This window comes from Emydura macquarii, unplaced genomic scaffold (genome assembly GCF_026122565.2).
Source record: "Emydura macquarii macquarii isolate MOO-44397 ecotype Brisbane River unplaced genomic scaffold, CSIRO-AGI_Emac_v2 contig_629, whole genome shotgun sequence".
Classification (NCBI taxonomy): Eukaryota; Metazoa; Chordata; order Testudines; family Chelidae; genus Emydura; species Emydura macquarii.
The window spans coordinates 6,388,393-6,526,368 of record NW_027130766.1 but is presented as its reverse complement, the minus strand read 5'-3'; the positions used below and the strand labels follow the sequence as shown (position 1 = coordinate 6,526,368).

At 49.4% G+C, this 137,976-nt stretch overlaps 3 protein-coding genes and 1 long non-coding RNA gene across 7 annotated transcripts; 2 read left to right on the top strand and 2 right to left on the bottom strand.

The window, feature by feature from the left end:
- The first annotated feature begins 10,010 nt into the window (after positions 1 to 10,010).
- On the top strand, positions 10,011 to 43,105 carry PCGF2 (polycomb group ring finger 2). 3 transcript variants are annotated; one of them, XM_067541192.1, is made up of 10 exons: positions 10,011 to 10,149; positions 23,838 to 23,977; positions 25,387 to 25,483; positions 30,751 to 30,806; positions 31,273 to 31,323; positions 31,446 to 31,554; positions 33,479 to 33,527; positions 35,419 to 35,517; positions 36,991 to 37,071; positions 41,623 to 43,105. In XM_067541192.1, the coding sequence occupies exons 2-10, from the start codon at positions 23,866 to 23,868 to the stop codon at positions 41,965 to 41,967; spliced, it is 999 nt and encodes a 332-aa protein (XP_067397293.1). In that variant the 5' UTR covers positions 10,011 to 10,149; positions 23,838 to 23,865; the 3' UTR covers positions 41,968 to 43,105. The 3 variants fall into 3 exon arrangements, with proteins under 3 accessions (XP_067397293.1, XP_067397294.1, XP_067397291.1); XM_067541193.1 differs by lacking the exon at positions 10,011 to 10,149 and adding an exon at positions 21,405 to 21,488 and having other exon boundaries at positions 35,422 to 35,517; XM_067541190.1 differs by lacking the exon at positions 10,011 to 10,149 and adding an exon at positions 21,405 to 21,488.
- A 10,220-nt stretch (positions 43,106 to 53,325) lies between these two features.
- CISD3 (CDGSH iron sulfur domain 3) lies at positions 53,326 to 62,479 on the bottom strand. 2 transcript variants are annotated; one of them, XM_067541189.1, is made up of 3 exons: positions 62,291 to 62,479; positions 59,839 to 59,967; positions 53,326 to 56,763 (listed from the first exon to the last, which is right to left on the bottom strand). In XM_067541189.1, exons 1-3 carry the CDS (start codon positions 62,327 to 62,329, stop codon positions 56,584 to 56,586), a joined length of 348 nt encoding a protein of 115 aa, XP_067397290.1. In that variant the 5' UTR covers positions 62,330 to 62,479; the 3' UTR covers positions 53,326 to 56,583. The 2 variants fall into 2 exon arrangements, with proteins under 2 accessions (XP_067397290.1, XP_067397289.1); XM_067541188.1 differs by having other exon boundaries at positions 62,255 to 62,476.
- Positions 62,480 to 62,562: 83 nt separating this feature from the next.
- Positions 62,563 to 68,720, top strand: LOC137148420 (uncharacterized). Its single transcript, XR_010918522.1, has 3 exons — positions 62,563 to 62,700; positions 64,961 to 65,010; positions 68,547 to 68,720. It is a non-coding gene; the product is annotated as an uncharacterized lncRNA (long non-coding RNA).
- A 667-nt stretch (positions 68,721 to 69,387) lies between these two features.
- On the bottom strand, positions 69,388 to 136,246 carry MLLT6 (MLLT6, PHD finger containing). Its single transcript, XM_067541187.1, has 20 exons — positions 136,135 to 136,246; positions 131,309 to 131,388; positions 124,440 to 124,494; positions 123,439 to 123,548; positions 122,767 to 122,870; positions 121,880 to 121,973; positions 119,575 to 119,682; positions 102,964 to 103,062; positions 91,947 to 92,121; positions 90,257 to 90,829; positions 86,970 to 87,154; positions 86,022 to 86,139; positions 81,289 to 81,355; positions 80,496 to 80,638; positions 79,826 to 80,014; positions 79,310 to 79,398; positions 78,324 to 78,685; positions 76,721 to 76,829; positions 73,560 to 73,940; positions 69,388 to 72,604 (listed from the first exon to the last, which is right to left on the bottom strand). Exons 1-20 carry the CDS (start codon positions 136,241 to 136,243, stop codon positions 72,560 to 72,562), a joined length of 3,195 nt encoding a protein of 1,064 aa, XP_067397288.1. The 5' UTR covers positions 136,244 to 136,246; the 3' UTR covers positions 69,388 to 72,559.
- Between the last annotated feature and the right edge of the window lie 1,730 nt (positions 136,247 to 137,976).

Sequence of the window (137,976 nt, the reverse complement as noted above, 5' to 3'; positions counted from 1 at the left end):
TATCATCAGAATAATCTAATTCACTATGTTTGGGAGACAGATTGCACTAACAGGAGAGGAAAGCTTCATTTTTTCTTACAGGCTTTATTTCCTGTATAAGTTGCTGCCTATTTACAATAATTTGGACTAGTAACTTTCTTATGTAGGGATTTGTACCGAGTCCCTAACTAACAGAATTAAGAGCTCTATTATTTATCAGATGGATTCTGTGTTTTGTGGGGTTGTTTTTGTTTTTTTGCAGTGTTGAAAAGGGATTTATTTGCACTTGTTAACTTTAGCTGCACAGTTCCTTTCTTGGCTCCAGTTTGCTCCTACCACTTGTCATGGTGCCATCTCCCAGCTGCTGCACGTATACCCTGAATTAACACTGCCCTTACTGTGTCTTCTTTCTCTGAAATACATGTGTGTATAAATATACCTTCAACATGCCATGGGCTGCCATTGGGATAAATGACACACAGGCTTTTTTTTTTAGTGCAGGGAGCTCGGCATGCCCCTCCCATGAATAATAATAGGGATTTGCACGTCTGCTTCAGTGGCCCATGCCTTGCATTGAGCACTCACCCTGCAATATGCGGAAAAGCAATGCTTTGCCATGGAAGAGAAGGATCTAAATACAAATATTTTAAAAACTGATTACTGGCAGGGCAAGCAAACAAAACCATGTTTTATCCAATATTTCCCTCCAAAGAGTTTGGAGGAAGGGGGGGGAGGGGGAGCGGTCGGAGATCGGAGAGGAGAAATGCGTACATTAAAAATAACTTTTCAATCAAATAAACACACGATGAAGGAGGTATCCAGAATGCAAGATTTTTCCCCATACAGGATGAGAACAAGTGTGATATAGGAGCAAATCCCAAAGGTTTATTTAGAACAGAGTTTGACACCAGAATAATTATTTGTAGATACAGGAGGAAGATGGGAGAAAATGAATGATTTGACGTCCCTATGAGTGATCTAGATTTCTCTGTCACCTTCCCAGGTGGTGTGAAATCCTTGTTCTGGTTAAGGATTGACTTCAGTGGGTCAGAATTTCAACCCTAGTGTTTGTTTCCCCGGTGTCAGTAACCCTTCTTTCCCCAGGTGAAGATTTTGACAGATCAGACTAGGGCCAAATCCTATTTTTCCTCACCCCGGTGTCAATCGGGGGCAGTCGAAGGAATTTGTCTCCGAGAAATTGACATATTCTCCTCCTGCTTCTGTTAAACAGGATACGAAAGAAATGGCTCGATGCTCATCCTGGAGTCGGCACGGCAAATATTTCCGAGGCAACACATGAAAAATAAGTCATGGGAGAACCTTGGACAATGGAATGCACACACTCACAAACACACCCGTTCAAAACACCAACACGCACAAAGCATCAGCTCCTATGAACAACCCATCACCCACACAGACACAAAACCCCACCTAAACACAGACCCAGAAATACACCCACCAGACACAGAAACACACACATGTGCAAAAACCCACACCACCACGAAAGCTCACACATATACAGGCGCACAAAGCAGGCGCGCGCACACTCCACCACCCCCACGCCTCCAAACACACAACTAAGAGAGCCTCTTCTTTCGGAGTGAGACATCTTTATTGCCTGGAGAGGGAAAGTCCGAGCAGAGGAAAGCTCTCCGGCTGCTTTTCTTGCTGAAGCATCCAAGTCACTAGCCCCCCTCCACTGGGGTTGTTGTTTTCCTCCCGAATGAAGAGCGATTTCAAACAACGCAGCCTCTCCCCGGGTCGGTTTTACAAGGAATATAGTCTCTCTTTTTAACAGGCGGGCAGCTGGGGTGCGGGACAAAGCAGAGCAGCGCTCACCCGCCTTTCCCCCGTGCAAACACAGAGCCATGTTCAGCAGGAGGAAGCGCCGGTTCCAGGAGGTGCCGGGTCTCTGCCAGTGATTGGGTGGGAGCCTGCCTCGGCCATCTACATGCAGCCAATGGGCGCCGGCAGCTGAATGCGCTTTTCGCCAGCAAACAGGGACCTCGCAGGCGGCGAGATGGGGGACCCGAACAAAAAGCAGCTCTGCTAATGTCTGCGGTACCGTAATGACGCGCGGGATCCCCACAGGAATTGTCTGAGGGCGGGGGGATAGGGGAAAAATATGCACATAGATACACAAAGAAGTGTGTGTGCGTGTGCACAAGTTAAACATAGTTGTGTCCCAGGTCATCTGAGCTAGCTGTCTGTGTAGAGCTAGATCATGTTCTATAGCCAGAGATACGGATCTGTGGGGTGTGTACATAGATAGACGTGTATGCATAGACAAGATAAATACCTCTGATGTACACACACAACCTTTCTATATAAGTGTGTATAAATAATGTACAATAGTTTGCATACAACATATAATATATATTAACATCAGTGAAAGCAACTGAAAGTCTTGAAGATCCACCTGCAAACACGAAATATAGCATACATATAGCATTGTGCATACATATAGCGAGGTGGTTCTACATAAAGACACGCGTTATAAAATGTGTTGGTATAACTGTCTGCTATTTGTCCACCTAGCTACATTGGATTGGAAAACAATTCTGTATATAGATACACAAAGATGTGTGTTTGTGTACATTTTAATTATTTTTGTCTCTGGTAATCGGAGTTTGCTTTCTGTGTAAACAGATATGTGCACAGATACAGACATGTGATGTGCATGTAGATAAATAGCTATGCTATGTGTGTGTAGATAGATAAATACACATGATGTATATACACACCCAGCCTTTCTATATGTCACGTTTGGATAGATAGATGTGTGTGCATCGCGAGATGGACAGTTATGATGTACGTGTGTGTATACACACCCAGACACAGACACCCCTGCTATAGATGTGTGTATACAATACTGCACTATAGACAACACACACTATATAATACATACCAGCACCTCTGAAAGCAACAGCGGGAGCCTGAACAATCCATCTGCAAACTTTTGTGTGCGCATGGGCGGAGGGAGATGGTCCTATAGACACACTCGTGTACCACATGTGTTTCTATCCTTGTCCATTTGTAGCTGTTTGTCCAGCTAGCGAGACGGGGTTGGATTAAATTAGATCACACCCACCCTCGCCCACCCCCACGCTTTCTGGAAGATGATCGCTCTTCGGTAGCTGTGTAGGCGAGCACTAACACACCGATTGGGTGGGTGGGTGACTTTCCGCGCAGGTTGGCTCTGCCAGCTGGCGTGGATGGGCGCAGACCGATCAGGTCGGCTTGCCAGATATATTTTTTCCGCTTCAGGCAATTGAGTGGAGCCCTACCAGCCTCCCCTGGCGAAGGACCTGGCGTGAGTGGTTCCTGAACCCATCTCCAAGCAGGCTACCTACTCCGTAGAGCAGCGTGTGCCAACGGCATTTAGCAATGACCTCACAAGGGTGTGTGTGTGTGTGTGTGTGTGTGTTTATGTGCGTGGGAGCGCGGCTGTGTTTATGAGCCTGTGTCTGTGTGACACTTGTCAAGGTGTCTGTCACCAGATCGGGGAAGCCTTTTCTTTCAGTCTGGCTGGGTGTTTGCCGTGAGATAGATAGATAGACAGATAGATAGATAGAGCTTTGTAAAGCGTTATTGGGGTTTCGGTAACTCATCGAGCGGTTGAGGCTGAGGCCGGGCATGAGTTCGGAACACGCCACTGGGCCTTGGGAATAAGGCACTGGGAAAGTTCGCGTGTCTCCTTCGGAGCCATGGGGACGAAAGAAAAAGGGTCTCGATCCTGCCGCCACTGAAGGCTTTGCCATTTACTCCAAGGGGAGCAGGATCTGGCCCGAACATTTGCAGCCTGGGCTATTGTTTTATTTGGATTTGGCTCCCAACAGGCAGCTCCTGCCCTTAGAAAACGACAGCGTGAGAAGCAGCAGCATCCTGCTCAGACCCCACTCCGAAAGGGCTCCGGATTCCCCGTCACTTTATTACCCCCTATGCAAAGCCTTCTCGACAGCCAACTTTTTGCTGAGCCTGGAGCGCTCCTGCCTGGAGGGTCCTGCTGACTTGTTTCGCTTTCCTGATGTCCTGTGGGTTTGACCCACAATCAGACGGGGCTGCGTTGTGTCTGTGTGTGCATCAAACGTCAGACCTGCTGAGGGACCCCTGAGGGAAGTTCTATGAGCACGGGACTATCTGGTCTCAGTCAGGACCCTTTGAAAGGCGTTTACACCGCCGAAGAAACGACAACCCCCAAAGACCGTGTATCAGCAAGGATCCCAGGTTGGACACATTTCGTTCAGACCACGCCAGGTTCATCTGTACACTCCTCTGTCTCCCAACAGCACCGTCATGAAATCAGATTGTCCTCAAACCACTTGATGGGGCGGCAGATTTGGGGTGTGCTTGCCGTGAGTGCGTCCACGTAGATCATGCTTTATCCGTATAATCTAACCGGTTTAACTCGCTCAGCAGAGAAAGGAAAACAAACCACTTCCTATAAATTGGGGAGTTTACACTCCGTCGCTTTAAGAAGAGGCGAGGGAAGGGTGGGTGGGTGTGTAAAGTGTGTTTGTGAGTGTGTGATAACGTGCATACATTTAGAGAGTCTGTACCTCGGTTTGTATACACCCAGATATAGCCCCGCTCTGTGAAATATTCCGAGAGGAACCAAGGAAAACAGAATCTCTTTAGCCTGCCCATCTCCCGTCTGGGTTCCCCCCACCAGCCTCCGTCCCTTCTTTCCTGAGCCGCAGCACAGCAGAAAACCAGCTGTCACCTAGCGAAGATGTCTGATTTGTTTTTGCCTGCTTCCTCCGGTATTGATTGATGTTCTTCAGACAAACTCTCCGGGCCCAGGCCCGCTGTCCTCAGCCGGGCAGAACTCCCCCGGAGTGCTACAGGGAAGGCCATGGGAGGGTTGAATGAGTGGAGACGTCAGGGTCGGGGAAGCACCCCTTTTCCGCTTCTCTAATCGTAGCTTCAGACCTCTCCGGACCCGGCCAAATCCTCCTGCAGGTCTCTCTCCCCCACTCCCTCCCTCCACGGGGGCATCCCACCCAGCCCCCCTCCCTGGGAGGAAGAGGACATGGTACTTGCAGGTTCCCTTCTCGGGGCACCAGGTCTTCGAGCTGGCGGGAAATTTCGTGGGCAGCAGGACCGAGACTCAAACCTTCGTTCTGGTTTCTTGCCTGTCCCTGTCCCGTCTCTGTGCACGGCGGGGAGGGGGGGATATGAAGGATCTGGGGAGCTTAGCACCTCTCCAAAGTACGGAGGGACTGTAAGAAAATGAACTAACGCATGACTAGCGATGCTCAGAAACACCCCCAGGGTTAGCCGGCGTCCCAGGCACGCAGCACCCCAGGGAGCCGCCGAGGAACCCCAGCTCCCAGCACACCGGTGAGTCTGCTGCCTCTGCCTGGCTCTCCTGTGGTCTGAACGCGTCCCGCTTACACATACACATCCCGCTTACACATCCCACGGACACACATCCCTTTGGAAATAGAACGTAGTGTGTCCCAGGCGATTTGACTATTTGTATGTAATTTAATCTGTGTGTGTGTGTGTGTGTGTGTGTGTGTGTGTGTGAGAGAGAGAGAGAGAGAGAGAGAGAGAGAGAGAGAGAGAGAGAGAATAGATGTTTCCCACAACAAGGAAAATGAATAGATTTAGCAATGTTACAGAAGAGAAAGAAAGAAAGTTGGAGAAGATTAGATAGCTAGATAGATGATAGATAGATAGATGGGTGTGTGTGTAGATAGATAGATAGGCGGATAGACAGACAGACAGATAGACAGATAGATATATTCAGTACAAACCTGCAAATGGACCTTTGAAGACCTTCCGTTAGATCCTCAGCTGGCCAAAATAAATATGCCCGTCTACACTATCTGGTGCAATACGCCGCAGTTTTCGGCAGCCCGGGCAGGCTGGGAAGAGTAAATCACGCTGGTTCTGGTTTCATTGCCTTTTTTATATCTGCAGACGCCCCACCAGAAAGCAGGCGGGGTGCGCGAGTGTGTGGAGAGGGTGTTGTGTTGTGTAGCGTGTGTCTGGGGACTCGGGCATGATCCAAACAACCTGGTATGATCAGCGGTAGGCTCTTGTCGCTTTAAATTGCAACCAACGGGGAGACCCAGGGCTGCTTTGCATACAGGTCAGGTGGGTAAACCAAGCCGCGTGCACGTGTAAAACACACGTGGTGGATGCAAACCCAGCGCGCGCGTGATCCGGTTTGATTTGCATGGTTCTGTAGCCAGGTAATGGAACCAGCCCAGGTCTCAAAGTCAAGGGTGCTTTTGACGGTAGGACGCTGGTGTGGGTCTGAGGAGGGGGCTGCTAGACAAAACATTAGACAGAAGAAGGATCTGGGTTTCATCCAGCAGCCGGGAATATGATCAAGACACTGAGGCAATTTATTAAAGAAGCATCCATTAAATGTGCAGCTCCCACTCCACAGAGAATCGTCCCCCGCCCATAACAAGGGAAAACAGGGGAAAAAAGAGAAAGACTCCAACCCAATAATGTATCTTGTGAGTATCCAGCAGAGACGGTTTACATTATAAGATCTGTATCTTTCTCCACACATTTCTATTCTGGCAACCTCTAGAGAAGAACAGGATTTTTCTCTCTTCTCCCACCCCCCAAACTAATGACAATAATAAAAGCGACTTACAGCAGGCTCCAGTCTGTGGCTTACCTTGTTTTTCCAATCCCACAAGGGAATAATAATTTTTTTTTTAAAAGTCTGACTGTCTCTTGCTTACTGGGGAAAATAATCCGCTAACTTTCTGCAGTCCTATGACTAAAAAAAAAAAAAAGAAAAAGAAAAAAAAAAGAAGAAGGATTTTCTTCTATTGTGGGATGCAAAGGTATATGTAGAGAGAGAGAGAGAGAGACTTATTGGTCTCTTAAAATAGACAGAGGCAAAAGAAAATTGACTATAGTTTCCTTCAGTTCACCCCTCAGCTCTTAAATGACAATACAGCTGAAACCAGACTTGCAAACCAATGTTAATTTTTAAAAATAAAGGAATGAAAAATGTACAACAAAGATCTGACACAGAGTTCCTGATCACAATAGCTTTTTATTTAGCCTGCTTATTAAAATGCCATATTTATGATGGCACAAAATTGCTGCTCCTTTCTCTAAACGTCTATGTTGTCAATATGGAAATTCCCTCCCAAAGATCCTAAAAATCCATCCCACTAATCAAGTGCCATGCCATGATTATTTGTACAGAGGGCTAATTTGACAAATTAATCGTAATTTCCCCCTTTTCAAGACAAAGAAAGTGGGATGAAGTGAGTTAGAAAGTTAATGCTGCTTTGATATAATTGTTGCTTCAGCATATTCTTTCTCTCTGGACATACTAAAATAAAATAGATGAGAACCAGTTACTTTTATATTATAAAGTTTATTAAAGTGTTAGCTACAAATGTATAACCATGAACAATTTACTAATCTGGTGGGTTTTGGCCAACAACAACAAAAATTCCTTTGCCATGGAAGTGACTTTAATTAAAAAAATATGACTTGTATTCTGAAATACTTTCCCTCTTAGAATATATTCAGGAAAAGGACACACACACACACACAAAAGCAATAAATTGTCCTTTCTGGTGCTAGATCCTACGGTCAAGTGGGACGTGTACTCCTAACTTTGCCAACAAAAAAGTTCCATCTCTTAAAATGTTAAACTTTAGTTGTGTCCATTTCTCTCTCTCTATTTTTTTAAGGAGTCGGAGGAGAAGAGTTTGGGGTGGGGGCAGATTTTATTTTTTGGAGTTTTGCTTTTGGACAGTGTCCACTTGGGCAAAAGGGGTCCCGGCTGACTGCAGTCACTTCATGCGTGTGGTTGCATTGCCTCTTTGGAAATACAACTCCCGAACGAATCAATTTCTCCTTCATCCCACTTTTTTTTTCTTTCTTTTTCTCTTTTGGCTGCATTTCTTTTTTTAAAGTCTTCTGTCTGAAAGCACCTTGGAGCGCATGAGAGAGTCGGTCAGGAGAAGCCTCAGCAACAGCTGTCGATGTAAAGAAAACCTGCCTGTTCAAACGAAAAAAGAAGGGAAAACAGAAAGAACTTTTGAGGTTTGAAGAGGCAAGATAAAGTCACCAGAAGGCCCAGAAATAACACTTCGCCAGCAATTAGTGCCTCCTCGCAGCAAACTTCCGCTGATTACAGCTGCAGAATAGAAAGCGCCGAAGCCTTCTGCTTATAAGATCGAAAATCAAACACCCCCTCTAACTGCAGCGTAAGAGGGACTGACGGGGCGCGGCAAACAACCCCAGCAAGCCGAGAACACGTGAACGGTGGCGGCGATTCTTTGTCAGACGTTGGGAATCGCATAAAAACGGAGCAAGACAACAGGCTGCACGGGGCAGGTCTTCTGCCAGTCACTCCGTTTTTGCAGGTTTAAAGCGGTGGGTAGGTGTGTACATCTCTGCGAGGCTGTGCAGCTCCAGGAGCTCGAGTCTAAACTGCCCTTCGCCTCGCGCCTTCATTTAAACCACCTCCGCATTGACAGTCACTTCGCACTCCTGCAAACGAAGACACGCGGTGCAGGACTCAGCTGAAACCCACCCTCGCGCCAGGCAGGTGGAATTCTCACGGGGGGGATGAAACTGACAAGGCATAGCGACGTCCTGCTTCCCTGTGGATTACACACACACACACACACACACACACACTCCCTTTGGCAAAGGCGAAAATGAAAGAAACGAAGGGCGACATAAAGGAGTGAGGGGTCTTTGGCAAATCCGCCAGCAGGGAGATGGACCAGAACGAAGCGAACATGAATCTTTGGAAATCTGTGACCGAGCACAGGGGTGACTGCATCATATAGTGATGAAGGGCACTGGTGAAAAGGTGTGTGTGGAGGGAAAGGAAACCTAAAGTCTCGCATCTTTTGGTTTAAAAGCCAGGGAAGGAAAGCTGACTTCTCGTGCTAACTGGGACGGGGGATTTGTATCCGCAGGCTGGACCTCCCCGAACTTCAGCAGAGATAGTCTGCAAAGAAATGCCATGAAGTTGTCGACAGCCAGTCTTTGTGCTGGGGACGGAGTGCGTTTGGGTTTTAATAGAAACGTTTCGGGGAGAGAATAAAGCCATCCTTTCACCAGGGCGGGGGAAAAAAAATCCCTCCGACTGGCTCGTTTCGTGCAGGCTCCTTTCGCTTGATTTTGTTTTATTTTATTTTATTTTATCCGGGTGCCTGTTTATTGTTGGAGGCGAGCTCGCCGCCACGGCTGGGGCAGGAGAATAAAGACTGGCGTTGTGTGTGTGTGTGTGTGTGTGTGGATAACGGTAGAATTCGCAGTACGCCGGCGTCTCTGCCTTCGAGGACATTTCAGCGCCTTTTAAATCTTTCCTTCACGGCATGATGTGCTCCCAGCCATGCCTGCCTGCTCCGGAGAGGATGCGGAGCGGAGGGAAAGTGGGGGAGAAACACATCTACACGGGTAGATTTTTGCTGGCCTGAACGAACCGTTCGCTTCGAGCCTGGAACGAACCAGGACCTAACTTGCTATTATGTGTGTCATCTGCTACCCCCACACCCCCTTTCCTCCCCCAGAGATCAGCGGCAAAACCCGGGGGCAGAGGGGCTGGTAGGAATTCTGCTTCCCCTTCAACCGCCCCCCCCCGCACCCCGATTTCTGGCGGCTGATGATTTCTGCAGGAGCCCAGTCGATGCCAGCCCCCTTCTCCTCGCTTCCCTCCCGGCCCGGCGGAGGGGAAGCGCCGCAGCTTTTGTTCCGATTGGAGCCACCCCGGTGCTCCGAGGGGCTGCCCGGTTCCGAGGCGGCGGCTGGATCCCTGGGCTGAGGTTTGCCGGGCTGGATGCCGGGCTACGGTCAGGATGCGTCGGAGGGGGGGGGGGATGGTGCAGGGAGGTGGGCAGGTTTTGTCTCCCCCCCCCGCCGCCCTCCCCCCTTCTTGCACCTCAGCCTCTTTGCAAACACCCTAAAGGAATGAGATCACGTGGGGCAAAGGGGCGGGGCCAAGCTCTTATCTGGAAGGGGGGGGAAAGCCATTTTGTGCCCCCCCCCCTCTGCCTCCCATCAGATCCCAGCAGCAGCAGCTACACAGACGCATTTCTTCCAGCTCCGCACCTTCTGCACACACACACACACACACACACACAGGAAAAAAGAGGGGAGGGGGGGTGAGGGAGCTCGCTGTTTTCCAGCCCTGCTCGCCCCCCAGAAAGGATCCGGGATCAGGTAGGGATGCGCCGCCCCCTAAAATCCCTTTTGCCCTGTGGGGTGTTGGGGGGGAGGGGATAGATTTCTCCCCCCCCCCCCCGAAGGACGCCTGTCTCCGCTCCGCGCCGCAATCTCCCTGCCCCGGGCTCGCTGACATCTCCTCTCTGGCGGGGCTTGGGTTTTTCTTCCTCCCTGTCTATTTTTTTCCGCTCTCTCTCTCTCTCCCTCTGCTTTCAAGATGGCCGATCGGGTTATTTGCTGCCTTCCTATCTCGCTCTTTGTGCTGCTGCTGCTGCTGGTTTTCTGGCAGGGTCGGGGAGAGGGGGTGGGGTGGGGTGTGGGGGGGGGAGACTGTGCCTGAGATCCCCTCCCCCCCGCCCCGACATGGCACTTCATCCTCCCCCCACCCCCCACCTCTGCACTCTCGCCCCCCAGCCCGGGAGGGGATCTGCTCCCCGTGCCCGCTCGCTCGGCTTCTTCCTCGGCTGCTGCCTCCTGCCCGCCGCCGCCTGCTTCTCCCTCTCCACTTGGCACGCCTAACTTTTAGGATCCTTTCCCCCCCCCCAGGGAGGCTGGCAGCGGTGGGTGGCTGGGCGGGGCTGCCCCGCTGTGTGTGTGGGGCACATCACCCAGGGAGAAGAAGGTGGAGGGGGGGGGGTCTGGGGAGACGGACTCGGCTTTGACAGCCCCCTGCCAAGCCCGACCCCAAAAGAGCCCCCGAGACTACGCCCCCCCTCCCCCCGATCTCCTACAGCCGCCGCTTTATAGGCGCGCAAAGGGCAAGGGGCGCGCAAAAGACGCGCAAGGGCGCATGGGCAAGTATGGCACCGGGGAGATCTCAGGAACTCGGATCCTGGAGACGGGTGGGTGGCAGGCGCAATATGGCGCGGTTTCTCCACGCTTGGACGGAAAAGGGGTGGGAGGGAGGGAAGGGGGAAGGCTGAGGGGGGAGGCCCCCAAGTTTACGAGAACGGTTGTATTGTTCCTTTGCGAGGATTCCAGGGTCTGGGATCCGAAGCCAGCGGGGACAGACAGAGAAAAGAGGGGGTGTGTCTGGGGAGCGGGGGGGGGGGGGGTCCTTGATTTTCTGTCATTCCCGAAGTCATCTGAGTCTCCTCAGCTCGTGTTAGAATAAATAAATAACAAGCAAAATCATGTCTCCCTTCCCCCTCCCCCCCTCCAAAAATGAAATGGAAGTGGGGGCAGGGGGTGGGGTGAAGTCGTGAGAAGGGAGTCAGGGTTGCTGGGGGCAAGGGGGGGGCACATCTTTCCTCTGGGTTTAATTGTCGCGATGTTTTGCGAATCAATATGGAAGTCAAATGAAGCCATCGGATCAGACAAGATAAGAGAAATGAGACGGGAGCGGGGGCAATTAAAATCCACTTTGCAACTCGTCCCCCCCCCAAACACAAACACAAACACGAGCCCATTTGGATCCCGCAGGGTCTTTTTTCTTGTCCAGTTTTCTGGTTCCATAAGTACGCGGACACCGCGCAGCTAATTAGCCCGGATCGCCCCTCGCTGCCTGCTGAATAATAGATGGTTTGCGATAGAATATCAAAATGAGACCACGAAGGTGGCTCGTTCCCCCCCCCCCCCCGTTTCCATGCCGCCCTTCTTCATTCAAGGGGGCCGTTGCTCTGACTTTGAGACAGGATAAATAAATAAATAAAACGAAGACTCCCTACCGACCCCCTCCTGCATGCACAGAGAACGAGCCCCTGTATCTAGAGATTCCCCTCCAGAATTCAAGGGGGGGGGTTATTCATATTTCCCCCTCCCCATTGAAGAGTTACTTTCCCTTTGTCTATGGAACTCTTTCTGGAGGGCTTTTTTTTTTGGAGGGGGGGGATGATGTAGGTTCCTTTCACCCTGTCCTTTACCCATCACTTCATCCACAGAGCCATGTGGTGGAAATATTCTCCCCTCGCCCCAGATCATCATCATCATTATGGAGCGTCCTCACACAAAGCCTGCTTTGTCTGGAGGAAAAGATCCATGGAATAATCCTTGCGTTCAAAAAACACAAACCCAGCCGATGAGACTGGTGTTATATTTGATACCGAGGCGTTGTCGGGCGTGTGTGCAAATGTGGTAGGAAGGGGGAGAAATCTAGTGTGAAGGCGCTTTTGTAGCGAGCCCGTTCTTGCGGGGAACGGATTGGTTTTGTCCTTCGAAAGGCGAGTCCTGAGTTCAAGGTTCGGCGGCCTTTGCGGAGAGCAGGGAGTGGTGCCGGCCTATGGCCTCAGGCCAGAGGGACCCAAGTTGTGAACGGGAGAATGCTGGAAAGTTGTGAACGTGGCCGGGGAGGTGTTGGGAGATTTGTCCCTCCCCCCCCCCCGGCCAAGGTGACAACCCACGTGGCTTTTCTCGCGTGATATCTTGGAAGCCGGCATGGAGGGCTCCCCGGTCCGTATAGGGAGATGAGACCTGACCTAGGTCTCTCCTTCCACCCGCCTTGCGCACGCCGGCCGGTGGAGGTGGAGGTATCGCAGGATAAAAACTTCCACAAACCAAGACTCGTAGCGTTTTGTCCCGGCGATCGATCCCTTTGTGTACATTTATCGGCAGAGTCTCTGCGATCTCCCTGAGTAGGGACTGGGGGGGGGGGAGAGGGCACTTTGTGTATAGCAGGTTTGCACTTCGGTTGGTTGTTTGCAAGGACCAACGTTGTCTACGTGTGCAATGAGCGCTGTTTCAGGTGGTGTGTGTGTGTGGGGGGGGGGGGGCGATGTCTTGTGTCTGGGGGATCCCTCCTGCCTTGGAGCATTGTCTGATTGCTGGAGGGCTTCCCCGCTTCCCTGGCAACACCTGGCCTCATGAAAACGGAGAATGTGTCTCCTAAAAGGACGTGGGGTTTATTTCTGAGCTGGGGCAGACAGAGAGGAGGGGGTGGGGTGACAGCTGTCTAGAGAATCCACTTTTATTACTAGGAGAGACGGTGCAGCTCATTGCTGGGGAGAAGCAAGGGTCGGGTGGAGGAAAGGTTTAGTTATGGCTAGAAGTTCTGGGTGACTTTGAAATGTCCTTCCCCCATCCCCAAACCCTGCTTTCTTCCTCTGCGAGGGCTGGGGGTGGGAAACCGCCGTGCTGGCGAGCAGGGGATAGGAACGGATCAGCACCGAGTTCATAGACCCCCCGCCCCAGCCTTCAAGGGGGAATGTGCAGTAACCTTCCCTTGGTCTGGTCCTTTAGGAGCCTGGCCAATCACACACCTGAAGCGATGCGCCAATCGCCCGTTCCCGATGTGTATTGGGAACAACTTAAACAAAAGAAACCACGAAGTGCCTCTAATTCTCCAGGCCCCCTGGAGGAAGGGTCCCACTAGGGAGCTGCTTTCACTCCCGGGCCTAGCCGGCTCCTGCACTCAGACCTTCCGGTCTGTTCATAATGCTGGACTGTGCTGCATGCAGAGACAAAAAACCAGACCACATCAGATCACAAACAAGCAAAGACCAGCCCTGAAACGTCAGATGAATTGTCCCGCCACGCGAGGCTTCATTTTTAAACCAGCCTCATGAGACAAGTGCTCCCCGACGAGATGCCTCCGGGGAAACCCACCAAAAAACGAGCTGACGGCTAAGATTGATTGAAAAGTGACAGCAGGCTGCTGGGGAGAGATTGAGCAGCTACTGAGAGCAATAAGGGGGGGGGTCCCTGCTACCACTGAAGCTCACCGGAGTTTTGCCAGGGTCTTCCACTGGGAGCATCACCAGGGCTTGAAATGTGGAAGACCTTCCCCCCACCCCCATGTCTGCCCAAGTAAAAATTGAGCTTCCTTACTCCATGTACCTGGGTTTACCCTCACTGCACTACTAGCCCGGACGGAGCATGGTGCGCCTGATTTTCAAAAGAACTCTGCTCTCCTGTAGGCACCAAATAAGCGGTCACATTTTCATGCTGGGTGCGGGAGCTTTTTTGGGTTTTTTTTTTTTTAGTTGCAAATCTTGTCCTTATTTAGATGCCTAAAGTTGAGCTGGGCCCTTTGGCAAATCTGGTGCTGAGTGCTTGAAAAATCAGGAGTCCCAACACCTCTTTTGAATATTCCTCACCGCTTCTCTACCTGCCAGGGATTTACAGAGGCAGATGGACGGTGGGAATTTGCTGTAGGTCAACTCAGCGTCCAAATCTCCCCAGACTGCTCCAGACAATGTGCTTTTCACCAGCAGAGGTGGTGCCAAGGATTTGTCACTGGAAATATACTTAATTACTAACAAACCCATGTCAGGACCTCCCACAACCACTTCTGGCAGGGTCCGGATTCTGAAACAAGTCCTCTTCTGCGCAGTCCGATGGGATTTTTATCGATTCGGTCCGGTTCTGCTTTACTGAGTAAATAAAGCACTTCAAAGGAAAAGAGTAAAAAAAAAGTGACAAGAAAAGAAAAGAGAACAAAAGAAAATACCCCCCCCCCCCAGCATTATAAACTGTGGCGTTAAAGAGCTGCAAAAAGATCCAATCTGATCTCCTTGATTTATTAGTAAAAAAGCCGTGGAAGAACTTTACAGAAAAAATGTGACCAATAAAACAACCCCCACGCAGCATTTAGAAGTAATATTGAGGGGGCCCGGTTCTATGTAGGTATGCATAAACTTGAGGAGTAAATAGAGGTTTTGACCTAGTAAATGATGGAGAATGGGGCTGGCTGGTTCTGACACAAAATTACCTCCTTCCTTAGAATTCACCACTGGGATTTTCTGACAGTATTTCCACGAGCTGTTCTTGAGCCTGAGTCTCTTAACTTTTGCATGCTACGGACAAAACCTCAATTCAATATTGTATCTTTTCCCACGTCATTATCCAGATACATGTAGACACCCACCTGTGTCTCTTGGCTAGCCCTTTGAGATCTGGCTCATCTACACACAGTGCCGGATTCTGCTCTCTTAGCCCCAGAGCCACGCTTGGTTTCAGGGGGTGACTCCAGATTTACACGGGTGTACCTGAAGAGCAGAATTTGTCCCAGGGGTGTGTGTCTGGGGGAAGGTCTTGTGGGGGGGGAAGGGGGCAAGGGGAGGGTGGGAGTCTCCAAATAAAACCCTGATTAATATCGAAAAAGAAAAACGAGAGATGATGTTTTACTCTGTAATATCAGGAGTTTCTGAACTGCAGCCTCTTCCCTGGAATATAGAAGAGGCAAAATCGACTCTAAATCTGTAGTCATTTCGTTGACTGGCTCTGCGTTTAGACCAGGGTAAAATGAGAGCAGAATCTAGTCCCCCATTCGCCGTGAATTTAACGTAGCATGGAGTGTTCTGTTCAGTTGCGTAGGGGTGCTCGATGGGCTGGTTTATTTTTTATTTATAGATCCGAGAAAGCTAGAAGGACTAGGAGGCTACTGCTGCTCTGACTGGCTTTTCCACTCAATTACTCACTGTTTCCTCTCTCCCCACCTCCTCAAATCCAGTTTTGGGGCCCGGCTGTGGAAATCCTTCTCTTCGCCTGCATAAAGCAGCATTCATGGTCTGATGCTGCATTGAATGTTTCCATAGGAGATAAAAATTGTTCACAGCTTGCACTGACTGGGGGGAGGGGGGCGGGGAGATGTAGAGTGTGTTTACAGTGCGTGCGTGCGTGTGTGTATGTGTGTGTGTGTGTGTGTGTGTGAGAGAGAGAGAGAGAGAGAGAGAGAGATCAGCCACAAATGTAACTATTTTTTGGTTACATCTGTACAAATATTTTCCTGGTTTTGAGGAAGGGGGCGGGTGTGTGTGTGTGTGTGTGTGTGTGTGTGTGTGTGCCCGCTGCTTAATTCTCTGAGTGACCCCATCGTGGGGGGAGGAGGGAGAAAGTGTGTGGAAATACCTTAAAGCTGCCCTTAACATTGAGAAGTTGGTTCACGGGTCACTGGTAGGTCCAGAGGCAGAGATCTATCTAATTTCAACTCTCATGCTATGGAGGTTGTGCTAGTTGTTAAAGCTTCTAGGAACTCCACCCACATCTGAAAGCCATCTCCGCCTGGAGTCTTCTGGCTTATTAATTAATGATTGTTGTTGTTGTCATTTATCTGAGCGGGGGAAGCCCCCACCGAATAGCATCTCTGATTTGCAGGTGGGGAGTGGAGGATCTTGACCTATGTAGACGCTGAACTGGGGGGCGGACAGAGAGAAAGGGATCGAGACCTTGCGTTTTTAGGGATAGGGCAGAGTCGAGACAATCTGGACACTGGCTTTTGGCAAAAAGTTGTGGGTTTTTTTTAGGGGGAAAAAAAGAAAGGAGAAGGATGTTCACTCCAAAAGTCGCTTGTAGTGTGAAGACTTCTTGACTATGCCCTGATTTTGAAGATGAGATTTTGAAGTGGTTTTGGGTGCCTGGTTTGAGATACGTTCAGAGGGTCTGATATTCAGGAAGTGCTGATCTCCCTACTCTCTGAAAACGTGACTCGTTTAATATGGCTGAAGATTAAAGCATCCAACATCTCTACTCACTTTTTGAGACTCTCGCTTTGTATTTTCTTGGGTGGATTGTGCCTTCCCCTCTACACTTGAAATGCTCCGCTTCTTCTTTTTCTAAATCCAAATCCAGTGTGTCAGGGTAAAAGACCAGAACAATTATTTTTTCCTTCTCCCCCCAACTCTGTTACAAAACTTAAAAATATGTGTAATGTCTTTTGTTTACAGAGAGGGTGGAAACTTACAAAAAAAAAAAAAAAAAAAGTAGCAGGATATAGCAATATATAATAGCAGGATGTATAACCCATAGCGTTTTGCAGGAAATTAACATGCAAAATAATTTATAGCCATGGGAGGAATAATCTGTGGTTTGGAATTATTGTCTGCTTTTAAGATGTTTTCTCATCCCTTTCAAAGAAGGATGGTTACACTGCGGACCTGCCATCGCATTCTTGCGAGGCAAAGGCAGCAAAGGGAAATTGTTTGGTAATAGCAAGAAAAAAACTTTGGTGCTCTGGAAAGATAACGTGTCCTGACACAGCTTGGGGGGGCGGGGAGAGAAGGCCATTGCTCTGGTTCTGGAGCCTTGTCGAGATTTTAAATCGAGACTCACATCTGAAGTCACGTGCCTTCTTGCTTTGTGTAAACCTCTTCTCGCTTGCTCACATTGTACTTTGCAAACCCGAAAGGAGAATTTCGTCTTGGCAGGATCTGATACCTGCTGTAACTGCTAGCAAAGGCTCCCTTCACCCAACACGTTATGGGTGCCTCTCTGTGTAATGCGGGCATGTCTATTTGGCAAACGGTAGGTGAGAAAAAGCGTTTGGGAGCCCACATACCCAGCTGTCCGGGTCCTCTCTGGCGACACGGGTGCCTTTCTGCTACGGCCAGTCGATAGATGGTTTTCCTGCCCACACCCGTGGAGTTAGGAGTTGGAAAGATCTGGATCTTTCCGCTCAAAAGCCTTGACCAAGAGAAGGAAAGCAGCTGAGCGGGTCGGGGAGGTATCACTGGGAGAAGTGGAGAAACCTCGGCGCTCTGCAGGAGTGGTATGAATCGTGGGACTGGGAGGGACCTTGAGAGGTCTCCTGCACTCAGGGCAGGACCACGTCCCTGACACAGCTGGATTTCTGAGGCACGTGCCCTGGGCACATCCCAACCCCGAGGCTGTTGTTTACTCGAGCAATAAAGCAACAGCCTCCACTTGCAGAGCGTGCTTTCCAGCCGGGGCTCGCATGGCAGAGATGAAATGACTCCAGCTCGGCCGCGGCCCTGCCAGGTGGGGAACAGATGGGGGGAAAGGGATGCACCAGAGGAGTAAGGCGACTTGCCCATGGTCATTACCCGGAGCTGGGGGGGAGCAAATCCCTAATCTCCCAGTGACATCACAGGCCACCTTCTATGGAGGGTTCCCAAGGAGTTAATATTTTAAAGGGCACGGAGGCGTCTGCAAAATTCAGTGCAAAGGGGGCAGTTTAAAGGTAACCCGCTCCTGGTTTGGTGTAGAAGGGGGAAGATGCAAGACCAGAGCTGTTTAAACGGGTCTTTTTAAAAAGGGGGGGAGGACGACGAAGGAGGTTTTAGTTTATTTCTTTTCTGGGGGTGGGGCTGGGGAAAGGTCAAGGCGGTGGACGGTGCTTGCGGGGTGCGTGTTTTAAAAGCAGGCGAACCCACCCCCAGCCACAGCTGAGTCATGAAATCGGGCTGATTCTCATCCGTGTTTATTAAAACCGGTTTGTGCTGGCGTCTCTGCCTCTCCCTGCCCTCCACCTTCCCTCTCTCTGCCTCCGAGATCCGCGGCGCCATTTGCAGACTGGAAGGGGGAAATCGGAGGAAAGAGTCTCGCAGTCAGGCGCAGGGGAAAGGGACCTGCAGAACTCATTGCCCGGCGAGATCCCGAGTCGCTGGAGGGGGATTGGGTTTCAGGTGCGCCGATCGCTTCCCCCATCGCTTGGTTGTTGGTGTTGGCATCTTGCCAGCTGTTACCCTGCAGGTAACTATAGAAACCAGCGCCGGGGGAACCTATCAGCAGCCCCGACGTCACCTGCGACTTGTAAAGGGTCTCGGGGTGGGGAGGGGGGGGGGCACTTCACCCTGGAGAGCTACCTTGAGGATGCTGAGGCTTGGGGTGGGGTGGGGGGGAGGGGAAGAGAAATGAAAGGAGGGAGAACGTGCTGCTATTAAGGGTGATGGGGGGGGAGGAGAATGAGGCAAGAAACAAGAGAAAAGGAGGCGAAGGAGGTGCGCTCAGTGCCTGTGCCTTAGGAATCTAGAAGGGGAAATGGGTCTGGGGGCAAGGGGGGAGCGGAACCAATAACGCAACCCAGTCCAGAAACCAGAACCGCAAACATCCACGCGCATCCCTCCCCCCCCCCTCCTCTTTTTGAACCGCCTTGTTCACAAACCACCTCCAAATGCGACCGGTGCAATAGTCCAGGGCGTGGGGGGGAGAAGCGCTTTTGCTCCCCTGAGTTTCCTGCACTGACCGGGCGCCGACTTCAGGCCCAGCGTCTCCCTGCAGGCTCGCTCCTCCGCGCCCCTTCGCTCCTGTTTCACTCCTGCCCCGCGTGCTCCCCTCTCTGCGTTGGCTGCCGAGGCTGGAGGAAACATTTTTGCCTCCCCCCCCCACCTTTGCCTTGAAGTTTGCTCACGTGGGAAGGTCTTTGCTGGTTTTGTGTGTGTGTCTTTTATGACCAACGCTTTTCCCCCCATCTTTGTGTGTGTGTGTGTGTGTGTGTGTGTGTGTAGGCACTTCTGCACCTAGCCCCTGCAATGCCTCGCCATCCCGGTGGTTACCCGATCCCATGATGCTCCCTTTGCTGAACTAGACCCCACGTAGATCACGGCGCTCTCCGGATTACAATGTAGACAGCTCCCATTTTTCCGGTCTAGCCCCGCCAGGCCCCGCACCGGGGGGACGGGTGAGGCAATATCGCGTCTGGAGCAGCCACAAGAGGGGGGTGGTTTTGTTCTTAAGGCGCGGGACCCGTTCAGGGACAGGCCCTGCGAAGGTTTAATTGACAATAACACGAAAAATACCCAGAGAATGGCTCGGAATCGGGCTGAATGTCCCTGACCCCGCGGGGGCATGTGTTTTCGGGGTGTGTGTGTGTGTGTGTGTGTGTGTGTGTTCCTCGCAGGCTGGCCTCCCACTGACGTCACGCACAAACTCATTTGCACAGACATAGATTTTATTTCAGCCCCCCCGGATGGTTGTAATAATATTCTGGCTCCTGGCCAAGTATAGGAGTTACCATAGAAACGATAAAACGGCAGCGATTCAGGGCCCCAGCTCCAACGTCTCCTATTGTCAATATTAAAGTGAGGGGGACCGGGCTGGGGGGTGCGGGGGGGGGCACAGCAATGACATGGACAGCTGCGACTTCCCGCATCTCTCTGCCCTTGATTGCAGCGTGTGGGTGCTGCATTGATCCCAGGGGCTCGCCGGTAACCCCACGGCGTGTCTGCAGCCGAAAACTCTGTAAAATGTTGGCGAAATCCTGGGGTTTTCCTTTCCATGTCGCCGTCCTTCGTGTGTGCCGGGCAAGTTATGTTTTTCCACCACTCAAATTCTGCCCGGGGCTTATCTTCGTCGAGTTTTTTTCTCTTCAGTTGCTTTGCAGAGGTGTGTGTACACACACACACACACACACACACACACACACACACACACACACACACACACACACACACACACACACACACACACAGAGAGCAAGACTCTGCAAAGCCGGGGTGTTCTTTTCCGTCATGCAGACAAATCCACCCAGTTTAGCACAGCGGAGCTGGGGTTTTTATTTCCCTGGCTATTCGGGTGCCTGGCCGTGCTACGACAAAGCGAGACTCCGGCGTGTCCCCGGGTGTAAAAGACAAATTAAAGCGCGTGCTGGCAAACCCAGGTACCATTGTTAAATTCAGCCCCAGCCGTAATGAGGTGTGTGGTGTGTGGTGTGGGGCTGTGTTGTTCGGCCACGGGCACGGAGCCAGCAGCCCGCTCCGGAGTCTCTATAGAAACCATGAGGCACTGGCTGAAAAATGCCTTTTGCCATAAAACGAAAGACACCCCTGTTAAAGCAGAGACATACAGGCGGGGGAGAGGAATGTGCAGCGCCGGGGCTGCGTTCCCGTTCACACCAGCTGAGGCTGGGCGCTGGTGGAAGGGTTTAGGAGACATCTCCGCGCGGGTAAAGGCTCAATCCAGATTTCTTTTACGGTAGGAAAAAAAAAAAAAAAACCCAAAGCGGCGGGCGCCGGGGGGGGGGGGGGGGGGCAGAAATCCAAGCGACACCCTAAACGCATGGGCCCGACCTTGTCTTTGGCAGCTATTTCGGCGAGGCGATTCCCCGAGGTGGGTTTAGGGCCAAACCTTCCCCCCCCCCCCCCGCAAGCTCCCATTGACTCCCCAGGGACCAAAAAAATCTCTTCCCCCCCCCCCGGCGACGAAGGGCCGTCGCCTTGGAGGCGGAGGGGCTCCAGATTTTTTTTTGGGGGGGGGGGAGGGACTGGCCCAAATCGCTCCCTTTCTCTCCCCAGATTTCCCCGGGGCGGGGGGGGGGGGGTCCGCCTGTCCCTTTAAAGGCCTCGGTCTAAGGCCCTGTGCAGCCGGCCATTTAAATACCCCCCTCCCGGGGGGAGGTTGCGGGAGCCGGTGTCGCTAATTGGGGAGCGCGGGGGGGGCTGGACCGGACCGCGGCCGTGCAGCCAGGCGTGGAGAGGCGGCCGCGCCGGTCCCTCCTGTAGGCAGCGAGCGAAGGAGCAGGGGCGCCCCGAGTCCAGCCCCCCCCTTTTCGGCTCCGCTCCCCCTGCCCCCCGCCCGCGTGAATGACAAGCGGGGACGCTGCTGCCCCGCGCCTGGGCAGCGCCCCGGGGCTCCGGCTGGAGAGCGGAGCGGTGCAGGGGGGGGCGCTGAGGTTTTTGTCGGGGGGGGGGCCCCTCCGGAGCCGTGGCTGGGGTCGGTGGTGCGCGGTAAGTCCCCCGGGGCCAGCCGCCGCAGGGCCGGGTGGTTGTGGGCTGTGCCCGTGTCCTGTCTGCGGGGGCCGGGGTGGGGGCAGGCTAGAACTGGGGTGCAGGCCGGGGTGGGGGCAGGCTAGAACTGGGGTGCAGGCCGGGGGGGCAGGCTAGAACGGGTGCAGGCCGGGGGGGCAGGCTAGAACTGGGGTGCAGGCCGGGGTGGGTGGGGGGAGGCGTGACACTACAATGCGAGGCGTGGCCGGGCGAGCTAGTTCACGGGGACCGGCTGTGGGCGGCTTTTGTGCCTGGAAGGGGTGGACCCCGACACGACGTTGCTCCGGGCCTGCCTGCGGGGGGAGGTGTAGTCACAACAGACACGCCGCCGTGTGGACGCATGACGTGTGTGTGCCGTGCACGTACAGTGGTGTGTAAGGAGGCCCACGTTGGGGCGGTGCAATGTGGGCACACGCTCGGTATCATAATGTGTAAAGACCATCATTGGACCCCGGCTCCGCCCGCGTGCACACGACACACACAATGGATGTGTCTGTGTAATGGAGGTAACAACGTACCGTGTGTCTCGTCCCGGGCTCTGAAGATGTAAACTTCTGTACGCGCTGAATTTCCCCCCAGCTGCACGCCTATGTAATGTGCATGGGCGGAGTCTGTTCTCTGCAGGGGGTTGGGGTGTGTGTGTGTGGCTACGTTGTTAACGGAGACCTGCATGCGTGATGTGTGTGACACGTGTGTCTGTCTGATGTGTGCACGCAGGCACACACAGGCAGTGCAGAGCGCCACTCACGGCTCCCTTTCTCCAGGCGTGTGCGTTTAATGAATTGCATGTTAATGTTCAATTAGCCCATTTATCTGATTTGTTCCGGACCATTGTCTTTCTGGAATAGGATGAGGAGAAGCGGTGGAAGAGGGTGAAGGGCGTCGAGAGGGATTGGATGGGGGGGAGGGGAAGACCAGGAAAGAAAGTGAAATCTTGGCTTTGTTATCCGGTATCAGCAGCAGGCTTGGGAAGAATTAAAGAGCAGGACAAGTGGATAGCCAGAAGCCAAGGTGAAACTGCTGCAGCTCCGAGCTGGGGAGTGTTGAAATGGTGCTGCTGTGAGCCTTCTGCTCAAGGGAGCCACAGCCTTTGCTCGCCTTTCCTCCCCCTTTTCCTTGAGCTTTGTACAAGTAGCACACACAAAAGGAAGGCTGAATTTGGCCATAATTTGATTACAGATGATCTGTAGCTGGGAGACTGGAGGGAGGCGATATGTGTTGAGCCTATGGTGGCAGAGGTCCAGTTGGAGAAAGAGAATATTGGGGATGGAGAAGTTTATTGTCCACTAATTATGAGCAATGAGGCGCTTTATTTTTAATTTTTAAAACATCTGTAATTTAGAGGGGTTTGGGGTATTCCCTGTTAAGTGTCTCCATATAATAAAAAAAGCATCCCTATAATAATCTCCACCTTTGCATCTACAAAATGTGCATAATCCTGAGTAGAAAAACTGGGCCCTGTGTGTTAGGTTTAGAGTTATTATTTCTGGCAGGCTTTGATACACAGGAAGGAAGCTTTCATAAACCCTGAAACCTGCATGTTGTGTCCATTTCTCACCTCCTTCACTACCGGACTCTTTACAGATGTAGGCGTATCCTTTCTTTACATTCAGCTATGCCCCCCTTGTATTATCTGAATATTAATGGCTTTGTCTCCATTTAAAAAATAAAAACAAATTACTAAATAAATTCTGTATCTTGTATGTGTTTTAGTCAGGATTTGGGAGTAAAGAGAGAGATTCACTGTACAAAGTAAGATGCTGGATCACTATGGGCCAGGCTGTGATACTCTAAGTGCAGCCCCTATTAGTAGTGTTTTTATTTTACATTTATATTGTGGTAGCACCTAAACAAGACAACCGGTTATGGGCCCCTATGTACTAGGCGCTGTGCAGACCTATAACAAATAGGTAGTCTCATCAATAGGATGACATTTGGAAATGGTGCTGCCCGCTGTGAAGTTGTCCCACTCTGGCTCTAAGGGGTCTGAAAAAGATTTGTTTGGTTTTGTGAAAATACAAATGCCCAGTCCTCTATCCCCCTGTTTGTATTGTTGCAATTTCATAGGCTTTTCAAGGCCTGCCCACAGAGCTCTGGCTACAAGGTGTGTGTGTATGGAGCGTGGGGGGATGAATAAATGCTAAAACCAGAGACTTCTGTGCTTTGTAACCTACTGAGCCATTTGTTTCTGGAATGTTGCCTTTGCTAGCCCCAACAGATGACTTGTTGCTGTAATATTCCAGGAGGGATGGATAACTCTGTTGATTCAGCTAACATGATACTCTGGGTGTGGGGTGTGTTTGTTTCCAGAGAAGATCATCTGAGACCCTGATCCAAAATGCACAGAACCACCAGGATAAAGATCACTGAGCTGAATCCTCACCTGATGTGCGCTTTGTGTGGCGGCTACTTCATAGATGCAACCACCATAGTAGAATGTTTACACTCCTGTAAGTTTCCTATGTACCTAGGTGGGGCGAGGCAGGGGAAATCACCTGTTCCCAATGAAATGCTCTTTTCTTTCATTCCAGCAGGCAGATCTCCTTTTTGGGTGTTAAACTCAGAAGCCAGCTGGTGATGAGAGATTCCCAGGTGCTCACCAGAATATAACTACATGGGCCAAGATTTTTGCAAAGTGGCTAGTGATTTTTGGGTGCCTAATTTGAGATACCTGAGAGTAATTTTTCAGGAAGAGCAGTGGGAGAAACGGGGGCCTTGTAATGTGAGACACTCCCAAAATTGAAGCACCCCAAACCCCTAGTCACTTTTGGCCTCCGATTACTTGCTCAATAATTTTGAGGTGAATTGGGGAGGGCAGGGGAAACTAGAATCCTAACATGTTTCCAAGGAAAATTGCTTCCACCCTTTGGGTGGAAACATAAAGATGTCAATTTCCCCAAGGGCACATTAAATGACATTGAAAGGTGGGAAAATTAAAACTGATGCATGGTAATGCTTTTTCACACATGGGATTTAAAGTGTAGAATTCAGTGCCACAAGAATTCACTGAGGCCAAGAACTTAGCAAGATTCAAGACATTTCTATGGTTGTCAAGAATAACCATTAAGAACAACAAATAATTTTGGAAGGGACCTTAAACCTTGTGCTATACAGGGTTTAAGGCAAGCTCTAACTATTAGAGATCAGAATGAGACCTGTGTGTGTGTGTGTGTGTGTGTGGGGGGGAATTATCTCAGATCTGCCTGCTTTTGGGTTCTTCTACTTTCCTCTGAAGCATCTAGTACCAGCCACAGTTCAAAGACTGGATCCTAGACTAGATGGACCCAGCGTCTGCTCCAGTCTAGCAATTCCCATCTTCCCGCTGACATTCCTGCAGAGAGAAGCAAGGTGTGAAGGGCAGTTGTGACTAGATAAGAACCCACCGGTGTGAGGGGAATGTGGAATAGCCCCTACTCAAGGGATCCCCCTCTCATTGAGACAGGCTGCTCACAGCTGGATTAAATGGAAGTGGTCACAGATAACCTTACAATCAGTGAGGGTAAAAAAATGATCTTCCCCAAGTAGTACAAAGGACTTACCTTCAATCAAACATCCACATGACTGTAAGCCCCGCCCTACCCGCCTCTGTCACCGGAAGTCCCACACCATCCGGTCACCGTACTACTTGCCCAGAACTTCTGAGCAGCTGCCTGCTCACTGTGGGTGACAGCCTGCCCTGTGCAGAGAGCCAGGACGAGTTATGCACGCTTAAGCAGGATATAAATGGCGCCAAAGTGTGACTTAATAATAATGCCTAGGCCTTGTGCTGATTCTTTGCCGGGGGGTGTGTGTGAGATATTCACTCTGTGCGTCTACATGTTGATTTCACCCTATTTATTTGTGTTTTTTCTTTCTTTAGTCTGTAAAACCTGCATCGTCCGCTACCTGGAGACCAACAAATACTGTCCCATGTGTGATGTCCAGGTGCACAAAACCAGACCTCTTCTCAGCATCAGGTGAGGGATCTTGCTGTTTGGGCTCTTGTCTCCCCACCCTCCCCCAAATATGTGGTGACACAGGGGTTGGGAAGCATCAGGTTCTGGAATTCTATTCTAGCCCATCACTGAGCCCAGCAGTCACAGGAATTTCTCATCCCTGCTTTGCTGAGAGATGGATATTTTGGCCTAACTTTTCCTGAGCCACTAGTAGTGATTTTCAGTGCATCAAATTTTTTTTTGGGGTGGGGGGAATTGCCTCCAGGGGCCTTGCTGTCCAGAAGGTGGGTGCACAGAAGTTACAAATAACTAGCCCCCTTTTAAAGTGTCCCAAGATGGGCACCCAAACTACTAGTCACTTTGGAAAACGGAGGCCTTTGTATGTAATTCTGAGCCTTATTTAGCAAGGTCCAAAGTATATTCCTAACCCTAAGCATGTGAGTAGCCGCTCATTGTCTCCAATGGGACCAATTTACTTTCTTCAAGTTAGGCACATGTGTGGGACTCAGCAGAATTCCCTGCTCTGCCACAGATTTCCTGTGTGACCTTGGACACTCAGGTCCAGATTCTCAAAGTTTTCTTCCCAATGGAGTTAAGCACCTGAATTTCTTTGCGGATTCAGGCCTTGGTCATTGTATATTTCGTTTCCCATCTGTCCAATGAAGACAACAGAACTTCTCACAACACCCCTGTGAGGTGGGGGTGCTCAGATACCATTGAAATGAATGCCCTACAACTACCTTAGACAGAGCGTTAGACGTAGAGTAGCTCGCTGTCTTCAGGCATAAGTGGCAGAGAAATTTATGTTGGGAAAGACCTCTTGTGGTTTTCCTCCTTCAGCTGCTGCAATGTACGTATGTTGCATGAGAGCAAGAGCATTATTTTCTGCTAAAAAGAATAAGCATCCTCTGTTGAAGCCAAGTTAAACCTTTCGCACCATAAGAACAGGATTTGCTCTTTGCAAGTTTACACCTTCTAGTCTACTAGAATAGCCTACTATACCGTATCTGACACTTGATAGTCTCCTGTGTGTAGGTTATTTCAATGTTGACCCAAAGTCTCTCTCTCAATTTTAAGCATTCAAAGAGAGATCCGAACCAGAGCATCCTAACTTTCCTTTTTCTCGTAACAGTCACACAGGCTAGGGAATTCTGCGCACTGTTGTTGTTTTGTGTTTGATGCCATCAGGGGCATTCCTGGGGAGGGGAGAGGGGTTGACATCATTAGCCAAGCCCTGGCAGGGCTGTGATGTCAAGATAGTGAGACACTGGAAGCTGTTGAGGCAGGGACTGAGTGTGTATACAGCACTTAACAGAATGGGGGTCCCCCTCTATCGGCTATAGGATATAAATGAATTCCAGGTAGGAAGGGAGGATAACAAGTGCCAGGATGGAACAGGCAGGGCCAGGAGCGTCTCTGAATTTTTCAGCCCCTTTTAATGATGTTATAAACAGATGGTGATAATTATTAGCAGGGAAAGGGGTGATCCCAGTCACATCCTCTGTCAGTCTGGACTGAGCACCTGAGGTCATCTTTAGACATTGCCCTGACCACAGACGTCCGTCTTTGCAGCCGCTACAAGACCAATTTAACCTGAGCCCGGTTGTGGTTTATAATTCATTGATCCATTTGCCTTGGAACTACGCATCCTCCTCCCAGCGGAGGATTATTCTGTGTGTGTGTGTGTGGCTGGCTGTGCATTGGATGCTGCTATTAGGGTGTGTGTGTGTGTGGGTGGGTGTGTTTAAAACTAATGCAATCAAACCCCCATGCTTGGTGCGTACTTTATGCCAGCTTTGCTCCTTTCCCAGTCGTCTGGGTTTAGGGAAGCCAGACGTGTCTTGTCAGTTGTAGAATTAGCTCTGCAGGTGGTTGGCATAGAAACCATTAAGGCTGCAGTACATCACCAGGGGCTTTTTTTAGCTCTTCCATGTAAATCCGTTTCTGTAGTAACACTTTTTTTTCCCCTGGCTCCCTGTGAAATATTTACACTCTAACTCCCACAGACCTTTCTCCTAAATATCTCTGAGTGTGTGCACAGACCCAGACAGAGATGCACACTGCCAACATCCAGACAGACACAAAGCAGCAGGCTAGAATTGCATTGATGTTCAACGCTCTTAGATATCACCCAAGCCTTATTTTATAATTTGCATTGCAGTAGCTACTAGGGCTCTGAGTCACAGACCAACCCCGCCTCCCCACGTTGTGATAGCCACTGTACCAACATATCTTTGCATCCTTGTTCAATCGGATCCCAATTTTCATTTACACTAAGGCCACTTTACACCCCTTTTGCAGTGTAAATGGGCCTCTCCTGTGAATGAGAATCAGTTCCACAATTTTCTGTTTCTATTTTTATCAGAGTCAAGTAGTTGCGGCATAGACTTGGGAATCAGAAGGAGATATGAAATCTGTGTCAGTGTCTGGAATAAAACCTGTTCAAGTCATAGGGGTAACCTAACTTCTGTTGAAACCAATACAACTTAGGCCCCTAAATATCTTTTGAGGATCTGGGCCTTAGACCAAACACTTCTAGGGTGGATCCCTACACTACACTTCTTAAACCAGGGGCCTGACCTTTTCCCAGAGTCGCCCACATCTTTCATAGCTAGTCAGTTAAAGTCTATGTTTAGGCATACAAATCTCAAACATTTAGCCATCATCTTTCTCCTGTGGCTTCCCTCTCTGTCAAATGGGGATAATGATTTCATCTTGCCTCACCTGAAAGTCTTGGGAGATTTGATTCACAAAGGTTAGCAAAGCACACTGAGATCTTCCAATGGAAGGTGTGACAGATGAAACGCCCTGTATCTGAGCTAGCTACCGTTATAAAAGGGCAAAGTTAATTATAGTACAGAGAAAATTTTGATATCAAGATCAGTGACCCTGATGTTCCATTGACTCTTGGCACTAGAGTCTTGTCACTGCTTTTAGGGCCAGATCCAAAGTCCTACGACTTCCCTGTTGACTTCATTGGGTTTTGGATCAGACTCTTAATTTGCATGGTTAGTAACTTTCATTTTTCTTTTCCTCCATCTGAATTGCATCATACCCAGCTATAGTGTCAGAACTTCCAATTATGATGAATTTAAGGATCATTGGCTCAATCCTGCAAGGAGCTTGGCACCATTCAGCACCAAGTTCCAGGGTTCTAATAATATGCAGTGCGTTTATGGCATCCCAAACGGACGTGGTCCCTACGAGGACCGGTGTCCATCTGTGACACACCGTGGGCACGCTCCCTGGAGCTGAATTACTGGGTGAAACTGGTATTGACTCAGACAAGCCTCATGACAGTTTTGTAATTAACCAGCCAATCAAATGACAGAACTGGCTTTTTCATTCGCTTACTGTAAAGTATAAAGTAAATTCTGTGTGTACATATAATAAATCATGTCAGAGGGTGGCCTCTCAAACCTGTGATGACATCACCAAGGAATTATAGATTAAAGGGACGTGGTTAAGCTAAAAAAATATTTTAAAAAATAACACATGACTGCACCTTTTTATTAAAGGCCTTCTATTATTTAAAATAGAAATAATTGCAAACCCAACTTCCTTCTCCTCATTAACACATTTATTTTCTTTTGACACTTTACTCGGGGTACATTTTTCAAAAGTAGCTATGCAATTTAGGGCCAGGTTTTCAGGTATTTCAGTGCTCAAAGATGCAAATAGATACTTAATGGTACATATACAAAAATGCCTAAATGAGTTAAGTGCCTGTCTCCCTTTGAAGTCCATGGGAGTTTGGTGCCTGTGCTGCTTAGGCACGCCTGTCAATCTCATTAGGTGTCTATTTGCATCTTTAGTCATCGAAATGCCTTTGGAAATCTAGCCTCAAGTCAGTTTTGCAAATGGGGCTTAGGAGTGGGATTCACAAAGGTACCCACTTGCCTAACTCCTATTGAAATCAATGGGAATTAAGCACTAACATTTTACCCTCAGACAACCAAAATATAGAACTGGTCTCTTTCCCCTTTGGTTTATTTTAAGTTTCGCTGCCTAGTTTTTACATCCCACAAAGCAGCGATCTTTAGGTTGCAAATACTGCAGAGGAATGTTAAAACCCAAAGAAAAAAAGGTCTCTTGTAATTTTTTTTTAAACATTTCTATTGATTTAAAGAGATTTCTAAAAGCTGGTAGAGGGGTATTTGGGTTTTCATTATTGCCAATATTGAATAGTGTTAAAGGCTCAAAAATCATGCATCCGGCTCTCTCAGGCTATGAGTTGGTCATGGATTCTGATATATATATATATATTTTTTTAACGTGACTGTCACAACTTCAGGCTTGGGCTTCTGTGATTTATTGTTTGTTGCCCGCATCTTGTCTGTGGCTTTTACTAAAAATACTCATGACAAAATCTTAAGCTAATCCTGGAGATAACATATATCAATAAATAAAAGTTGGGATCTCTGATTGCTTTTCTGTTTAAGCTTTTAGAGTACACATGGGAGGCAATGTGGCTTAGTGGATAGAGTACTGGGCTGGGACTTAGGAGACCTGGTTCTAGAATGTAAACTCCTTAGGGCACGGACCAAGTTTTTGTTCTGATATCGTACAGCACCTAGCACAATGGAGTCCTGGTCCATGAGTAGGGTTCATAGTTACTATGGCAATGCAAATAAAATAAGTGTCCTGGCTTTGCCACTAGCTGGCTGTGTGACCTTGGGCATGCTCCTCCTGCTTCAGTTTCCCCCTCTGTAAAATGGGGATAACCATACTGATCTCCTTTACAACAATAAATCTCAAAGTGTTTTAGAAAGTGCTGTCTTAGGAGCTAGGTGGTGGCTGTTATATTCCAGATTTTCTCTGCAGTCACAAAGGCTAGAAATCTACTTAAAAACAAAAAAATGAAATGACATTCTGATAGAATCACAGAATTCCAGGCATTCGGGCTTTACATAGAACACCAAATAGCACAAGAATTGGCAAACACTGGATTTTTTTTTTTTTTTAAATAAGGCCACCTGAGGCCTGTGTCCACCTTCATCAAAGTCAATAGGCATTTTATCAGCCCTATTTCAATTGGAGCAGAGCCCGTACAGCGTGGGGCTGGCATTCACCTGACTGCACTGGCCCTTTGTGCAAAGAAACGCTTTGCACTACTTAAGTCCCATGTAAGCTGCATTTTGAAGGCTTGAATGGTGCAGAAGCCTTGTGCTGGTCTTTTTGCACAGGAGTGAAATGTGCCATCTTCTGGTTTGGCTGCGGAGCGCAGACAGGCAACGGGAATAGTATTGAAATAACTACACTGACTAATTCTTATTTGTGTATTTCAGGTCTGACAAAACTTTACAAGACATAGTGTACAAACTGGTCCCTGGGCTTTTCAAAGGTACAGATACATACAACAATAAAAAAAAATACAATAATGATGATCAGTATATTTGGGGTAGGGTTTCCAAAGCACTCTGTGTTGGCCGAACGCTGCTCCTATGGAAGTCACTCCCATTACGTCATCGGGAACAGGGTTAAAGAGTTTTTGAAATTGCCACCCTTATGCTCCGTGCAGACAGAAAACTTGTACCCCTTTAACTATACCGGGCTAGTTAAAGGGTACAACCTGCTTTAGTGTGGCTGCTGTTTTACTGGTATAAAGGCACTTATACTGGTATGGCTATTTCCATATGGGGAATAAGCTATCCTAGTATAAGACACATTTGTACCAGTAAAACTGCATCCACCCTAAGACTTATACTGGTATAACAGTATTGCTAAAACATCAACTGGGTATAAAAATAGCATAGACCGGCCTTTTACTCACTCATCCCTTCTTTTCTGTGATTTCTTTTCCCTTGCAGATGAAATGAAGAGGCGGCGTGATTTTTACGCAGCCTATCCCATGGCAGATGGTAAGTATCTGCAGACAGAAACAGCCTCAGCGTCTCTTAATTTCTGTTCTCTTCCCGCCCCTGTCTTGACTATAAAGACATTTTGAGAGGGGTCTAACATCTTTTTCCCACTCCCTGTGTAGTTCCCAATGGATCTAATGAGGATCGTGGGGAAGTTTCTGAACAAGACAAAGGGCACCTGACAGATGATGAAATTGTCAGCTTATCCATAGAGTTTTACGAAGGACTGAGGTAAGATTTTTGTTGTTGTTGTTGTTGCGAAATTCCTTCTGTTCTGAGTCAAAATCCTGCCCTTTCTGGTTACCTCTAAGATCGTATTTGCTGCATTGGACCAAATCCTGAAAACTGTTCTCGGCTTTCTCGCTCTTTACTCAGGTAGTAAACCTACAGGTCAGGTCAGTGGGAGTTCTGCCTGTGTAAAGACTAAGCTGAGACCTGTATGCCTCTGCTTAGGGCTGGTATAAGCCCTAAATATCTTAGCTGCTATTACCGTGAAATCTGAGCCCCTCACACGCTAACATATTTATCCAGCAACCCTGTGAGGCAGAGTGGTGGTGTTATCCCCATTTTACAGATGGGAAACTGACACACAGACTAAGTGACTTGCCCAAGATCACAAAGTCAGTCTGTATGGTAGAACAGGGCACTGAGCCCAGGTCTCCCAAGTTCTAGGTTAGGGCCCCAACCATCGGCCTATCCTTCTCCAATCTATGTATCTCTAAGTCTTACTTTTGCTTGTCCTTTACTGCAAGATGTGATTCATCCCTGTGCAAAGTACAACCCAGTAACGGCTAGGCAGGTAGAGAGCTGAGATCACTTCTATTGACTGGCTGTTTGTGTCTCTTGTCTTATTCTTAAATCATAATCTTTTTGGGGCAGGGACCATTTTTGTTGTTGTGTGTTTGTACTGCACCTAGCACAATGTGGAGCTGGTCCATGACTAGGGCCCCTAGACATTATGGTATTGCATCCTATTATATTTATATTACCTCAGCTCTCCCATGGGCCATTTGTTTGCCTCATCCACCTGTTACCTCTTATCTTTTAGACTGTGAACTCTGAGGCAGGGACTGTCTTAGGTTTGTACAGCACCTAGCATAGTGGTGCCCAACCTGGTTGTGATAGCAATATACACGTTAGCCAATAACAAATCATCTCTATGAAAATACTGTAAAATATATGAAGAGTGGAGCTGGGCAAATAATTCAAACGAACATTTTAAGCGGTGGGGGGTGGGATTTTTTTTCCCCCTGCAGTAAATTGCTTGGGTGCTGCTCACATCTCATTTTCATCTTTACGCACTTCTCCAGTACTGTGGCCTGAGCCAAAGCTTATTGTAATCAAAAGGACAGGTGTTGGCTTTGGAGTTGAAATGCTCGAGTCAGTCATATCTGTTGAAGATGTCCCATCCAGGGTAACCATACACCACAGGTCCCATTTCGATGGGAGTTAGGTGTTGAAGCACTTCTTGTGCACCTGTTTTTAGGGTTGAAAATAAACCCAGTGCATAGTTGGGAAGAGACCTTGTTTTCTATAATAGCAGAGATCTTGAGTAAGATTCTGGACATGTTCAATGCTCCGCTTGACTTCAACTGGGCCAGGATTTGCTTGATTTCTCTGCAAGGGTTTCCTAGCACTGCATAAAACCAACTTGAGTTGACAGGGAAGATCAGCATCTAGGCTATTCTTTCATCAGGAGCCGGACCTTGTAATTCTTACTCAGGCAAATCTCCAGTTGACTTAGAAGTGGCGATGGCTGAACTGTGGAGCCTCAGGTGTGTTGCGGATCCCCCTCCGATTCTAATGAAGCCTATGAATGGCAGGATTATCATGTGACCTGACATCATCTGTGTGGCACTTTGTAGCTGCAATACACACGCTAAAACAAAGCATAGAGTCTCTGGCATCTAGAACGGCAGAGAATATTGCCGTCACAATGCCTTTTATATGCTGGTTGTAAAGCTTAGGCTGGAGACTATTAGATTGTACATGCCCCTCCATCACCCCACCACATCCATAGAGAAATTAACCCTTGTGTCAGTACTGCCTTGGCGAGATTAATAGCCCCTCTCCATGATTAAAGGGGTGACTATATTTTCTGTAACTTTTTTTTTTTTTTTTTTTTAAACCAAAAATTCTTTCCCTTCTTCCCTAGAGATGAAAAGAAAGGGACAATGGAAAACGGGGACGTGGATAAGGAAAAAGTAAGTACTGTGAAGTTGATTGCTTAAAGAGCCCTGTAGGTAAACAAAAGAGGTCCCAGTCAGTGCATTGTTATTACACTGGGAAGGAGGTAGCGAAAGGCAGGGCTTGTGCTTTCTGCACCGGGGCAGCTCTGCTGTTCCAAAGATCTTGCCACTTGGAGTGGAAGCCACGTTTTGTTTCTTTTGGCAGAACTTCTGTTTGGGGGGGTATGAGACAGCAACAAACGATCAGTTCTTCCCCATGGCCTTTGAGCTGCTCTCCCAGCCCCCAATAATCCTGTCTCTAGCCCTCTCCCCAGTTTCCCACATGGCTCCAAATAAAGAATCAAACACATTGCAAGAGATGGCTTTTTAAAACAGTTGGGGCCTGTTCAAAGGCCTAAATGCCATCTAGGCTTTGGGGGCAGCGGAGAAGAGGTGGACTATAAATAATCCTATTTAGCCCTCCTATACTGAAGGTGCTTTACAGGTGTGAAATAAAAAAAAAAATCCCTCTGCGGTTCCAGACAAGTAGGAGCGAAGTGGGTGGGGGATCCAAGGGCCGGGAATCCAGACCAGCTTTTTCAGAGGGGGCCTGTGACTTGGAATGGTTCAGTTTTTGGAAGCCCAACTCTCGAGGACTTTTTGCCCAGATCTTCAAAGATTTCTCCCAGTGATTTCAATGGGAGCTCGTCCCCTAAATGGCTTTGGGGATCTGGACCTCACTTCTAGAGGGACCGAGGCCCTGTAGCTTCTATTGATTTCAGTTAGTCTGGGGTGCTCAGCACTGCGTCTCTTTGCTATTTACACAGCAACCAAGGAACCACACAGGCACATGCGTTCTCTGGCCTGTTATGCAGGAGATCAGAGTACAGGACCATTATGGTCCAACTGGCCTTCAAATGTATTAATCTAAATCCTGGTTTGTTCTGAATACACGCCACACACAAGGATTAGCTACATAGGCGCTGTGGCTCTGATTAGGTGTGGGCAGCTTCTAAAACAGAACACACTGAGCGTCACTAGAGGGCTCACAAACTATTTAAAGGGACACCATCCTATTCCTATGCGCCAAACACCCTCTGAAAGGCAGGCCCGTCATGTCTCACAGTTGGCATCCACAAATCACTGGCCACTTTTGGAAATTTAGGTTCTAAGGCCCCAGTCCCACGAAGCACATCTGTAACTTGAAGGACAATTTGTCCTCACTCAGCGTTTGGGCCAGGGTTTGAGTTTAAACTTGCCCAGAGGCCCTAATCAGTGTGCTGGGTGAGGTTAGAACTCAGGACTCCCTGGGTGCGAGGCTGGTGTGTAGAGCAAATGATCGGAGAGAATTGTTGCTGGAGTTTGCCAATATTAATCATGACTGTTTCAGCTTGCTCATCTTTTTTTTTTTTTCTGAAATGTTAGTAAGGAGGAAATCAACACAGACACACGTATGTGAAATACGTTCATCTCTCTCTAAATATATAAAGACAGTTCTCTGGTTATCTAAAGGGCTTTTTTACTTATACTAGAGAGCCTGTGAGAGATCGAATGATCTGATTTTAGTCTGACAAGTTAGCAAGACATTATTTTGTTCATATTTAAAGAGGTACACATTGTTTGTTTGTCACAGAGGCCTCCTAGTTAAAAATCAGTCAAAGGCATTTTTCTGCTGCTGCTGTTTCTCTCTGAAGCACTCGACCCCTGGCTCCCCACCCTTGCATTACAAAACCAGAACAGTATAGATTGCAGCAGAGCCCTTTGCCTGTGACCTGCGAGTCTTTCATGCCCCCCCTGCTCTGTGAGTGCACGATAGATTTACAGCTGCTCCTGTACATATTTCATCTCCTCTCCTGCTCCAGCTGCTCAGCTCTCCTAACACCCTTCTCTCCCTCCTCCCCCTGCCTTCCCTCTGGTCTGGCCCCAGAAGAACGGCGTCAGGTTCCTTCGGTGTCCTGCTGCCATGACAGTCATGCATCTGGCTAAATTTCTGCGCAATAAGATGGATGTTCCCAGCAAGTACAAAGTGAGTACCGAGCGACCGGCAATTGGTCCTAGATCACGCCTTGATCTGCTGACCTCTGCCAAGGTTCCATGCAGTGCGTGCCCACTAGCTAACTGCCCCTCAGGCCGGTTGTCTGCGGATGGTGGTTTGTTACACCCGTGTAACATAGAGAGAAGCCTTCGCACAGTGTCCCTTTTGGCCGGCTGGCTTTGGACAGTCCCTTCTTACGCCCCCGATTCTAAATACACAGCAGGGTGCTTGCTGAGTTCAAAAAGTGCATATCCCCATTCTCTTGTCAAAGTAAGACCATGTGGTTTTGCTTGATATATACTTAGCTATCAAGCTCTGTGGGCCAGACACCTTTTTGTTCATACAGCGCCTAGCACAACAGGACCCTAACTGAGCTGCTAAGCTATGTTATTTATGATGTATTACACCTTGAGACCCAAACCATGACTGCAGTCACCACACCTAACACGACGGGGAGAGATGCACAGGTGGTATCAAGTTGCATCGTTGAAGCAAACGACCTTGATTTACACTGGCTGAGGATCTGCCCCAGTCATTTCTGAAGGAGAGCATTAATAGAAGAAGGGCATCTCTCAGAGATGCTGTTTCTCCCGTCCACCCCCAAAATAAAACCAAACGTAGTCTTGATGCTCATGCAGCTCTGGTGCTGGAAATTCCAATCTCGGAGACCTCCCTGGAAACAGGTTTTTTTTCCCCAGAAGATTTACTGTGTGTTCCTTATTGAGAACACACACTTGGTTAAAGGCTAGGCAGTTGTCATAATAATACTTAGTACTTATTCACCCTGCTGTACAAACGTTTGCTAATTAAGGCTTGCAGCCCTCTTAAAAAAGCCGCCTCCTCCTCATTCTGTATGCATGGGGAAGCCAGCTTTGCTCCGAGTGATTCAGCAAGTTAGCGCAAGGCTTAGAACCTGTCTAGGTGTGAGCTTTCACTCGGGCCACTAGACCACGTTCATTTAGCCAGCCTATTGCACGGTACCTTCTTCAGAACTATTCCCACATAGGCTCGGAGAGCCTAGCAGGGGGGCACCTGCCATGGGAACTTTGGACTTGATTCACTGCACTTTGTCTAGTTGCTCTGATTGGGTCGCATTTTTACACTCATTTGGCATGGGTGTAAGTGACTGCTGTGCATAGTGCGGGGCAATGCTTTATCCGGCCCCTGACTGCCAGATGTTCAAAAGACGTTTCAAACCCACTTTGGCACCAAAGCCAATGGCCAGATAGTCAAAACAACTCAGCTCAGGGGGTGTTGAGCTCTCGGGAAAACCTGGTCGACAGTGGGAGTTGAGCACGTTGAATGTCAGACCCTTATTGATGCTGAATGGGAGGTGAGCTATCCTGAAGAGGAAATCTGACCCCTTTTGCCCAACCATGGGCTGGGGAAGCAAGTTATTTTATTTTGTCCTTGGGACCCCCAGAGTCAGAGGGGGGAAAATTCACTTTGGTCTGTATTTGTTAGGTGGAAGTTCTGTATGAAGATGAACCTTTAAAGGAATATTACACGCTTATGGACATCACCTACATCTATCCTTGGAGAAGGGTGAGTAAGAAACTGCCTCTTCTGTGCTGGAATTCTTTGCCTTTTATTGAGATGCAATGTGGTCCAGTTGGCAAGGCAATCACCTGGGATCTAGGAGATGCAGGTTCAAGCCCTAACTCTGCGGGTCAGTTTCCCCTCCCTGTTCTGTTTCCTTTCCCACCATTTGTTCCTTTAGACTGGAAGCTCTGGAGATGGAACACTACAGCAGGATGGCTCAGTTACTATAAAGAACTTTCCTGGGTGGCTGACTGGTGGGTCTTACCCACATGCTCAGGGAGGAATTTTTCTCCCAGGTCAGATTGGCAGACACGCCAGTGGTTTTTCACCTTCCTCTGCAGCCTGGGACACAAGTCACTTGCTGGTTTGAACAATGGCCAACAGTGGCTTCTCTGCAACTTGAATTCTTTACATTTATCAACATGTGAGGACTTCTGTAACTCAGTCAGAGGTTATGGGCCTAGTGGTGGGATAAAGTTCTGTGGTCTGCCATGCGCAGGTGGGCAGACCAGATGGTTCCTTCTCAAGTCCGAGTCTTAAATGCAGGGTCTCTCTCTCTAGGTTTGCGCAGCACCTGGAATAATGGAGCCCTGATCATAGAATATTAGGGACCTCAGGATATCATCTAGTCCAACCCCCTGCTCAAAGCAGGACCAACTCCAACTGTTTCTATTAAAGTCCCTAAATGTTACTGCAACACTCCTAATTATTACCAATTAATCCATAGTAATTTTCAGGCAATAACTCTGCCCCTTCATAAATTAAATCAGTGTGATGAGTGGGCATTTTTCAATGATGGATAATGGCCATAGTTAGGGGGAAGGTTGCAGAACAAGGTTTAGTCTTCCAAAAATATCTTGGACCCCAATTTTCTAGACAGGCGGGGCACCCGCTGCTCCAGCTGCAGTTACTGGGAGCTGCAGGGTGCTGAGTAGCTTGCCAGCTCTCGATTTTATCCTGCGCCTTTCTTAAAGCCTCAGCTTTTGGAAAAAAATCTTTCAGTTAAAAAGAAAATAAAGTGAGTTTCTAGCCCTCATGATTCATAGATTTCAAGGTCAGAAGGGACCATTGTGAATCTGACTTCCTGTTAACACAGGCCACAGAACGTCCCCCACATAATTTCTAGAGCACGGCTGTGGATAAGCTTGAAAATGTGACCATTAAAAGCTAAAAAACCAGAAGGCAAACTTAAAAAAACCCCCAAACAAAACCAAATCCAGTTTATTAAAAAAACCCATGATTTTTGAGGTTTGACTTATGACTTTTGGTAATACTGTGCTCACAACTCTGAAAAGCCAGGTCCCAGTTCTTACCCACCGTCCCCACACATGGAAAGGGTTTGTGGCTTATGTTTCCGAAAGGGTATCAGAACGAGAGAAAGTGCAGGATTTGAAAACGGAGATTAATCAAAAACCATGTTTCCCTTGTTGACGCTTTCTCTGCTAGAGCATTTAATTAGAACCAGGTGCTCCTAAGGGTCTTGATTCGCTCTCCCAGCAGGGGATAGGCCGGGGGTGAATTCTCAATAACAACCGTCTTCCTAGCCAGGAGGCGACAGGCCCGGCTGCCCTGCAAAAATAAACGTTTGTTTGTTTTTAAATGGGGAAAAGGGTTTAACTTTACAGTTCTAAGTGATCGCTTTAGGTGGTGGCCAGAAACGCCAGAGTTCTCCTTTTGTGGCTCGATCCTTTAACACTTAAGCTTCAATTCAGGAAAGCTCAGAACAACCCAGATCAATGGGAATTAAGCACCTAAATAACAATGAGAATCAAGGCTAAAAATACTGATTAAGTCAATGAGACTTAGTCCCATGGTTAAACTCCTATGTACCTAAGGTACATGTCTGGCCCTTGTCACTGGAGTATCTGGGTCTCACAATCTTCAATGTATTTTTTTCTCATAACCCCAGGTAGGTTAGTACAGTTATTCCCCTTTTACAGATAGGGAACTGAGGTACAGCTTTACACTCCCACTGAAATCACCTTTTGAAGATCCGGACAGAGACACCTACATACCTTTGTAAATCTGGCCGAGAGAGATTAAATGCTTTGCCCAAGGTCACATGTGAAATCTCTGACAGAGCAGGGTCTTGAATTTGAGTCCTGGGTAGTGCTCTAAACCCTGGACCATCCATTTTCTCTTAACATAGAATCATCAGACTAGATTAGACGTGGCCAATCTAGTCCAGTATCCTGTCTCGGACAGCAGTCAGGAGGACATGCTTTAGAAGAAGGTTCAGCAAAAACCTCCTAATTGCTAGTAGTTAGAGCCTGGCTTAAATCCTGATGCATTTAAACCCTACTTAATGTTAACATTTTGGAAGAAAGATAAAATAGGTAGTTAATCTGTGGCTATTCTTATCTATGTCAACATCAAATCCTTGTTTGAAATTGTGCTAAGTATTTAGCCGCCATGACATCATGTGGCAATGAGTTCCACCGTTTGGTTGTTTCTTATGTGGAAAAAAAGCAATGAAAGGAAAGTTTGTTTTTATGAATTTGCCATCTAATTTTATTCAGTTGTTTGAGTGCTTGCCTGAATAGGAATACATTTAGAACAGGTGCTTATCCTGAAGTAGGGCCCTAAACACATGCTTAACTCTAAGCAGTTGGGGAGTCCCACTGAAATCAACAGTTAAGCAAGAGAGGCTCCCAGTTTGGCTGGACCAGTGCTCAACAGCTTAACCTGACTCCTTGAGAGACCAGCTAGGAAATTTTAAAAACTTTTAGTATAGTTTTCACATTGCCACTTGCAGGTGGGTGGGTTTTAAGATCCCTCTCATTTGAATTCCTGAATCCTTCATCACTTGTTTCTGGAAGGCAGCCTGAAAATCTTTTTCCAGAGACTAACTTTCAGTCTTTCACGGACATCTAGATTTGAGCCAATTGGCTCAGTTCATGGAAAGACGTCTCAGCTTCTGAGACTTTACAGGTGTGCCTGGAAAGAGCCATTGGAAATTCATCTGAACATAAAACACAAACACTAAACCCTATAGCCAAAAGGTTATGCACTTCTCTAGTGGGGCCTGATTCCCCATTGCCCTGCATCTTGTGTAGCTGAATACCAATGGGTGTTAAACACCAGGATTCTGATCTAGTCCTGTTTTACACTCACTGGTGTAAAAAGCTACACAAAGTGCAGGACAAAGGAGAATTGTGACTAAGATTCAATCCATTTCCCACTGAAAAACCAAATGGCAAATCTTCCACTAAAGTCAATGAAAGCAAGTTGATGCTCATAATTTAATTTACTCATTTTGCCCTCCACTATAATGTCCAAGATTTTATTTAAGAAATTTTTCAGACTCTCAGTCCTGGGTTTTCTGTCTAGCTCCCCTCTTAGATCATAGTTTGGCTATCCAACCAGACTTTGGGACTCAATGGATCATGTATTATGGAGAACATTCTGTCCTACATAACAATTTACACGTTTAATTAATGAGACAATGCCACAGTCCTTTGACAGAACTTTTTAAACCAACATCATTACCTCAAAACTTTGTCAGGCAAGATATTTTGAAAACATTTGTCAAAGCTTAGACCCTAGCTATTTGCAGATGTTTCTGAATACACAGTGCTTTTAATTCCTAGAGCTCAAAGCACTTTGTTATCTATCTATAATGTTTTTATATGACATTGTCACAGTTTTCAGTCAGGCAAGGGCAAGTTTAAAAAACCACTATTAACAGAAATAGTTAGTGTCTGAATTAAAAACAAAACCCGAAACAGGTCTGGATTAGATTTTAAACATACCCTGCCACCTTCCAAAAGCATTCTGCAATCAGAACTTCAGTTTCCTTCCAGTAGGATTTTTAAACTGAGAATGTTCCTTTTAAAAATACTGTCTCCATTTCTCTCCTGTGCGTACATCTACTTTCAGAAGATGCTACCATGAAAAAATTAAACAGCACTTAAACCTCATTTTGATTTTGCCATTTTGAGTTTTTTACAAAATAAACTGAAGTTTGACATGAGCTTAGCTGGAGAATATAACTAGAGAATTACAAGAGTGACTCCATAATAAAAGTGGGCTTTAGAAGATCATTGTATTGAACTGAGCCCTGATTTAGCAAAATGGTTGGGATGGATTTAAGCGTGGTTTAAACTTCGTAGCAGATGGAGCCCTGGTTGGGTTTTTAAATAGGATGATAAATCCTAAGCCTCTGGTGTGAATTTGGTTTATTTACATTGATTTTAGGAACGATGTTCCCAGGCACAAATGGCAATCAAGTGCCTAACTCCTATTGACAGCTAATGGGAATTAGGCACCGTGAGGATTATGCCTTTGAATCTCTCCCCCTTCAGTTTTACTTCTAGGGCCAACCTGCTTTCCCAGACCTGAACGAGAGCTCGGTGTGGCTCGAAAGCTTGTCTCTCACCAACAGAAGTGGGCCCCGTAACAGCTATTCTCTCCCCCACCCTGTTCCTTTAATATCCTGGGACCCACACGGCTATACCTCCCCCACCTACGTCCAGACTAACTAGGGTAGAGATCAGCACGATTGTCTCAAAACACTCACGTGAACCTCTATTGTCTCCCTGCTCCCCCTTGCAGAATGGGCCTCTCCCCTTGAAATACCGAGTACAGCCAGCTTGCAAGAGACTAAAACTGTCCCAGCCTGCGAACTCCGAGTGCACCAACACCAGTGGAGCATCTGAGTGCGAATCGGTCAGCGACAAAGCCAACAGCCCCGCCACCTTGCCCGCCACCTCTTCCTCCTTGCCAAGCCCTGCCACGCCTTCCCATGGGTCGCCCAGCTCCAACACCACCACGATAAGCAACCCCGCCAACCCCAGCGCCCTGCTCAACGGCACCTCGAACTGCCACCAAATGCCACCCTCCTCCAGCAGGGGGCGCAAAATGACTGTGAATGGCAGCGCAGCTTCCGCCTTGACCTAGAACCCAGCCCTTGGGCCTGACTTTCAATTTTATATATAAATATGTGTATATAGGAAAAAAAAATTATACATACTTATTTTCTATTGATTGACCAGATTAATTTAAAATGCAAATGAGACACACAAATGTGGTTGAGTATTTTTTAAATGGATTTTTTTCCCCCCCCTTCAACTTTTAACTTATGGAACTTGCATGCCCGTGAGCCCAACGTTAGGTGAAAGCTACAGCCTCCTTTGTTCGTTTTCTATACCTCTGGTCACCGCAGGAGATAATGGGACTCAGTGGTAGCGGATACACAGGTAAGGGCAAAGCACACACGCCAAAAGTGTCAATGCTCCATGTAAATGCATTTGCGGTTCTGTCTCTTTCCTCCAAAGGAAATGCCTGGACAAGACTCACCCTTAAGAGTCACCTCTGATGTTGTGCTTCTATCAGCCTTCCCTACTGGTTTAGGGATGAAGAACCTAAAAGTGGGTGGTGAGTGCTTTGTGTATATGGGCAGGCAGGACGGGGGTCTGACCGCGTTTGTAAATCCTGGAGTTCTTCCACTGTTCAAACTTTCATGAACTTTAAGCCAGAGGCTTACCCGGTGTTAGGGCCACTAGCTAAAATTTTCAAACATGCCTAAATGATTTAGGAGCCCCAGTTCCCCTGAAAGTCAGACTTGTGATTGAGGAGCCTAAATCACTTTGGTGCTTTTGAAAATGTTACCCATACACTCAGTTCCAGAGTGTACTATGGGATTTAGACACCTCTTCCATTAATTTAAAGGGAAGAAATTTTGGGGGAAAGGGAAATCAGACCAGTGTGCATACAACCTTAATTGAAGCCAGCAAGAGCAGCTGGTGTTGTGCACCTCTGAAAATCAGGTCCTCTGAGTCAGATTTTTCAAAAGAACTTGGGGCCAGATTTCTGAGAACACAGTGAAGTTCTTTTTTTTGTGAAATCTTGCCTCTATCCCCTAAGCTGCTTTTATATTTCCCAACCAAAAGCTCCTTCCTTTGGTCCCTTTAGAAATGCAGCTTTGCCCCCAGCCTTATGGCAATATCTTATCTGATCATCTTAACAACCACTGGGTATCTCCAAGGAGGATTTCCATCCTTCTGTAAATACATCCCTGCTCCTGTCTTCATGTCAACGATCTTCCCTTAAATTTCTGTGGGGTGGGGTAGGAAGGGTGAGAGATCTCCGCTTTAAAGGCCACCTAAGCACACTCGATTTGGAGGTGGATGTGGCGGAGGGATCTAAAGAACCTGGGAACTGGTTTTGCAACTGTTTGAATGGGTTTTGCAAAAGGATGGGCTTTATCTCTTTCCCCCCCGCCCCATGTATGTTTGTTTTCCTTTGCAGAGTAGATTTCTAAGGACAATTTGAGGCTTCAATCCTGTGAAGACTTAAGCACCTGCTTAACTTTACACGCTCCAAGCAGTTCTATTCTTTAAGCATGTCCTTTCAGGGTGGAATGTTCAAGAGAATCTAGGCAACTCAAGAGCACAAGTCATTGATCCCTCCCCAAACAAAGGACCTAGCCCCTCAAATCAACAGAAGCTGGGAGCCTCTCATGGGCTCTTTAGTCATTTACAGCTCTCTTGAACATCCCACTCTAAGACTTTGCAGGATGGGGGCCTTAAGTACTCCCTCATTGGACCCATGGCAGCATTTCACTTAGTCAACTTTCATGTGCTTGAAATAATATGACTGCGTGGGAAGGGAAGGGAGTTAGGGCCCATCCCACACAGGAAACCAGTGTCTCTCTCCTGCTGGGGTGGGGAGTTATCAGGAGGGTGGTTTTCTGGTAGTGCGGCCGCAGAGGATGAGAAAAACAATCAATGTATTTCCCCACCAAATACTCCACTCTCCCTTTCCCTCTCCTCCTCCACCACCTCACTAGCTCCTTGCTTGCTAAAAACAGCATTTCAAAGCTTCATTTTATTTCCATCCTGTCCCACCATCTCCTCTTTGTCCCCCTCATGGTGGATTTAAAAAAATCAATAGTGCCTTTCAGAAAGGTGGCTTATTTGGGAAAAGGATGGGGAGGAGTCCACACACAAAAAGTTACTAGCTTCTTTAAAAAGGCATGTAGATTTATATTGGGTGGTGCTGCATTTACTTTTATCTTGTGTTATGAAATTGCCCCCAGGCAGGGGGAAAAATGCACAGGTCCCATTGCAGAATTTTCTTCAGTCATCCACTAAAGATTTCCTAACAGTCTGAAGTGATTATTTTCCTTTAAGGTAAGGGTGGAAGTAGGAGTTAGAAAGCAAGGGGGCTGGGGTGGGGAGTGAGTGTCTGCATTCTCAGAAGCACATGTTCTCCTGGGTCTCAAGATCCAGGAGATTTATTCCCCTTATTCATTCATGGGGAATGAATAAATAAATAAGTGCCTGCAGATCCCAAGAACAGGAAAATTCCTATAGGGGGCAGGAAAGAGTTAAACGGGGGGCAGTCTGCATGAGGAAATCTTGAAGACATACTGAAACTAGGGTGATCAGATGGCTCACTTTTTTAATAGGGACAGTCCTGATATTTGGGGCTTTGTCTTATATAGGCTCCTATTTACCCCCCACTCCCCTCCTGCTTTTTCACACTTGCGATCTGGTCACCCTAACTGAGACTCTAAGGAAAGTGGCAAGGGAACTGTGTCTACATAGCCTGACTCCAAAGGTCAGCACACATGGATTTAAAAGAAACAACACAACCACCTATAAAGTATTCCCTGAAAGAATTAAGAGGCATCTTTGCTGAGAAAAGCCGGCATCAGATCAGAGTCCTCTGTGCAAGTCATTTGTAGTAAGGCTCTAGAAAGGTGAGCAGGTTAGATCATTAGGTTACGGTTAAAGGACTTTCTTCCTTTGAACGCTGCCTAGGGAGGGGTCTCCACTAGGAGGGCTTGATCTGTGCTGGGGTGTCCAGTCTCAGCCAGTCTGTAAAGGCAGCTCAGGTGAACTGGTTAACTCTTTGAATGAGGCTGGGGCTGGAACCTCAAACTTCTTAGCAACCTTTGAGAATGTTAATCCCCAAAAGATTGAGTGATTTGATGGGCAAAGAGGACATACACTTCCGGGGGCGAGGGGAGTGGAGGGGGGGGGGGGGGAGAAATCAGAATTTCCCATGGAAGCAGCCACAGTGGGCAGAATGCTTTGTGATGGAGGGGTGTGTGTGGGGGGGGGGGAGGGGGGGAAATAGGGCACGATTGGCATGTGTTGAAGATGACTCACTGCTCCCAGGGCTTGCCTTACGGGAGGAGACAGCACACAGGTCGACTGCAGGGTAAAGAGACTAATGAAACTGCCAGCCTGCTATGAGTCTTTCACTTGTTTCTTCCCCTTCTATTGGCTGGGGCAGGACTGTGAGCTCATTGGTCAAGACTACTCACCGAACGTTAATATCCTTTCTCCATGTACATAGGCCAAAATGGACTAAACGAGGCAGTGAAAGTGCCTCAATTTTGGTTTCCCTCCCCCCTCCCTCCTAATATGGTACAAACCAAATTGCTCTATGTTTGCATCCTGTATGATGTTTTAATGTCTTGTAATATATTTGGATATTCATATATCGTTATTGGTTAAACATTTGTATAACTATACAGCTTTGTAAATGTAATAAATGCTGCAGATTGTCCTTCAACTTGTGTGTGCGCCCGCGCAGATCTAGCCATCAGCCTGTCTGCCCATCTGTCCTTTCCTCCTGCCTATGTATGTCCATCTACCAGCTTGTCCATTGATCAGTGTATATCCTTCCCTCATCAATTCATCTATCCTTCCTTCTGCTCTGTACAGCTGCATACTTCTCTCTCTCAATCCATTAAAACTACTCTAGCTAGAGACTTCACCCATTCAGCTGAGATGCAGTGAGGTTTGACACATCCATGTTTTTAAGATTTAGTCAGCTTAGGGGCTTCAAGTATACTCCTCCTCTAGTGCTTTAACCACAAGATCCTCCTCCTCTCCTAACCTTTTTATTGGGGGCAGGAGGGGAGAAAAGGGAAACCCCTCCTACCATCTTTTACCAAAGAAAGATTTTAAAAAATCAGTTTTGTTCTTTGCTGCCGTCTTCCTGTTTATCAGATAGTGACAACCCAGCGTCCTCCTCAAAACAAGGAGCCATAAATCACTGGGGTGTGTGTGTGTGGGGGGAAATCTAGTCTATTTTTTAAAGGTCAACGGTACTGTCCCTGATGGACATGCAGCTGGGAACCAACATTGTCCAGGATAAGCACAGCCACTTCCCCTCCCAGAGCTGACGAGCGGGAGTTTCTCTCTTTCAGCTCTGGACTGTCCTTCCACCACCAGCCTCACCAGCCAGTACTCTGTCCTTGGGATAGGACAGCGAAGGAATGCCCCTCTTTAACCTTAACTGGCGGGTGATTGGAGGGAGCAAATGATCAAAGATTAGCCTAGCAAATAGCTCTATTACAAACAATTTGGTCCCTGTCCTCCTCTGCTAAAGAACATTTTTGAGCTAGCTTAGTTCCCTCCTCTTCATGTATCTGAGCGCTCTGCAGGACGGCAGGGCTGCTAAACTCAACAAATAGGCTAGTTTCTCTTTTTTTCAGAAATGCATCCTACGTAGCTGATCACAGGAGGGGGAAACGTCCCCTGCTCAGCTATCACTGTGGCACCTCATGAGCAGATGCACATCACTGTTGGCTCGATGCAGAATTCACATGGGTCTGGGGTGCTGAAAGCCACTGAACAGAACTGTTAGCCGTGTATATGATGGAAGCCAGGCATTCATTCACTTATTATTACTTCAGACCAGGAGGTGCTGTCACACCCCCGTTCCAGTGCTCAGGCCTGGGAGCCAGATTGGCCGGGATTCAGCACCCACAGCCAGGGGTGAATATTTCTAGATTCCTCCGCTTGTTTAAAGCCACCTAAGGAAGTGCCAGATTTGCCAGGCAGTTCAGCAGCTCCTGTGCCCAGGCCTCAATCCTACAAAAACATCCCGGCCAAACTGTTAGCAGGTGAAATGATCCCTTGAAGCATGAATTAATAGTGGGAAGTCCTGCCGTGCTGGGCAGGAAGTCAGATGAGACAATCATGCCACCCCCTTCTGCCTTTAAAATCTATGACTAACCCCTTGGCTTCAATGGGGGTTGGTCTCTTTGCAAAATCTGGCTCTGAGGGGCTGTGAGCACCTGCCATCCCCAGAGATTTCAATACGTGACTATTATTTATATTGCTGTAGCTGGCTAAGAGCGCTCATCTTGAACCAGTGACCAGCGTGCTTGGTGCTGTACAAAAGCAGAGCAATAAGGTGGGCATTGCTCATCAGAATTCTAAACAAAACTTATTTTTCTTTGACGTTCCAACGGGAGGAGAGCAGGGGAGTTTCTTCTTCCCAGGACACGTTTTGTGCAAAAAAAAAAAAAAAGTTTCTGTGTTTCTCCTCTCCCATCAATCAGCCACATCTGGAAATCAGGCTACGATCCTGCAAACATTTACACACGTGCTTAACTTTACTTTAGAGAGCCATCCCACCACAACTCAAGGGAGAAAAGGTAAGTGTTTGCGGGATGAGAGCCTACATCAGTGTTGAAACGCTCCCTGACTTGAACGTGGCTGGCTGGTGTTCTAGGGGCCAGATTTTGAAGAACCCCAATGGGGTCAGGGCTTCAGAATAGCTCAATTCCCATTTAGACACTTGAATAAAGGGCTACATTTTTCAGGAGAGCAGTGCACATTGGGGCGCTCAGCTCTTGGGAAAAACTAGTCATCAGGCCCAGATCCTCAAGGGTAATGGTATGCAGAGAGATCCTGCTGACTGCATGAAAACCTCTTTGGAGACTAGGTGTGAACACATCCGTCCACGAACATAACTGTCAGGATGAGTTAATCAGAAGCCCACAAGTTAATCAGAGCACCGTGGGTTTGTCTATACCATAAAGAAAAACTCACGGTGCCAAATCTCGGTGCCTGGGAGCTGGTTTACACTTAAAGTGCAGCATCGGCACCGATGCAGCTCTGCCGCTGTAGCACTTCAGCAAAGACACTGCTATGCCTATGGCAGAGAGCTCTCCTGTTGGCATAGTTAATCCACCTCCCCGTCGACACAGCGCCGTGTACAAGGGGGGTTAAGGTTGGAATAACAACGTCACTCTGGGATGTGGGTTTTTTACAACCCCAAGTGACGTAGTTATACTGACGTAGATCTGTAGTGTAGACCTGACCCAGGTCTATTGACTTGGGCTCATAGGGCAAAAAACTGCAGTGTAGATATTTGAGCGCAGGGAAGCCGAGCTCGGAAACCTGCCAAGGGGAAGGGTCTCAGAGAAAGTGCTCCAGCACAAGCAGCAGCAGGTACACTGCTATTTTTAGCCCCACAGCCCAAGCCAACTGGCACCAGGCCAGGAGGCTCAGTGTTGCAGGCTTCTCTTTGCAGTGTAGACGTGCCCAGTGTGATCCTGGAAAAAAGCTAACGAGAGAACTTTGGGTCTGTTGGCTAAAAAGAGACTTTGGGCTGTGAGCCAAGAAACTGCTCCTTTTGTTCCTGATTCCTCCTGCATTTGGAGAAGCAGGACTTTGCACATTCCTTGTAAGCAAATGAGATCACATCAAAGAAAATACCAATTTCTATTTCCAGCTAGAACATCCCCACCAAGGCCTCAACTCTGACTAGTCACTCAGGTCAAAAAGGGGCAACTGTATTTAGGTGCCTAACTCGCATTGAAACCAGTGGGAGCTGGGCACCTAACTACCTTTGAGGATCTGGGCCTGAGCCCCTTGCAAATCCGACTCCACATAAGGAGCTTCTTTTCTGGAAGCCACCAGCAGCGGCTCTGGCAGTGGGGTCTCGGATGCAGGACCAGGATTTCACATTCGATGTGTACGTGTGAGTTTCCTCAGTGAACGCCCTGATGTCCTCAGAGCGTTGCACTCATTGAAAGGACTTTACAAAAAATGTTTTGATGAGTGCTGTTGTAACACATTGGCAAACCACTCCAAGAAACGCTCGTTAGTGTTAAAACAACCAGAGGCCTGCAGCACTTTAAAGACTAACCCATTTCTGCAGGCATAAGCTTTCGTGGGCTGAACCCACCCATCGTCAGATGCATCGAAATGGCTGCAGAATGGCTGCAGAAATGGGTTAGTTTTTAAAGTGCTACAGGACTCTGGTTGTTTTTGCTGTATGCAGACTAACACGGCTACTCCTCTGGAACTTTTCATTAGTGTTAAATTCCCTGTAATAGTCCTGCTAGATTTCACTTAATATCAGAGGCAGGCTAAGCCAGTCAATACCATCAAGTGCCCAACAGGAGGAGAATGGGGGATGAGGGGAAGAAATAAGGTTCATACAGATAACACACTATCGACTTGGGGGAATTGTAAGCAACCAAGTGACCCACATTTCCTTTAGAATCCAAGGAATTCCCATTTCAATGGGCAGCATTAGCTAGGGAAAAAGGCTTTAGTCATAAAGCAAGTCCATCTGTTGGGTAATGATGATTGATTTTTGGACGGGTTACCCTTGGAAAGAATGGTTAGGAGTGAAGCACTGCGTGGCCCAGAAATCAACAGCTTGAAACTCTGTCTTGGCTTAGCGCCTATTAGTGCAGCCATGGAAGGGAGATTATATCTAGTCTACAGAAGAGACCTTTATTAGATGCATTGCCCCCTCCCTAGCTCTGGGAGTTGGGCAGCTAGGTACATTTGAAAATCCTTCTAGAGCACAAAGACATTCATGATCTTAGCCTAGGCCCCTATAGCCACCTTTAGGCACCTAAATACCTTTACAAATCTGGTCACCATTTTTTTAATGTGATGTCCAGTAAGACGAAGGCCAGTTTTGTGGGAGCTAACGGAGTCTGGCAATAAGGGGCTGTCTGGAAAAGACACCCCAGTAGAACATTTAACAATGTTAACTCTTCAGTGTAGCCGAGAAAGGTCTAAGCGGATTCACTGGCTGGAGGTTGAAGCTAGACACACTCAGATTGGAAGACAGGCACACATTTTTAACAGTGAGCGTAATTAACCATTGGGACAATTTACCAAGGGTCGGGGTGGACTCTATCACGGACAATTTTAAAATCAAAATTGGATGTTTTTCTAAAAAAATCTGGGGGAAGTTCTCTATACAGGGGGGTCAGACTGGATGAGCACAATGGTCTCTTCTGGTTTAGAATCTATGAATATAGGCAGGAGTTTTTTCTAAAATTATTTTAAATGCAGAGAGGTGAGCAGACTTTATGTTGTTATCAATGAGGGTTTCACAGAGAATAAAATTTCACCTGTAGCCATTTGTCTGGGAAAGTGAAGTTGATTATTTAGCATCTAGACTTGCTGATTACCAGATCAAATATTACAATAAAAATGCCTGCAACCAAACAGGGCTTTATTCATTGCCAATAAATAATAGCACCACATACCTGCAAAAATAATTAACGAGGGGAGCCAAAAATCTTTACCACCACCAACTATCCCCCTGAAAAGTGTAGCGCAAACCTGACTGCCTGGTATGCGAGCTTTGGGCCATTGAGAAGCAGCAGGGTTGATTAGAGCGGGGCTAGTCAAGTCAGGCACTTGGTTAGAAGCCCAGGAAGGGGAGAGGCACAGAAGTGAAGCCACAGACTCTTATCTTAGACACACTCGGATCGTGCAAGATTCAGAGCCGCTCTGTGGAGGAACCTAGAGAGAGCTGGATCCACCGCCGCCTGCACGAGGTTGTGTGTTGAGAGAGGAGCCGCTTTGCAGCGACAGACTCAGCAGCACGGCCAAGAGCACGTGTTAATCAGAGACTAAAGAAGGGGCAGGGGCCGAGCTCACTTACAGCTGCCTTAGACATCAAGAGCCGCCCCACCAAAGCGAGTGGGGATTACTCCGGATTGGTACTGGTGTAAATGAGAGCAGAATTCCAGCCCTAAGCAGAGGCCAGGAGAGGGGCGGTGGAAAGTCACCTGCAGACATAACGTAGTTACAATTCCCCGGGGATCTCAGAGCATCCATTTCTGCAGGGCATGCACAATGTTGATTTGCATTTCCCCGCTAACAGCCTGGGTCCTGGGATTTGTTTCCAGCATAATGCACTGAACCGGGGAGGGTAAAAAAAAAGTGTTTTGGGGGTGAACCTAGTTAGTTTCGTCTGTGAATTCCCTTTTTCACCGTCAGGCACTCGGCGGGGTCAATGCACATTACAACTGACGGAGCCGTGCTTTGATCCCTTTTACATATACATGATAACACAGTTGCTGGGAGTCGTGTTTAATCTCCCCCCCCACACAAAATCTGCTAATTGTAAACGACGTGAGCAACCTCCTGCCAGTGAAATGTAAAGAGGTTGTAGGAAACACGGAGATGAAAGGCTGGGAGAACTTCAGATTTCTCTGCAGGATTTTGTGTTTATTTCGGATGTATTGAGTTTGGATCTGGCGAGATTCCCTCTTGGGTAAGTCAAAAGCGGCCAAGAATCAATTCGCTGAACAAGAGCGCTGCGGAAATGTCCTTTCACGTTCAATCCTGACGTTGTTTTCATGTTCTCTCACCTCAAAAGAAGCAGGCGATCACTTGAACCGGGCCCCTGTTTCTCTCTGTGGTGTAGCTTCATTTGATGTCAGTAGCAATTCACTGATTTCATTTGCCCTTTTTTGTGCTTTTAAAATCCTGCATCGCCTTCCCCATCCCAGGCACAATTTCTGGACGTGTAAAGCCACGCTCGAAACACCAACACAACCAGCTCACACTCACACTCACACTCGGGCCCCCGGGAGAAACGGGCCTGCTTTTCTGTTACATACACGTGGAAGCGGCTCAGGCCGGCTCCAGGCGAAGGAGGAGGCAGCTGAGCTGAAGTGTGAAACCCTTCAACGTTTTGCTGCGCTCAAATGAAAACAAAGCAACGTTTCTTTCCAACTTCGAGGATGCTAAAAAATAAATCCCGAGCGACCTTTCATTTCCCAATCTCGCTCTGGGCTTTAACCCCCAGGTCACACAGGAAAACCCCCGAATCCAATCGACTTTTTTTTTTAAAGAGTCGATTCTTTTATTTGCTGATTATCTTTTGATCAATAAACCCAGGCAAGTTTTATAGCGAGTCACTGACGTCTCCTCCTTCCTCCACCCCGCCCTTCATTGGGGCATACAACTGATGGATTGGCTCCGGCCTCAAACCTTCCAGGGGATCAGCTGGTTAATTTCAGGGACACGTTTAAAATCCCCCTTCCCAGGGACAATGAACGCGGAGTTAGTTACTGCAGGAGATGTGGGGCTGCTTAAAGCCACACACCAGCGGATCCAGCCCTCTGCCGAAGTGACAGGTCTAGACATTGGAGATGCACTCAGAGCCCTACAGGGACAGGCCCTTGTTCTGGGGGTGGGTAAGCGGGGGACGAGCACAGACGCTAGAAGCGACTCCCAGGTGTAGACAGAACTTCAGTTTCTGCTGAGGCCTGGACGCCCTTGGCGCACACAGCATGGGGGGGCTGGTTTATCTGTTCACTTCTGCAACTTCGGATTTAGCTGGAGCTGTTTGCTGTCCTCACCAATACCTCTGAGGAGGGGAAGGGGGAATCTTTTTTGTTTTTAAAAAAACATAGACGCAAAAGCGGTGTCCCACTTGAGAGAGCTCAGGGCAGAGGCAGAAGGCAGATGAGCTGGGCGCTCACTGCCTTTCCGTTGGATTTTATCACTTCCACACATGGGAGGATTTAAAAAAAAAAAGAAGCCAAGACACGGAGGCTGTTTTCTGCCAAGCTCCAGTTCGCTCCCCGCTTGCTGCGCGGTTTTACTGGCTGGATGGTAGCTGGGGGGCTCGGAAACCCTCCAGAGACTCCTGGCCCTGGAGAGACATTTTTCCGCGGGCAACACCGCCCCGTTCTTTTGCAGGGGAGAGCCGGGGGCTGGGACGGTCTGAGAAGCAACCCCGGCCGCTGCAAGAACCCCAGCCCCGCAGCCCGTCTCCGCCTCTCTCGGGAAGCCGGGTTTCGTTAGCACCCGGCGATCAAAGCCAGCCCAGCCCGCCCTGCTCATGGCTGGAGCTGCTCTTTCCTGGCACAGCTGGGGGCTGTGTGTGTGTGTGTGTGTGTGTCTGTACACACACACACGTACACACACACACACACACTCCGCACCGAGCCTAAAATCCGCCTTCAAATGTCACCTGGCTTCTGTGCAGGGCCGCCCAGCTCTGCGCTGCTCCTTACGTTTGCACTGAAATCTACGGTTCACTAGCCCGAACCCAAACCCGTCCTGCAGGTGCGTTTGTCTGCAGCTGCCAGGTTGCTCACTGCACTCAGCTCTGCTCCTGGAGGGCTTTTTTTTTTTTTTAAAGCTGGTTGTTCCCTCTGTACAATATTGCAACTTTTTTGGAGGGAAAATAATGTTGTTTTACAAGGGGGGGGGGGGGAAACACCAATCAACTGCCTTTAGCTGAAGGTAGAAAGTAACCAGGGAATGCCCATCATTTTTTTTCCTTAATTAAAGAAATGAGGATCTGATCACAGGAGAAGGGACCAGATTCTCATCTCTTTCTACTTGTGTCAGCTCAAATGAAGTCACTCTGGACTGACACCAGGGTAAGATAGGAAGCCTCTTTTGATAGAGGTCTTAACCGACTGTAACCCAGTGTGGAGCTATGTCTCCTTCTACTGGCAGGTCTCTGGGTCTGACACTGCTTCCAGGCTAATGGAGTTGATTCTTTAGCTCAAAGAAATGCATGTCATGGTTTTAGATCCAGAGACTTAAGGCTCAGTTCCCCACTGATGTGCTATCCCGGTGATTTGTTCCATTTGTGTCTAAAACCCACCACCAGGTGAAGGAGTTATCAGGAGAGGCAACTAGCTGGAAAAGCTGATCCACAGACAAGGCCAGGTTTTCTCTCCTCTGGTTAATGCACAGCCCTGGAGGAACCTCCTTTGTATTGCCAACTTTAAAAGCAGGCTTCTCCTTTCCCCCAACCAGCCCCCACTGGAGAGTGATTGGGTGAGGGAACCCCCAGGGGACAGGAATTTTCTCTCAAATGGAAGACCGAGCCATCTAGCTGGATGTTAATATTTTATGGACTGTTTCACAACTGAAACAGTCATTACAGAGAAACGGGATCCCTTGCAATCTTCCGAAGCCCAAAACCATCTGCGTTGTTACAGCTGATGCTAAGGTACAAGAACAAGTAGCTTCTCTCTTCCCAGGTGTGTGATAACTGGGTTTGGTTTATTATTATAGCAGCATCTGGAAGTCTCTGGGTTACTATAAAGAACTCCTCCACAAAGACAGTCTGTTACAGGAGCAATTGCCCTTGTGTGTTGGCAGAAATAATCTCCTCTGCTTTCCAGATAAATCTACTGATAGGGCCTGATAGAAAAATGTGCCATTCTGACGTACAGTTGTCAATGTTTGACTGATCTAGGAAGATCTAATTCTCCATTGCCCTGGAGACTTATGCCATGATAGGAACGGCAGTGTTTTACACTATCTGGTTTACATCCACGTCACTCTGACAGCTCGTTTTGCACTGGTGTGAATGGTGGTATAGCAGAGAACCAGACTTGCAGGGTTAATTGTTTAAAAGACGTCAGTGACTTGGCCCTTGTCCACACACACACAAATTGCACCGGTTTAACTTCTATACAGCTCTACTTAAATTGATGCAATTTGGTGTATGGACACTCAGAGCACAGGTGACGATGCACAAGCTAAAGCAACTGAAACCGGTTTGTTCCACAGATGAAGTTGTGCTAGTTTGAATCATACCTTTAATCAGATTGGTACAACTTTCTGTCTAGATCAACAATAAGGCACTTAAGGCCCATATCTTCAAAGGGGGGTTAGATGCTTAACTCCCACTGATTTCAATGGGAGGTAGGCAACTAAATACCTGTGGGGACCCGGACCAAAGTCCCACTGAATTCCAGTGACTTAGGCACTTGTGAAAATGTTACCTATAACTAGAGATCAACAGTAACAACTTCAACTGTTTGTCAGTTACAGATCTCCCCATCACTGTCAAAACCAGCTGACCTGCAAGATACTTCTGAGGAGAACAAAGACAGGAGAGGAAAGAGCAACTTTAGTGTTAAAAAATGACCTGTAAAGACAAAGGAATGTGATTTTTTTTTTGCTCCTTTATTATGAGTTAAGAAGGCCTGAAAAGTTGCTTTTTTTGTTACTTTTTCTTTTGCTTATATCAGGCCTTGGCTACACACAGATTTTGTACCTCTGTAACTAGGTACACTGAAGGGTGTGATTTTTTTTTTTTAAAACAGATATAGTTATACCAGGACAATCCCCAGCAGTTACACTGGTATACAAGTGCCTTGGAGAAGTATAACTTATTCCCCTTCCCATGTGGGTATAGTTATACCAGTCTAAGCATCTTCATACTGTTATAAGTGCATCCACCATAGGGTGCCTATCACCTCTTTAACTTTACCCATAGAGTTGAACTGATACAACTTGGGTGTGTGTAGACAAGGCCTTAGGAATTCAGATCTTGTCTGTCCTGGGAGAGTCTATGGAAAACTTGAACTTGTAGGTTTATGACAGATACCAAAGAAGTGACGCTTCGTTTCATTCAGAAGGGAAGTGGTGATGATTTTCATTCCACCTGCTTAAAACTGTTTTAAAGTTTTGAGTTAAAAGCAGTTAACAAATAAAATCTCTTTAAAAGGATTTGGCAGCTCTTCTGTTGGAGGGCTGAGAAAATTTCCAGTCCACATCTTTGAGTCATCCAGGCAGTCCTCCAACAGAAACAAGGAACTGAACAAAACTTGAAATCCCCGAGGGAAGAGGCAAGCAGAGAAGAAAAAAACCAAATCCAACAAAACACCCCTTTCAAAAACCAAACCAAAGTCACCCGACACTTCAGGTTCTTTTTATCTATCAGAAAGAAGAAAAACTACATAAGCCTTTTTTTTTCCCCTTTGCAGGCCATCTTTAATTAAACAATTGAGCCCTGATCCTCAACCACTTTCTACATGCTTAACTTTATTTCCATGAGTCATAAAGTGTCAGCTCAACCAGGAATAATTCAGTTGGGAGGGGGAGAGGATCTCCAGCCTGAACTGAAAACAAAGCCATCAAAGAAAGAGGATCGGCTCCGATCAGGCTAGGGAGAAGGCAAACAGGAACACTGATATGAGCAACAGGCTCTCTAATCCGGACCCAACGGAATTCCCCTTTTCTTTACAGTTTACAAAGGCTGCGGGGACAGCCCAGAGGAACCCATGATAAAACATGACACACAGTTTTCCTCCTCCAACATTTGTGCATCGGGATCCCATTGGCTCAAACTTTCTTTGCAGAGAATCTATTTTTCTGCCATCCCAGTCGGCTCTGTTCTGGTAATGCCGGGAGGTATTTTATAACACGGGGATGCAACAATGCAGACCAAACCCATCTTTCTCTTTGTTCTGGCATTGTGAAAAAGGCCTTGTCACTTTTATTTGATCCTTCTTGGGGGCTGGATGAAGTCACCAGCCCAGTGCTTGTGTGTCTGGTTGGTTCGGTCTGCACAGAACTTCATTTAAAGGAAAACCAGAACAGAACCTGGAGCAGTTCGGAGAGTTTGATCCAATACCCTGGAGAACACTGAAAGCCTGCACATCTTCCCGTTCCTGAGGTCCCGCCAGGTTCTGAAACAAACTGCAAGGTCCCAGGGCTTGTGTCAGGATAGGAAGCCCCCCCATCAAGGCTGTCCAGAGAGCTCTGCTTCCTGAACGAACTTCTCCTTGTGGGTGCCATCACAGAAAGGAGGGGTTTTGGTGCGTTTGCACCCACACAGCCAGGCGCTCTTGTCCTCGTCCAGCTGGAACCTCAGGGGAGAGATACCTGGGGTTGCTGTTTTATGGGACCCGTCGCAGAAAGGCTGTAGAGCAAAGGAAACAAAGCAGCGGTTTCCCCTGGCGCAACCATACAAAAAGGGGCAACAGAGCAGGTGGGAAAGAGAGAGCGTTTTATGGAGCTGGCTTAGATCCATCTAGCTCAGGTATTTCTCCAGCCCCCATCCCCATTCTATGTGAGCACCTCCTCATCTTTAATATATTTATCTTCACAATCTCCCTGTGCGGCAGGGCAGGGCTATTATCCCCATTGCACCGATGGGAAAACTGAGGCACAGAGCGACTAAGTGACTTGCCCATGGGAAGTCCAGGGCAGGGCAAAGAACTGAATCCAGGTCCAGGGCTGTATTATCCAATAGGCACAGAGTCTAGAGCCTACGAAACTTTCAGGGCCTACGAAATTTTTTTTATATATATAATTTTTTATTTGTATTTAAAAAACTATTTGTTAATAGCTTAACATCAAATTAGTTATTTCGGTCGGGGGGCCTATGAAGGTCTTAAAACGGCCCTGTCCAGGTCTTCTGAACGTCAGGTAAATGCCAAAAACACTGGTCCATCCTTCCTGGTAGGAGGAGCCGAAGAATGGAGAACATGTCTGCTCCATCGCAGGTAAAGATCCATTTGCATTTCTAAGCAAGGGGGGGGGGGGGGAATTCATACTGGCCTCCGCATTTTCTCCTGTGCCTGCCTTCCCCCATACCCTTAGAGATCACCAAGAGGTAGCCAAGGAAGTGTCAGTTTTTTAGGCCCACCCCAGTATACAGAGAGCCAGACGATCAGTGACAAGGCAGCAATGACAACATTGATTTCAGCTGCTGGATTTTGTGCTCGCTCCCAGCTTGTACGAGGGGTGATTGTTAAACGGGACACATTTCCCCCACAATTTGACATCATGCGATGAAGGGGTCAAATCTCGTCTTTCTTTGACCCGCTCTTGTCTCAGACTTTGACGCTAAAGGGCTCTTTTTATGTTCTGTGTTTGTACAGCACCTAGCACCACTGGAGCTCGTGGTGCTACCGTAATACCCCTAATCAATAAAATTTAGGCTTCATATGTGGTGTACGTGATGCTTCATCTACTTGCCAAATCAGGCCTCCTGCTTCTGTGTAATAATAAATCTGATTGACTCTTCTATTATTCCAGGATTTAAAGGAAACCCTGTAGCAGACAACAGGCATTTCTCCAAGCGGGAGATACCAACTGAAACAGGTTGATAGGGGAGATGTTCCTATTAGGAAATTTAATGTCCAGAGGGAGAAGGGGACAGCTCAGAGGGGACTCCATAAATGGGATTTCTACTTTCGGTTGCTACTTGCTTGTATACAGCAGTGTGAGCGTGCACCGGCAGAGGGGGATCAGAAGAGAATAAAGTTAAAATCGAGGGAGAAAAAAATGCATTTAACTTACTGCCCTTGACGACAAGGGTTGCATGGTAAAAAACACACAATGATTCTGACTTAGCTATTAGAGGCTAGTATCACATCAATGGTAAGAACAGTCCCAAGCAAAGTAATGCACTTCGGAAAAAATAACCCTAACTATGCACACAAAATGATCGGGTCTAAATCAGCTGTTACCACTCAAGAAAGAGATCTTGGAATCATCGTGGATAGTTCCCTGGAAACATCTGCTCAATGTGCAGCAGCAGTCAAAAAGGTTAACAGCACATTGGAATCATTAGGGATAATAAAACAGAAAATATAATGCCACGATATAAATCCATGGTTCAGTCACAACCTGAATATTGCATGCAATTCTGGTTGCCTCATCTCAAAAAAAAGATATATTAGAATTAGAAAAAGGTGCAGAGAAAGGCAACAAAAATGTTTAGGGGGATGGAACAGCTTCCGGGTGAGGAAAGATTAAAAAGACTGAGACTGTTCAGCTTAGAAAAGAGATGACTGGGGGGGTACAATAGAGGTCTATAAAATCATGAATGGTGTGGAAAGAGAGAATAGGGAAGTGTTATTTACCCCTTCAAGTAACACAATAACCAGGGGTCATCCAAGGAAATTAATAGGCAGCAGGTTTAAAACCAACAAAAGGAAATACTTCTTCACGCAAGGCACAGTCAACCTGTGGAACTTGCTGCTGTGGGATGTTGCGAAAGCCAAAAGTTTAACTGGGTTAAAAAGAGAATTAGATGAATTCACGGAGGATTGGTCCATCAATGGCTATTAGCCAAGATGGCCAGGGACACAACCCCATGCCCTGGGTGTCCCTAAACCACCAACCACCAGAAGCTAGGGCAGGACGACAAGGGATGGATCTCTCAAAATTGCCCTGTTCTGTCCATTCCAGCTGAACTGCTTGTCACCGGCCACTGCCAGAGACAAGATACTGGACCATTGGTTTGACCCCGTATGGGGGTTATGTTATGTTCCCAGCAGTGGGTGGTGAAACTGTCTCTCCCTAGCTGATTGTCAAGTATTTCACTCGCTGCCTTTCAGCACAGCATCTGGGTTCACGTGGAAATTGATGCCACAGCAATCTCCAAATTGGAGCAGCAAAGGGACCCTGCTTTCCTACAGACCCCCGGCTTTAAAAGGGCAGAGAAAGGGAAGTATCTGGCCAGCTGGCTCAGTGCCTAGGCATTTCATAGCCCACAGCTGGGAAAACTCATGCTAAAATGAGGCCACATTTAGGCGTCAAACTATTTCCATTAGAAGCACATTGCAGAGGGATGGGCCTGATCCGGAGAACACCTTTTCTTTGGCTACCACCATCTTCAACCATGGGGCAGTTACTTAAAGATAATTTAAAACATATATTTTGATATAATTTTAAGCTTCATGGCACAAGGGATTTGCTAACTGATAGGCGCTAGGGAGACAGCTAGGTTATCCCAACAATGTCCACTGGGGGGGGAAGGGGTTTCTTATTCCTTCCTCTGAAGCAGCTGGGAAGTTAAAAAGAAGATGCTGGACTAGATGAAACCTGTGTATGGAATTCCTATAGTCTTCGGTGTTTTGCATGAACACAGAAGATCTTTGAGGTCATTTAGGCTAATGCAAAATGCTTCTGAGCTGGGTGAATCCCTAAGAAGCTTGAGGGGTAGGGGACATGAAGGATAAACCAGAACGACTTTGGAAATTACCTGTTTCTTGCTGTGGCCGCAGGCACACCAAGCATAACGCTTTCCTGCCTTCAAGTCCACTTGGTACGGGTATTTAGCTGCAATTGCTGGCTGGGAAGGTGTCAAAGAGGTACCTGAAGAACTCCTTACCTGTGGAGAGCAAGGTAAGGTCAAGTATACAGGATCTGCTGTAAAGAATCTGTCAAATTAGTTTAAACTCAGCCTGGGGGGGAGGAGGGGAATCTTGTTTTTATAAGATCTCATTGTGCGTAATACATGAGGACTGGCTGAAACTAAAAATCTAAGCAAGGATCATAATAACAGGGGGTAGCCTGGTCTACTGGAGAGGAAACTGGACTGGGAATCAGGGTTCTGGAGTCTATTTCTGGCTCTGCTGTATGACCTTTGTGTGCATGTTTCCCCTCCCACTCTTTGTCTTCTCTATTTAGATGTAAGTTCTTTGGGGCAGGGAATGTCTCTGTCTCCATGTATGTACAGCACCTAGCGCCACGAGGCGCCAATCACAGCTGGGGCTACTGTAATATTACTGTTAATATGTTTCCATAAAGAGAGATTAGCAGGTTTTTTTCTATCATCTGTGGGAGATGAAATAAGAAAACATTTTGGTATAGCAAGACATCCCGCAGATTTAAAACATACATATTTTACTGCCAGTGGAATTAGCAGGTTTATGACGCCTGAAGCCCTAATGGCTTGGGAAAGGGGTTTATTAGCCTGAGCTTCTCAAAAGTAATAAAGTCTTTCTCCACCATGTGCAAAGCCAGAAAACAAGCAAGGCTCCGAGAGGAGGAAAACACGCTCCAGACTGGATTAAGAGATCACGTTTGCCTCAGCAGAGAAGCATTTGAGCCCTCTCAACTCTTAAGAGACTGAGCAAAATGCACAAGAAGGGGAAAATATTTTCTCTTCTTTAAATTTTGATCTATCAGCACTCAGAAAGCAGACAGGTCCAGTGAGCAGGGCACTGGACTGAAGCTCAGGAGAGCTGCGGGGGAAGGGGGTTTAGTCTCAGCTCCGCCACTGACTTGGAGGGTGACCTTGGGCAAATCACTTCACCTCTCTGTGCCTCTTTCCCCTTCCCTCCCTTCTGCATCTAATCTATTTAAACTGTAAGCTCTTTGCAGGGACTGCCTCTCACCGTGTGTCTGGGCAGCTACTAGCACAGTGGGGCCTTGACTTTAGTGGAAGCCTCTACGTGCTACTCTAATACAAATAAGTAAATTCTCAAAAATAATCACTGAACTTATAACTCCACCACCAGCTCCCCAAAGAACTGGACTCTCGTTTTACAGCTTGATTTCCACACTGCTCTGATCTGGTCAGCTTTGATATGGGCCTCATGCAATATTTTACTCCTCTATTTGCTCTAGGAGAGTGCTGGTTTTTTGGGGTGTCTGTTTGTTTTTTTTGACAGGCAAGCAAAATGCAATTCATTCCCCCATCACCACGGTAAAACACGCTCCAGCCTTCTCGCCCATTCCTTGGCTAGTTTTTTCATTTAAGATATGGCTGTGCTTCGAGGTGGACAGATAAATTCCCAGCTCAAGGAGACATACTCATGGTAGCGCTGACGGATGGAGCTAGTGCACAACAGAGCGTAGCGGCCATGGTGCGACGGGCTAGCCGCACTGAATATGTACTGGTCCAAGCTGCTAGCTACGTACTCGGGGCAGCTAGCCCATACCTCCGGGTTAGGCTCCAGTGTGGGTAGGTCTCCTCAGGAATCACCCCTCGCCCCAGCTCGAGGGTTCGTCTACACTCCAAGCCCTGCACCTACTTGCTACAGCGATGGAAGGCGTCTTTCTGTCGCTGTCGTAAATCCACCCCCTTGAGAAGTGGTAGCTCAGGCGATGGCAGAACGCGTCCATCCACCTAGCGGTTACTACGCTGGGGCATACATCATCTCGGCCACCCTTCTAACTGGCACGGGGAACGGGGCAATTGTGGGACAGCCGCTGGCGGACTGTCCGGACTGAGACGGGCCCTGCGGCGTTTACACTCGCGCTGCGCGGCCGTTCACGGGGCCCACAAACCCCCATCTGAGTGTAGACGCACGCAGAGCAGGCCCGGGCCGGGCGACTTACCCCAACCTCCCTGCCTGGCGCAGACCAGGCCTGAATTCAGGCGGTGCATCGCCCTTCTGGGCTGGCACCCGGCATTGCACAGGGGCTGGGTGGCCCCTAGGCCTGGTAAACCGAATTAGCCCCCGAGCAGGGCGAAGGGCAGCCAATGGGGCAGGCTCTTGCATGCACCTTTCAGTCTAGGGCACACGGAGAGCCCCCTGCAAACACACCACATGGAAGCTGGTGCTGGGGAATTGCGGGGTGAGGTGTGTGTGGGGGGGGGGGGGGAGGGGAACCGGACTCTCCCTGCCCGCCCCAGGACTCCTACCCCGGCCTCTGCCCAATGCGCTTACCCGGCAGCCCGCCGCCCTCGCGCAGGCGCCGTTCACCAGTGTCACAAGAGCAGCCGGTCTCTGCAGCACCGGCATCTTGGCAAGGCGCGGCGGCTGCGGGGTGACCTTCGCCCGGCTCCCTCCGGAAAGCGCAGCCCAAGCCGGGCCGCTGGCAGCCGGGCCAGCTGCAGAAGGGTTCCGGGCTGCGTGCAGGGTGGAGCTGGGTGTGCAACGCCGGGCTGGGTGTGCAACGCAGCCCTCCCCCCCCCTTTGCAGTGTGGACACAACCCCGCCCCGGCGGTGTCCGCTTCCCTTTTGCTTCTGCAGCTCGAGCGTGGCCCGGCGGCTGGAGCTGCACCCGCGGCGGCTGTCCCCGGGCAGGGCTGTGCGGCTGTTCCCTGGCCAAGCAGCGCCGCCTGGCCCGACGAGCAGGGGCACCGGCCAGCCACAGGTGCGGCGCGCTGGAGGTAGGCAAAGCGGGGTGCCTAAAAACGAAGGCTGCTAAATCCACAGATAGGCCCCCCGCCCCCCCTTTTCCTTGTATTTCAAGGTGCTGAAATAGGGAGGTAGGCGCCTGCTGTCCAGACACCCCGCGCTGGAAGCTTTTGACTTCAGGTTCTACCTGCAGGGCTGGGCTCACCTGGGCTGAGGTGTTGTGTAACACGGCCCTGGAGTGCGGCCCACTTCCCCCAGCATCCAGTGCAGCACCTGTGGACGCCCAACTCTCTTCCAGAAAGGCAGCCAGTCTTGCTCTAACGCTGGGGCATCGACCACTTACGTCCCTGTAGTTTGTTCCAATGTTTAATCATCTTCACTGCTTAAAAAAAACAAATGGTGCCTTCCTGCTAAGGTGAATGTGACCGGCTTTCTCTTCTGAACCGACTGACCCAGCACTGGCACATTGGGCTGGTTAAAGCATGCTTGACGCCCCTCTGTGTGTCTCCGTCTGTTGTCCCTTTCCTTAGATTGTAAGCACTTCAGGCAGGGACTGGCTTTTTGCTTTGTGTTTGTGACTAGCACAGGGAGGGACTGGTTGGTGATCTGGGCTCCTAGGAGCTACGGAAATACAGATAATAAACAAACAATAACAGGACGGGGAGTCCGGAATCCCGGGTTCTTTTCCTAGCGCAGCTGCAGTCTTAGGTGGGACCTTGGACACTGAATTATTGACTCCCATGGGACTACTGAAGAGCCGGAAGTTAAGTTGAAAGTTAAGCATGTGCTCAAGTACTTTGCTGGCTCAGGGCTGAAATACTCATCTTGGACTCATGCCCTTAATTCATACAGATGTCCAATGACATCAGAGCCATGAATTGACAGGCTTTCTTTCTTTTTTAAAATGCTTTATCTGCTAAATACAATAGCCAAGTGAATTCCAAGGCTACAATTACACTAAGGGACTCTGGTGACCTAATCAATCATGAGAAAATTTCATCTTAACATCCTCCTCTTGTGCTGTCCATGATTAATTCGTGGCGCTCTGCTGATTTCCACAACTGGAGCATCAGAGCTGAAGATTGAATTTAGCTTCTCTGCTATCCTAGGCTCATCCACTTCCCTTTAAACCAATATGTTAAGCTTTAAAGGGTGTTTTGTTTTGTTTTTCTAACATTTACCATGGGGAAAATATAGCTTTTTGACAGCTGCGATGATTTATCAGGTGCAGAAGGCTAAGCACTGATGGGGACAGTGAGATTGCTGGCAGGTGGGGCCCTTTTCCAGAGGAATCAGATGATAAAACATGTCAGCGCATTGCTTTTCTGTTCACACTGCTGTTACCCCAGTGATCTCTCAAGAATGCTCACCCCAAAGAGAGGGGTTCCAGATATCACCCAACACTAGGAAAAAATAAGCAGATGAAGTGGCATGGGCCGTTAGTAGTTAGTACTCTTTTACCTGACCCACGAGTCAGGAAAACCTCCCTCATCAGGACAACATTTATGCATGTGCTTAAGTCCCATTGAAGTCAACGAGAATTAAGCACGTGCTTAAGTGCTTTCCCGAATCAGGGCCGGTGTCAGAACTGAACCAGTGGCCCAGTCTGGTGTTAGGAAGTGTAATGCTGCTGGAGCTGCCTTTTGTGGTCATTACAGATCCCAATGGCATTTTCCCCAAGAGACACATTGGAATTGCTGTACCAGATCAGCTCCATAGTACATCTAACCCAGCTTCCAGCTGGCCAGCTGCATCACAGTAAGATGCAAGAAAATCTGCAGTTGGCAGCTATGGAATAATTTAGCCATAGAGTAATTCATTTCTAATTCCAGTTAGAAGTAGAAGAGTAGAAGCGTTAACCCTGATGTCTTCGGTAAAATCCAATTTGAGTAACTATGTTCTGCCTCTCTAAAATTCCCCCTTAGTTTCAACTGGATATGTCACCATCTTTTTGTGCAGTGTAGTTGTGGGCTGTTAAACAGCTGGTGTTCTCCACCCTGGAGCTGGCTGCATCTGAGTAGCAGTGAATAGTGAAGTTTTCTAGGACTGCTTTATAGGAAGCAGATCCCACTAGAAAGACACCATGCTATAATTGTTCCTGGACTCTGTGCCTTGGCAGAAAAGACAATTAAGTGAAAAAATAAAATAAAATGCAGAACTCACTTTTTTTGTCCTACTTTTTATTTTTTGGAAATCACTCTTTTATTAAAAGGACAAGGACTGCAACAATTTCTTGGTTGTACAAATACATTAATGATACAAAGATGCTCTTATTTGTGTATCCTACAACAGAGAGAAAATGAGGCCTACTGAATTCCTTTATCACTGAAGGCAGAGGAAGGGTAAGTAGGAGCAGTTTTCTGTCAAAGACATTCCACTGCTATTTAGCACCTGAAGTGGGTTTTTGTCCACGAGAAACTGTTTTTTAAAAGTGTGTCATGCCATTGAACATTCTCCAAGTGAAAACAGAGTAAGCCTGGTCATCGGCAGTTGTACAATAGCTATAAGAAGGTTAGTACACTCCTGGCAAGGAATCCGGATATGTAAAATGAAAACTTTTTAAGGAAAAAAAAATCGCACAAACATCTGCTTATGTTTTAAGTTTAAGCATGTGCTTAAATTTAAAGATGTGTTTAAATCCAACTGACGTCAAAGTCGGGCATATGCTTAAGTGCTTTCCTGAACAGGGATGGACTTAAGCATGGCCTTATATTCTTTCTTGAATTGGGGCTTTTGCCAGCAACAGAGATTAGCTAGTTGGGATCTCAAATTCGGAAGGACATAGGACGTTAGCATGCAATGTGATGTACAAATAAGGCCCTTGTCTACATTAAAAAATTAACCCCAGAAGTAATTCCTAGATTTCAGGACCAGAAGGGATCATCAGTTTATCTAGTCTGACCTCTTGTATAACACAGCACATGGGATTTCACCTGCTCACCCCTGTAACATGGGAAGGGGAAATTTGGGAGGAACAATCCCAGAAGAAACAAGCTATTCATTTCTGAGGCCTTGGCTACATACAGATGATTTAGCTAAACTGGAGCAAGACCCCCCGATGAATGCCCTTAAGTTGGTTTAAAACTGGTTGTATGGGTTGAGCTTGCTCCACATGTGCAAGCTAAATAGATGTATGACAGGTGTGAACTCATTTAACAGTGTTCACACACAAAAGGGCACCGGTTCAACTAAATTGGTATAAAATCACACTGTTAGTTAAATTGGGCCAACTTAGTGTCTTAAAGCAGGCCTACTCCTGATTGAAATTGAAGCAAGAGTGTCCACACAGCCTTTTGCATCAGTTTAACTAAATCATCTTAACATCACATCTCTAGGGTATGAAATGCAAGTGACACAGTTGCTTTGCTGCCCTGTAGACACTCACTACAGCAATGGGAGGTTTTCTCTCACTGTGGTAAATCCACCTCTTAGAGGCGGTGGCTAGGTCAATGGAAGTCGACCTAGCGGTCTCTGCACTGGGGCTCAGGTCAGCTTAACTACGTCACAAAAGGCATGAACTTTTTTTCACAGCTGAGCGATGTAGTTTGGTCAACCTAACTTTGCCAGTTGGACCAGGCCTAAGTTAAACCAGCACGATTCTGTGCATGGATAGATCTTTATGGCAAACCACAGTCGGATTTAAGATGCTGGATTCGATGGGCGAGCATGAAAAGAGGTGCTGGAGGTGGGTGTGTGTGTGTAGAACAAAGCGAGAAGAGTAGGAAAAGTGGGGGGAGAAGAGGACAGCTGGCTCAGTGGTTAGGACTCAGGAGAAGGGGTTCCAGGCCCCTGCTCTCACATACTCCCTGTGTGTCTTTGGGCAAGTCCTCTGGCCCAGATCCTCAAGGATATTTAGGCAGCTAGATCCAAGTTAAATTCCCGGGGGTTAGATACCAAAATACCTTTGAGCATCTGGGCCTCTATTTCCCCATCTGTACAATGGCAATAATAGCCCTGCCCAATCTTACAGGGGTGTTGCAAGGAAAACACATTTAAGATTGTGAGGTGCTCAGATGCTGTGGTGAAGGGGGTTAGATTCGTATCATAGATGGAGGAACGTGGGATTCACTCGGAAATGCACCGTGATGGTGGTAAATTGCAAAGCTGGCTGGAATTTTCACGCTTAAAGGGCCCAATCCAACGGCCATCAAAGCTGATGGAAAGACTCCCATTGTTGTCAATGGGCTTTGGAGCAGGCCCATAGCGCCCCTAGGGTTGCCAGCAATACTCTCTTGCGGGGATGGGCTATGAAGAAAATTAGATCACTACTTGGTACTTGGGAGAGGGAGGGAGAAGGAGAATTCCCTCCACTGTAGGGGAAAATTCTCAGCCCTGTATTACATGGAAGGGTCAGATGAATGAACACAGTGTCTCCTTCTGGCTTGGAAACCTATGGGGCAGATCCTCATTGACACAGCTCTATTGAAGTCAACATACACCAGGCGAGGAGCTGCCCTGGTGACTCTATACACGGGGGGTCCTATTGCAACTACAAGACATGGCTATAACGCTTGACATATGTAGGCTACGTGGACACTAAGCTCTCAAACCCAGAGACCTAATTCCCGTCTCCTCCTACTGATTTAACAGCCCACAAAATAATTCCACCAACCCTGGCAGTTAAGAACACCTGACCACACAAAGCACCTGACAGTTCAACTCTGCGAGGCCAAAACATCTGCCATGGACCTTGCATTTCAAAATGCGGATTGCGCCTCAGGCTGCATTTTTTTTTATTCCTTTCCCTTCCTCCTTGGTTAAGAAAGGCTCTTACTGAAGGCCATGAATTCCCATATCTGTGATAACTCCATGGGTCCCCCACACCACAGACCTTCTGCATGAAAGAACCCTCCCCATTGGTTTTGAAGGGAGTTCTGGGGGCAAGGAACACAGGACCCAGTCTATTGTGAAATCTAGGCAGTTGGGGAACGCCACATGTACACACTTGTTTGGTAAAATGAGATCAAGACAAACTGTTTGGGATTTAAACAGCAAAAGGAAAGCACACAGTGGAAAGCCGTGTCTGGGTCTGGACTATACTCCAACTGGAACATGTCCAAGTCCTGAGGTCTGTCCCATTTAGACACAGGGCTGGATATCCACAGGCTTGGCCTCATCATCAGCACCAGATTCCCTAAGAAGACCAGTCCTCTATGAGGCATCTCAAGAGAGCTCAGCACTTCGGAAAAATTGGGCCATTTGTTTCACTGCCTAAATGGGAGTCGACCCCTTAGGAAAATCCAAGCATAAGGGCCAGCTGTGAAGTTTGTATGGCAGCCAGGGTTTGATTTCAGACCCATCCCTACTGGTTACAAGACATCTCAAGCACAGGTGTCTGCTGCTCTTTCTTCAGTGGGGACTTGGTCCACTGGTGCTGGAGCCGAGGGAGGGGAGGGGGGCAGGGGGCCATGGCACCCCCACTTTTAAAAGTGGGAGAGCCAAGCCTCCCACTCTTTAACAAAAGAAACCTAAGCACAGAATTCATGTCCCCTGCAGATTATTTCCCCCTGCAGAATAATAGATTCTGCTGGGGAGGCGCTGAAACTACATCTTTCGCCCACCAGGGGCTGCTGTGGTGCCAGAAGAGAGGGCAGCTGGTTCACCGTGGGAGCAGCCAGCCAGGGAGAGGGATGGAGCACTTTGGCCTTGGCTCCCCCACTTATACAAAGGTTCCAGTGCCCTTGACTGAGTCAGAGGTCAGGCGTCTCCCTCCCCAGTCAAGCACAGGGTTAAGCCCACAATCTCAAGGCCCCAGGATAAGCTGCACTCCTCTTTGCTAGGGGACAAGACTTTAATGCTCTTTCCCTCACCCCTCATCAGTTAATTAGGTCGAAGCTTTCCCAAGAATGGGTGCTAATTTGGGGTGCTTCCATTTTAGGGCACCCAAGTTTAAGACACCTCAGATCCAATTCTCCAGAGGATGCTAAGAACGCACAGCTCATCGCTTCACCTGGTGCTGCCCAGGTGCAGAATGCATATGGAAACCAGGTCCAAGGCAGCTTAGAAGTCAGGCCCCGCCTAGCCCTGATAAAGGCCTCACTTCCAGAAAGCGTCCTCTATTCAGCACAGTGCTTAAGCAGATGGTTAAGTCCCATTAAGACTTCAGCATCTCTGCTTGAAGTTAATGATGTGCCCGGGTGCCATCCTGCTGAGGAATGGACTTAAGCATTTGCCTAGGTGCTTTCCTTAATCAGGGCCCTGGGACACATTGTAAATCAATGCAAAAGATTCCTACTGACTTTAACAGGCTTTGGATCATGTCCATAAGAAAAGCATTCGTCACTTGAAAAATTTTTGTTTAAATTAACACTTAGCAGATATAACATTCTGGTCATACTTTATAGTAAGGTTTCGTTTATCAATAGTTTGTTAAGAGCTAATAAACAATTAAGCGATGTCAGAAGCATAAACAGCATGTCTTAGAGATGGTTATAAGGACATCAGTAGAAGGTGCTACAGAATGTCGGAAGCAACCTGTTAACTCACTGGACTCTAAAACAACCCGTAACAATTGATTAACCCATTTATTAAAACAGCTATAGAAATGGAACCTTAAAATAAAATAGGAGCAACATCTTTTCCTTTCACACAGACGATTCCGACACTGTCGGTAGCTTTAACTAAGATATTTTTGTATTTTCCCTCTCCCCCCGCTGACACACAAACCCCTGCCTTAGTGAAAATCCGCAACCCTAAATGTATCAAAAAGGTCTTCAATATTAATATTAATATTATTTATTATAATAAAGAACAGTCAAGCAGCGTGAAAAAAATATATCTTAGCTACATTACCTTAAATTGCCAAAAATATACACATTTTTTCTCTTTTATTTAATAAAAAAAAGACACATGCAACGTACTAAATGAGACATTAGCATTAAAACGGGTAAAGAACCGTGTACCCCAGTGCAACCAAAACACAGATAATCTTTAGCTTTTATATTTTTTTCTCCTCTTCCTCTTTTTCACACAGATACAAAGTTTAATGTCAGCCTTCTAAAAGTGGCCCTTTAATTCATCCTAATCTCCTGACATGACTCGGCAAGGAGCATACTTTAAAGGGACCAGGTGCTTTTGGAAGAAGCCAGATAAATCTTTTCTTTAAGTGCTATATGTCTTTTCCTTCCTCCTATTATCCTCAACCTCTCCCATGTCTGATCTACGAAGCCCCCTTAGGGCTAAGAGTCTTGGTACTCCACCAAAAAAAAGGCGTGTCAAATACATACAGGGGTAGCCAAGAATCCACCCAACCAGGCCTTGAATGAAACCAACACCAGTGTAGACGCTGGTTGGGAAAGAGAGTCAGACTCCCTGGATTCACTTTTATTTGTCCTGGAGAACAAACTCATTGTATCATGACTGGAGCTGGCTGGAATGAAAAAGGGGAGGGGAGAAGTGAAATCCCCCCCCTACCCCGAATGTCAAAGTTTGAAACCTGATCAAAACTGGAAACACTCCAACCAGCTCTAGCTACAACGTGAGGTGTCTGTTCACGACCATCTTCACAGTAATGGTGATTGTTGCCCTAATGGGGGGATAGATGGTAACCCTAATCTAGAATTCTATAGTAAATGAACAAACAAACCCAGGACAGCAGATGGCAGGATATGTCAGCGCTGGTTTTTGAATTGCAATTCTGCACAGGCAGCTTTTCACCGGCGGGATCCCAAAGGCCCACTTGGATCCTTGCACGCCCACGCCAGGTCGGTGGCAGACCAGCTGATTTGCATGTAGAAACCCGGCGCATTGTATCACTGTTCCACTGGGGGTAGGGCTTGCAGGATGGAGACCCCCGTTCGCAGAGGCGGGGAAAAAACAACACATGAAAAAGTGCAGACACAGAATCGTGCAACTCAGGGTTAGGGGGCAAACAAATACCAAAAAAAAAAAAAAATCAGGCCAGTCAAAAATGGAATTCCCCGTTCCAATCTGTAAAGTGTACCAGGTTGACAGAAGTTTGGCACATCTCGTTTCTTAACTCACTCAGGAGCTGGCTAGGGACAGAGAAGGAACGTTCACTAGAATTACTTTTTGCAGCCTCCCTTATCCGTGTCCATGCTGCAGAGACCATAAGGAAGAGAGCAAAACTACTTTTTTTCTCTCTCCATTTTCACTTTTATAGCTGCCATCTCCATCTTTCCAGTAGCTTTTTCTTGTTGTTAAACAATAGCTTTAAAAAAAACAATAGCTTTCCGAACAGATAGCATTGTTCTGCCTGGTTCACAGAACAGAAACCGAGACCCCCGGAGGGCGCGCTCCACTTTCAGTTCTGCTCAACCATTGGGGCGACAATCTTTAAAATCAAATCAAATAACAAACATGAACTCTGTGAATAGCTGAAGTCGAACGGTGATGAGTTTTTCCACTGGGATCAGCACAGACCCACCGCTGACAAATTTGAATAGTGCAAACCAGATAAAGCGGTGGGGATGTGCTGAAAATAATTTGTATCCAGTAGGGCCTGAAGTTTTTTAAGACCCTCCAGTGTTTCCATTCGCTGGAGCCTTGAGCCCCCCCTCACCTCCCCGGGTGATCCGGATTTAACTAGGGGAGGGGGAATTCAAACGTTTGACGCCGATTCCCCCTCCCCCAACTTCCCCACCTGTCCTTCAAAAAAAAACCCCCAAAACTGCAGTGTCCAACCTTAGAGGAAGCAGGTGTCTTTGCCACAGGCCCCGGGTCTCAAGGTGGAGTTAAGACCAGACAGTGTAAAGCGACAAGGCGTCTGATGTCCTGTGCTGGGAAGACGGGCACATTTCCAGGGCTTGGGCTGTCTAGTGCCAGCGATGGGAGGGAACGTTCTCTGCAGACTGGAACCACGTTGGGGCCGGGTAAGGAAGCAGAAGTACCAGATTTCAGACCCTCCCTCTGCCTCTTTGGTGCCTCCCATTTTAGCCCTCTGAGAAGACAGCCTGCCTGGGTTAGAACACCCCCCTGAGGTGGGGCAGGCAGAGGGCAATACAGGCGTTAGCCCTTTTCAAGTGGTAATGCTGGGCCTGTAGACCTTGGAAGGAGAGAGAGGAGTGTGCTTCTTGTGTGTAAAGGACAGCGCCCAGCTGACCAATCGGCGTCCGCCCTGCAGCTGGCATAAACGGCCCAGTAGTGTCTTGAAGGTTAATTTTCAGCAGGGTGACCCACCGGAATGGCTGGGTAAGGAGGTGGCATTCGCCCCTTACGACCAGTCCCCTTCCATAGCTTGTCTTCCCACGCTGGATTTGGATCTGGTGGGGGGGGGGCCGCGTGTGGTAGTTATCGAGGACGGAACATCTCCTGGAGGGTTCACGAGGCGAAAGGCAGGCGGGGAGTCCCAGCTGTAGGTTTGTGGCAGGGTTTTCACAGCTCACATCCTCTTCGTCTTCCCATCTGCTGGAACAGAACCCCTGCCTCTGCCCCTCTTTCCTCTGCCTCCACTTTCCCAGCTGGGTCCTATCTGGCATCGCCCCAGAGGGCGCCGCAAACTCTCTGAGCGCTGTGCAGAAAACGAGCAGAGATGACCCTTCGACTGTGGTCTTGGTTTAGTGCCCCATCCTGGAGGCCACACACACATACACACACACACACACACACACACGCACTGGAAGGTGTCAGAGCACAGGCGAACTCTCTCCCTCTGCTTAGCAAGGAAACGTGTAACTTCGCTTTGTGCAAGTGCGCCATGGATCAAACCAGCAGGGACCCCCCCTGCCCCATCTCCCCTCTTAGAAGGGCACCCGATACCAGGGCTTGGTTGGAGACAGGTTGTCTTCCAAAGCATCCCGTGACGTTACCCATCCTGGAGAAGACCTTCTCGGAAGCCTTGTGCTTTCCTTGCTCTAAAGTATCTAAATCTGTGACCACGGAGAGCCACATTCCTGGAGCAGAGGAGCTGGCAGCTGGTCTGGTGGGGAGGGCTTAGCCCTTATCCTGGCTGTGAGGGGCTCCCTTTTCACTCATGCTCTTTAAAAAAAGACAGAGAAGAGAGTCGTCAGCACCGATCAGACGGGCAGCCCGCCCACACGTGAGCAGACGTGAGAAAGCCCTGCTGCACTGCCGGCCTGACTCTGCTGGGGGAGGCAGCCTTGAATGCTGACTGCCCACTTCTCCTTGTTGGTCCGCGGTGGAGATCAGCAGAGACACTTGAGCTGGAGGGGAGACCTCCCGGCTCCCAGTTTAAACAGAAGGGAGCTGGCAGACTGGCCTCCTTGACTCTGGCGTTTGCTTCCCAGAGCTCCACCAGGCTGGACCTTTTAGGCTTGTCTACAGGGTAACAGACAGACAGAGGAGGGCGGTGGCGAGCTTGATGGGGTTTTGTCATAGCAGATCACACCACTGGCCTCTCAAGTCTAGTGTCCTGCCTCTGACAGCTTTATCCTCTCCTGCTTTCTCTGTGGCTCTGACTCTGCGTGGGTGTGTCTGTGTGTATCCTGTGCTGGTCAAGAAAGCAATCACCCCTGTGTTTTACCTAGTAAAGCCAACAAGGACAGCATGTGGGAAGAGGGTCGCCCTCATCGAGCTGTCATGAGCGATGGAGGCAAATCCAGGTGCAGCTGGCCTGGCGTGTGTGTGGATCTCTGGGTGCACCTCTGCTCACCCCAGTGCCCTGTCTTGAGCCCACTGACATCAGCAGAAGTGGGATCAGGCCCACGTGGCTGGTTAACGAGGGAGGTGGCAGCATGGTCTTGTGGGCAGGGCAAGGTCTTGGGTTCTATCCCCAGATCTGCCACTGGTGTGTTCTGTGACCTTGGGCAAGACACTCCCTCTCGCTGTGCCTCAGTTTCCCCTATTTAGATTGTAAGCTCATTGGGGCAGGGACTGTATCTTTCTATGTACCTGTGCAGAACCTAGCACAGGGGGGGGCCTTGATCTCAGATGGGCCCTCTGGGCATTACCGTAATACCAATCATTTACGCACCGTTCCTTTCTGGGCACTGCTGTCCGTCTGGAGGCTGAGGAAGGGGTTGGTTTGTGCGGAAAGGACTGGCGGGACTCCCGCCCCTGAAGCCATCAGGCTGTTCCCAGGAGCACTCAGGGGCGGGGCTGTCGGGGTCCCCATCAGGCTGTTGCTGGGGTTGAGATGCTGGGGGGAGATGGACGCCATGAGGGAGCTGCCGCCGGGAGGGGGCGGGGCGGCGGAGGTCATCAAGGCGGTGGCGCTCGAATGGAGGAGGGGCGTGGAGGGGGCTGTCAGGAGGTTGGTCATGGGCAGCTGGGCAGTGCCCGTCATCTGAAGCCGCTGCAACTCCCTCTTCTGCTGGATTTGCTGCATCATCTGGAACACCAAGGCCTGCTGCTCCTGGAGGGAGAGAGAGAGAGCACGAGCCTGGATTTGGGGAGAGACAGATCACGTGGCAGACTTGGCAGGCTTACCCGTATGTTGCACACTATAACCCATATGCAGCATGGATGCAGAGAAATAGACTCACACCAGTTTCACTAACTCAGCACGGTAGAGTTTCCCTCCGCCTGTCTCAGCTCTCCTTCCACAGCTCTTCTCTGGCCTAGCGGTGTCATGTTGTACCCATTAGCTTAATCATGACCAGCTGACGCATTTTTAAGCACAACATATCCCTGTCCACACTAGGTGGCTAAGTCATGTTTACCATCTTATGTTTATTATAATGTTTTCTAGCATGATCCATTTTCCTAGAGTAGATATGGTACCAGGGTGTGTGTGTGCTTGGTATTCTTCCTGACCCCTTCAGTCATCACCATGCACCCTGAAGCATGAGACTGGATGACTCCTATTTTAGGATCCCTACAAACACATTGGCCCACAAATCTATCCAGTCCCCTTTCAATCTATCTGCAGTATTTAATGCCCTAATGTCCAGCTGCTTGTGGAATTCATTGCTATTGTCAGATGGGTTTCCAATTGCCCCCTTCCCTGCAAACTGACCTTGTTATATTTAATCCCGTCTGGTGGAACTAATTACTCCAGATGAGCTGAATCCTGGGAGGATGGATGAGACCCAACTCACCTGGGGCAGGCAGAGATGTGCTCCAATCAAATTAAACCACTTTAACCTCCATGGAAACCACTGACCAAGAGAACACCCACGTGGAGCTAACTACTAGTTCCCACACACAGAGGGACCAAGGGGACGACACGGTGACATCAGTTACTGTAGAAGAGAATCCCCTTGAAAAAATATTTTTCTGATTATAAATAGCATTACCTAGAGATCTGTGGGTATAATGTAAGACTGACACCTAATAGGTCAGATTCTAAGGTGATGTAAAGCTGCATAGCTCCATTGACTTCAATGGAACTATGCTGATTTACCCCAAGTGGGAATCTGGCTCATGATAGTTTACACACACACAGAGCCTGACTGTGCTTTCAGTTACACTGGCTTCGCCCGGGATAAACTCTACCGAAGTTTCAGGAGTGTAAATGGAATAGGAACCAGATCAATTATTTCCAGCACATGAGGATAGGTCGGTTTGTTGGTTATATGAGTACCAGTGAAATCTGAGGCCCAGTTCAGCAGTGACATCAACAATAATGTAAGTTACACACCAGCTGGCCAGAGAAACAAGTGAAAATAAGGAATTCATGCTCCTTTTTTGCACACCCTCTGGATGCTGAACTGGTGCAATGCAAGGCAAAGCAAATGAGAAGAGATGGGAGGATAAAGCAGTCTCACCCCTCCTACACATGGCCAGATCTCATTTACACCAGTGTAAATCAGGACTATTCCCCAATGAAGTTAGTGGAATTCAACTGGTTTAAGTAAGAGGAGAACCAGGCTTTCGTTAGGTACGCCCTTTCTTGCTTCACCCACCTTTCCCCCTGCCTTGGTGCGTAAATTGCACTGGTTCTGCCTGCCTACCAAATGCCAAGTCTGTGTGAACTGTATTGCTTTTCCACTCACGTCATGCAGACGCCCGTCTTTCCGGCTGAATGCCCTGCAGAGGGCTCCCTGGGACCTGATCAGCACACAGAGTGGAGGTCTGTGCTGCGATCTGAGCTGCCACTGCAGCATAGAGACACGCTGGAGCTAGCCGTGCCTCCACGATCACTGCCCAAAATAGCAGTGTCAATGCGGTGACACGGGCTAGCGATGCAAGGACGCACCCTGGGCTCCCGGGAGGCTTTTAGAGCGTGCGCGGGAGCCCATGCTGCTGTGTTGACACTGCTATTTTCAGCAGTTCCTGCCTGAGCAGCAATCACACCTCAGACTGCAGTGCAAACAGAGCCTCAGTGTGAATATTAAGTGAGTTACTGAAACTGGTGCAGCTTTGTGTCTGAACACATGTATACTGCTTTAAACCGGATTTGAAAGGGCTTAGCTTGTGTGGGAAGGCTAAGCAGGTGCTAATTCTGATTTGATCACGCTTTGCACAGATGAATCTGAATCAGGTACTTACTGTCCCCTCGTTACCACAGGATCTGAGTGCCTCCCAATCTTTAATGTAATTACCCTCACACACTCCTGGGAGGTAGGGCAGTGCTATTATCCCCTATTACAGATGGGAAACTGAGGCACCAAAAGACCAAGGGACTTGCCCAAGTTCACACAGAGCCTCTGACAGGGCAGGGAATTGAACGCCAAGAAGCTCTCTAACCAATGGGCCGTTCTTCTCCCCCACAAACATTTGGCCAATGGAGCGTTGAATGTGACACCAGATTGGGACTTGTCCACACACAGAGTTTCGCTGGTTTAGCTTAAGGGGTGATTTTAAACCGATTTTGTTAAACTGGTGTAAGAGGCTGTGTGGATGCTCTTACTTCAGATTAAACATTTCAGTTTAGCTTCAGGTGATTGGGAATCAATTTAAACTAAACCAAAATAAGCCACTGTTAATACCAACATTAGTGTGTCCACACAGGGGTCAGCACTGGTTTAAGAACTGATTTTAGGGCTGATCTAGGCAGTTTTGGTCCCAGTTTCAGGACGTACGTAGATAAGCCTCAAGTTAAACTGGTGCAACTTGTGCACGTAGACAAGGCTTTAGCAAACATGGCGATGGATGGGTCAGGCCCTGGTCAGTCTCTCTTCCCAGGACCTACATTGTCCCCAGGCCATCGTCTTGCTGGAGGGGGCAGAAACCCGGCGCAGTGACACTTACTGGATTAAGCGGCTGGGACGTCAGGAGCTGCTGCAGCTGCTGCAGCTGGTGTTCATGTTGGTGCAGGATGTGCCGCTGCTGCTCCGTCAGGGGGTTCAGGCCTGGCATGCTGCGGGGAAGACGGGGGACGTAAGCGTAGCCCACTGCTTTGCATTCCTGCCGGGGTACTTCTATGACCCCACTTCCAGCCCCAAGGAGGGCAGCAGTCTCAGAGGGGAAGCCCTGCCGCCAGCCATGAGCCAGGCTCAGTCAGAGAACCTAGTGCTGAAGTCATTAAAGCTGAGCTTCCCTCATCCTGAACTGCCTATCTGAGACACAGTGCGGCCCAGTGGGCAGGATGCTGCGTTAGGGGGCATGCGTGCTGGGCTCTAGTCCCAGCTCTGCCACTGAGCACGTGTGTGACCTTGGGCAAGTCACTTGCCTGCTCTGTGCCTCAGTTTCCCTTTTCGGCTATTTCTATTGCAAGTTCTTCGGAGCAGGGGCTGTCTCCCACACTAGGCACGTGCTAGTCATCCAGCAGAGCGCCTAATACAAGCCATAATTGTCATACATGTGTTAGTGGGCACTGTAGCGTGTAGCTTTCTGCATCCCTAGGCCTGCTTTGGGGAGTGAATGCGCGCATAGGGGTTTGTCTGGCCTGGGATTTACGCATTAGTTTGCCTTATACACGCCTAATTTTGTGAGCACGCCTGCATTCGTTCACACAGAGAGAACGAGCCGGACCCCAGGCTGCACGTTGATTCACCTCCAGGCTTAGGGCAGGACAGAGGAAGGCGCTACTTCGCTCTTTCCAGCTATAGATCCCCAAGCACTTTGCAAAGGTGGGTGCGCATCATTATCCCCACTTTACATATGGGGAAACTGAGGCATGGAATGGTAAAGTGAGGTCACACCACAGCTCAGCAGCAGAGAGGGAAAGAGAACCCAGCTCTCCTAAGGCCCAGCGCTCCATCCACTAGTCCACGCTGCCCCTATAAGCCGCAGTGTTTTGCAGAACCCTTTTCCTACGAACTGCAGCCCGAAAATGCTTTACCTTGTAAACAGCAGCAGCAGGACAGAGAGCCTGAGAGGCAGCAGGCGAGTGAGGAAAGGGGAACGGAGTGGGAGCATTGGCAGAGAGCTGCCGGGTGCTTCAGCGGAGAAGCTCTTTCACCCCCGGGGGGAGGAGAAGAGAGAAGTGGGACCAAGGCTACAGGACAGAGCGAGGTCGGCTGGACCGAGTCCACGAGGGCTTTTGAGCAATGAAGGGGATGCCAGAGGGATGGGGCCAGGAGGAGGGGGATGCGGTTGCATATGGGAAGAGGCAGATAGCAGCATCCTGATTACCCTGCACGGACGCCAGTGCGCAGCGGGCATGGACTGTTACCAGCTCAGAGCGGGTTTGCACTGGTGCGAACGAGGTGCAGGGCAATGGGGAACCGGGCCCTGGGAGTCAGGGCAGTAGGGTGAGTCTGGGCCCTGGAGGAAGGAGGCGCAGCAGAGGAGGAAAGAGAAGCCAAAGGGCTGGGTTAGGATGCAAACAGAGCTGGCCTCCAGGCAGCCCAGCAGGGAGACAGAGGCTGTGCTGGGGGTGGTGTTGGAGATGCAGGGGAGACTCTCTCACCTGCTCAGGCTGGTGGAGAGCTGCAGGGTGGGCGGCCCGCTCGCCTGCGTCAGAGGGTTCTGCGGCTGGGCGGCCGGAGCACCATTCAGATTCCCCAGGATCCCATTGATGGGCATCTGCTGGCCTCCCGCCAGGTTCCCCATCAGGCCATCCACCATGGGCCCTGCGGCCAGGCTGTGACTGGCTGCCGCACTTCCCCCTAGCGTGCCGGCCATCACCCTGGCCAGCCCGTTGACCTGCTGCTGCTGCACCCCGGGGAGGGGCAGCGAGGTGGGACTCTGCTGCAGCATGGGCAGGGGAGGAGGGGTGCTGTGGAAGGAGAGGGATGAGCTGCTTCTGCTGGGACAGCCCGAGTGTGGATCCTGGGGGGAGAAGGAGAGAAACGGAGACAGGGTGAGACCTGAACCCCCTGGTGCTGGTTAATGGCCGCTCAGCTCCCCCTACTGCCTCTGGGACAGGAGCCAGAGTGGGGGGACGCGTGCCCAGCAACGGGCAGAAACGCTACGTGCGGGGTGAGGCTGCAGGACTCTCACATGCCTTGCTGGAAGCTGACACACAAATGCCCGATCTCTAGGGACGCAGCCAGAGTCTCTCACCAGCATTCTCACTTCCCTTTGCTATCGGTTTGTACAGCACCTAGCGCATCGGGGCTGGGGCCTCTAGGCCCAAGCAAATAATGAATAACAACCACCACCACAGCCCTCCACGTCCTGGGGGGGAGATGTGCCACTGGGACGAGCTGGCAAAGTTTAATGAGCCCAGTCCTGGCCTCATTGCCCTGAATCCATCTGCAGAAAGCCAGCCCCTCAGATCCCAGAACAGCCAGAGCCGGGCAGGGTGGCGGGAGGGGCTGGTTTCACCCTGCCGGGCCCTCCTGTTCGATCCGGGGGGGTCTTGCCATCGCTCTCTGCTGCTGATAGGGAGCAGCGACACACTGGGGGGGGTGGTCCCAGGGCCCCGCTGCAGGGTCTCGGTGGCCAGTGTACCTCGGAGGAGGTGGAGAGAGAGTTCTCGATCCCGAAGCTGTTCTTGCAGGGGGAGCCTTTGCTGATGCTCAGGGAGTCGCTGTTGCACACTGCAGGGGAGAGACGGGCAGTGATTCATTTGTGCCAGGGCTTGCCAGGGCTCTGGGCGTGGCAGTTCTCAGCCCCGGCAGTTCTGAGCTTGCCACATCAGTTCTGAACGTAAAAAAATTGCTTGCGCCCCCGGCATGTCTTTTGTTACAAATTCAGCACGGAGAGAGGGGATGATCGTTCGTCCGGGACGGAGCCCAGCATCACCAGGGAGACAGAGAGGGACACTGCACACAGCCAATGGCTGGGTCCGGCGTAGTTTATGCACCGTGATAAAATCAGAGCCGGGCTCCCTCAAACCCCTTCCCCTGCCCCAGAAAGCCCCTCCGTGGCAGGCTCCCAGGGTGGCGGGACCAATACAAAGGGGCGCAGGGGTAACCCCCTGCCCCAGTCCTGATCCCAGAGGGTCTGGGCGAGGCTGCCCCTCACCATTGGCAGGCAGGATGTACTGGGCATGGCCCGAAGGGCCGTTGCTGGTGGTCACCACTGGGAAGGGGACGGAAAGCTGGACGTTGAGGAGCTGCAGCCGCTCCTTCTTAGCCGTCAGGGTCATGATCTGCTCCTGCAACCGCTGGTTCTCCTTCTGCAGGGAGTGCAGCGCCTTGAGCATTTCTACAACTGCGGGAAACGAAAGGGGGGAAGGGGGACAGGGTGGGGGGCAGAGAAAGGAGGGGGGCAGTGGGAGAGGGAAGGGAAGGGAGGGGGTGGGAAGGAGAAGAGGGGGCACACGGGGGTGACACAGTTAGAGCATCTACTGTGCTGGGACATGCGTGTACCAGCCCACTACAGTCCTCTGCACCTTGGCACAGATGAGCTCGCAGTGGGAGGGGATGTCTCTGCACCCCTCATCCCCCCAGCCCCTGCCCCACAACAGGAGGAGCTGTCTCAGCCCTTCTCTATTCACCCTGCCGAGCCCCCCCTTACCCCACACTGGGAAGGTCTGTCTGCAGCCTCCGTGCCCGGATTGCCCCAGTCACAGCCTCCCCACTCTCACCCCCAAACAGAGGGGAAGAGGCCCACCCCAGCGCCAGACACGAGCGGCCATGAGGCTGGCAGCAGGTCCCTCAGGGTCCCCCAGCCCGCCCTGCTCCCGGCTCACTGTTTACGCCAGCTTCCCCGTTGCCTTGCTTCTCCAGGAGCTGCTCGATGTTGGGGGTGGCCTGGGGCACGTTCTCCAGCTGCCCGCTGCTGCTGCAGGACACAGTCTGGTCGAAGAGGGTGGGGAGGCTGCTGATGGGGGACCTGGGGAGCGGCGCCGGGAGAAGGGCCGTCAGAAGATGGGACTTGGATCCTGCACCCCTCTCTAGTCCACACTGGGAGGGGGCTGCCTCTGCCCCTCTTTTCCCCCACGACTCTCTACCCCACACTGGGAAAGCCTGTATCTGCACTTCCCTCCCCACCCGAGCCCCTCTCCTCTGCCCTGGAAGCAGCCGTCTCTGCCTCCCTCATAGCAGCCCCACACCGGGAAGGTCAGTTTCTGCCCCTGTCACATCCCCCTTTTCAAGCCCCTCTGCCCCACACTGGGAGGAGCCGTCTCTGCACCGCTCCACCCCTTCCTAGCCCCCCCCCCCACCTCTGCTCCACACCGGGAGGGGACTGCCTCCATCCCTCCCCACCCCATGTCCCTCGGTTTCTCTGCACCCACTGGCTTAGCTCTTAGCCCGCCTTACATCCAGGGGCCCAGCCATGCCCGTGGAGCCAGGGCAGCAGCCCCCCACCTCCCAGGGTCGGAGGAGGACCGCCGAAAGGCACTCGCATTAGGGTGACCAGCTAGCAAGTGTGAAAAATCGGGACGGAGGGGGGCCGAGGGGTGATAGGCGCCTATATAAGAAAAAGCTCCAGATATCGGGACTGTCCCTATAAAACTGGGACACCCGGTCACCCTGGCTCACATGGAGGAGAGGCTCTCCTGCGGGGAGGTCCCTCGGCAGCCGAAACTGCAGTCTTCCAGGTCGGGATCTGGGAGGGGAAACAGAGGCAGGCGAAGCGTTAACAAGCGGGTCTACAACATCTCCCCCTCTGCCTCTGGCAACTAGCGCCTGTGCCACAGGGCAGCTCGTGCCACAACCTCCGCTAGATGGCAGCATCTCACAGGTCTTCCCCCCCTGTCCTTACGTAACAGCCCCACCAGCTTCTCTGCGCAGGCGTTAGGATGCTGGTCTGGGGCCCCTGGAGTCACTGCACCCCTTTGTTCCTCTGAGTGGGGAGAGGAGGAGGGTGATGCAGGGAGCTGATGGGAGCCAGGGGATTAGGGCACTAGCTTGGGACGTCAGAGAGCTGCGTTCGATTCCCTGCCGTGTCCCAGACTCGCCGCGGGACGCTGCCCAAGTCGCTGTGCCTCAGTTTCCCATTTGCAGCATGGGGATAACAGGCCTGCCCTGCTCCCTCGGTGGGGCTGGGAGGATAAACGCATTAAGAAATTGTGATGTGCTCCGACACGATCACGTAAGTACCTAAGAGAGACGGGGCTCCCGGACCTACTCTAAGCTGCAGCCGCCCCCTTTCTGAGCTGGACAAAGCATTGGGCGTTATACCCCAAAGGCGACTGCCCGGGGCGCTACCCCTCCCTAGGAACAGGTGTGAGCAGAGCCAGATGAGATGGCACTCAAATACAACAGTGATGGACTCCAGAGAAGAGCCTGTATAGGATAGATCGGATGGATACAGCCAGCATTGGTTACACTGCCTGCTCTGGGACTGATTGTTATTATTATTTACTCTGGTAAGCCAGTAAGGCCCTCATGGCCCAACCAGTATGTGGGATCCCACTGTGCTAGGCGCTGTCCAATCTTCTAGCAAAGGACAGCCCTTGGTCCAAAGAGCTGACTGCCTTGGACTGCCTTGGGTGCTAAGGTCTCTCCCTAACACTTCTTCTCTTTAGACTTTGATGCGTTGGGGAGGAAAGCGTGGCATAGAGCTGAGGGGTCTGAGAGTCAGGGTTCCTGGGTTCCATCCCAGCTCTGCTACTAGCTTGCCATGGAAGCTCAGGAATCTGTAAAATGGGCATAATACTTTTCACGCAGGGCTTGGGAGAATGAATTCACTGTGTGCAAACACCATGACAGATGTCCTAACCACATCAGCCACACCATAAGGAGCTCATTCACCTGCACATCTACTAATGTAACATATGCCATCATGTGCCAGCAATGCCCCTTTGCCATGTACATTGGCCAAACCGGACTGTCACTGCGCAAAAGAATAAATGGACACAAATCAGACATAAAAAATGGCAACATCCATAAACCAGTCGGAGAGCACTTCAATCTCCCAGGACACTCTGTAGCTGACTTGAAAGTTGCTATACTTCTACAAAAAAAACTTCAAAAACAGACTTCAGCGAGCAACTGCAGAGCTGGAACTCATCTGCAAACTTGACACAATCAAACTGGGTCTGAATAGGGACTTGGAATGGTTATCTCATTACAAGAACTAATTGTCACTGTTCACACATCCTCACCTCCTAGTCAACGGTTGTGAATAGGCCTCATCTATTCTAATCGAATGGACTTTGCTAACACCTACCCTCCCCACTGTTGTTCCTTACCTTTGGATGTATATATATACCCCTATCTGATTTCTATTCCTTACATCTGACGAAGTGGGTGACAGCCCACGAAAGCTTATGCCTGCAGAAATTAAATGTGCTAGTTTTTAAAGTGCTACAGGCCTCTTGTTGTTTTTGCTGTATACAGACTAACACGGCTACCCTCTGGAACGCTCTAACAGGTGCCGCTGACACAACACACTCAGAATCCTTCACCCACTCCGGGATGAGTTTTCCATAAAGGCCAAGGCCAAATTTCCAAGGGCCCAGCTCCCCTTTGGACACATAAATAAGTGGCCAGATTTTCCTAACAGCTCAGCACCCAACACGCCGGGCTCTGTGGGGAATCTGGCCCTGGCTGCAGGTGCAAATAGACGTTTGAAAATTCTCGGCTGCGTGTGTGTGGTGTCTCCAGCCCCAGAAAGAAAAAAGCAGAGTATAATCATCAGCCAGACGCTTTCTCTTCCCCGCCCCATGTCTGCCACTCAGCTAACATACTTCCCCCTTCACTCTGGTATGTGTCAGAGGCTGTGAGCACCAGACTGTGCCAGCTGGTCGACTTGCTTCTCCTCCCCGTCTCAGGAGCATTTATTACATGCAAGGATCCAGGATGTTTCCTGGGGGAAGCACTGCAGGGTGGCAGGGGCGGCATGATTTATGGTGTAATGCTCCAAGCTGGGTAGTGCCTGCAGCCTCCGAGGCTGAGATGCAGCTGCCCTCTGTCCAAGCAGGCAGCAGCCCCATGGAGTCCACTTCCACTGTGGAGTGGCAGGTAGAATGGAAGTCCCGCCTGCCTGTTCAGATAGGAGTCTCTGACTGTCAGTCATATTCAACTGGCTCCTCCTCCTTGGGGAGAAATAGCCACTTTCTGAAGGTCATTCTAGAGGCCATGAAGACATCCCAGCGACCAGAGAGGGACCCATGGCTGCAAGACTGAAGAGGAGGCTCGGGGACAGCTGCAGAAGAAGGCAGTTGGGTCACCCATTGCCAGAACGAGTCATCAGAAGGAAGCAGGGCCCAGTGGTTAGGGTGCTAGCTGGAGACCTGGGTTCAATTCTCTCCTCTGCCAAAAGCATCCTGTATGACCTCAAACGAGTGATTTAGTCTCTCTGTGCCTTGGCTCCTCGACTGTAAGAAGAGGATAATAGCACTCCGCTACCTCACAGGATAAACAGACTGAAGATTACAAGGGGCTCAAATACTACAGTGCTGGGGGCCAAATAAATACCTAAGGTAGATCAGGAGGAGATGGAGACAAAGAGATCACAAAAGGTGACAAACAAGAGTTCCTCTATGAGGCAGCTGCTCTAAGAGGAAGGTCTTAGGGCTCTGTGGCTGAAGAAACATCTCTTGGGTCTTGCAAAGATCCTGATCAAGCCAGAGGAGCAATGTTGGAAGCTGACGCTAAGAGTCAGATTGTAAAAAGAAGTCTGTATATTGGAGGACCAAGCAGTTTTCAAAATCTAGCCCTCAGTCACTTGCCCACTGTCATTAGAACCCAGGACTCCTGAGTCCAGCCACAAGACCATCCCTTCTCCTTCATCCTTCCCCGCCTGGCCAAACAAAGTCAGAAGGGAGGTGATGTCTCACTTCCTCCATCCCCCACCACGTTAAGAGGAAATACACCTTCCTGAACCATCCTTTTCTCCCATACCTACTCTAGACAGGTGCTTCCTATGAGGAAGGGTTGTTGCATTGAGCCTTTAACTCTTGAGTCAACGTCAGCTCCATTGTTACCTGCCTCATACACTCAGGAGACATCCCGAGGGGGGCTGGAGGGGTCATTTCCCGCACGCTAAAAAAGCAGCGTAGCTGCAGAGGCAGCAGGAGGGGCTAGGTACCCTGAGTACATACCTAGGGTTTCAGGTTGGATGGCACTCGGGCACCTCGCCGCCCATGCAGTCGCGGCTACACGACTATTTTCAATCAGAGCTAGCGTGGGGATGAGAGCCAGTGTGACCAACGGAGCTTGGAAATTACACCTCCAGCTCCAGTGCAGACCTACCCTCAGGTGGATGCAAACAGCTCCACGCTCAAAGGCACATGGACTTCCCCCCCCCACACAGCGGCTTGCACATACACAGATATACACCCGCCACGGGCGTATGCGTACGTTAACACAGGAGTAAACATGCACGTTCATACACGCTGCACATGCAGGCATGGGCTCTTGCACGGACAAACTGGTGTGCTGCATGCACGAGGGGCCAAATTCTCAAGAGATTAGCACCTGCAATGGGGAGGGGGACCGTATTCTCAGACGTGCTCAGCCCACAGCCACCTTCATGCTGCTAGATTTTCCCAAGTGTTCAGCATCCAACGTACTGAGCGCCTGGAAATTCTGGCCCAGAGGAGCGTGAAAATAGTCACAACTGAAGGCAAAATGGCTGAAAAATAGGAGCGTGTGGGCCCTTTTTTGCATTTTTTTTGCAATGTAAAAAATGGGCCTGCTTGATTAGAAAAATACACGGCCATGCAGGAGGTTTCCCCCCTCATAAGCATAGTCCTTTCCCAAGCCAAATGAGCCTGTTTTGAAGGGGAAAATGAACCATTCCAAGGTCAAATTCAGTGCCCGAATGTTTTCCATGGGAAAATAGCTGGTTTGTTGCATTTCATGGCGAGGCCGGAGTCGAAGGGATATGACATCACCCCAAAACAAAACAAAAGCTGAACACTTTTAGTGCACAGTTTTGTGTAAAATTTCCCAGAAATTTTTCACTACAATTGTGCAGATCGAGTGGGTAAAATGATGAACTATCAAAAGGTTCACATTTTTGCACCATTCTAGTACACGCCCAGAGAGATAGTTTCCCACTGACAATCCAGCACATGTTCTCATCACGGGAATACCCCCTGGCTTGCTAGCATCCCAGCCAAGCGCTCTGCTAATGCAGATACAACAGGAGCTAACAAAGACACCACTGATCTCAACTGTTCACACTTCCCAGCACACACCCTCTGCCCTTGGGATGGGGAGACAGCAGAGAAGGGGCGCTCAAACTGTGGATGTAGTTGTGTCAATTCTTCCAGGGAGACTCTTTCTGAGTTCCGAACTCACATACCTTCCGATTCACGTACCTGCCCGGCTGCTTTCAGACTGGTTCAAGAGAGGGTTCATAGAGAGTCCAGAGGTCAGGGGGCTTCCAAAAATGTGCGAAGAAGGGAGACTAAAGGTGGACCCTGCCAGCGAGAACACCTGCAGGTGGGAAATTAACAAGAGAGACAGAAAACTCGTTGAACGTCGGGGAACCTGATGCTGCATTCCCAATCCTCCTCTGAACTTCCAAATGGGTCCCAGCCAACAGGGAAAAGTATTACAAATTCCACAAGAGAGGCGGGAAGTCCTGGGAGTTTCTCAGGAGAGCCTGCTCTTGATTCATCTTCCCAATCCGAGTGGTTCAGATGAACAGCTGAGTATCAGGGTGGTTCCTGACTTAGAGAAGCAATCCCTTTGGTTAACGCTCATATCGGACAGCGTTCCTGGCTAAGAATTGCTATTTGCCTTAGGTACTTATATGGTTCCCATGGCCATAGTATCTGCAGCACCACAAACTAACATTTTTATCCCCTGGCAGGGCAGGGCTATTAGCCGCATTTTACAGATGGGAAACTGAGGCACAAAGCAGCTAAGGGACTCAACCAAAGTCATGGGGGGAGCCTAGCAGAGCAGAGAATTGAACGTGGGTCTTCCGAGTGCCAGGCGAGCATTCTAACCATGGGCTCATCCTTCTTCGGCTCCCAGGTCGTCAGCGAAGGAGAAGGAATGCCCCCAGCCGGCGGTGCCCTGCTGAACTAAACCCCCAAGTCAGTGGGTGTTGGCAAGACAGAGCTCAGAGAGCAGCGGTGCAGGAAGCGAGGCCTCCCCCGTGCTCAGGAAACACACCTGACAGCCTCCCGCCCGCCTAGCTGAGGTGCAGCAATGGTCCCTTCTCAACACTGCTCCTAAGTGGGGAAAACCCAGCAACCCCCACGCCCCCCAAATCACCTCCCAAACTATACCCGCGTGCTCCCGTCCCAGCGCCTTACCTGGGTGGTGGACACTGAGGAAGAAGAGGAGGCAGGGATGGTGCTAGCAAAGGGGGAGCGGGTGAGTTGGGGAAGCGACGAGGTGCCTTGGTGCGCGAGGAGGCTGGAGGAAAGGGGGGTGCTGCACACGGCCCGGAGCACCCCACCCCCATGGGAAATGGGGTCCTTGTTACTGGTGTAGATCCCTGCATGGGAAAAAAAAGGGGGGCGGGTAAAGCACTAAGAGCTCCCTGCATCAGAACATCCAGTCTGACCTTCACAGGCCAGAGAACTTACCCCAGCTCCCCATAACCTGGGCTGGACTAAAGCGCCTTCCGGCAAGGCATTCGGTCGTCTTCCACCACTTCCTTTGGGACTTTGTTCCGAGGGTCTATCACCCTCAGTGTGAAAAATGTGCGCCTTGTATCTAATGTGAATTTCTCTGGCTTTAACTTCCAACCTTTCGTTCTCCTTCGGACTTTGTCCATTCCTAGATTAAAGAGCCTTCTCATACCTGATCATTTCTCCTTATGAAGGAACATATACACCGTAATCAAGCCACCCCTTCTGCCACATATCTACAGTAATCAAGCCACCCCTTCATCTTCCTTCTGATGACTGAACTCTCCCGACGCCGTGATCTATGACTGCACCTCACCCCAGGAAAGACGGGCGGGCGGGGTGGGGGACATTTTTACAAGCAGTTTAGATTAAAATCCCCCTGCCCCAAATCAAGTGGGGGACAAAGCAAATCCATAAAGCTTTTGTGTGTCCACTGATTTGGGGTGCCTCCATTTGGGGACCGCGCCGTGGTGTGGTTCTTCAGAGAGTGCCAGCGCTACTCGATTCATCTGGAAGTCTGGGGGTGCAGCACCCAGCGAAAAGCAGGCCGGAGGTGTCTCCAGTTGGGCTCCCCAAAACCTGAGGCACCCAGTAAAAGAGTGGACACGCAAAAATTGAAGCCTGAGAGTGCCACCCCAAGTGTTGCAAAGTGTCCCCTGCCTCTGAGCATCTCATGTACCGCCTTGGACTCCAGAACGGAAGGGAGGGGAGACCTTTTGGCTCGTGGTCATATACGGCCAAGCCTTGGCATCTCCAGCCCCAGACTGCCATGAGCACAGGCGTCCCTTCAGCCCCAGCACACCGAGAGCCCCGGCTCTGCATTGCCTGCTCTAGACATGGGACGACTCTCCCCAGAGAAAGCCAATCTGCGCCACGGGCTGATGCCTAGGCAGCAAGGTGAGACGAGGCAGGTGGGTGAGGAAATGACTGTCAAGGGAGGGGTTCTGTTTGTCTTCCCTGTCAGCGGCAGCCAGCGGCCCCCAGGGCTCGGATCCCGCAGGGCCCTTGCCAACATCCTTTTCCAGGAGGAGGAGGAGGAGGTTGGAGAATAAGCGAATGGGAGAAGGGATCCTGGCAGCCATCCCCCAGCTCTGAAACATCTCTTTGTTGTTCCCCCGGATGGGGGAGGAGGAGAAATATCGCCCAAGGTTACGACTTATGGAGGTTGCATCAATTCCTGAGAGCTCCTCCCTGGACTACATCCCAGGTTCACCTCCCCGGCCACAAACTCTCTCAGGCGGCAGCAGAGACAGAACAGGCCCCTGCTCCCAGGCACACGCAACAAAATTCCACCTCCCCAGCCATCTAATTTGACCTAAATAGGAGCATCTGCAAACAACCCACAATAGAGCCGCTCTGCTGCCAGAAGTGTCAAGCTCAGGCCTCCACATCAGGCTCCTCCTCCGGCTCCTTTTCCGTAACCCTTTCCTGCCACAGCTCCCAGCTGCTGTTCTCCATTCCGGCAAGCAGGGCCCTACAGCTGGGCAAGGTCGACACATAAAAGTTGCACCGTTTTAACAGTGCTGGTCTACCTTAGTGTGGCCGCAGTGGGACTGGTTAGCCATGTCGGTTAGCGAGAGGGACTGGTTAGCCATGTTATACTAGTTAGGCGTGCTTATGCCAGCATTCCCATAAGGGAAGGCGAATAACTGCATCCATGCTGCTGTAGTGACGACCCCCCCATGCCATCCCACCCACACCCCTATGCCATAGCACCCTTACTTCTGCGCTGCCGATGGGGGCGGCACTGCCTTCAGAGCACCCAGCTAGCAGCTGCTGCTCTCCGGCCACCCATCTCTGAAGGGCTCTGGCTATCAGCCATGCACGGGGGTGACGGCTTGTGACTCCTCCCTAATAATCTCGCGACCCCTTGAGAGGCCCCGACCCCCGCTTTGAGAACCCCTGCTGTAGTAAATCCACCACCCGGAGAGGCAGTAGCTAGGTCAAAGGAAGAACCCTAGTGCTGTCTACATGGGACTTCGGTCTGTGTAACTCTGCCGCTCAGGGAGTGGGGATTTTTCATACTCCTGAGCAACACAGCTGGGTCGATCTAGCGTAGACCAGACCGAGGTCAATTAAAAAACAACCCGCCTCCCTGGCTAAAACAGCTATACCAGTACAAAAGCTGGGTTAAACCAGGCCTCGGAGTCCAGCACTCACTTAAACAGGCATCTGCTAGTTTAAACAGTGTCTTTGCTTTAGAAAGGGGGACAGTGTTAGGTCTGTTTACTGGTTCCCCCATCTGGGGCCCAGATCTCAGCTACCTCTGGTTTTGACAGTGACCCTTCCCCCTCCAATCTCTCCTCTGTGTATACGTTCCAGTCTGGTTCCATTCGATTGCACCTGTGCAAAGGTGAGCGTGAAATGCCTACTTGGGTTGGATTTGCAGGAGGAAAACTTGGCCTGGATCCTTGTGCTCACGTGGACTGGGTACCAGGTCACAGGCTTGGACAGGGAGGAGGAAAACCTGAACTGGATATCTACAGCCATCTGGAATGGAGTCAGGAATGACTGGAGATGAACCTGACATTGGAATCCTGGGCTCACCTGGGAGGGATTCCGAACCCAGCCTTAGAAAGGAGGCAAAAAACCTGAACTGGATTTCTATGGCTATTTGGAATGGATTTGGGGCACCGGCCTGGGTGGAGCAGGAGGGATGGAAAGAAGGAGAACCTGAACTGGAGTTTTATGGCCATCCGGAATGGAGTCACACCTGAGCCCTTTGAGAGGAGAAGAACCTGGAGCTGGACCCGTGTGTTCACCGGGGAGGGATTCAGAGACCGCCAATGCCCAGATCCTCAAAAGGGGCCTGACTCTCGCTGATTTCAATGGGGGTCAGGGACCAAAACACCTTGGAGGATCCTCGCCCTAGTGCCACGGAAGGAGGGCCTCATTCAGGTTGCACAATGGCAGAGCACGTGGAAAGGAGCCATGTGCCCGGGAGAGAGGTGCTGAGGGGAACGTACCTGAGCCCAGCAGCGGGGACTCCAGGCTGAGGCTGGGCAGGGTCCCGGTGTGGCTGAAGGACCGCGATGAGTTGCCAATGCTGGAGCTGACGAGGGAGCCCCCGGAGAAGGGCGAGGCAGAGGTGGACGTGGAGCCAGCCAGCTGGGTTCCCAGCACCTCCTTGTTCTTGCCTCCCTTTGGCCTGCCAGGCCCGTGCTTGCTTTTCTTGCTGCCCTTGTGCTTCTTCTCCTTCAGCACCTCCCCATCCTCGACGCTGAGGGACGGCATGCGCTTGTGGCTGCCGCCACCTGCCCCCGACGGCCCACTAACTGGGTTCGAGGCCTTGTAGTCCACGGGGGAGGCATCACGGCCCCGTTGCTGGCTCACCGCTGAGGTGGAAAAGCGCATGATAGAGCCGAAGCCCGAGAATATGACCTTCTGCTCGAAGACGTCCCCTTTCTGCCCCTCATACAGCGGGGAGCAGTGGGAAGAGGAGGAGGAGGAGACGGGCTTCCGGTACTTCTCCTCCTCTGGTTCAAGCTTGGGGAATGTCACAAAATCCTGGGAGCACGGCAGGGAGCTGCAGGAGGTGCCTAGGGGGAGCAGAGAGGGAAGAGGAGGGGTATAAGTGTGGGGCTCACAATGGCTGCAATCTAATCCTCCTTGGCGGAAATAAAACTCAAATCCTCCTGCTGTAAGAGCCCAGATGCCTGAGCTAAAAGAGGATCACTTTCAGCAATATAGAGCCTATGACACACAGTGCCAGCAGAGATCAGAGGTGCATGCTAGCAGGCTCATGACAACAGTAAAGATCCCACTACACTCTTCTGTCAGAGTAAGGAGATTGTCTCTGGTTCCCACGGTCATGCAGGGCAGCACTGTCTGTGGGCAGGCTACCGCGCCTCCAGTCTAGTTTGGGATCCCATGGGATGAAAAGTGCTAGAGGAAGGTATGGTCATGACCCCGGTTCTGGCAAGGAGAGAGCTGGACCCGAGATTCTTGAGCTCAGTTCCAGGTCCAAAGCCCAGAGGTGTTTGGATATCGGGTTTTGGGTTCAGGCCCATCGCAAAGTGAAGGAGGGGACACCGCTGACTAAAGAGGGGAAAGGCAGGTGCTGTACAGGCTGCCTCTGTGTATTTTCTTTTCCCTCCACCCTTCATTCTGACAGACGGGCCTTCCTTTCCTTGTGGTGAAGACAAGCCTATTCAGGAGGGCAACTCCCGTCCACATCTGGACCTGATTATTCCCTGCCCACATGGAGTTAATATCAGTAAGACTCTGGCTTACTTTGGTGGGACCTCAAGGGCTTTTACAATCAGTAATTAATGAAATTTTCTAACTCCCCCAGAAGGCAGGTCAGTATAATTTTAGACGGGGGAAACTGAGGCGGGGGGGCGGGGAGAAAGTGACTTGCTCAAGGTCACCTTGGGCAAGCCAAGAATAGAGCCCAGGTGTCCTGACTCCTTGTTAGCCCCTTGGCTAGATCACATTCCCTGAGTTTTCCGGCTGAGGTGGTATTTGAACGGGTGTTGAAGAGCCTAAGACCGTGGATCGGCGTTCTCAAAGAAATGTCTGTGAATTTAGTAACGAGGCCTGGATTCCCTCTCCGCCCCCGTTCCACCTGACTGTTCTGATACTCCAAAGCCCGCCTATGTTAAGTCCATTTTGCAGTCTCCATTCTCCTCTCCTCCTCTATCCCCGTCTCCTTACCTGCAGGCTGGAAAGTGCTGCTGGAGGGAGCTGAGGTGAAGATGGCTGAGCTTTTCCCACTTCCTGTCTTTTTCCCCTTGTGGCTGGTGCCATGGCTCGAGGACTTCTTGCCTTTCACCTCTGACCGGCTGGCCTCCGAGGTCTCTTTGCTACCCTCATGGTGGATGGTGGAAGCCTGGAAAGCAGACAAACACAGGGGCAAAGAGTCAGTCCAGATGTGCACACAGCTGGCTCTCTCATTACTGATTTTCCATTTTAAGTTACTTATCCCAATAAAGGGATAATCCAAGCATGGCCCATTCGCAGTCCTTTCACCCCACTCCACGCTGGGGAGAAGGGCAAAATTCTCACCTATCAGCTATTTTGCGGGGCACCTGATTTGAATCCTAGGGCCTGATTTTCAGAGCTGCTGGGTGTTTGGGGGCACAACACCCTTTGAAAACAAGGCATGGGGTATCCTGGGCAGGGCAAACCAGAGGAAAGCCAAAGTTAGGGACCATTTGAAAATCTGGGCTGATGTGACTTGCTCAAGGCGACATCCTGTGGGCCAAATTGAGAGGTGATGTGTAAGGTGGCGTCAGTGATTGTTATTAGTAATAGAATAATATTAACATTTCATTATGAAAATGAATTTGTTTTTATCCTGGTAATGGGCCAGGACCCCGTTGTGTTAGGGGCTATACAAAGACAGAGCAAAAAGGCAGCTTCTGCCCCAATCTAAGTATGAGAGAGAGACACCGATAGACGGCAGAGCATAAAGGAGCAATGAGACAATATTGGTCAGCATGAAAGGCATTCTCTCTGCTCTTAGCTGGAGCCCTTTGGCCTCAGTAAGGCTCCCTTAGACTTACAAAACCCATGCTGGCGTGTAAATGGGTGCCAGGGACCAAAGTGGTTTGTTCTGCTGGTAACAACTCCAAGAGGTGCAGAACATCCCGAGGCCGCTTGCCTCCGTCCCGGTTATAGCCGGGGCCGAGAACTCAGCGGTGCTTTCTCTCCGTGCCCCAGCCAGAACAGAAATTCTGAGTGCGGCGGGGAACTCCAGGGCGATCATTATTGTGTGACGCTTTGCAGTTTGTGGCGCTGACAGCACTTGAGCGGTGCACTTAGAGTCACAGACGTCCCGCCAGAGATAGAAAGGACCGACTGGGGCAGTTAGCCCTTCCCTGGCGGCGCTAATGCAGGACTGTGCTGTACAGGTGGTTTTCTGAGGCTTTGTCCAAGCTGCTATTAAAAATTCTCAAGCACCTGACAGCCTACCACTGTCCTTTACAGAGTCTTCCACAGTCCCAACAGTCCATGCTGCTGGGAAGTTTGATATTAAGAAAAGGGAACATCCCGTTAGTCCTAGTTCTGTTCCCTTGTATCTTCCTAAATAGCTCTTCTTCCCTTCAGGTGCTGGGAGGCTTGCGGTCTCGCCCAGTCTCGCCAGAGGCATTTCGGCTGGGATAGTTCAAAGGGACCTGCTGAAATCCAGCGGGATTGGGTCATCTGACTTCTTCATGCACCTGTGAAAATTCCAGCCTCAGGGCTTAATTTTCAGAAATGCCAGGCAGGCCCCAGCTGCGACTGGAGTCGATGGGATCCCGGCACATCTCCAAATCAGGCCGCCAGCCCTTTTAGTCTCTCCAATCCCGTAGCCATTTCTCAAGCTCTTCCCTGACCTCCCTTAGAGGTGGCGATATCTTTCTTGCTAACTAGCTGCCCAGAACTGAACGCAATTCTCGTGAAGCCATGCCTATCCAGGGAGGGACTATCGCGTCCCTGCTGGGTGATGTGATACCTCAGCACATCAAGTCCCACACTGGCCACCCACCAAGCACCCATTAATGCACCTCCCTTCACACCCCCATTGCATTTTGTTGCTACCATTCTGCGCCGATGTATGTTCTGCCTAGGAGCCCCTGGCTCGCTAACCTAGATGGGCACCTGGAGCCTTCCCATGGTCTACTGCAGAGAATGCTTTTGCAAAGCTAAAATGTCAGGGCAGCACTTCCACGCTGCAGTGACAGATGCTACAGAAAAATTCCAGAGAAAGTGAGAGAGAGAGGAAGCATAAGTGTCCATCCACGTGGAATGAAACAGACTAGCCAGATACTAGGAAATCTAGGTTCTTGGAATGATGAGCCAGGAAATGCAGTGGGCTGAACAGGAGGAAAGTGGGGTGGGTTGGGAACTGGATTTCTCAGGGCATCTGTACTGGGATGTGGCTTTTCAACCTTTCACCGGTTCAAAAGCACCCCAGTAATGACTGAAAGTCACTAACTGCAAGATGCTGCTTCCACGGTCACTTTTCTGGCCACCACTGCAATGTGATAGTCCTAGCCCAAAATAAAACACGTGAGCTACTGCCAGCTCCTTGTATTGCCCCAGAGCTTGCGGAGGAGCAGATGTAAGCAAGATCTTGGCTCCCCTGCCCTTGACTCTAAAGGACCTCCTCTTGGAGAGGGTAAAAAACGGGCCTGTGATGCAGACACATGGATGTCCAGTTAAAAATCTATCCCTGTTTCCCCTGCTTGGTCTAATCACTCCACACAATGCAATGGCTGGCGGTCTAATGCATGCCAGATGTGCTGGGAATATGAAAGACAGGAGGAAGGGAGTGGTGGAAATTGGGAAAGGGGGGGAGGCGGATCTGTGTTTTCTCATCACAAACTTCTGGATGTTGAAGATTAAGCTCTCTTGATTTATGATCACAGAGGGAGCAGGAAAATCTTTCTGACCTTCCACATCTGCTAGCAGAGGGAAGGAGAGGAGGAGGGAGAGCGGAGTCTGGGAGCGATGGGATGCAATGAGGCTGTTCAAAAGCCACAGGGAGTGGGGAAGCATGTCTCGTGTCTCAAGCAGATCTACCAGGATGCTGGCACGAGCCCCTTGAGACAGGAGTCGGAATGGGTGCAAAGCCCTCAAGACTCCCCCACCGATCCATTTATTTTGATCCACTGACCAGGAGGACAAGGCTACTGACGAGCAGAGAAAGGGAGACCAACCACATCAAAGAGACTATTTTTTAGTCTAGCAGGCCAAGAAGGCAGTGTGGGGTGAATAACGTATTAGCATCATGGTAGGGTGAAATCAGAGTTGGCAAATAAATCTTGGTTGCAACATTAAAAATAAGCAAATAGATAAAGTTAACAGAGGAGCCGCGCTGGCTCAGGGGATCAGCTACAGGGGATCAGCTACAGAGCCGTTCACCTGGCAGGGCAGAAAGTCGGGCCCCAAGAAATTCCGTGCCAAGCCTCCCATTTACTTCAATGGGGCCAGGATTTCCCACCAGGTGCTGGGTGGTTACTGGTAGTCTGTGTGTGCAACCAACTGGTGATCGCACAGCCCAGATCATAGCCGTCCATATCACCAAAAGAAACCCTCCAGCCACCTACCCCCACCCCATGTGCTCACCACAGAGAGGCTCCCCTGATCACCCGGCGAACTCGAAGTCAGGAGACCTGGGCTCTGTTCCCAACCCAGCAGGGTGACCATGGGAAAATCATTTCCCCTCTCTGTGCCTGTTTCTCCTCCCACCCTTTCGTTCATTTAGACTGTGAGCTCTTTGGGGCATGGAGTGCGTATGTACAGCACCTAGCGCAATGGGGCCTCCATCTCGTTTGGTGCTACTGAGATACAAATACTAACAAGGACTGAATAGACCACAGAGATTTTAATCCCCTCTCATTCCTAGAGGTGGTCTGTCCTGATCAGGACTGAGGCAGTTTGCAGATGAGAAGACTTCCTTGTTGCTATCTGCTCTGTACCTGTCCTATGGACACACAGGGGCCTTCAGGCTCTGGGGCTGTCAACTTTTCCCTAGCACTAAATTCACCAGAGGGGGGCAAATTCCACAGGATGCATTGTATGTGTGTGTGTGCTGGGTGTGGAGCGAGCACGTCGTGGGGGGAAGCCCCATGGTGCTGAGAACGTGATGAATCCCTCGCAAAAACTCAATGGCATTTACATTTTAAAGGCCTGTTTAAAAACACACACAGGAGATGGGTCTCCCAGCCCAGCCGAGTCCAAAAATCTTACGAGGAATCCAATTCCGCGGTCCGGGAGCCGGAAGGACCGGACCAGACCCACGCACCCACACACACTCCTGCAGTCGCACACTACCCCCTCCCCCCTCGCAGCTGTACCTGTTTCCCGGCCTCCGTCCGATGCTCTGCAGCGCCTGAGCTGCTCATTCATTAATTTATTTATTGCAAATCAGAAGAGCATCTCTTTGCACTCTGATTGGTGGGATGAGCTGCTAGAGGGAACCACTGACGAGGAAGCCAGGGGAGGGGTGAAAAGCACTTGTACAGAAGCCTGCTTTGGATTAAACTAATACTGACGGTGGGTGGGGGGGGGAGGTCCAGGGAGGATGGGAACAATGAACAATCCAGGGACAGCGGCAGTAGCTTCTCCCCACACAGGACAGACAAAGGCATGCAAGGAAGCAGCCATCCAAAGGGGCCAGCAAGGATCAGTTGCCTATTAGAGATGGAGCTTTGGCCCTGGGTCAAACAAACTTGAGAGGACGCCTTCGATCTAAGGTATGTATATGGCCCCCATCACCCCAGCATCTGAGCCCCTTTCAGTCTTGAATGGATTTATCCTCACAGCACCCCAATGATGTTATAACAGGACAGAGCTGTTATCCCCATGTTACAGATGGGGAATGGAGGTTACAGAGAGACTAAGGTCCAGATTTTTAAAGGTATTTAGGCTCTGCAATGCCTAACTGATTTAGGAGCCTAAGTCGCACTGTCAAAGGGATTTAGGCACCCAGGAGCCAGAATACCATTGGCAGTTGATAGGATTTAGGCTCCTAAGTGCCTTTTGAAAATGAGACCTAGGCTGCGAAATCTGTTAGGAGTTGCAATGCTGAGCACAGCAATACCCAAATGCAGGGCCGGTGCAACCACTAGGCAAACTAGGCGGTCACCTAGAGTGGCAAAATTTGGGGGGCAGCAAAAAACGGAATGAAACTACGTAAGTAAACAAACAGACTTCAGCAGTGGGAATGAAAGGTCAATGAGAATGTACAATCGGTATCAGAATATTCTCTCTTTTTCATGTAAAATAAACCTGCAATTATAACGGCAGAATTTTTATTCATACTAATACACGATATTCCTTTTCAAAAGTTAATTGCGTGGGGGTGTGTGTGCCAGGCTGAAGTTTCGCGTAGGGCACCTAATATTCTTGCACTGGATCAGCCCAAATGCCTTTAAAAATCTGGGGTTGGGTGACTCAGACAAGGTCACCCAGGGAGTTGGTGGCAGAGCAGGCATCAAACTCCCGTTTGCTGAGTCCCACGCTAACGCCAAACCTCTGCACCACCCCTCCGTCACCTTAGGAGAGCTGCTTAATAACAACAGCTGGGGGCGTCCCTCAGCACTGAAGGTTGTTAGCTTCTGCTCCCAACTTCCAGTAGGATCTGGGCATTCTACTCAGTGAGGCTCCTTTGGAAAACCCCAGGTAATAAAACGCTGCATTTCTGTAGCACCTTCCCTCTGAGAATCTCAAAGCTCTTTGCAGCTGTCAGTAAAGGACGGTGGCAGCTGAGGACACGGGTAAGTGTTGTTACCTCTGTCCTCAGAAGGGGGAAACTGAGCAACCGAGATTCAGGGCCCGCTCTGCTCTGCCAATGGCAAAACTCTCCCCGGCTATTTCTATCCTGTCTAGGTTCTTACACCACACTCATCACCATACTGTCCGCGTGCCTACCAGATGCGTAGTCGCGTTGTTCAATGCTCAGATGCTACGGTGCAGCGTGGTAGAAGAATTTATGCAAAGCAGAACTAGACCAGACTTCAGGATCAAGTCCGAAGTGATGTGCACAGGGGGCCCCACATTTCTCTCGATGGGCTGAGCATCGTGTTCGTTGGGGTCCCACCCCTTCCTATTTCACTTTTGGAGGGGAGGGGGAGGCTGAACTGGGGTTCCCGGTACAGATGTCCCCCCCTTTGTCACCCTCTCATCAGCCCTGCCCAAAGTTGCAGAGAAGAATTCAGTTCTCCTGACGTCAAGCCCTGTGCTTTTACCACCAGGCCATGCTTCAGACAAAGGAGGGGTGGGAGGGTCCTTATTGCAGGCTTCCCAGTGCTTAATTAAGGCTTGCTCTGATTGCCAGGAAGTAGGGGGGGGGGAACCACCAGCCTCTGCCCCCACCCTCGCTGGCCCTCATGCAGTCACAGGGATTGTAAATCCAGATGAAACAGGCCTGGGGCAAAACTTCCGGGCGTTCTTCCAGGATTGGGCTCTCCCTCGTGACAGACTCAGGCCTGCTGCTGTACAGCCAGGCTCAGATAAAAGCTGCCCTGCCTCCTGGATGGAAATGTCCAATCAGATGCTTCCCCCTCCCCAACTCCCCTGCCCAGCACCTGACCTGGAAGGGTGGGTGCGGGGAGGCCTTGGCATGGATGGTTTGCTTGGTCTGCAGAACCCAGAGCAAGCCGGCCTCGCCTGCCAGATGTTGAAGCCCAAAGCATGCGCGAATGCGTGTCAACAAGTGATCAGGATGTCTGCAGCTGGCAGGAGAATGCATCTGGGGCAGCCAGGAACTGCTGCATATTTACTGCAAGTGCACCAGGCAGAGCCAGGATGGCTCCCCGGGGGCTTCTGCAGGGGGAGAGGAGAGAGACAGCCATTGTTGTGTAGCACGCCTGGTAACCTGGGACCGGAATTGCCGTACATCTGCCGTAATACGAGTTTCTGGTCACACAAACCATCCCACCCACGCCCCAAAATGCCAACCCCATGCCTGGATCCTCCCCACCACGCTCACCTCTCCATAGCAAGCCACATTCTCAGAGCACTGTACACCAGTGGTTCTCAGCCTTTGGCCCGGGGGCCAAAAGTGGCCCACCGGGGCTTTCAAAGTGGCCCACGGCTCCCCTCCTGCTGGCTGCAGAAGGGAGCTGCTGCCTAAGGACCCAGGCGGAGCGCATTTCCACAGGGCTAAAAGACCGGTGCAGGCTTCTTGCTGCAGCCCAGGGGATGGGAGATCAGCAGACGGAGATGGGGGCCTGCGGACAGAGACTGGTGGCCCTTCAGGGTTGTAAAAATGATATCTGTGGCCCTCGAGACAAAAAGGTTGGGAACCCCTGCTGTACGCCATCCCAGAAACACACTTTGGATCAACTCTCCGTGGGATTGACATGGTCCTCCTCAGTGAGCATCTCAAACTCTTTAACCTAACGATCCTCACAACACCCCTGGGACATGCGCTGGCCCCGTCACCCCTATTTTTACCCACGGGGAGCGAAGGGACCGAGCGACTGAAGGTATGTCTGCAGTGCAATGAAACACTCACAGCTGGCCTGTGTTAGCTGACTCAGGCTGCAGGGCTGTTTAGTGGCATGTGGACACCTGGGCGTGGGCTGACAGCCCCTGAGCCGCGTGACCCTGAGTCATCTGACCCAGTCCAGCCGTTTGACTGCAGCGTAGACACACCCTCAGAGTCAGATTTTCCAAGGTATTTAGGCTCCTCACTTCCACAGGAAGCCATGGGAGTCAGGAGCCTGACACCGTTGAAGATCTGGGCCGAGGTGCCGAAAGGTGCAGCTAGGCACTGGATTTTTCAGCCTGCCTCTGGGAGTCAGGAGACCAGCTCCTACCAATGTCCATGGGAGTTAGGTGCCTAACCTGCTTTGGAAAATCCCACGAGGCACCTTTGAAAAAATCTAGTTCTAGGTGACTTGCCCAAGGTCATACAAGGCACCCCTGGGCAGAGCCAAGAACTGAACCCGGCTCTCCTGAGTCCCACATTTAGACACTCCTACACACTCTCTTGCCTCTTCACTCCCCACGGCTGCCCCTCCCCGCTGCAAGAGGCATCAGGTGCTTACGGGCTGACTCCCTAGGGGAGGAGATGGCAGCAAAGGAGACAATCAAACCTGCTTTTGGTCTCCTCACTCACCCACATCCCCCTCCTTACCCCCAGCAGCTCCTCCTGCCCCAGTGCAGGCTGGTGAGATCTGGGGCTAAAGCTGCAGAGAAAGGGTCTGGGACAGGCAGACGGAGGCTTTACCAGTTAAAAAATGTTTGCTCCTCATGCTCCTTATCTCTGGCACCTAAATATTGACCTAATTTAACAATTCTCCCTTCCCCCCCACCACCAACTTGTGCACTCATTACAAAAGCCGACAAGCTTTGATCCTGCCTGTCTGCAGATCTGGACAGAAGCACAAATCCTATTGGATATGGGGCTGCCTTGGCAACCATGCTCCCAACTCCTTCTCCCGGCCAATCTGAAAGATTAGCTGGCAGCCTCAACCCTGGGCTGGACGTCGAAGGCTGCCCGTGCCCCTTCCATGCACAGGGCGCTGGGAGATAAGAGAGGATGGAAGGTTCAGAATTTCAGATGCCTGGACGCAGATGTCCTGCCCTCTTGAATGCAGGGCAGCTCCTCCCCTTGCTGTTCTCCGTTAGTCTCCTGACTTGCCTGTATCACACAGAAGGGCCATCACCAGACACCGGTTCTTTCAGACCTTGCAGGCTTTTTGACAGTCCCTAAGAAGGTCTCTGATTGGAGCACAAGGCTATCCCTGCAGCAAGCTTCCCTGCTCCCACGTCATGCCGGGGAGTGCTGGAGGGTTCCCCTTTCGGGACGTGTTCGGTCTCCATGGACCCGTCAGACCCTTGGACTTCTCCGATGTGACTGCCAAGGAGAGGCCCGTGTACTGCGGCAGTGAATTCCGCGACACCGCCCTGGGAAGACGCCCACCCAACTCACAACGTGGATTGGATTCACACTGGCAGCCGAGGGGCGAAAGGCTCCCCGTTGCCAACAGCCTAAGCCGTCCAGCTCACTCAGCCAGCCGGGCTGCTTCCCGCTTTATACCACAGCCACGCTCTCCCCTCCCCCCGCAGGTGGGCAGCTATTCTAGATCCTGCCCCCAGAGCCACCGGAACGCTTGGCATGTGGCGGGCGACCCCAACTGCAATGATAAAGAGCTGAGTCCAGGAGGACAGCTAGGACCGCGGCTGCAGGAGAGGCTGCTCCGGCCCCATCCGGGAGATCCATAACCTGAGTGGACACGGCTGGGGTTTGAAGAGTGCAGCACCAAAGCTGTCTCTACATCTCTGAATCATGGTACCTGAGCGTCTCGAGGGAGGCAATCTCATTACTGATATCACAGGGGCGCTTAGAGGCCCAGCTGAGACTGGGGACCCATTGTGCTAGACACTGGACAGACGTACCGTCAGGGAAAGTCCCTGCCTTAAAGGACTCACAACCTAAACAGGCAAGAGTGAGGGTGGGAGGAGAAACCCATGTAGATGCACTTCACTGGTGCAAGATGGAGCTTGCACTAGTGTCATGTATCTACGTTGGGGGTTTACAGCTGTGTAACTGTACCGGTGTCGTCACACCGGTGCCAATATCTACCACGTTCCCCTCTGCAGTTTCAAAGAGATACAAGATTTTCCACTTTCAGTCCTGAACTCTTGTGCAATGCTGTTAAAACAGCTGCTGCATTCCACCCCAGAAGTGGGTGCATTTCAGTAGCAGGAAGTTTGTACAACGCTTTAGGACCTGTGCACAGACGGCACTATGGGAATGCCACTCATTATTATGAATATGAATAAATACCCTGTGGAAAGACTACAGTCCTGTCACTCAGCAATGGCCAGCATAATTGGGATCACCTGAATTTCATCTTACAAAGTGCTGAAAGGTCCCTGTATAAACTGAATTAGGCCCTTCCCCCCATTCTTACAAAGGGCTGGCAGGGCCTAGGAGGAGACAGTGGGTAATTGTCTAAGAGGCACTCTAGCTAGGCGGGAGTCAGGTTTTGAATTTCGATATGAGCTTGGAAATAATCTTCTTAGCACATCAGTCCCTGGCAGCTCTGTTAACTGGGTGAATCTGCCACTCAGGAGAGCAAGAATCTAACTGCATTAACATGGGCTGGGAGAGTGCAAATAAGTGGCGTGCAGGATCCCATCCCAGCTCAGCGGGTGCACCTCGATCTTGCCTGACAGTCCCCCCTGCTATTCCAGTCTTGGACCTCCATACACAGTTTTCCTGCTGCACCTCAGTTCTGACCTGCATCTCCCCTGCTGCTCCAGCCCTGGGCCTCATGCGCAACTTGGCTAATTCCCTTCAATCCCGACCTGAAATACCCTCCTTTCTTCCCCCGTTATTCTGGCCCTGGACACCAAGTGTTTCTGCGAGCAGCTGTTCTACCTTATCGCTATGCAACCACTTTTAAATCGTCTTCCTGAAGGGGGCTAGTGGGCTGTGTTTTCCAGGGGTTCTGGCCCTGGAATGAATTAGAGCAGCCTCAGGGCTGTTCTAATTTACACTCAGCTGCAACAGCCCCCTATGGGGCGTCGCATGCCCCGGCATGCCCCCAGCTCTGGGGATGGTGTAGAGCCAATGCAGACAGGTCTGCACCAGCCAGGGAGCCCCCTATAGCAGGAGTGCTTCATAGTAGGGAATTCTTCTGTCTTTCCTGAAGGGGCCTTAAGGCTGTAGGGAATCAGCCCCTCTGTGCCTCAGTTTCTCCAGAAATTAAGAAAATACAGTAACTACCTGTCTGCCCTGCTGGCATGCTTTGAGGATCACTAGCATTTGTAAAGTGCTTTTAAGAACCTTGGATGGAAGGGCTTAGAGAAGGGCAAAGTGCCAAGACCTTGGTTTTCAGTTGTCCCTTCCGACCCTGAAAGGGAGGTACCTGGGCTGCCCATCTGCCTGAGCTGTTTACAGCAGAGTTGCAGAAAGGGCAACACATGGATGTTTCATCTATTGCACAGGAGCTTTAAACCTGAATATCTGCTGCCAAGCAGAGCTAGTACCTGCTGCTCAAGCACTGGGGAGCTCAGCCCCCTGCTCAGGTCATCAAGGAGGACAGAAAGCAAGAGACAGCTGCAGCGTGAAATTCCCAAGGTGGGGGTAGGAGGGAGTGAATAAGGGCGGAAGAAGGAAAAATGTGAGATCTCAGGAATAGAAATAAAGCCTCCATTGCCCACTGAAGGTCACTTCCCAAGGAACAGAGACACCCCACCCACCAGCAGCTCACAGATCTGGTACCTTCTCAGCAGGGATGGGTACACAGGATGGGGCAAGGCTGGTGGGAGACTCCGGACGTTTTTTGTGCTTCTGTTTAGGTCTTTCCTTGTCCTTCCGACTCTGCAAAGGAAACCAGAAAGCACTGAAAGGATGAGTTGTCCGCTGGTTGGAACAGAGATTGCAAAGGAAAAGAGAAGAGGAGGTTTGTGCTGGGGGGGGATTTATAGCCATACGTTTATCTTCCTCTTTCCTGCTCATCTCATCCACACCAGCCCAGCCTCCCCACACCCACTTCAGGCTGGGAGCGTCACACTATCTCTCCCCCAGCTGCAGCCCACATCTGGCATGCAGAATATCAACAGGATCCCCCAAATCAGTTTCTGGTCAGATGATATGGGGAAGGGTTTAACAAGCCCTGGCTGATTTCAAGAAACTCAAGCCCGCTTCCTCTTCTCCCACAGAGGCTCTGTGCCCCAATGCCTCAGCCCTCTCCCCTCATCAAAGGTCTCTCAGACTCGCTCAGCACTAAAGTTGGTGGGACAGTCCATACAACTGTTCTCTGTTCAGGGACAGAAATCAGTGAGCAGAGGGTGACCCAGGCAGCAAAGTTCAGGATCCAAAGAGATGACAAAAGTGGGATATAACAGAGGTTTATAAAATCATGAATGGTGTGGAGAAAGTGAACAAGGAAGTGTTATTTACCCCTTCATGTAACACGTGAACCAGGGGTCACACAGTGAAATTAATAGGCAGCAGGTTTAAAACAAACAGAAGAAAGTACTTCTTCACACAACGCACAGTCAACCTGTGGAACTCACTGCCTGGGGATGTTGTGAAGGCCAGAACAATGAACTGGGTTAGGAAAAGAATTAGATCAGTTCATGGAGGATAGCTCCATCAATGGCTATTAGCCAGGTTGGGCAGGGATACAACCCCATGCTCTGGGTGTCCCTAAGCCAGACTGCCACATGCTGGGACAGGACAACAGGGGATGGATCACTTGATAACTGCCCATTCTGTTCATTCCCTTTGAAGCACCTGGTCCTGGCCACTGCTGGAAGACAGGACCCTGGGCTACAGGAACCATTGGTCTGACCCAGCGTGACCCTTCTTATGTTTAAAGGGTCCACCCAGTCTGCTTGGGAGGCAGTGAGGGGTTGGCTTGAGCCTCTCTATCAATGAGCGTTGGATTATTTAGGGCCAAATTCCATCCTGGTTTCCATCCCCTAAAGCCCCAGCGAAGTCAATGGGACTGTACAAGCTGCAAACCAAGGAAGGATTGTGGCCTGAGAGGTTCTGAGCCCTGGCGGCTACCACTGACTTCCACAGGAGTAAGTTCTTCTTAGGCACTAATCCTGGGAGGCTCAGGTGCTCAGCACTCTGAAGGAGGCTGTCAGCATCACGCAGCGTAATCACCCTAGTTCTGGAGCACAGTTTTGCCATTGGTTTCAATGGGAGCAGGACAGGGTCCTTGGTTTGGTAAAGGAAGAGAGAGGCAATGTAAAATAATGAGCGCTATACAGAGAAGACCAACTGAGCACACCTGTTGTCCCTGTGCAAGGGGACACAACCTCTTTATTATCATTATTGTTTATTAGCGTACTGCTTAGTGGCCCCAACTGATAGCAAGGCCCCATTGTGCTAGGTGCTGTACATACACCTAGTAAAAGACAGTCTCTGCCCCAGAGAGCCTACAGCCTAGAGAGTCAAAACAGACAAAAGGGGGAGGGAAACTGAGGCACAGAGAGGGGATGTGACTAGCCCAAGATCTTACAAAACCAGGACTAGGGGACACAGGTTTCCCAACCCAGTTCAGTGCCTCATACACTAAACACACTGCCTCTCTCTATCAACTGGAGACAGTACCATTGACTTCAGAGGTTTTGCCATTAACTGGCCTTTTGTAGGTAGACTTGTAAACATTTGATTTTTTAATTTCTTTCTCTGCATTTTGACATACAATGCTGATGGTTATGTTGAATTCATTCTTCATCACTCTGATTTTTTGCATTAACAGGGGTTTAAAAAAACAACTCTCAAATCCCGATGATAAAAGTTTAAAAATTGAACAGGCCTTATTCTCCACTCAGATAGCCCCATGCACTTGTGCAAAATGGCTCTAAAACACCAGCATCTCATAGTTCTCCACTTGCTCACACAAGTGGTAGGCAGCCGTTTACACCTGCATTTACAGTAAAAAGGATGATACAAGGTCCCTGCTGTAGAAAGAACTTCCAGGGGAGATTAGGCAAATCTAGTTTCTGAGGGTATGACTACATGGGGTAATGTACTGTATGGGGGTGTGATTTCTAAATTGCACTAATGTTGTGCATTAACTGGTCTGTGCAGATCCTGCTGGTGTGCACCAAAGATGCCCTAGTGCGCTTTACCATAGCACTGTTGCAAACAGCGCTACATTAAAACGCACTGGCAGGGTCTCCATGGACCAAATAATGGACTATGCGTTAGCATGGTTTAGAAATCCGCTACCCCCGAAGAGTGCATTACCACACCACCTAGACAAGCCCTGACACTCTTTAGGAAACACTACAAAACCTTCCTCTCGGAAAAAGCCTTTCCACTCTAGCACGAACGACACAACCTCAGGAACCTATTCTATCCAACACCTCCGCCCCTCAAAACCCACCATGAAACAAACAAACAAATTGAGACTCCCCAAAAAACCCTACCCCAAGCAGAGTTTTTACCCCCAAAAGGGAAACATGACAGACACTCCATAAAGTTCATTAAGGACTTCATTACTGCTATTGATTTTACACGGAAGGTGCTCACATATTACAGTGATGGATGGCTGATAAAACCCTAAAACAGATAGACGGACAAGGCAGGGAACACTTAGGCCCTGTGACTCCAGGAGCCCAGATTTATAAAAGATTTAGAAACAACATCATTTTAGCTGATGATAAGGTTTCATAATACATTGAGCTGACTGGAAAAATATAGATGGAACCATATTCTTGGATTAAACAGTTCAGTCAAAATTGAAACACTTTGCAAATTCAGGTCAGCTTTGCTAGAATTTCATTTTGCAAATACACTGGGGAAAAAAAGTTCTGACAATGTCAAAACATCCTGTTCTGACATCCTCCAAAGGAAGCGTTTCATTTGTTTTGAAACAACTTTCTGTTTTGAATTTTTTTTTGTTAGTTTAAGAGGGCTTTTGATTTTTGGTTTTAACCAATAAACACTGATAAAACACCCCTGAATAAAAAAATAAAAAAGAATTCGGTGTTATGTGTCTTTAAGAGCTTGTTTACATGGTGCATTAATGAAGACTACAGGGGCGTTATTTCTGAAGCACACTAATGTGTTGCAGATTAATTGGTCTGTAATAGATCCTGGTGGTGTGCACTACAGGTTCCCTAGTGTGCTTTAACGTAGTGTTGTTTGAAATAGTACTACGGTAAAGTAGCTAGGGAATGTTACAAAGAGATTACTCATTATTATACATACTATTGTAATGAGTAATGTATATAATATTTCAGTATATACAAAGAGAAAGCACAGAAAAACCTTCATATTTGGACATCTACATAAAACTCCAAAACTGCTAAAAATACACCCCCCCCCTCAAAATGAAATTAATAAACCCCAAAAAACAGATGCCCTAAATATAATACAAAATAAACAAATAGAAATTAAAATAACACATTTCCATCGATCTGAAACAAACAGAAAAACCAGAATTTTCCTTTGCAGAGAATTTCAAAATATTCATTTTTCGCTCCAATTTGGAAAAAAGCCAATTTTTGAAAACTCAAAATATTTTGTGAAACAGAGCTTCCATCCTCCGCATGGCTCTGTTAGTGATAACTTATTACTGATTGCCACAGCTGAAGAGGGAACTATCTGCAAGTGTAATGCCACCATATGCTGCTATCTTTCTCCTTTGGCAAATGACTGTTGCTTGCGGAACTCACTACCACAGGAAGTTGGGGCCAAAAACTTAACAAGATACAAAGAGGGATTGAACATTTATAGGTTAGCAAGAATATCCAGAGTTCTAATCGTTAAGGTTAACATACGTTTTGGAAGGGATATTAAACTTTATACTTCAGATCTTAAGCAAATCTCTAACTACTAGAATTGAGGATGAGACCTAATGTAGGGGGCAGATTAACCCCGCCTCTGCTACTGCAGGATTCTCAGGCCTTCCTCCGAAGCATCTGGTGCTGGACATTGTCAGAGACAGAACTCTGAGCCAGCTAGATCTCGGGTCTGATCAAATCTGGCAACCACCAACATTTAGGCCTGAAACGAGCTTCATGTGTGCAGACCTCTGAGATGCACAGAATTCCGTGGAGGCCTCCTGATTAACGTTAAAACTCATCAAGATCCCTGGATGGAAGGTGGTTCTGTGTTTGTCCAATGCTGAGTGCAGTGGGGTCCTGTACTTTGACTGGGATTTCCTAGGTGCTACAGTAATACAAATAATAATAATAATAATAATAATAACCGAGCATCACTTACTATTATTATTTAAAAGACAGCAATATTTAAATGGATATTTATATTATAGGTCACACTTTATAATGAAAATAAATGTGACATATAATTAACCCTGGAGAACTCACTGCTGCAGGATATGGAGGCAAATATCATAGCAAGATAAATGAATGCTTATAAAATGCCATGAAGATGAAAAGGGCTGTTGGTGGAAGTACCAAGCACTAGGAATAATATTTTTTTAAAGGATGGGAATGCCGGAAGAGTAGAGGATCCCCTGTTCCCATAACTTCTGATTTTCTAGGCTGCCCAGGCTTTTCCATGCCAGGAGTAAAGCTACTCTGAAGAGCAAGGTTCTGATCCTGTGGGGTGCTGAGAACCTCCTGAGAGGTGCTGCGTACTGTCAACTAACAAGGAAGTCACTGAGCCATGGGGACACTTGGCAACTTGCAGGATCAGGCCTGCAAGAGAGCTGTCTCCAATAGACAAGTTCCTGGCTCTCCGCTCTTTCTGTTGTGTATTGATCTTGGTAGAGGGTGATAATTATTTCCTTTGTGCTGGGTATTGTGTGTGGTGAACGCCCTGGGGCCAGATTCATCCCTGCTGCAACTCTGTTGATGAGGCAGTTGAAAAAGGAGGGCATGAAATTGTTTGTGTCTGCCATAAAAGCTCATAAGCAGAATACTTTCTCCAGAACAAAGAGACTTTTATTCCAGCACAGAGTCCACAAGGGGAGCAATTCCAGAATAGCCATGCCGGTCAATTTCCCCCTGTAGACAAGGTCTAAAATATAGGCCTGGTTCTCCAACCGGAACCCCTCCGAGCCTTGTACGTGTCAGTCACCTGGGGCATTTGCAAGCTGGCCATCCCAAGACTGAGCTACCCAAAGAGAGTGGCTCTGTAAAAATGTAGGCCTATGTGACTTACGCAAGGCTAGATAATGAGTCGGTAGCAGAGCCAGGGCTATTAGTATCTGTATTATAGTACCACCTAAGAGCCACAAACAAGATCAGGGTCCCATTGCGCTAGGCACAGTAGAGTGAAAGATAGTCCCTGCCCCAAAGATCTTACAATCGAAACAAAGGAAGGATGCACACTCCTTTTTCACCAGTGGTGAACTGAGACACTAAGAGATCAAGTGCCAGACTGACAACGGTATTTAGGGGCCTAAAGATACAGATAGGCACCGAGCAGGAGTTTCAAAAGCAGCTAAGTGAGTTAGATGCCTACTCCCATTGACTGTCAGTGGGAATTAGGTGCCTAACCAGCTTAGAGAGGTTTGTCAGTCCCACAAGGCATCTAAATGGCTTTGCAAATCTGGCCCTACGTGACTTACCATAGATCACACAGGGAGTCAGTGGCAGATTCAGAAACTGAATTCCCCCAATTCTCCTGAGTACCTGGACAGTGGCTCAACCACAAGACGATCCTTCCTTCCTGCAAACCAACTGTTTCTGGCTCCTAGCCATGGACTCATTTATCCACTTACCACAGTCTCTCTTCACACAGGCGTGGCTATAACAAACTATAACATCTGTTCCTCCTCCTCCCCCCCGTCAGTCCATCCGTCCATCCCATACTTATCACTTTGTTACCCAAACACGCTTCCTTTCCCCCTCATCTCAAACAACTGGCAGGTCTGATGTGAAAGGTCCCTGGGGAATTCGCTATGGAGCACAAACCGAACAGCTCCAACCCTGAGCGGCCGCCGGACAGGGGTTCTTTGGACACAACTTCTAGGAAAGTCTTTGGAAGATGAAAACTTTGTAGGAAATAAACTAGCAGGAAGAGACAGCAAAGGCATCACTCATTTCACCTCCTGAGGCGTCCCAGAGATCAGGGAAGGAGTTTCCATCATGAGCAGAGAAGAACACTCATGGACGTAGGCAAAGCTGCAACAACAGCATCAGAGAGGCAGCAGCAGAAGGGAAAACGGAACGGCTGCCTCCCCAGTCCCCTGTGCCATGCCTGCCCATAGCAGGAGTCAGGATGGAAGGAAGGGGAGATAGGATTTCACACATGAAGAACAAAAGTGCCTTAGGAACGGGGCATTTAGAGCCGAAGACTTGCTGACACCAGGCTCCAGCCTGTAGGTATCACAGAGAGAGGCAGATCTGACGCTGGAAAGGTCATTGGCTTCCCCCACATCCTTCTCATGAAACAAGCGGGTTCAGGTGGCTGCCCACCTGAGAAGAGTGCACCTCGCCCCAAACAAATGTTTCACGTTAAAAAAATAATCATCAGAAATCCATCAAGGCACATGGAGTTGGAATATGCTGTGCCTGGCAAGACCTTTGGGTATTTGGGGCAATCCAGGGAGTTTCTTGCGCTTTACAAATACCTTTGGCCAATGTTTTGAAGCCTGAGTGCCAACGCTCGTGATAGTTGGTGTTGCTCTTAAAGCCCCAGCTTCTGGAAGCAAGGGATTATGTGAGAATCTCAGCTTTCATTTAAAAGCCATGAAATGTTTCCACCTCTTGTGATTACCAAAAAACCCTTGAAAACGTGACCCTTAAAATTTCAAAAAAATGAAGGCAAATAAAAAAAATCTATTATTCCATTAAAATCTCATGATTTTTGAGTGCCTGACTCATGCTTTTTGAATGCTTGGGGCTGGTAATACTGCAAACATTAATTAATCAATTGATTAAGCCTCACAACCAATGCTTAATTTGTGCCTGGGCTGAGCCCCAGCACCTCTAGGCTTGGCAGTTTGTAGCCCTGGCACCTCTAGTCTTGCTCCATCAATTAGGAACGTAAAAAATTGCTCGAGCCCTGGCACCTAATTGCTTGTGCCCCGGCACCTTTTTCATTACAAATTAAGCTCTGCTCACAACCCTCCCTGTAGGACACACAGATGTTACCCTCACTTTACAGATGGTGAAATCGAGGCACTGAGAGGTTAAGTGACTTGCCCGAGATCATGTGGCGCATCAGTGGCAGAGCTGGGAATGGACTGAAAGGGTTCTGTCTCCTAGTTCATTTCTCTAATGATAAATAAATAAATAACTATAAAAATAAGCACTCATTCAGTGGCTTATAGAAGAAGCTTTCAATGTGCTTGACAAAGGTGGCTCTGTATCAATATCCCCATTTTACACATGGGGAAACGGGGGCACAGAGCAGGGACGTGACTTCGCCAAAGGTCTCGCGGGGAGTCAGTGAAAATTAGGTACAGAACCCAGGAATCCTGACTCCCCGTCTCCAGCACTCACCTCCACGCACCACTCATGACCTCTGCAGAAAATTGCCCATGCCAGTTGCTGGAGTTGGCGTTGGTCAGGAGGGGCAATCCACAGGACAGGGAGTCAGATGCATAAGTAAGTAGCATTTTACCAGATAACTGCACCAGCGTATATCCTGAAACTCCAGGACTGTCATAGACCCTGTCCTGCAGCTTTCAAACCCCTACAAATCCCAAATTGATTTCGGACACTGCGGTGCAGTGCTACAATGTGAAGACGCAAATGCTGCATGAGACAGCATCGTAATGATTTTACCCCTTAGGTCATAGCAAGTATGGCTCAAGCCAGAGCTAACCCCGTTTGTGCAGTATGTGGCACTGAGTACACATGCATACACGTGCACACATACCTACGTACATCTATGCAAAGGAATAAGGCCACATTTACACCACAGACTTCTGCTGGTGTAGGTATATCGGTATGAACCCTGCCCAATACAGCAATGCAGACAGAAACCCCAAATAAGTGTCAACACAGATGTACCAGCTAAACTATGGTTTTACTGGTATAATTTGTTTCACTCATGGGAGTGGTTTTGCTGTACTGGTACAAAGTGCAGCTTTGCTGGTATAAACTGCATCCAAACTAAAGAGCGCTTTGCCAGTGTATTACTCCGGTAGTGTAGACATGGCCTAAATCTATGGCCCATTCTGCAGAAACCTCATGGTCATCACTACAGAGCACACGACAGCCACCCACAGTCTGACTGTCGCAGTTGTGACAGATCTCAGAACTTCCTGCTCCAAAACCACAGGTCTCTCCTATCTGACTCCTGGAGAATCTCCTTTGGTTGTCAGCACTAGAGAGGTCATGTCAAATAACCGAGCAGTGCATCTGGTTGCATCTAAGAACATAATATATGTACACGCACATGGCACGCACTCAGCGCCCACAATTGGGACCAGATTTTCCAAAGAACTCGTCTCCAATTTAGGCACCTAAAATAAGTGGCCTGCTTTTCCAAAGAGCTCAGCACACTGGGTGCTCAGCTCTTTTGAAAACGTGGCCCCAGTTGCAGGTGCTGAACAGTTGGGAATCTGGCTCTGAACTCTGGAAAATCCGCCCTGCAGAGGCCAGACTTTGCACCCTACTAAACACTTGCCTAGCAGCCCTTCCTGCATTAGAACCAGAGTTGCAAGGAGCGTAGAAGTGGAATTGCAGTTGTACTCCAAGCCCACACAAAGAGCTCCAGGCCATGCCCACAGCCACCTCCTTCTCCTCCCCAGCTCAGGCAGGAAACACTCCTTTCTTCCAGGCTTCTCGTGTCACTCACTCCCCGCTCGGTGGGTGAGAAGGCTAAAATGACCTGGCGGAACCTCAGCCTCCTGTTTTCCGGATCCCAAGCCCTTGCACTTCCACTTTGCAAGTTTCGGGGCTCCTGATTGCTCTGAGTCTCTTAGTGATACCCCAGGAAATGGACAAGTCAGGTTACTCCCTGATACTTTAGTGCGTCACATTACCTGGCCACACAGCGGCCCTGGCACCCAGAAGGGTCAGTTACCCAGCCACCCAGGAGCCCTGGCACCCAGAGGGGTCGGAGTACCCAGCCACCCAGGCATGCAGAGGGGTCGGGTTACCTGGCCAGCCAGGGGCTCTGGCACCCAGACACTCGTGTATTTTAGTGGCGCGGACAGGCACCCAGACAAGCAAGCCTGTTATCCACATGGACATGCGCACACAGAGCCAACAGGCAGCACCCAGGTCATGCCCTGTCTCCACCTTGCTCCATTGTGCCGCCCACGCCCAGCTTGGCAGGCACCAGCCCATTGGTGCCATTCCCCCAGCATCCGGCCCAGGCATTTAAACGTGTCGGCTCACTCTGGGGAAGGGAGGGGACGAGGATCCCAGCTCTAAATGCTTCCTGCAAGAGCCACTGGGTGCAAAGCGTGGAGGGGCACCCGAGAAGAAGGGCATTGGCAGCATCTGCCCTGCCTGCCAACCCCCTGTCCTTTGGTGCCCAGCACCCCTGTCCCCTCCCCCCCACACAGCCCCTTTTTTCTGCAAATCTTCCTTCCAGGAATCCTTGTGTGCAGCCCCGATGAATCACTGCCAATGGCTCCTGCCTGCCTGGAGAACCTGTGGTGGATCCTGGAGGGGGCAGAAGTGGAGGCAGGCAGGAAGTAGCTCCGATACACTGGATGGGGGGTGGGAATATTTTAACACTCCCCCCCCCCCACACACACACATCTTTCCTTGAAAAACAAAATACCCCCCTACCTTCCAGACACTGCACGCTCCCTGCAACAGCAGCAGGCTGGCTGGGGGAGCCTGGCTTTGGAGCGAACATTGACCTTCCCCAAAGCAACCAACTTCATGAACAACAAACTCTCCCCGGGCAGGATTTAGCAGCTGGGGATTGGCATCTCAGCACAGAACAGCTCAGAGACTTTACTGGGGATGGCGGGGGGAGGAAGCTGGGCTCGTATGGGGGGGGGGGGCGGGACTGAGACACACAATCCAACTTGTAGCTCTTACACGGCAGGAGGAGTGAAACAAGATCCCTTGGCTGCCAAAAAGGGTTGCAGGGTTTCTCTGGGGCGTTTATTCCCGCCCCCTCCACACACTCCACTCCCTTCTCCGAGCCCCACTCCTAATCTGCCGGGCAAGAGCAATTGGACCATTAAAAGCAGCTCGGAGTGGGGAAGGAAGAAGAGGCTCCGAGGGGGTTGGGACCTTCGTTTGGAAGAGGCGAGTGGTCTCCGCTTTTCCCTCTCTCTGACCCAGAAATCAAGGAGGCCAGGATCTGGGTGCAGCAGCAGCAGCAGGAAGAGAGAGAAAGGCAGGAGGAGTTAGAAGGACACGGCCAAATTCTGCCCCAGGTCGGCTTTTGCACTCTCTCCAGCAGGGTCACCGCCCCTGTTCTCTGCAGTGGGTTTCCTTCTGAGTTATACCAGTGCAAGAGAGAGGAGAAGGTAGCCCAGGGAGTGCATGGGGTGCAAATCAAGGCACCCAGATGGGTCAGAGGCATGAGAGCAGCATCTGCTCTTAAATTGTTGGTGCTCCATTTATTTACTCCAAAGAGTTTGCTGGGCGGGGTGGGCCAGACGGTGCCCCCTCATGAGAGGCCAAAAGGGGTGTGTCCCGATCAAGGCTCCCTGTGCTGGGTTTGAGGCTGAATCAGGTTTGGATTTGACAGTGCCAAAAATATCCTGGATGCTGATCTCAGGAGTATTTGGCTGCATTCAGAACAGAAAGAAGGCTGCTCCCCGCTGTGGATCCAATGTGGAATCAAAACTATCCCAGGCAGATTTGGGCCAGTTACAAATCTGAACACTCACAGGCCCACAAAATATAAAGGGGGCTGGATGTGAGATCTCATTGCCTCACCCTTTTCTAACACGTGCTGGGAACTAGATATGTTGGACCAGAGCCTCAGCTGCTATAAACCCCCTATAGATAGGCAGTGGGGTCCAGTGGTTAGACCACTGTGTTAGGACACGGAAGAGGGCTTTATTCCCAGCTCTAACACTGAGTTGCTGTGTGACCTTGGGCAAGTCGTTTCCTTCCTATATTTAGGTTATAAACTCTTTGGGGCAGGGACTGTTTCTGACAATCTGTAGGTAGAGCACCCAGCACAATGGAGTCCTGACCTTGGTTCCGACCAGTAGGTGTAACTGCACTATGAATGGTAATAACAGCAGAGGTTGAGGATCTGGCCTGTTTATATATATATATATATATTTTAAATGTCCATCACTTCATAGAGGAAGCAATCTCTGTTTCCATCTATTCCTGGGAACTTCAGGTGTATAGCCAACTTCAGAATCCAGAGCATGGCTGGTTTTTAACGTTTCACTGCAGACGTATGAGTGATGGGGCACCAGCACCTCATTCAACATCCAGATGTCATCCAACATTTTCTCGTTACTTAGCATTGCTTTACAAAAAAATCCCACAGGCTCCCGAAGGGTCGAGCCATGAGCGTGCGCTTTGGACATGCCAACCCAAAGAAACAGATGGCAGTGTGGCTCAGGCCCTGGTGGGGTTGGAGGAAAAAAAACCCAAACTGCCTTAAAACAAGAGTGGCCCATTTTTGAAACAGCACAAGAGAAAAGAAATGTTTGGGACGCTGACCCCACAAGGGCTCAGAGGTTCCTGAGAGGGACAGGAACACAGGCGAGGAGGGCCGCACCACCATGTCTATTGTCCCAGTGGATATGTCATGTCTACAAGGCACTGAGTCTCAGAGAGTGGATCAGTTGACTTGGGCTCGTGGGGCTCAGGCCACAGAGTAGATGTTCCCACTTGGGCCCGAGCCTGGGCTCCATGATCCTCCCTCCTCACCAGGTTTCAGAGCCCTGGCTCCAGCCCAAGCGGGAACGTCCATCGTACTATTTTTAGCCTTGCAGCACAAGCCCTGGGAGCCCGCTCTGAGACTCAGGTGCCACAGGCTTTTCCTTCCAGTGTAGTCAACACTCCTTACGAATTATGAGCCCTGATTTAGCAAAGTGTAGGGGTCCAGATCTGACGCCAATCCTTCCCAGACACAACTAATGGAGTCAGCAGGCTAAGGCCTGAGCCCCTTATTCTTTCTTTACTCTTTTTTTACTCCATTTTTACTTCAGTCAGAGTTTTGCTTCAGTAAAGACCAAGTAAAAAGTCATGATCCTGATGTTACGAACACCTGAGAAAAAGGAAGGAAGGTTTCGCCCAGGGACAATGCAGCAAACCCCATTTACTCTGAAATGTGCCATGTGGTCTGTAATGACTATGCACAACTGACAGGACCCCCTCCTTTTAGGGTCTCATCCACGAGGACTGCCCGTAGCACTCAGTGGTCAAGATCCACTTCTTGTGTAATTCTGCTGAAGCCTGCTGAGTCCAGGGAAATTGTATCAGGCACAGCTGAGTTATCCAAAAGTTGAACCCATCGTACTAAGGGAGTCTAGCTAGCTCCAAGCCCAAATTTAGGCCATAAAGCCATCCCCTCCAACTGCAACCCTTTTCTGAAAGACACATTCAGCACGTGGGCCAGTGCTGACTGGCATGAGTCCATCACACTTCCACAGGACAGCAAAAGTCTCACATTTTTCTGGGGCATCCCAAGGCAGTATGAGGTTGTGAATGAGCTGAATGAGGGCATGTCATCCTGCTCCGATGTTATGTGGTGTGATGTGATGACTTCCTCAGGCGTTGGGGCAGCATGGGTTGGCAACGTGATCAGGTCTGATGCAAACAAGTGGCAACCCTTCTCCTAAATCTGATTTGGGCTTTTCATATGAGTCCTTCTCGTCCAGGGTCTCCTTGCTAAACTAAAAAGTGGGTAATGGAATTAAGGCTCCATATCATTGGCTGCCCTGGGTACAAACTCCACACCAGTATGAAGTCTGATAGGGACTTTGCTAGTGCTATCTATTTTACATGGAAGACATTATGGTGATGGGCAGCAGTATAAAACCCTAAGCAACCAAGGTCTACCAGGGCTTCAAATCCTCTCCTGAAGGTCCAGAGGGGAGGACAGGAACACTGAATGTCTTTACCTGTGTAATAAAATAAAGCCCTAATAACACCCAGATCCTTTCATCAAGGCTTTCAGAGAGCTCTGCAAACATTTCACAATGCGCCTTGGGAGATAGCTCAGTCCTGCGATTCTGAGATTACAAGGGGCTAGGAAGGGGAGGCAGAGTGACCTTGCCCAAGGTCATCTGCAGAAGCAGGAACAGAAGCCAGGAGTCCTGAGTGCCAGTCCCCTAATCCAGCCACTAGAGCCTTTCTACAACAAGGTGTGGAGAGTAATAGATTTTAGCTACCACTTTAGACGCTGTTTAAATGGTTAAGACGTGTGCTCAGTCTGTATTCAGTAGCAATTCTTTCCATTCCTGCCCCTTGACAACTAGTCGGATGCTGCTGAGCACCCGTGACTCCCAGAGCCGTCAATGGGAGTTGAGGGGCAGGGTTGGATGCTTTCTCACCATGCTCATGTCAGCTGCTTCATCCCCCCTAGAGAGGAGGTTGGCACTTAACCCTCTTTGTGCCTCAGTTTCCCCAGCTGTAAAGGGGGGAATGATTACGATTATGATTATGAATTTGCACTGCGGTAGTGCCAAAGGAGTCTTGGTCCAGAGCCTTACGGTGCTAGGCGCTGTATAAACACAGTGATGATCCACCCAGGGTGGGGGGGGGGGAGTAGTGGGGCTGTGTCCATCCATGTTTGTGAGGCACCCAGACACTGACAACAGTAGCAAGTGCCACAGAAATGCCTATGAATAAACATACAGCAGGTCCTGCGAGAGGGTGCTCTCTGCCCGCCCCTCACCCTGGGTCCTCCAGACCTTTTCATCAGGCCCCTGCCCCACGAGCCCCCCCCAGCCACCCCCTCCGCACACCCTGAGCCAGCTGCAGGATCTGCAGCCAGCGCGCTTCCGAACCACGCCACGGGCACATCTGTACATGCTCATGCTCCACACTCTCCATTTCCTCGCCCTCGTGTCCCGCCCTGATACCAAGTGGTGGGACCTTTTACCACCTGTCGAGGGTGAGGAACCCCCGTGGGCCAGTCTGTATTCCATCTTGGTTCCATGGCCTGCCGGGGACATTAGCTGGTGGCTCCTTCATGGAGCCGTGAGCATGGGCGTGTACCTGGCGTGGTTCACCCCTCGTCCTGAAGCCTATCCCTTTTGTGGCGTGAGGGAGACCCTGGCACATGTCTATCCGGTGTGCACCAGGTTGCATCCCCTATTCCGGCTCCTCCAGAACCTCCTCCTGAGGTTCTGGCTGCATTTCTCCCCGCACCTCCTGATCTACGCACACCCCGTCTGTGGCCACAAAAAATCACGGGACCTCCTCGCCAACCTCCTCCTCGCCTTGGCAAGGTGGCCACTATAACACCAGGGAGAGGATGTTGGCAGAAGAGGTGCTCTGTGACTCTGGGGCCTATTTCCGTTCCTCCGTCCGTTCTCGTAGCCGGGCAGAGTTCCTCTGGGCCGTGTCCACTGACTCCTTAGCTACTTTTGAGGAGCAGTGAGCGCTGCCCGGGGTTCTCTGCTTGGTGTCCCACACAGGTTTCCTCGTTTCGCCCTCTGACCTTCACACCCGTTCCTGTTTTCTCATTCGTTGTCCCCTGAAATTAGTTGAGTCCCGAGAGCTCCGTAGCTCCTCCCCTCAGGGTGTGGGAGGGGCTTTTAGCCATGTCTCAGAACCCAGTTCGTAATAAACATCCATTCCTCCTGCTCTTACTTTCCCTTCAGCGCCAAAACTGTTTTCCAGACTCAGCTTGGAGACCAGCACCTAAACTCCTACCTGCCAGGCCCGTGACAGAGATCCCGCCCCCTCCACTCTGGCTGCCAATGTCTGTGTAAATATAGAAACCATTTTACAATCCCTGGCCTTGGCAGCATCTGTCAGTTATAATTCCAGCTGAGATCTCCAAAGCTCCCGTCAATCACGCTGATCCCGTCCCCCTCCCCCAACCCCTCTGGCTGGTGCTGGCTAAAAATAGCACGTTCCATTACAGCTGTTTACCTTGTGCCAAGCTCCAGCTCTCTCTAGCCATGACACAGAGGCTCTTTCTCTCTCTCTCTCTCCCTCCCAGCAGCTGCACTTACAAGAGGAGTAAATATATCCTGGTGCATCTTAGCCTCGTCTACATTAGGAAATCGATCCACTCAGGGTCAGCAATGGGGTGCGTGTGAATTTATACAAGCATTCCCGGAAGCTGACGTCTCCCCTGTTCGACAACGGATCAGGTACGGCACGGTCCTCGCACGTACTGACTAGTGGGTCTCAACCCAGATCTGGAGGGCCCCTTGATAGGGACGAGAGGGGAGATGAATCTCCATGACCCATTCAGGGCTTGGCCTCTCAGCTGGGGCTGCCAAGAAGGAAGTCAGGTGTTGTTCACTGCAGCCATGTTGCTTTTCTAAGGTGCCTGCCCACTGGGAACTGGGCTGAGACCCACCGAATTCATTCCACAGAAATCACCCAACAGCCAACAGGGAGTTCTGGAATTTGGTTATTACCAGCCTGTGCTGAATTTGGATTGGTTTATTTATTTAGATATTTATTTGTGGAGGGCAGCTGGCATTAAAACAAGACAAAATAAAAGCTATCAAGCCAGACATCCCTAGATACCTGTGACAGGACCTTAGGGATTCCTGCTCCTGTTTGCATTGCACCATCAGCTGCGTTTATGCAATGAGCTAAATTCTGCTCTCGGTTCCACTGGTGTAAATCTGAATGACTTCAGTTGCTCCAGATTCACACCAGGATAACTGAGAGCAGAATTTGATCCATAAAGTCTCAAAAAGTCATCAGCGAGGCCAATATGAGAGCAGCCTTGTCTCCCTCATTAACATGGCATGTAATACTGTTGTGATTTCGGTGAGCACATCTTACCCGTTTAAAAAACTATCATTCCAAGCAGATACAGAGTTTGATGTTCTTCCAAATAATTATTAACCAAAGTGAGATATTTCTTTGGTTAGTTTTGCACCGCCGGGCAGGATCCCTGTGTGATCTTGCTTAATTTGGCTAAGTAAGCACCTTCCTTGTTATTTTGAATTATTTTGTTGTTTATAATTAACCTCTGGACCAGAATACTATTACCCAATACCTCTTGGTCCTTTAAAAGCAAACCTACAAAGTCTGTGAACATAACAACCTCTAGCGTAAGTCATCAGTTGCATGGGAACCCACTGCTTTCAACACCACCGCGCAGACTCTTCCCACTTGAGCTAAAGAAGTACATGCAGTGTTTCACATGCATCAGTGCCTGCACTTCCAAATTTTGCAGGTGATTCTAGAGTTCGATTTGAAAATGCAGCCTGATGGGGCAAATCTCCAGCTCTGAACACCTTTGGACTGCAATGACACATCAGACAAGATACCTGTGTCCTCCACACCCACTTGTCCCCTCTTTCATCCCATCTGATCGAGTCCTTACTCTCTCATTGCACAGACACACCCTCCAAGGGAACGTTACCTTCTTTGGCCTCTCATGGTGGGAGACATGCTTCTCCTGAGTGGGAGACACAGATCGGCTTCTTCTCCCGGCAATGAAGGCGCTGCCACCAGAATGACGTGATGTCTTCTGAGATAAGCAGAGGATGGGGGAAGGAGGTGGAGAATAGACAAAAAAGAAAAAGAAAATGGTAAGTATAGGGCCAAAGCTTCACCTCTACAGCAAAATCATGACTAAGGCCTCATCTACACTTAACATTTAGATGGACCTAGCTACATCACCTGGACACCATAGTTAAGATGACATAACCCCTGGTGCAGGCGTGGCTAGATCAGCAGAAGAATTCTTCTATCATCCTACCTACCACTGCTCAGGGAGGTGGATTACCTACACAGATAAAAAAAAACCTTCCGTCGATGTAAAAGCATTTTTCACTACAGCATCACAGCCGCAGCGCAGCAACTGTGCTGCTGTAACACCCGGGGTGCAGACGTGGCCCAAAACGGGCCACGTGGCTCTTTGCTGGGTCTGCACATGCTGGCACAGGTCTTGGGAAGGGAGGGTGGAGGAGGTCACCCTTTCACTAGAAATAAGATTACAAACAGGATAATCTACAGAGCCAACCTCCTGGGCAAGCTGAATGTGGACAGGGGATTAATGAGACATGCTTTCCCTTATGTCCTCTCTCCCCATCCCGGCGACTCTCCATCTGGTCAGATGGACAGCCCTTCCCCCCTCCTCTGATTCCGAGATGTGGCTCCACTTCAAATCCCTCCTTGTGGCTTCTTCTGCCTTTTGCCCTTTACACAACGATAAAGGTGAGAAGAAACCACCCGGGGAGCCAAACAAGAATGTTGACTACACACGACCAACCCGCCAAGTCTAGTTGCACATGCACACTGCAGCTCTGACTGGTTTCGAAAGCACAGAGCACAGTGAGCACCATTAGAGGGTTCACAGACTGCTTCAAGGGATACTACTTGATTCCTGCATACCACATGGCCAATGCACAAAGAAATGCATGAGGCGGAGAGCTTTGTACGAAAGGAGGAGAGGATCTTACATAGGATGAGGCGGTGAATTGTGCCGGCAACCGTGCTTTGACCTGATTTGCACCACCCTAGACCCTTGCTTAGCTCACAAAGGCAACTATATATAGACAGACCCAAACCTGTCCCCCCCGCTTGGCTTCTAGATACAGGCCCAAAGTCTGTGGTTTGATCCCCTCACTGGAAAAGGTCTTGAGTAAGGTGGTGTGTGAGGGAGGCCCTGTTCTCCCTGGTGAGGTGATGGCTGGGGAGACCTGCTGTTTATCAGGGCATCAGGAAACTAGATACAGGGCCGTGGTTGTCCTGGGTGATGAAGGGACCCACAAGGTTTGACTTTGGGGAGGGGACCGGAGACATAAGTCACTGAATGTGACAGCCCTGATAAGCAAGAAGGAGATTGGGAAATGCCAGCAAACAAAGGAGTGACCAAGAGAGCAGGGGATCAGGTGTCCTCTTCAGTAAGATTAGGGAGAAAGGGTCTCTAAACTAGAACAGTACAAAGAAGGGTCCCTCTCTGTCCTATTCCTCTTGTGATCTAATGTGGAGGAGCCCTGTTCCCTTTGCCCCAAATCTCCCCTGAACGCAGGGCTGAGGTGCCGCCCTCCTCCCCAGAAGTGGCTGCATTTTGGTGGGGCTGTACATATACAGGGCCAGATTCTGTGCTACGTCTCCTGGGTGGCTTCATGCCACCTTTGTGCCGCCCCAGTTCCAGGCTGCTATGGGGGGCATAAATTAGGGCAGCTCTATCTTACAGCAGCCTCCTCAGGAAAGCCTATGGGTTGGACTACAGTCCAGAACCCCCTTAGCACCAAGAGCTTCCCTTCTGTCGTGGGCACATCCCTGATTGGAACCAACAGCACTGCCTGGGCCAGTAGCAGGAGCAGGCTGCTTACATCAGCCCTATGCTGTTCCTGCACCTGAGAATTTCCCCCCAGCTCCTTAGGCTTATTTACAGCCCTTCAATGCTCCCAGAGTCCCCTCTGGGGGCAGAAGCAGGAGGTGAGAACCAGCCCCGTAGTTTTATAGAGCTCTGGGATCAAAGGCGCTATAGAACTGCAAGACTGAAGTGAACCATTATTTCAGAGTCAGGGATGGTAGCCACTCGCAGGCTTTGCTAGCCCTGCCATAGCAGGAGAACCAGGGAGCGGGCCATGGCACAGACTGCGAATCTCACCTATATGTTCTCAAGACCTCTCCTCCTGCCAGGGTCAACCCCCAAGACGCTGCATCCCCTTTAAAGAGGGAATAAGCTCCACCTGCAAAACAAAGGGACTCACCATTTTATTGAAGTGGTACTTGCAGTAGCCACAATATTTGACATTGTCGACTTCCAGGACTTCCTCTTCACACAAGAGGCCGGCCATCTGGGCACTGAAAATGCACAAGGTGGGGGCGATAGAGCATAAACCTTCACATGCCATGTGCCAAGTACTTCATCCCATGAGGGGCCGGGCCAGGATGGGATGCTGAAGCATCCTGGCCTATTCAGTAAATGGTTTGTGATTTTGGGGGCGGGGGGTGGGGAGCGGCTGAAGAAAGTTAGAAAATGTTCACCAACATTTGACATTTTGGAACCATTTCAACCTCTCTACAAGCTGGTGGGAAAAAATTTTTTTGCAGAAACGTTTAGGTGAAATTTTGAAAATTTTCTACCAGCTCTCCTTGTGATTTTCACTTTTAGCGAGGGCCCGCTCTGAGCGACCTTTGACTATTCCAAGGGAAGATATCTCACGAGCAAGGAAGCCAGGCTGTTCCCAGCGCAAAGCCAGCCTTCCCGTGATTGACAGCATGGTTTGCCGGCTCTCAGGGCGTCCAAGAGATCAGATCTTAAAAATCACGTCATTCAGATGAAGCTCTTCCACGCCCTGTGCATCCCTGGGCTGTGACTCAGCCTCTCGATTGCTGGATTTATCCCAGTCCTAGGGAAATCCCCATCATTCACCACACCACCCTGGGAGCCCCTTCTTCTTGTGAAATTTCACCCAACCCTGGGGAACCCCCTCCATCTCTGGTGGGAGGGGGGGGGATCTGTCCCCCCCCCCAATATAAAGCGAGTGTTATTTGCCAGGTTCCCCTTGGACTGGGGCCCTGTCTGCTGCTTAGCATGGCAACAAGGCTGTGGCAGAGAAAACATCTGGTGGGGGCCGTTACCGCGGCAACTCACCAGGTGACATGGAAGGCTTGCCGGCAGCCATGTCGATTGCAGGTCATACAGGCCCCAGAGGCGGCTTTGCTCTCCCTGCCTTGCTCTTCACAGATATAGCAAGTCTGGGGAAAGGAAACGGAGGGCTGTGAGCTGTCCCCCTTGCCCCACGGAGGCCATGCAGTGGGCAGCCAAAGTACAGGCCTTCCCCATCCCACTTAAACTGCTCCATAGGCAGCAAAGACCTTCCCAAACTCATCCCTGTTTGGTCCAGTCAGTTCTTTCCTGGACACCGATAATGGTTTATTTATTAACCTCAGCCCCATTGATCTCCATTACACAAGGGTCAATGACAGCCTCATTCCCCTTCCTCCCCACATAACATTTCTCCAAAACGTGAGTCAAAGAGAACTTCAGCCCACCATTTCCCCATAACATGGGGGTCCCTTCTAACCCTATGATCCTAACGAGACTTCACTTTATTATATATTTTTGAAAGGGAATAAAATACCCGGAAATGAACCCAAAGAGGACAGGAAATGCAGGGAACAAGAAAAGGCCTAACAAAGACTAACTTACAGCCTAAGTTTATTCATGGCCAGTTTAACCCCATTTGTTCTTGTGCCAGCCGTGTCCTTTAGCTCCAGTAGCTCTTCTCCCTCCCCAGTGGTTACCCCCCTGAGGCAGCCTCACCTTGCTGAAACGATCGTGGGGTACGTACTGCAGGACGATCGGCTCCATAGTCAGCACGTTGGCGAACTGCACCTCGGGGATGTACAGAGCACAGACGACATGGGCCCAGCCTGGGGAGGCAAACGGGAGAGAGATCACAGCTGGTCCCCACGAGATACAGAGACATGGGGAGGGCACCGGGGCAGCAAACAGGCACTGGAAACAAGTGCCCATGTTGAACCTCATCACAACAGACACTAGTAATTATGATAATACTACCTAGCTCTTATTCATCTATAGATCTCAAGGCGTTTTACCAAAGAGATATAATTTTCCCTATTTTATAGATGGGGAAAAACTAAGTTACAGGAAGGTGAAATGATTTGCCCAAGGTCACCCAGCAACCCAGTGGCAGAACTAGGAACAGAGCCTCTTCTCTATCCACTAGGCCAAGCTGCCGCCCCACTAACTGTCTCCTTTGCTGGAAATCTCAGCAGAGATGGCAAGGACTGAATAGCTCTCCCAGAGAATCAACTCTCCTCTTATCCCTACTGGGAGCTCTTCTCTCCAGCACAATTAATATTTCTAATTCATTGCTACAGCATATGATTGAAGCAAATAATTTAGCAGGTCATTTATTTATATGAACAATAGCAACATCTGCAGTGACACTTGTTCAAACAAAATTTACAAAGGCCATCCCCATGCTTCAGGGCATAAACTCAAATACCAGATGGAGGTCAGGAAGAATATTTCCCCAGAGAATAGTTTTGTACTTGTAGATACATTAGGAGATATGTGTGTATATGGTAGGAAAGATGTTACTCCTTCCTCTGGAGCATCCAGCACTGTCCACTGGATGGCAGCCTGGACTGCATCCAGCACTGGCAACTAGATGGACAATGGGTGCAGTAATTTCTAGGTCCTTAACCACTACTCTGCATCTGGAACTGCTGCTGCCATCACCCCATCAGACAATGCAATGAGAAAGCAAGCTGGCTGCTCTGCGCAGGGGCATTTACCTCCATTGTCGGTCCGTTTTAGGGCTCCGTCTTTGTGGGGACACAGCTCGCATCTCTTGAAATCAAACAGAAACAATGAAGTCAGTATGATTCCTGGTAGGGGATGGAGGACAAAGATGTTCTCATTTAGCACATGGCTGGATTATGGGGGATGATGTTTCCTGCACTGACAGGAAGTCTGTGTATGGGTGGGGGAGTTGGGGAGAGAAGGATGCTCTATGTCAGAGCTAGATATTGTCACACCTGCAATACTGAAATGTTGGAGTGTTGTTGTAGCCATGTTGGTCCCAGGACATGAGGGAGGCAAGGTGGGTGAGGTAATATCTTTTATTGGACCATCTCTGTTGGTGGAAAGTATAAGCTTTTGAGTTACACAGAACACTTCTTCAGGTCTGGGAAAGGAAGCAGCAATGCTGAGCTGTTCTGCTTCCTTTCCCTGACCTGAAGAAGAGCTCTGTATAGTTCACAAGTTTGCACCTTTCACCAGCAGAAGTTGGTCCAATAAAAGATACTACCGCACCTACCTTGTCTCTCTCGTACTAGAGTATTGCATGACACCAGAGGGATCAAATGAATAATTAAGAGGCCAGATCCTACTGGTGTAAATTGACTTCAGTGGCACTATGGTGATTCACACAAGCCGAGGTGCTAAGCCAGGATCACTTTTCTATTTGCCTCATTGTGATAATACAGTTGGTGGAAAGAAGCTAGTTCAGGGGATACAGAGTCTTTCATTTCTGGGTCATTGGTCCAGCCTCGGTCAGTAGTGACCATGGACCAGATTTTTAAAGGTATTTAGGTTTTGCTGTGCTCAGTGTTGGAACACCTAACTGATTTAGGAGCCTAAATCCCATCAACTGTCAATGCAATTTTAGCTCCTAAGTGCCTCAATCCCTTTTGAGAATGAGACTTAGGCTTCTAAATCAGTTAGGCCTTGCAACGCTGAGTGCAGCAATGCCTAAACACCTTTACAAATCTGGGCCCAAGAGTTATGGCCATGTGCAATGAGCATGGTGGGTTTGAACTCAAAGATAGGCAAAGCATCTTCAGGAAACAATTAATTCAAAAAAATCCTGCACCTTTTTCAGTCCATGGATTATCAGGGACCAGGCACCAATTTTTATAAATGTAATGGTTTTAAGTGATGATATTCTATGCCTATGAGTTGGTCATAGAATGCTCTTGGCAGTTGCTGCTTCGAGTATAAAATCCACCCCTGGGTAGAAGGCCAGTGCGCCTTGGGCTGAAATTTGTCCCCTTTGTGCTAGAATTTCATCGCAATTGCAATGTTAGGATGGCAGTGCTCCCAACTCTCGTGTATTTATCACAAGGCTCATGACATTTGAAATTAAAGCCCCAGCTCCCACAGTCATGGGATGACATAAAGCTCCCAGCTTTTTTTTTTTTTAAAGTAAATTTCTGGCTCTTGTGGTGATGGAGAAAAATGGGAACACAGGACTCAAAAAGCAGCAGGCCAACAAAAAGAACCCAAACATTTTTTAAAACAAATTCATCTCAGGATCCCTCAGCCAATCGTGGGATTTTGGGGGGCCCGACTAGTGCTCGGAGGACGTACACCCCGGCTGCAGGGTTAGGACGCAGAGGCCGGAATTCCAAAGGGAGCCCCGCCCCAGCTCTCCTTCTAACCAATGGCTGATGCGACCCCAACCCTTCCGCCATCTTCCCTCAGCCAGTCACTGGGGGGGATCTCAGTGGGTGAGGGGAGGATGCCTGGTGTGGAGAAGGGAAAGGGGCAGACAGCCCCACAGCGTGGGGGAACCTCTGAGGAAGTTCCCCTAGTGGTAATGCAGTCTGGTGGCGACGGGGGCTGGCCCCATTGAGAGAAATGACCATAGCAAACGGGAGGGGTGGGGAGACGAGACCCAGCTGAGCCCTGGACCCCCCCCAGCACCACCCGTCCCAGGACAGACCCACCCACTCCCTGCCTCGCACCAGACGGCGGGGCCTTCTGAGGCAGACTTCCCACCTCCGCCCGCCTCTCCCGAAGCGGGAGAAGGAGCCCCACAAACAGAGAAGTGGCTGGAGCCAAAAAGAAGAGCCTGAAGGGACAGGCAGCCCCAGACAGCTCGCTGAGGAACGGGCTCCAGGCCGTGAGGGGAGGCAAGGCCTGTCCAAACCCACCCAACCCCCGGCAGCTCCAGACAGAGACTGGCTCAATGATACACACCTGGCTGCATGAAGAGAAATGGCCGGAGGGGACAATGGAAATCCACCCCGCACCTCCTTACCTCACAGCAGACGGTGAGTCCCACTATTCATTTTTTCCACACTCTTTTGTATCATTCACTGGCTATTTGTGCCATGCGATTGCTCACATGGTATTTTTCCTACGCCCTGGTTGGACGGCCCCCCGAGTCATAAGGCGCGTTCAAGATGGCTGGGCCCAGACTGGGTGTGGATGCTAGTGCAAATGTGTATTTATGCCCAGGAGTGTGCCTGCTGTTGGCAAAGGTGCTTCCCAGCTTGCACTAATGCTTGTGAAAAGAGGCTGTGGGAGAGAAATGGCTTCTTCCCTCCCACAAAAATGTTAAACAAACACAAACAATGTGGGTTTTCTATTTTCGTTGACGTTTTTCGGATTTGGGATGAAAAATTCAGACCTCGAAAATTTTCAGTGAAAAACTGCCTTTTTTTGTGGGAGAAAATGTGTGTTTTGTCAACAACCAAAAAAAAAAAAAAAAGCCGTTTTCTGTCAAATAAAGTTTCAGTGGAAACACTTTGACCAGCTGTAGGTGTAGGGGCCATGAAAGAGAGGTGGGGGGTGGGGTTCATAGAACAAATGTTCAGGGATATGGGATTCTTGTTTGCTTGTGTTTACTATATGGAACAAGCTCTAGAGATGCCGCTCCTTAGTGGGACGCTGTCCCCAGTCAGAAAAATTACCATCATATTTAGCAACAATTGCTCCCTTAATGACATGCTCAGCAAAAACATCTATGCTGTAGTTGAAGGGGCCATGGAGACCGAACTCCCCTCTGCCCCCTGGAGACAGACTCTCTACTGTAGGCTCGAGTGCTCTTCTACACTGGGGTGTTAGCCACTATGCAGATGTGCTTTACGCTAGTAGGACACAACTTGCCTCAGGACAGATTAGCCCCGTTTCAGAACAGTGGAAATCACGCTGCACCAGTGCAGGCAAGCTGTGTCTACACGAGGGTTTGCAACAGGGTAACTGTATCATTGGCTAAAATCCTAGGGCCTGATTCTGCATTGCCATGCACTTTGCACCAGTGCAAACTGTGCACCTGATCCTACCACTCTGCTTTGATAACATTTCATGCTCCCTTTGCTCTGGTGCAAATGATTGCAGAAGATTCCTGGCAATGGAGAATCTGACCCATATACTGTAACCATCGTCTTCTTGTGTTTGAGCAGCAGCTAGCATCACAGGGGCTCTGGTCTCTGATCTCTACTGAAATACATATATTAATAAAAAACAGTAGAAATATAGCCAGAGATATTGTTGGCCATGGGCAGAGTTTGGGAAGCTTCTGCTCTCCTGGCCTATGCTGTATCTGCCCTCTGGATAAATGGCAGAGTCTCCTGCGTTGTCAAACTGGCACCTTTCACCAGCGCTAAATCCATGTGACAATATTAAAAATAATAAAAAACCTGGGGGGAAATGGCAGAGTCCATCAGGAACTCAGCAGTCAGCGCCCTCTTGGCACAAGAATTAAAGACGGTGGCTGTTGGTTTGGTGTATGATTAGTCATGGCTGCATTGCATATTGCTGACTGGGCTGTGATTGCCAGGGCACTGGAGATCTGCTCCCATGATGCACATGGAAAGCTCAGCAAAGCTGAGATAGAAGAACAGGGTTAACTGCAGCCCTGTAATAAGAAATTTGCACTTGAAAAGGCCCCTACACTCTCCCCTCCAACCCTTAGATCAAAGTCTCTCTCCCAACATGCGATTAGCAAAGCTCTGATCATAACAAGAGGGGTTAACAGCTCCACACAAGACTTTTAATAGCCCTGCTTCTAAATGACGGCTAAAGCTTTCACATGATCCCTCACATGAGTGCCCTCTGGGCCATTGCAGCTCACTGGGCTTCCCAGACAATTTGATTACAAAGTGGAATAGGTTTTCAGTTGCTTACTGTAAGCACACTAATGTCCACAGCATCCTTTAGGGACCTGCGAATTTGAGGAGCGGTTCTGAGCAGGGATTAGCGATACTTCTTTCTTACATTCAACCAGCATGGTCTATTCTAGTCTCTTGGGTTCTCCTTCCAGCTCCGTGAGAAGAGCAGTGCCTAAATGTTAGAGCAGGCGGACCTAGGGGTTAGGACTCCTGGATTCTCGTCTCAGTTCAGACAGGAGAGTATAACCGAATAGTTAGAGCAGGTGACTGGGCATTAGGTTCTCTTCCCAGCTCTGCGGAGGCTTGCTGTTATTTCTCAGTGGCGTTTCGCTCAGAGCCAATCACTGCAAGTGCAATATGGATGCCAGTGCATCCTACCACTGGGACATTAATAACATCTTGCACTTCTACAGCAGCATTTTGCGTCCAAGGCTATCCAGAGGCAGATAATTCTCCTCTTGAAGAGGGGGAAACTAAGGCACAGCAAAGCCGCCAGACACTGGCAACACCAGGAACACAATCCATGTTTTCTAAGTCTCAGTGTACTACCCAATCCACTGCGTTATGGTATACAAAGCAGAGAATTAATGAAACCTGAGTCAGTCCCTCACGCTGATCACTAGATGCACTGTTTCCAACATCAAAGGACTAGACTCTTTCTTTCTAGGTATTTACCCATCTGTGCATCTGTTGCTACGACTGCTGGTGTCTAACTCGGAAGGTAAGAGATTTAGATAGGCAATCACCCCCAGCTGTTCTTAGGAAGTAAGATTATCTTTGTCCAGTTGTTATGGGGCCAGGATTGAATGTCACATGACTGAATGGCATGACTGAAGCCCACCACACATCGTCTAACCGATTTCACCGAGGGTTAGTTAAAAGATAACCACCTGCAGGGCCATTATTCTCCTGCTACCTTGAAGGTAGAATGAGCAGCATATTCGCCTGCTGAAACATTACAGTCCTTGCAAGACACACAGGTGAGGGGCCCCGGAGGAGGATTTGTGTGTGCATGTATATTATTTCAGCGTAGACACTGTTTGCATTGTAACTAACTCAGCAGAGTGCCCTTCCCTCTACACGGGTGGGGCGGGGAGGGAGGATGGGCATGAAATCCTGATTACTGTTCCCGTCCTGACCCTCTGTTAGGAAACTATTTACATGAGATAAAACCATCTTCAGGCATATTCCACACTCTTTTACCACACTATATCTAAAAGCAGCATTTCCCAATGGTTAGAGGGGGAGGGGGTCTGGGAGTCAGGTCTTGTTTGCAGTCCTGGTTCCAACAGAGGGTGGGATCTAATGGTTACAGTGGGGCCTGCAATCCAGGAGACCTGGATTCTGTTCCTAACTCTTCCACTTACTTATTGTGAGATCTTTGCCAAATCGCTTCACTTCTGTGTGCCCATCTGTGAAACAGCTATAACAGTTCATGGTATTGCCATAGCCCCTACCATCCCCAGCCAAGACTGGGGGCCCTATTGTGCTAGGTCATAGTTTCTCAACCTGTGGGTACAGGAGACACAGGCAGGGGGTACATGGTGAAAAACCCAGTGAAGAGAGGGAGGCAGCAGCTGCCAGCTTCTGCGGGAGGCGGGTGGTCCCACCTCCTAGCTGGGAGGTAGACGGCAGCCAGTCCAGCCCTGGGAAGCCGGGTGGCAGCAGCCATTTGCATCCCACCTGATCCCAGCTCCCAGGTGGGAGCCCAGCAGCAGCCTCCTGCACCCTGTGAGCTGGGCTTGCAGCTGGGTGGCTGCCACCCAGGCGCTGGCTCTGAGCCGAGAGACAGCCTCCTGTGCCCTGGCTTGAAGACGGGCGGCAGCTGCCTGCCGCCTGCCCACATCCCCGGGTCCCAGCCTGTGTGGAAGCCTCCTCCACCCCAGCTCAGAGAAGGTGGCAGTCGCCCACCTCCCGGGTTGGCAGCCAGGCGGCAGCCTCCTGCAAATTGCCCAGGTGGCAGCTCCCCTCCCCGGCTCAAAGCTCAGTGCCCAGAAAGCCAGGCAGAGAGCCCAGTGGTTTGCCCAGTCCTGGAGCCGGGCTCTACCCGCAGGCTTACTGGTTACAGAAGTGAAATTGACAACTATGACAGCCCCAGATTTTACCAGTATAAAAATCTTAAGAGGGGCCCACACAGTGTGATTTGCCTCAGGCCCCCACCCCCCTAGGGACGGCCATGGGGAGCTCTGCTATCTACTCTGGTGGGCCACTAGTGCCTGCTCATATCTCACAAGTTCCCACCTGTGTGAGGAGAACACCACGTGACCCTGCCATCAGGCCCATAGTGATTAGCTGGTGTTGACCTTTGCTCCTATATGGAGGATGGGGAGGAGGAGGAGGGAAGAAACAGTAGTGGGTTTTGTGATCTGTTATAGCCACACAGCATTGCAGAACTCAGAACTCTTCTGCTTTACGAGAAATAGTCGTCCAGCGGTAAAGGGGAAAAAGATTGTATTTCTCAGAGTGGAAAATTGAGTGTTGGGATACTTATTACAATTTTCAGAAGCCTTGTCTACACAAGAAGGGTTTAATTTGAATCAGGCAAGGATTTTCAAAGGGAGTTAGGCACCCAAATCCTATTAAACTGCAATATAAAGTGGAGCATTTGAGTGACTTGGCTAAGATTATCAGCAGAGCTGGGACAAAACCCCACATCTCCTGAGTTCCAGTCCCATTCCCCACACTGCAGCACATTGCCTCCCTGGGGGAGTAAAGGAGGACAGAATAATGTATTCAGTGTAAGGACTGGTGTGACTCATACTCACCACCCTGGCGGCTCTCTCTTGGGATTCACATTTTCGACAGAACCAGGGTCCGGTGGGAACCTGGACAATTCCATAGCAAGCTGTGAGGGGGAAGCAGGAGAAAGTTAATTTGCCTTTTTTAATTGTTTGTTTAAATTATTCAGATTGATACAGGGGTGCCCCTGCCTACCCAGAGCTGTAGGCAGCCAGACCTAAATTAGAAGAGCAAAAATTAAAATTAAACAGCTGCTTACCCTCTCCACTTCCACCACCAGACAACACAATACACCCAACTCTCTTTCCTGCCCCTACAAATATATTGTAGAACGTCATCTGGCTGTGGTCAGACTGCAAACCTTAGTGCATTGTGAAAATAGAGCCAGTCTGAAGCAGATTTTAAGGCCAAAAGGGACTGTTAGATCATCACGTTCTAGTCTGACCTCCTGTGTAACACAGGCCAGAGAGTTTCACCCAGAAAACATAGGCACAAGGCAGCAAAGTGATTTTCCCTTCTGGCAGAGGGGGAGAAATAGAACCCAGAATTTTCTGACACCCAGGCCAAAGTATTAGCTACAGGACCACACCATCTGTCTTAAACAGTCAGTTCTAGGTTGTGGGTGGTCTTTAAAGATAGGGAACACTCTCCTTAGATCCAGAACTGGGGCCAGATCTTCAGAACAGCTCAGCACTTAAATAATTGACCAAGTTTTCCAAAGTACTCAGCACTCAGCAGTTCCTACTGTGATACTTAGGGCCATATTTTCAAAAGAGGTCAGCACCCAATGTGCAGATCACTTTGGAAAAAGCCGGCCTAAATGGGAGCTGAGCTCATTGGAAAATCTGGCCTAAATGGAGTGGAGAAACTACTCCCATGCTCCAGCTAATTTCAAATCTGTCGCTTTATTTAGATTTAAAATAATTAAAAAGACTTCTATCCAACACCCTAACCATCATTAATAATACAGTAAAGTTGCAGCAGCGTTAAAGCAATCATTTCGCCAGGAACTTCGTCAGGCAGACAACTACAGAATCTCCTTTCTGCCTCTTCATCTCTGTAAGAAGCATACCCTCCGCCCTCTCCAAAACCCTGTCCAACAGTTGCCTTTTTCAGCAAGCCTGGAAGGTCACCAAATCTGGGCTATTTTGGACCAATGCTGGGATAAAGTTCCATTTTAACGTAACAGCCTCAAGCTCACATCCAGAAATCTTCCACAAAGTTCACATTTTACCCTACTCTTATCAAAGTCTTCCCTGGTGTCTTTGCTTTCCTAGCATTACTGATTGTCGTCAGGTCTCTCTGCATTAGCAGAAGCTCTCTCTTTTTTAACCAGCCTATTTCCCTTTTGCCATGGGGCAATCCAGCAACTAGGACATTACAATCCTTTCCAAGGACTGGCGATGTCACTTGAGGATGCCCTACATCCTTCATCAGCAGTGCCTCTCTCTGACCCATCAAGGGATGTCTTTGCTGGATTTTAAGGGAGCTTTGCTGACTCTAGAAGGATGCTGGCTCCAATGCATGTGGATTTAAAGCAATAGAACCAAAAAAAAAAAAAAAAAATACAAGGGTAGGGTCATTCAAGCACCACCTAGGATGTAGAGACTCATAAGCAAAGAACAAATTACATCCTCCTTACTCAACCTTCAAAACTGAGCTGACAGTTGGAATGGAGTCCCCATCATTCGAGACATTGAAACTAAGTTGGACAAAGCATCTGAAAATATACTGCTGGAATTGCTCTTGTGATATTACCTAGGGATAGACCTGACAGGACCGCAGGAAGTTTTCTCCATCTCTCTAATGCCTAAGATTTATCTGAGCCAGGAAAAAAAGTGGAGGTAGTAGAGGTAAACTAAAAGGGCTGACTTTCTCCAGGATAAACCAAGGCATACACATAAGAAAATAGAAACTATATAAAAGCAATGACAGAGGAGTGCCTTGGATCCATCTTTAGCAATGGGCTCATGTCCAGAAGCAAGCACTCAGCTGAAGACATTATTAGTTTCCCTGCCTGTTGCTTGAAGAAGATGAGAGAAGGAAAGAAAATATTATAAACTACACATGAATCAGAGTTGGAAATGTTCTTAATTTGCATTTTTATGATACTTTTGTTGAAAAATGTAATTTTGAGCAAAGAAAAGGGACAATATTTTCATGTAAATTTTCACAAAAAGTAAGTCCCATTTTTTGACCAGCTCTAATGTGAATTTTTAAAGTAAGCATATTTTTTACTCTATTTTATTCGTGCTGTCAAAAGCTAAACATGGTTTACCTTTGCAGGTGTTCAAAAAGCAAAAGGAGATAAATTAACAAAGCAACAGTTACTATTTTGCCTCTACAAAAGAAAATGTAAAGCATATCAAATTCATATCCAAATGCCACATTCATAGACAGTATGTTAAGGGAGGGAGGCAAGGTTTCTGGATATTACACAGAATGTCTCTTAAAATGACTATAACCTGAGGGAGAGAAGTCTTCCTCGTTCTAAATATCTAGTTTTGTATGAAACTTAATACACTACACTATGACTCAGACTTTTATAAAATAAAATTGTTTTTGTAGGCCCTACCAAAAGAACGTGCTGTCCCTGCAGCAAATGGTAAACACATTCAGTCACAATATCTGTGTTGACTGGTAAACAAAGACACCCTAGAATCATAAAACACTGTATTTACTTTACCAATTAAAAGCATGTGTGTTAATTTTCAGGGTTGGGGGAGGGGCACAGATGCCAATGCCTGTCTTTCTCCCCCGTTCCTAATAATCAGTAGTGAAGAAAAATATCTTCAAGTTTCTGGTATTACAAAAAATGGGAAGTGGAAGAATTACACTAATGACATTAAAAAAAAAAAGCCAGTGTCATTTCAGAGTGCCCAGCTACATGCTAACAGATCATTAGAGGCATCCTGGAATAAACTGTTTTAGGACAGGAGGCACTGTGAATTCCCCTGCAGGCCCAGCTTCCTCTGTTTAACTCCCTTTGCTCGCCTTATTGCAAATGAGCTCTTATTACAGGTGCCAGCATGGCATATAAACCAATCCCCCTCCCAACCCAAGCAACCTGTACAAGAAAGTCTAGAAAGAGAGAGAACAGGAAAGAAAGAAATAGCGGGGTGCAAGAGATAGAGAAATACTGTTTTATGTATGATGATGATGGTTAGATTAGATAGATACTGGCTTATGTGTGATGAGAAAGAGAGAGGGTGAAACCAGGTGGGTGAGGTAATATCTTTTACTGGACCAACTTCTGTTGGTGAAAGAGACATGCTTTTGAGCTACACAGAGCTCTTCCTCAGGTCTAGGAAAGGTACGGAGTGTCACAGCTAAATCAATACAAGGTGGAACAGATCAGGAGTTAACACGTGTTGTAAGTGACCATTCCAGGTGAAGTGGGCAGTCATCCCCTAGGAGTCACAGGCCAAAGGCGGGTGAGTGGGTTACAGGTTGTTGTAATGAGCCACAAATGGAGGATCGTTAGTAAAGCCATGATTTGTGGTGTCTAGCAGAGTTAGGAATTTAAGTTCCCAGGCTTGTCTTTTGAAAGGGTTGTGCAAGTTTCCCGTGAGGACCAGAACTAAGCAGCCAGCTCTGAAGTGAGCGTGTTTGCCCACCAGTGACAGGCTGTTTGTGTCTTTTTCCACGTTGCCGTGTGAGTTCACTCCAGACTGTAGTGATTGTCTGTCTGCTTTCAACCACACCGCTGTTAGTGGGGCATTTAGTGCAGAGAGAGAGAGAGGGACTGGCTTAGGTCTGATAAGGACAGGCAGGTACCACACCAGGCCAGGCTACTTCATGTTAAACAAAAAGAACATGATAATCTCAGGCTTCCTCAGCTTTTTCCCATCCCTCCTTCTACTGGGCTTCAACGAAAACAAATCTTGTCCAGAGATCTGAGGAGGGCACAATTTCCAGCTCGTGGGTGTGTTACACAGTCATTTAGAAATGCAAATGATCTTGGGGGGGGGGGGGTAAATGGGGCTGCTCCCCCTGCAGATCCAGTCCGGTGCTGCCCCTCCAAAGGGTTAACCCAGCCCGGAGACGCATTCATAACCCAGCCATGTGCAGCAGGGAGCTGAGCAAACACTCGCCGAGCGAGCGAGGTGTTTTCATCCCGCCCCCACGTTAATCATCTGCCACAACCGCCCCGCTCCTCTCCTTCACCCCGTCCCCTCCGCACACCCCTCCCAGCTCACCCTCCACCCCCGCCCCGGCGGATCTTGTCCCCCCAGTGTCCCCCGGCCCCTAATAATAAACACACAGGCATCCGGAAGGAAGCCGGGGAAACGCGCCCAGAGGTCACTGGCTCTCCGATAAGGACTCCCAGCTCCCTAAATAATAAACAACCCGCAGGCTCTGTTGCTGGCTGTTGCTTTTGCAACCCCCCCCCCCCCGCTTTATTTTTTGTTGCAAACCTTCGAAACAACCACCGCCACCAAACAACCCCCAGCAACCCAGGCTGTGGTACCCCCTCCCCTCCCCGCCCAGCGCCCCCTGCCCCAAATAATCCGGTCCCTTCTCTTCCCCCCAGCACACGCAGGCCCCCAGGCCGCCCAGCCGCTCCGTCTCCTGCCCCCCTGAGCACAGCCCCCCACGTCGGAGCGGGGCCCATCCATCAGACCGTTAGTCGGAACAATAGGGACACAAACAAAGCCCCCCCCACGCCCCCTTTTTCTCCTCCCCCCCCATCATCTCTCCCCCCACGCGGCTCCGCGTTTTCCCCAGGACGGCTCCGTGCCCGGGAAGGTCGGGGTCGGGTGCCTGTTTCCCCTGCTCCCCGGACCCCTGGCAGCCCCTGCCAAGCAAGGAGCGGGGGGAGAAGGGCCGTTTCCCCCCCTCCGTGCCTTACCTTGGTGCACGGCCACGGTGCAGCCGTGTCCATCACAATACACCAGCGGGTTCTCTGCCCATCCTCGCTCGTCAGAACAAACACAGCAGCCTCCCACCATCTCCTTCATACTTCCATGAGGGCTTCCTTTTCTCCCCCCCCTCCCCTGCCCTCCACCCCTCCTCCTTCTCCAGGCACGCTCCTCTTCCTCCTCCTCCTCCTCCTGGAGCCCCCCTTCTCGCAAACCTGCCTTTCACACGGTTTCCACAGGCGGTGACAGGGGGCGGGGACCCCCAGGATAAACCCACATTGTTCCCGCAAGGAGACAATCGTCCGGGCAGGCGCTGGCTAAGGGCTCGGGAGGGTGGCACATTCCCATCCGCACACACGCACGCACACTCACTCACTCGCACACACACCAGCTCTCCATCCTATACAGTAATCATGGCTACGCAGCTGGCAAGCTCTGTAAAATCTTAGGTTCAGGGATTGCAGCCTGACTGGGTAGGGAGCTTTTTTGCTTTTTTTTCCCCCCCTTCCTTCCTCCTTTAGCTTCTTTCCCCCAGGAAACTGCTCAGGAATCTGAGTGTGCACCCGTGTGTGCAAAACTCGGGAGGCCTGCCCACCCCAGTCAACGTGGATCTCTCCGGAGTGATCAGCCAGGACCATTCCCCAAATCCTATTATCTATACAATTCCTTCTTGACAGATAGGGGCACCTCCAGCGCCACCGTCTGGCATGCATTGACTCTTAAAAGCTAAACTAATGATTTTTAACCCATTGGCACCTGTTAGTTAAAGCATCTTTCCAGGGGGACAGGGAGGAAAATGGCCCTTCGAGTTTCACGTCCATTGTGTATCTTGAAGTTAAACACTAAAACGTAGCTGGAAAAGCAAAGTGTAAGGGGTGCTATTACAGGATATGGATTAGACTATTATTATTTTACAATAGCGCCTGGAGTTGCAAACTAAGAGCAGGTCCCCATGGTGTACACGCATACAGTGAGAGACAGCAACTGTCCTGAAGATCTTACAGGGTAAATAGTCAAAGGCTGGGAAAGGAAACTGAAGGCAGGAATAACTTGCCCTAGTCATACAGCAGGTCAGAACCAGGTCTCAAGCTGACCCACGCACTAGGCCACACTGAGACTGAAAAGCAGACTGGACAAAGCAGTAGAAGGAAGTATAGTGTAGGGACAATCCTGCACTGGTTTATATAGGGCCTAATGGGTGTCCTTTTAAATAGCTAAATTCTATTATTCTACTAGTAGTACATGTTGTGTAAGATAAGAGATCAGAGCTGGCTGAGGAATGGTTGATGGCAACCTCAATAAAAAGAGGCTTTTTAAAGTTGGGTAGTTTCCATTAAACGCACTTCCATTCCTGTAAATCTCTTGTGTTGTTGTTTTGTTTTTAAAAGAAATAATCTAAATTATATCTGAATGAGAGAATGCTTGCCTCCAGACTAGACGTTTAAACATGAATCACTGAACCGCATGGAATCGTTGCTTGTTATTTAGTCTTTGGCTGGCTGCAGAGCCCTAAGGACAGATAATCTTGGAAGTGCAGAAACCTCAGAGAAGAAAAAAAAAAACCCAAAAAACTTTACTTCAACTCCCACAAAGATAGACACACCTAAAAACTTTTGCAGCCTGTTATACAAACTTGAGTGGCTAGCAGTTTAGCTCTTTGCTCTGAAGTTAATCCAGGGAACTGCTGACATTTCTGAAAAAAATAGCCAATATGAAATGCAGCACAATTATCTTGATTCTCCTCTCACTTACACTTGTATCACTCCATTGATTTCACTAGAATTATTCCTAATATACAGCACCACAAATCAGGACCAATATCTTCTAGTCTG

What these genes read in the sequence shown, in the direction of transcription:
- PCGF2 (XM_067541192.1), top strand. Translation starts at nt 23,866, where the DNA reads ATGCACAGAACCACCAGGATAAAGATCACTGAGCTGAATCCTCACCTG. An exon ending in ATGTTCCCAGCAAGTACAAA is followed by an intron (nt 35,518 to 36,990) that starts GTGAGTACCGAG and finishes TGTATTTGTTAG; the next exon opens with GTGGAAGTTCTGTATGAAGA. An exon ending in ACATCTATCCTTGGAGAAGG is followed by an intron (nt 37,072 to 41,622) that starts GTGAGTAAGAAA and finishes TCCCCCTTGCAG; the next exon opens with AATGGGCCTCTCCCCTTGAA.
- CISD3 (XM_067541188.1), bottom strand. Translation starts at nt 62,329, where the DNA reads ATGCCGGTGCTGCAGAGACCGGCTGCTCTTGTGACACTGGTGAACGGC. An exon ending in CGAGGGCGGCGGGCTGCCGG is followed by an intron (nt 59,968 to 62,254) that starts GTAAGCGCATTG and finishes TGCTCTCCACAG; the next exon opens with GTAAGGAGTTCTTCAGGTAC. An exon ending in GCGGCCACAGCAAGAAACAG is followed by an intron (nt 56,764 to 59,838) that starts GTAATTTCCAAA and finishes TTTGCTCTACAG; the next exon opens with CCTTTCTGCGACGGGTCCCA.
- MLLT6 (XM_067541187.1), bottom strand. Translation starts at nt 136,243, where the DNA reads ATGAAGGAGATGGTGGGAGGCTGCTGTGTTTGTTCTGACGAGCGAGGA. An exon ending in CAGCACTTTCCAGCCTGCAG is followed by an intron (nt 90,830 to 91,946) that starts GTAAGGAGACGG and finishes TGCTCCCCCTAG; the next exon opens with GCACCTCCTGCAGCTCCCTG. An exon ending in CGGGGAAGCTGGCGTAAACA is followed by an intron (nt 80,015 to 80,495) that starts GTGAGCCGGGAG and finishes CGTTTCCCGCAG; the next exon opens with TTGTAGAAATGCTCAAGGCG.